Here is a 144,179-nt window from a genome sequence, read left to right on the forward strand (position 1 = left end):
TGTGCGATCACTCTCTCTTGTGAGAGCACCTGAATCACAACTAACTGCTGAACAGTCATAGACAGGAAGACACTGAAACTCACCAAAAAAGATACCCCACATCTAAAGACAAAGGAGAAGGCACAATGAGACGGTAGGAGGGACACAATCACAATAAAATCAAATCCCATAACTGCTGGATGGATGACTCACAAACTGCAAAACATGTATACCACAGAAGTCCACCCACTGGATTGAAGGTTCTGAGCCCCATGTCAGGCTTCCCAACCTGGGGGTCCGGCAACGGGAGGAGGAATTCCTAGAGAATCAGACTTTGAAGACTAGTGGGACTTGATTGCAGGACTTTGACAGGACTGGGGGAAACAGAAACTCCACTCTTGGAGGGCACACACAAAGTAGTGTGCACATCAGGACCCAGGAAGGAAGGAGCAGTGACCCCACAGGAGACTGAACTAGACCTACCTGCTAGTGTTGGAGGGTCTCCTGCAGAGGTGGGGGGTGGCTGTGTCTCACCATGATGACAAGGACACTGGCAGCAGAAGTTCTGGGAAGTACTCCTTGGTGTGAGCCCTCCCAGAGTCCGCCATTAGCCCCACCAAAGAACTGGCTAGGCTCCAGTGTTGGGTCGCCTCAGGCCAAACAACCAACAGGGAGGGAACCCAGCCCCACCCATCAGCAGACAAAGTGGATTAAAGTTTTACTGAGCTCTGCCCACCAGAGCAACACCCAGCTCTACCCACCACCATTCCCTCCCATCAGGAAACTTGCACAAGCCTCTTAGATAGCCTCATCCACCAGAGGGCAGACAGCAGAAGCAAGAACTACAATCCTGCAGCCTGTGGAACAAAAACCACACAATCACAGAAAGATAGACAAGATGAAAAGGCAGAGGGCTATGTACCAGATGAAGGAACAAGATAAAACCCCAGAAAAACCACTAAATGAAGTGGAGATAGGAAACCTTCCAGAAAAAGAATTCAGAATAATGATAGTAAAGATGATCCAGGCCCTCGGAAAAAAAAATGGAGGAAAAGATCAAGAAGATGAAAGAAATGTTTAACAAAGACCTAGAAGAATGAAAGAACAAACACCTAGAAGCATTAAAGAACAAACAAACAGAGATGAACAATACAATAACTGAAAGGAAAAATGCAATAGAAGGAATCAATAGCAGAATAACTGAGGCAGAAAAACGGATAAGTGACCTGGAAGACAGAATGGTGTAATTCACTGCCGTGGAACAGAATAAAGAAAAAAGAATGAAAAGAAATGAAGACAGCCTAAGAGACCTCTGGGACAACATTAAACGCAACAACATTCGCATTATAGGGGTCCCAGAAGGAGAAGAGAGAGAGAAGACCAGAGAAAATATTTGAAGAGATTATAGTCAAACACTTACCTAACATGGGAAAGGAAATAGCCACCCAAGTCCAGGAAGCACACAGAGTCCCAGGCAGGATAAACCCAAGGAGAAACACACTGAGACACATAGTAATCAAATCGACAAAGATTAAAGACAAAGAAAAATTATTGAAAGCAACAAGGGAAAAATGACAAATAACATACAAGGGAACTCCCATAAGGTTAACAGCTGATTTCTCAGCAGAAACTCTAAAAGTCAGAAGGGAGTGGCATGATATATTTAAAGTGATGAAAGGGAAGAACCTACAAACAAGATTACTCTACCCAGAAAGGATCTCATTCAGATTTGATGGAGAAATCAAAAGCTTTACAGACAAGCAAAAGCTAAGAGAATTCAGCACCACCAAACCAGCTCTACAACAAATGCTAAAGGAACTTCTCTAAGTGGGAAACACAAGAGAAGAAAAGGACCTACAAAAACAAACCCATAACAATTAAGAAAATGGTAATAGGAACATACATATTGATAATTACCTTAAATGTGAGTGGATTAAATGCTCCAACCAAAAGATACAGGCTTGCTGAATAGATACAAAAACAAGACCCATATATATGCTGTCTACAAGAGACCCACTTCAGACCTAGGGACACATACAGACTGAAAGTGAGAGGATGGAAAAAGATATTCCATGCAAATGGAAATCAAAGACAGCTGGAGTAGCAATACTCATATCAGATAAAATAGACTTTAAAATAAAGAATGTTACATGAGACAAGGAAGGATACTACATAATGATCAAGGGATCAATCCAAGAAGAAGATATAACAATTATAAATATATATGCACCCAACATAGGAGTACCTCAGTACATAAGGCAACTGTTAACAGCCATAAAAGAGGAAATCGACAGTAACACAGTAATAGTGGGGGACTTTAACACCTCACTTACACCAATGGACAGATCATCCAAACAGAAAATTAATAAGGAAACACAAGCTTTAAATGACACAGTAGACCAGATAGATTTAATTGATATTTATAGGACATTCCATTGAAAAACAGCAGATTACACTTTCTTCTCAAGTGCGCACAGAATGTTCTCCAAGATAGATCACACCTTGGGTCACAAATCAAGCCTCAGTAAATTTAAGAAAAATTGAAATCATATCAAGCATCTTTTCTGACCACAACGCTATGAGATTAGAAATCAATTACAGGGAGAAAAACGTAAAAAACACAAACACATGGAGGCTAAACAATACGTTACTAAATAACCAAGAGATCACTGAAGAAATCAAAGAGGAAATTAAAAGATACCTAGAGGCAAATGACAACGAAAACATGACAATCCAAAACCTATGGGATGCAGCAAAAGCAGTTCTAAGAGGGAATTTTATAGCAATACAAGCCTACCTCAAGAAACAAGAAAAATCTCAAATAATCTAACCTTACACCTAAAGAAACTAGAGAAAGAAAGAACAAACAAAACCCAAAGTTAGTAGAAGGAAAGAAACCATAAAGATCAGCACAGAAATCAATAAAACTAATAGCTGGTTCTTTGAGAAGATAAACAAAATTGATAAACCATTAGCCAGACTCATCAAGAAAAAGAGGGAGAGGACTCAAATCAATAAAATTAGAAATGATAAAGAGAAGTTACAACAGACACCACAGAAATACAAAGCATCCTAAGAGACGACTACAAGCAACTCTATGCCAATAAAATGGACAACCTGGAAGAAATGGAAAAATTCTTAGAAAGGTATAACCTTCCAAGACTGAACCAGGAAGAAACAGAAAACATGAACAGACCAATCACAAGTTATGAAATTGAAACTGTGGTTAAAAATCTTCCAACAAACAAAAGTCCAGGACCAGATGGCTTCACAGGTGAATTCTATCAAACATTTAGAGAAGAGCTAACACTCATCCTTCTCAAACTCTTCCAAAAAATTGCAGAAGAAGGAACACTCCCAAACTCATTCTATGAGGCCACCATCACCCCGATACCAAAACCAGACAAAGATACTACACAAAAAGAAAATTACAGACCAATATTACTGATGAATATAGATGCAAAAATCCTCAACAAAATACTAGGAAACAGAATCCAACAACACATTAAAAGGATCATACACCATGATCAAGTGGGATTTATCCCAGGGATGCAAGGATTCTTCAATATACACAAATCAATCAGTGTGATACACCATATTAACAAATTGAAGAAGAAAAACCATATGATCATCTCAATAGATGCTGAAAAAGCTTTTGACAAAATTCAACACTCATTTATGAAACTCTCCAAAAAGTGGGCATAGACGGAACCTACCTCAACATAATAAAGGCCATATATGACAAACCCACAGCAAACATCATTCTCAATGGTGAAAAACTGAAAGCATTTCCTCTAAGATCAGGAACAAGACAAGGATGTCCACTCTCGCCACAATTATTCAACATAGTTTTGGAAGTCCTAGCCACAGCAATCAGAAGAAAAAGAAAAGGAATACAAATTTGAAAAGAAGAAGTAAAACTGTCACTGTTTGCAGATGACATGATACTATACATAGAGAATCCTAAAGATGCCACCAGAAAACTACTAGAGCTAATCAATGAATTTAGTAAAGTTGCAGGATACAAAATTAATGCACAGAAATCTCTTGCATTCCTATACACTAGGAATGAAAAATCTGAAAGAGTAATTAAGGAAACACTCCCATTTACCATGGCAACAAAAAAAATAAAATACCTAGGAATAAACCTACCTAGGGAGACAAAAGAGCTGGATGCAGAAAACTATAAGACACTGATGAAAGAAATTAAAGATGATTTAAACAGACGGAGAGATATACCATGTTCTTGGATTGGGAGAATCAATATTGTGAAAATGACTATACTACCCAAAGCAATCTACACATTCAATGCAATCCCTGTCAAATTACCAATGGCATTTTTTACAGAACTAGAACAAAAAATCTTAAAATTTGTATGGAGACCCTAAAGACCCCAAATAGCCAAAGCAGTCTTGAGGGAAAAAAACGGAGGTGGAGGAATCAGACTCCCTGACTTAAGGCTATACTACAAAGTTATAGTAATCAAGACAGTATGGTACTGGCACAAAAACAGAAATATAGATCAATGGAACAGTATAGAAAGCCCAGAGATAAACCCACGCACCTATGGTCAACTAATCTATGACAAAGGAGGTAAGGATATACAATGGAGAAAAGACAGTCTCTTCAATAAGTGGTGCTGGGAAAACTGGACAGCTACATGTAAAAGAATGAAATTAGAACACTCCCTAACACCATACACAAAAGTAAACTCAAAATGGATTAGAGACCTAAATGTAAGACCAGACACTATAAAACTCCTAGAGGAAAACATAGGAAAAACACTCTTTGACATAAATCACAGCAAGATCTTTTTTGATCCATCTCCTAGAGCAATAGAAATAAAAACAAAGATAAACAAATGGGACCTAATGAAACTTAAAAGCTTTTGCAAAGCAAAGGAAACTACAAACAAGACGAAAAGACAACCCTTAGAATGGGAGAAAATATTGCAAAGGAATCAACGGACAAAGGATTAATCTCCAAAATATACAAGCAGCTCATGCAGTTCCATATCAAAAAAACAAACAACCCAATCCAAAAATGGGCAGAAGAACTAAATAGACATTTCTCCAAAGAAGATACACAGATGGCCAACAAACACATGAAAGGATGCTCAACATCACTAATCATTACAGAAATGCAAATGGCCATCATCAAAAAATCTACGAACAATAAATGCTGGAGAGGGTGTGGAGAAAAGGGAACCCTCTTGCACTGTTGGTGGGAATGTAAATTGATACAGCCACTATGGAGAACAGTATGGAGGTTCCTTAAACAACTAAAAATAGAATTACCATATGACCCAACAATCCCACTACTGGGCATATACCCAGAGAAAACCATAATTCAAAAAGACACATGCACCCCAATGTCCATTGCAGCTCTATTTACAATAGCCAGGTCATGGAAGCAACCTAAATGCCCATCGACAGACAAATGGATAAAGAAGATGTGGTACATATATGCAGTGGAATATTAGCCATAAAAAGGAACGAAATTGGATCATTTGTAGAGACATGGATGGATCTAGAGGCTGTCATACGGAGTGAAGTAAGTCAGAAAGAGAAAAACAAATATCGTATATAACGTATATATGTGGAACCTAGAAAAATGGTACAGATGAACCGGTTTGCAGGGCAGAAATAGAGACACAGATGTAGAGAACAAACGTATGGACACCAAGGGGGGAAAGTGGCGGGGTGGTGGTGGTGGTGGGATGAATTGGGAGATTGGGATTGACATATATACACTAATATGTATACAATGGATAACTAATAAGAACCTGCTGTATAAAAAAATAAATAAAATTCAAAAAAATTTTTTAAATTGAAGAAGAAGGCATGCCAAATAGAGCAGGGCATGAGCAAAGACCTCGAGGTATGACAGTGCTCAAGGTGTGTCGTGTTCTGGGGCTCTTGAATGGTCTAGGTTGACAGACATTTGGGGGGAGTGGGTAGATCATGATAATCACTAAAATGCTTCAGGCCTCCATGTGATCAACACTGTGCTATAAGCCTTTTATGTCGTATCACCTCAACCCCATCAGGTGAGAATTGTCACTTTCCTTATTTTACAGATGAGGAAACGTAGGTACAGAGAGGTAAAGTTTCTTGCCCGAATTCACACAGCTAATAAGTCAGAGAGTTGGGATTCAGGCTGGGTGGCCTGCCTCCACGTGGCCTTAGCCACTCTGCTCTACTGAAATATGGGTTGATGTCTAATCAGAGAGAGCCTTGGATGTTGGGTTAAGGAATTTTATTCTCTACAATGAATATATTCTCTATAATGGGAGAGTCATGGGTGGCATTAAACATTTTTTAAAAAATTGTAACAGTGGGCTTCCCTGGTGGCTCAGTGGTTGAGAGTCCGCCTGCCGATGCAGGGGACGCAGGTTCGTGCCCCGGTCCGGGAAGATCCCACATGCTGCAGAGCGGCTGGGCCCGTGGGCCATGGTCACTGAGCCTGCGCGTCTGGAACCTGTGCTCCACAATGGGAGGGGTCACAGCAGTGAGAGGCCCACATACCGCAAAAAAAATAAAAAAATAAAAAATTGTAACCTTGATAGTAAAAAATGTTAAAAACTACATCTCCATCCTAATACAACTATTTAAATTATATTTCTCTTTTCTTCCTGCCAATGTACACATGCATGCACTTACCAATAATCATGAGGACTAAAGTTTACTAGGCACTTATATCATGCCTGGTGTGTCCTAAGCACTTTAAGGTAGGTGCTACTTTTAATCATATTTTACAGCTGAGATGAGGCAAGGTTAAGCAGCCCCAAGTCACACAGCAGTAGGTGACAGAGCCAGGCCCCCAAACAAGGGCCATATCAAGATCAGGTCTAATACTTAACAGATATGCAGTTGGACTGTGGGGGAGGAGGCTGGGGCACTATTGGGGTTCTCATAGCTGAACGTGTCCCAGGTTGGCAGATGAGAGACTGAGGCCCAGAGAGCGGAAGGCCCATGGTCAAGGGTCACCCAAAGTTGATGACAGAGCTTCTCCAGGACCCCACAGCCCCTAGATGCAGGACAGGGTGTAGTATAAAGAGGAACTGAGCTGGGCATCCAGGGTCCCACAGATTTGGGCATCAGGCAGAGCTGGGTTTGAATCCTGGCTCTGCCTCTTCCCAGCTGTGTAACTCTGGCAAATCACTTCACCTCTCTGAACCTTGGGGTCCTCATATGTCAAATGGGGAGAATAATAGTACCTACCCAATGAGACTGTTGTTGCAACTGAGGGAGAGAATTCTGGTAAAGCAGAGATCACAAATTGGCAGCCCACAGGTTGATAGACTTTGGCATTCACAATGTTTGAAAAATGAGCCAACATTTAAAAATAATGAAATTAGAGAACTGCAATCATGAAAAATAAGATTCATTCCTTCCGTGTCAGGAACAAGACTATGGTGCCTGCTATCATGACTTCAACATTATGTTGGAGGTCTAGCCAAAGGAACAAGGCAAGAAAAATAAATGATGTAAGGATTGGAAAGGAGGAAATAATAGCAAGGATGCTGAAATAATAGTAAGACAATATATAAAAATTTACTGTGTTCCTATACTCTACAAGTAATTAGAAAATGTAATTTAAAGTTGGGAGATTTCACATACAAATCTGGGTTTCTGACTTCTATTGAAAAATGGGGGGAATTCCCTGGTTGTCCAGTGGTTAGGACTCCGGCCCTTCACTGTTGAGGGTGTGGGTTCAATCCCCGGTCAGGGAACTAAGATCCCACAAGGTGCGTGGCGTGGCCACAAAAAAAAAAAAAAAAAAAAAAGATAAGAAAAATGGGGTATCTGGTACCATGGGGCAGTAGTCAGGTGGAGCTGGGCTAGCCAGTCCTTTTGATGAGCACATATATTACACGTGTCTGAAAAGTGGAAAAGCAAGATGGCCAGGCAGGACCACATGATTTTTCATGTCCCTGGCCCACTTTACTCATTCATCTTATTTATAGACTCTGTGGGTATATGACTTTGAGGAACCCTGTAAATTCTGCTTCCTTTTCGTCCAGTCCTCTGTCTGCCTCTAACCCAGAGCTGCCCTCAGTTTCTCTATCAATAAATGTGGGGAGTTGAGTCATGGCTTTACTGACTGTATACTAAGCGCCATGCCCTGTGCTCTGTGCCTTATTTATATGTTACTGAGTCCTCAAGACACCCCTTGGAAGCAAGTTCTCTTATCATGTCCATTTTACAGGTGGGGAAACCAAGGCTCAGAGAGGTATAACAACTTGCCCAAGGACTCACAGCTGGAATGTGTGGAGCTGGGCCTCCAGTCCAGGACTGACAGACTCCAGAACTCCTGCCTACTCTTAGGATTTCTAAAGCTCTCACCAGCTCTGATGAGATGGTTATTTTTGGAACCACTTCTCTGAGGCTCCAGCCACAGCTCATCTCCTTGGCCACACTACCCTGTCCAGGCCACCAGGCTCTCCTGCATGGATGACCATATCATCAGCCTTCTCTTTTTTTTTAATTAATTTATTGTATTTTATTTATTTTTGGCTGCACTGGGTCTTTGTTGCTGAGCGTGGGCTTTCTCTAGTTGTGGTGAGTGGAGGCTACTCTTCATTGCAGTGCATGGGCTTCTCATTGCGGTGGCTTCTCTCGTTGCAGAACACGGGCTCTAGGCGCGCGGGCTCAGTAGTTGTGGCACACAGGCTTAGTTGCTCTGTGGCATGTGGGATCTTCCTGGGCCAGGGCTTGAACCCGTGTCCCTGGCATTGGCAGGCGGATTCTTAACCGCTGTGCCACCAGGGAAGCCCATCAGCCTTCTCTTTGGTCTCCCTGCTTTTTCTCTTCCACCACCATGATCCATTCTCTTGACAGCAGCCCAAAGGATCTCTCTAGAGCCTGATCAGATTATGCCACTTTCTTGTTTAAAACCCTCCAGTGGCTTCCAATCCCTCCCAGGGTGAAATCCAAAGTTTTCCCTATAGATTTCAAGGTTCTATACCATGCAGCCCTTGTCTCCTACCACTCTTTCCTTTTTTCTTTAAATTTATTTATTTTGTTTATTTTTGTTTATTTTTTTATTTTTTGGCTGCGTTAGGTCTTCGTTGCCGCGCTCAGGCTTTCTCTAGTGGTGGCGAGCAGGGGCAGCTCTTCGTTATGGTGTGTGGGCTTCTCATTGTGGTGGCTTCTCTTGTTGCGGAGCACGGGCTCTAGGCATGCAGGCTTCAGTAGTTGTGGCATGCGGGCTCAGTAGTTGTGGCGCACGGACTCAGTTGCTCCGTGGCATGTGGGATCTTCCTGGATCAGGGCTAGAACCTGTGTCCCCTGCCTTGGCTGGCGGATTCTTTAACCACTGTGCCACCAGGGAAGCCCTCCTACCACTCTTTTCTTATTTCACTCCACTCCAGCCACACCTGCCCCCTAGCTGTTCTTCCATCATATAAACTAGTTCCTGCCTTGGGGCCTTTGCACTTGTTATTCCCTCTGTCTAGAATGCTCTTCTCCCAGATTTTTTATGGCTGGCTCCCTCGTTCTATTCACCTTTGAACAAAAGTCATTCCCTCAGAGAGGCCTTCCCTGGCCAATCTGTCTAAAATAACCCCCACCCACTCCCATCATTCTCTAGTCCCTTACCCTGCTTCATTTTTATTCATCACCCTTGACATTATATTAGACATTTCTTTATTGTCTCTTCCCCTCCTTAGAAACCCACAAGGACAAGGACTTTTTTCTGTTTTATTCACTGGTATATCTACAGCGCCTAGAACTTCCCAGGAATTGCTTGATCAATATTTCTTGAGACATTTTGAATGAAGAAGGTCCCCTCCACACATCCCCTCCTCCCACCTCACAGAGGCCAAGGGTAAGTTTCCCCCAGTAAGAATCCGCCACATAGGCTGAGAAAGAGTTGGGCAGTAATGTCTGGTATAAAGGACTCTTTCCTTTGTCTTAAAAGGGAGCTGAGAATATCTGGGACAAATGACAAAGGCGGTGGCTTGGAAGTCTCAGCTGACAGAGCAGGTATCCTGTCTGGTCCAGGAGAACCGGTTGCACCAATTTTATCACCCCTGGGGAGGAAGGAGTGGAGGTGGCAGCTGCAGATGCTCCCAACCCCCAAGGCTGCCAGCAAGTGCCCCATGGATTCTCAGGACCTGATGGGTGGTGGTGTCAGGGAGTTTAGTAGATCTACCTCAGGGTTGGGGGTGACCCCCTACTGGCCAAGGGTGGCTGGTGTATGGTCAGGCACAGAACCTGAGGCAGGAGGCCAAGGCCCAACTTCTCTGTATAGAATCACAGAGAGTAAACTGAAGCCCAGAAAGCGAAAGGGTTTTGTCATGGCAAACTGAGTTCAGATCCAGCTCTCCTGACCCCCAGGTCACAGCTATCTCAGTCCATTCATTTATTCACTCAACAAATATTTAATGAGCACCTACTATATGCCAGGCATAGTTCTAGGCATTGGCGGTACACCGTGAACTGTTCCCCTGTAGAGGAAGCAGAAGATAAATAACAAAGTAAATAGGCAAATTATATAATATGTTAGGAGGTGATAAATTACTGTAGAAAAGAGAAAAAATAGAGGCAAGTAGAGGTTTGGGGAGTATGGGGTGTGGGGCAGGTTGCAGCATTATTTGGGGTGGCCTGGAAAGCCTCACTAGGAAGGAAACATTTAGGAAAAGACTCAAGGAAGAGGAAATGAGCCGTGTGGTTATCTGGGAAACAGCATGTCAGGGAGAGGGCACAGCCCTTGCAAAGCAATGTCCTAAGGCTGGAGGGCCCTGCTGTGTTTGAAGAACAGTAGAGAGGCCAGTGTGGCTGAAGCGAGGAGTTAGAAAGGCAGTGAGGAGATGGGAGGATCATGACACATCATGTAGGGACTTGAGGGACATTGAAAGGCCTTTGGCTTTTACTCTGAGGTATGTGGGGAGCCATCGTGGGGGGGCTGTGAGCAGTGGATCTGACATGTATTTTTTAAAGGACCCCTCATGCTGCCATTTAGAAAATGTGCTGGAGCAGGTAAGGGTGGAGACAGGAAGGCCAGTGAGGAAGTGTATTAGTTTCCTATTGCTGCTGTAACAAATTACTACAAACTCTGTGGCTTAAAACAACTCAAGTTTATTATCTTTCACTGTTGGAGGTCAGGGGTCTGGTACAGTTCTTAATGGACTGAGATCAAGTTACTGGCAGGGCTGCGTTCCTTTTGGAGGCTCTTGGGGAGAATCCATTCCCATGCCTTTTCCAGTTTCTAGAAGCCACCTGCATTCCTTGGCTTGTGACCCCTTTCTGGCTTCAAAGCCAGAAAGGTAGCATCTTCCATTCTCTCTCTGACTCTGACCCTCCTGCTTTCTTCTTGTGATTGCATTGGGCCCACCAGGATAATCTCCCCATCTCAAGATTCTTAATTTAATTCTTCTGCAAAGCCCTTTTTGCCACTTAAGATGACATTCTGTAGAATGTGGACATTTTTGGAAGGCCAATATTCTGCCTACCACTGGAGGCTACTGCAAAAATCCAGGCAAGAAATGATGGTGAAATGAGTCAGAGTGACAGCAGTGAAGATGATGAGAAGAGGTGGGGTTCTGGATATATTTTGAGGGTAGAGCCAATAGGATATTCTGAGATTGGATGTGGACCTTTCTTTTCCAGTGGAGGGGGACTTCTAGTCTACCTCTGTGTTGGGCCTGCACCTGGGTGAGGTTGTGGGTTTCTCTGGCATGAGGACCAAGGAGTCATCAATCCATTACTGGAAACTATGTGGCTCCCTAGGGCCTGGTGCCTGTCACATGGCCTGCACATGCTCAGTTGAAGGGGTATGAAGTACGTCTTATAGCCCACCATTAGCTCAAGTGCAGGGGTCCCTCCAGGGCACAATCTCCCCCGACTCCCCACTGTCCAGGTTCTGCTGGACCTGACCTACCCTTATTGCTAACTTTGGCCTGTTCCCCAGGAAGGTCACACTTGCTCCCATGTCCATCACACTTTATTTATGTGTTTGTTTATGTGTGAAACCGAGTCTCCCTAAAACCGAGTTCCCATACTGAGTTTATGATTAATCTCTCTATCCAAAACTTTATTCCCCTGCTTGTCTCCTCTGACCTCAATCCCTTTTTTGTCCCCTCTGGCCTCAATCCTGTGCTAACTGAACACTAATCAACCAGGTTCAGCTATTGCTGATAACATCATCAATGTACTAAAATTGCTACTACGTCATCATTAACTTACAAACTCAGGTTGTTTCTCTAGGGCAAGATGAGTCCACAGATCCTCAAGCCATGGACCTCCTGGACAGAGAATTATAAAAAGGAGACCTCCTGATTCCTGAAACCATGATTAAGAAATGTCACAAGACGGGCTTCCCTGGTGGCGCAGTGGTTGGGGGTCCGCCTGCCGATGCAGGGGACACGGGTTCGTGCCCTGGTCTGGGGGGATCCCACATGCCGCGGAGCGGCTGGGCCCGTGAGCCATGGCCTCTGAGCCTGCGCGTCCGGAGCCTGTGCTCTGCAACGGGAGAGGCCACAGCGGTGAGAGGCCCGCGTACCGCAAAAAAAAAAAAAAAAAAGAAATGTCACGAGACGATGATTAATCCTAGTTCCTTTGTTCTTCCCCCTTAAAACATCCCTAACTCAAAGACCAAGATGAAGTGGATCTGAGACTTGTCTCCCATTCCTTTGCTTGATGCCCTGCAAATAAATCCTTACTTTGCTGCAAATGCACGCCGTCAGAGTTTAGCTTTCTGCTTCACGGGCAGACGAGCTCTTGCTCGGTTTCATGTGTATCTCTCTGTCCATTTATTCATTTGGATATAGGCAGTATAAGCATAGTGGCTAAGCAGGTTGTATTTACAGTAAGAATCCCAGCTCTGCCCCTACAAGCTGTGTGACCTTGGGCAAGCTATTCAACTTCTCTGTTTCTCCAGTATCTAATGTACAAAATGGGGACGATAATAATGCTCATTTCATGCAGTTGTGTGGGCTAAATGAGCTATTTCTTGTAAAATGCTCAGTTTGGTGTCTTCCTTAGAACAAAGTTCTCAATAAAGATTTTCTATTACTTGCTGGGGTATCAGATGCCAGCCACACTACTTAATAATGGTGTGACCTTGGGCAAGTCATTCAACCTCTCAAAGCTTCTATTTCCTCAGCCGTAATCTGTACCTACCTCATCAAGCTATAGTTGGGATGATTAAATGAAGTATTCTATGTAAGCCATCTGATTCAGCATGAGGGCTCAATAGATGTTATTGACTATTATTCCTGCCATTATTGTTTATTTATTGTGTAAATCTATATTGGATGCATATTCTGTGCCAGGCCCTTTACCTGTATTCTCAATGAATCCTCAGAATGTGGCCTGGTATGGAAGTTAGTGTCTCTTTCACAGATGGGGAAACCGAGGCAGATGACGCACCTTGCCATATGGCTGAATGGAAGAGCCCCAGTTTTTTTTTTTTTTTTTTTTTGCAGTACACGGGCCTCTCACCGTTGTGGCCTCTCCCGTTGCGGAGCGCAGGCTCCGGACGCACAGGCTCAGCGGCCATGGCTCATGGGCCCAGCCGCTCCGTGGCATGTGGGATCCTCCTGGACCGGGGCACGAACCCGTGTCCCCTGCATCGGCAGGCGGACTCTCAACCACTGCACCACCAGGGAAGCCCCTTCCCCAGTTTTAAACTAGGTTTGTGTGGTAGGCACCAAAACATGTTCTTTTTGTTTATGTACAGTATTACATAATTTACAGGCGTACAATATAGTGATTCACAATTTTAAAGGTTATACTCCATTTATAGTTATAAAATATTGGCTATATTCCCCATGTTGTACAATATATCCTTTAGCTTATTTTATACATAATAGTTTGTACCTCTTAATCCCCTACCCCCAAACATATTTTCTTTTCATTACTTCAACACACATTTTTTTTAAGTTAAAATTCACATAATGTAAAATTCACCGTTTTAACTATTTAAAGTGTACAATTCAGTGCTTTTTAGTTGGGTTGTTTGTGTTTTTTGTTTTTGAGCTGTAATAGCTTTTTTTTTTTTAAGATAATTTTTTTTTAAATATTTATTTATTTTTTTTGGCTGCGTTGGGTCTTGGTTGCACGGGATCTTTGTTGTGGCATTCGGGATCTTTTGTTTCGGTGCGTGGGCTCTTCTTTGGGGCACACAGGCTTCCCTCTAGTTGTGGCTTGCGTGCTCAGTAGTTGCAGCGCATGGGCTTAGTTGCTCTGTGGCATGTGGGATCTTAGTCCCCCGACCAGGGATCGAACCTGTGTTCCCTGCACTGGAAGGCAGATTCTTAACCACTGGACCACCAGGGAAGTCCCTTTTTAAAAATTGTATTCTGGGGCTTCCCTGGTGACACAGTGGCTAAGAATCTGCCTGCCAATGCAGGGGATACAGGTTTGAGCCCTGGTCCAGGAAGATCCCACATGCCGCGGAGCAACTAAGCCCACGCGCCACAACTACTGATCCTGCACTCTAGAGCCCTCGAGCCACAACTACTGAGCTCACACACCACAACTACTGAAGCCCACACGCCTAGAGCCCGTGCTCCGCAACAAGAGAAGCCACCGCAATAGAAACCCATGCACCGCAACGAAGAGTAGCCCCTGCTCGCCGCCACTAGAGAAAAGCCCGCGTGCAGCAACAAAGACACAACACAGCCAAAAATAAAATTAATTAATTAAAAAAAAATTTTTTATATATTCTGAATATTAACTCCTTGTCAGGTATGGAATTTGCCAGTATTTTCTCTCATTTTGTGAGTTGTCCTTTCTTTCTTGATAATGGACTTTGGTGCACAAAAGTTTTTAATGTTGGTGAAGTCCAATGTATCTATTTTCTTCTTTTGTTGCTTGTGCTTTTTGTGTCATATTTAAGAAACTGTTGCCTAATTGAAGGTCACAAAGATTTATACCTATGTTTCCTTCTAAGAGTTTTATAGTTTTAGTTCTTACATTTAGGTCTTTGATCCATTTTGAGTCCTTTTTTGTATATGGTGAGAGGTAGGGATATAAAATCATTCTTTTGCATCTGAATATCCAGTTGTCCCAACACTGTTTGTTGAAAGACTGTTCTTTCCCTATTGAATGGTCTTGGTACTCTTGTTGAAAATCAATTGACCATAGATGTATGGGTTTATTTCTGGACTCTCAGTTCTATTCCATTGATCTATATATCTATTTTTATGTCAGGGCCACACTGTTTTTGTTTTGTTTTGTCTAGGTTTTGTTGTTTTACTGAGAACTTTTTTTAAATTGAGGTATAGTTGATTTACAATATTGTGTTAGTTTCAGGTGTACAGCATAGTGATTCGATTTTATATTCTTTTCTGATTATATTCCATCATAGGTTATTGCAAGATGTTGAATATAATTCCCTGTGCTATACAGTAAATCCTTGTTGCTTATCTATTTTATGTATAGTAGTTTGTATCTGTTAATGGGGGTGGGCTTTTTTGCATTTTTTTATTGAGGTATAATTGACATATAACATTATAGTTATCTCTTGCTCTCCTCAGGGGATTCATTCCAGAATCCCCCTCAGATACCAAAATTTGAGGGTGCTCAAGTCCCTTATTATAAAATGGTGTAGTATTTGCATATAACATCCTCCAGTATACTTTAAATCATCTCTAGGTTACTTACAATACCTAATACAATGTAAATGCTATATAAATAGTTGCTGGTGCACAGCAAATTCAAGTTTTGCTTTTTGGAACTTCCTGGGTTTTTGTTGTTGTTGTTGTTGTTACTATTTTCAAACCTCAGTTGGTTGAATCCATGGATACAGATCCTGTGGATATGGAGGGCTGACTGTATATTAGTTTCAGGTTTACAACATAGTGACTCAATATTTGTGTATATTGTGAAATGATCACCACAATAAGTCTGGTTAACATGCTTCACCATATGTAGCTACAAATTGGTTTTTTTGTGTGTGCTGAAGATATTTTTAAGGAGCAATCCCAGATACCCTCCCTCCCCCACAAAAAAATCCCTCACCTAAATCCGATTCCCCCACATTGCTCTTCATGGGCACCTAGTCCGTCTGAACCACCTGAAACCAAGCCGGTGGCTCACTTTTAAGGTCACTCAACTTCCGCTCTGAATTGAGGAATGTGTACTTGAACTTTAAAACAGATTCTCTTCTGGAAGGAGAGTCACAGGGCAGCATGCTCAGCAGAGTGACTGCCAGGGCATTGTTCGGGTAAATAATAACGACCAGATAGCTGCCACTGGTCATGGGATGTTCATGAGCTTTGGGAGGAGGCTGGAACATTGAGGGCCAGTGCAGGTCTCCCCGTGAACAGGCATATAGAACATGGGACTGAGAGGTGGGCTCCCAGGCTGAACGTGGAGACCCTCAGGGAGATGGTGTCACCAGCACGAGGCGTGGGGATGTGTGTCCCTCTGGTCCGTGAGATCCAGGTGGTCGTGCACCAGATACACAGTGTCACAGTAGGTTAGAGATTCCAACAAGGGAGCCCAGCGAAAGGCATGGCAGGAGGTTGTCCCTACCCCTGGGGGCCATCTTGAGAAGGCCAAGTGTGGGTTTTGATGCAGAACCAAAGGTCTGTATTCCCTGCCAGAATGATGCCTACAAGGTCCCATCTGGGTTTTGCCTTTTCCTGAAAGTTCCTGCCACCAGGTGTGCATTTGCTTGTCAAGGAGCAAAACTGTCACCCTGAGCAAGTGGCTAACCCAATCTTACCCTCACCCTCATCCCCAGGGCCAGGCTGTGACTTGGCTTCTCTGCTTGAGCTCCTGGACCAGAGAGAGCTTCTCTCTGCTGTGATGAGAGACCCAAGCGTGACTCCTGGGCCCAGTTACTCTGAGATCCCCCAGTTACCTCCTCCCCCAGTTACCTCCTTCCCTGGTTCTGCCAGCTGTGTTGCAGGAAAAAAAAATAAATGGGGTGCAAGAGGATGGTCACATTCCAGGTCTCAGGCGAGTTCCTGGGACGGGCCACCAAGTAAGGGTCCTTGGCTTCGCTCAGGAAAGAATTCAAGAGTGAGCCCAAGTAGAGGGAAAGCAGATTTCTTTAGAAATATACGCATTCCATTGACAGAATGCAGTCCATCTCAGAAAGTGAGAGTGACCAGGACTACATCGTTTTGATTATTGTAGATTTGCAGTAAGTTTTGAAATTGGGAAGTGTGAGTCCTCCAATTTTGTTTTGACTATTCAAGGCCCTTTAAAATTTCATATGAATTTTAAAATGCAGCTTATCCATTTCTTCAAAAAAAGGCAGCTCATATTTTTATAGGGGTTGTATTGAATCTGTAGATAAATTTGGGGAGTTTTGTGACCCAACAATAATAAGTCTTCCAATCCATGAATATGGGATGTCTTTCAACTTATTTAGATGTTTAATTTCCTTCAACAAAGTTTTGTACTTCTCAGTGTACAAGACTTGACTTTTTTAGGTTGAACACTTCTCTTCTGTTCCTAGTTTGTTGAGTGTTTTTTTATCAGGAAAGGGTGTTGGATATACTCTGCTTGGTTTTTATAGCTAAAAATTAGCAAAGTCCTCTGTATTTGACTTGGTATAATTATGTGAGACCAAATCATAATAACTTTTATGATTCATATTCAAAACCCCTTCTTCATAATAGGCTTTATTAATTCAGCTTTTCTTGACTTTTTTTTTTTTTTTTTTGGCTGCATCACACGGCTGGCAGGATCTTAGTTCCCCAACCAGGGATCGAACCCGGCCCCCTGGCAGTGGAAGTGAAGAGTCCTAATCACTGGGCTGCCAGGGAATTCCCTCCTTGACATATTTTTTTTTTTTGTGGTACACGGGCCTCTCACTGTTGTGGCCTCTCCCGTTGCGGAGCACAGGCTCCGGACGCGCAGGCTCAGTGGCCATGGCTCACAGGCCCAGCCGCTTCACGGCATGTGGGATCCTCCCGGATCGGGGCACGAACCTGTGTCCCCTGCATCGGCAGGCGGACTCCCAACCACTGCGCCACCAGGGAAGCCCCTCCTTGACATATTTTTAAAGAAAATTACAAATATATGTCAGGGTATCTTTAACCATGTGACCTTGGGCAGTTTCTACTTCTATGGTTCTCAGTTTCCTCAGCTATAACATGTAGAGGGTATAGTAATGCTTATTTCATGGGGCTGTGGTGGATGGAAATAAGATGAGATTTTTGAAGGCAGGGTACTTGGAAACAAATCAAAACTGCATGCTTCTATTGCTGCTCTTACCAGAGATATTTAACATTGCAATGTAACGTGTTTAGTTAGGTACATAAGGTATGTAAAGGACACTGATCTTAAGTATAAAAATATAAATTTGTGTACACCCATGTGAACACCACTCGATCTTGATACTGAACCCGTCAGCACCCCACAATGGTCATTCTTCCTGGTCTATACTATCCCAGGAGGTAACTACTATTCTGACTCCTATCACCACAAATTATAAATTAGTTTTGCCTGTTTTTGAACTTTGTATAATTGGAATCATACAGGCTTTTGTGTCTAATTTCTTTCAGTCAGCATAATATCTGCAAGTTATTCAAGTTGTTGCAAGTACTGGTAGCTCATTCTTTTCACAAAGTTTTTAATGAGTTAACACCAGTCGGTCACAGTTTGAAAAGCTGTGCATTTGCCCAAGAGACCAGAAAAATGAGGACCAGGGAAGCCCAGGGCTCTCCAGTATTGAGCCAATACACCCTGTGAATCTCTACCAAGGCAGTTGAATCCAGGATGCCAGCTACCTTGCCTATGTTGTCACTACCTCCCATCCCACATGCTAGGCAGACATCATGAATTTTTTTTTTTTTTTTGGCCACACTTAGTGGCCTGTGGGATCTTAGTTCCCCGACCAGGGATCGAACCCGCACCCCCTGCATTGAAAGTGCAGAGTCTTAACTGCTGGACTGCCAGGGAAGTCCGCAGACATCATGAATTGATCTCAGAACATTTTTAAGAGATGTCCTGATGCAGACTCAGAATTCTTCTTAACCCAGTAATCCGAGTGACCCACACACCAATTAATTGGTGTTGGTACTAAGGATTAAATCGGAATGTTCTGCTATCATATTCCCAAGATGTATTTCTGGGCTCCCAGAGTTATGACATGAGGGGCTCTGCTATCATCCCGGTTTACCCCACAGCAATATGAGACTGATGTTGGTGAGATCTGCAGAGTCAGACTGTTCATATAGTCTTTGGGCCATGGCTCAAACCCAGCAAATGTTTTGCTACCTGTGTGCCTGGTTGCAGCATGACTTAGATAAGGGGGGAGAGGCAGATTTCTTAGATATGGAGGGGTTGCTGTACCCATTAGATGGCTTGATGGAACCCACCTCGTTTTTGTTTTTTATTTTGATAAAAACATTGCAATGTCTCAATTACAAAACAAACAGAAGTGTGATTTATGTTTCACAATTTATGCTGCTGTGAATTCTTGACAGTTCTAGTATGTCTCTCACATTTGAAAAATTTCTTTCAACCTGGAAAGTTGGGTGAAATGAAATCTCTCATCCTCTGGGAATAGTTACCTTTAGGTGCAGGCTGGGGTTGTGGCAGATTACAACAACAACAATGACAAGGACAACATTCAAGGCATATTTTTGTCTATATGTAGATAATAGTCTGGGGAGGAGACAAGACTCATATATGTGAATAATAGAGGAAAAGTTCCATTAAACTCTCATTTATTTGAAACTGTTCCTAAGCAACAGAGTCCAGGAAGGGATAAAAAAGAAGCCAAGTTTTTCTTCATTGGAGAGCACTTCAGAACTGGTTTACTCAGAAGTGCTTTACTCTTTGTTTTCATGCAAGGCTAACAAATGCAAGAGATTGGAAGCAGCAAATTAGATTGGTGGGCTTGGGCGAAGTACTGGCTACTAGACACAGCCTCAGTGCTAATAGATGGAGAAGTGATTCTTTTTTTTTTAAATTTTTTGGCCACACCGCGCGGCATGTGGGATCTTAGTTCCCTGACCAGGGATCTAACCCACGCCCCCCGCATTGGAAGCGCGGAGTCTTAACCACTGGACCACCAAGGAAATCCGGAGAAGTGATTCTTGACAGCAAAAGACAAGGAAAAACAATGAAATGTGACCCCACAACCAGTTGGCCCTTTGTAATGCAGGGGCAAAAAAATCCTCAATTGTGCTACTTTTGAAAGTTTTGAGTCTTCTCCCGGTTTAATTGCTATCGTGCATAATGATGACCCAGAATAAAATATACACTTCTGAGCACCTACTGTGCTAGGCCTATGCTAAGTAAGCATCTTACATTCCCTATCTCACACAAGGTTGGAGGTGGTCCTGTTGCTATCTCCAGTTTACAGTTTTGGAAAGGGAAGCTCAGAGTAGAGGAAGTAACTGCCCAAGTACGTGTTCAAAGTGGGTTTTGAACCTTTGCAGTCTAGCTTTGCTGTTAGCCTCTACTAGGTTTCGAAGAACGTGTTAGGTGAATACGGAGTAGACAGGCATTGCAGGTAGAGAAACAGCATATGCGAAGGCTATTGTTAAGCTAGTCAGTCACTCAATTTCTCTGAGTCTTGCTTACTCAACTACAAAAATAGTAACAGTATTATCTCTCACAGGCTTGTGAGAATTAAATGTGATAATGCATGTAAAGCATTTTCCACAATGCCTGGATCATAGAATGTGCATAACGTTAATTACTGTTTTATAAAATATTCTTACTTCTCTTCCTGTTCTTCTACCGCTACAGAACTGGTTCCAAGGAGACTACATTTCCCAGCATGCGACCTCGCCCTTTGACCCTAACTAGACCTAAAAGTGCGCTGCAGAGAGCTTTAAGCAGGAAGACTATAGCCTCCCGGCATGCAGCGCGCCACCCTCCGTTAGATTTGAGGGACGGCCGGCGCGTTGCCCACCGGGAGTTGTAGTCAGTGGCGTGTTAACTTGACGCCGGCCGGGCCGGGCGTGGGGGCCTGTGGTAGGTGGCGCGGCTGGGCCCAGCTGCGGGGCGGAGGTGGCGGAGAGGCCTGCGGCGGCAGGGAGCGGCGGAACGGGGAGCGGGGAGAGGGCGCCGAAGCCGAGCCGAGCCGGAGCGGGCGGTGCAGGCCGGCGCGACGAGCAGCAACCATGTCGGTGTTCGGGAAGCTGTTCGGGGCTGGAGGGGGTAAGGCCGGCAAGGGCGGCCCGACCCCCCAGGAGGCCATCCAGAGGCTTCGGGACACGGAGGAGATGCTAAGTAAGAAGCAGGAATTCCTGGAGAAGAAGATCGAGCAGGAGCTGACAGCCGCCAAGAAGCACGGCACCAAAAACAAGCGCGGTGAGTCGGCCCGGCCCCCTCAGACTCCTCTGACCCGGACTCCACCTTCGTGAGACTTGCCCCAGTGTTTGCTCAGATTCTGGAACTCTTATCCCGTCAGACTCCCTTCCTTGCCTTTCCCGGTCCGGGACCCCTCCCCGTCTGACTCCCTTCAGTGTCTCCCGGAGCCCTAGACTCCTCCATCGTCAGACTGCTATTCCAGCCGTCTCGTCTCAGGCTCTCCCCATTCTGCCAGGCCCTTTCGACTCTAATTTCACAGCACTTCTTCCTCCGCCCTCACTCTATTTGTTTCTCTTCCGCCTTTTCCTCCTTCCTCTGGCCTGCCCTCACCCACCTTCCCAGATACTGCCGCCGCCTCCTTGGCTCATTTCTGCCCTCCATCCTAACACTTGTGTCCTTCCTGGTCCCACCCCTACCCTCTCCCGACCCCTCTGTGGAGTCCATGAGCAGTCCTTGGTCTCTCCCCATCCCCTGACTTAGAATTCTTCTTAAGAAGCTGCCTGGATGGAGAGAAAAGGGGACTGGGGGAGAGGAGACCCCCTGGTTTGGGCTCTATTCATTTGTTGAGTGAACTTGAGCAAGTTCCTTTTCTTCTTGAGCCTCATTTTCCCCATCCGTCAGCCGGGCTTTGGACTCCATGAGGCCTAAAGTGCCTTCCAGCCCTGTGATTCACTTCTTGTTGCCTTATCAGAGTTTCACGTAGCGCAAGCCTTCACCCGGTGACTCACCGCTTCCTGGTCCCTGTGTACCAGAAATAAGGATTCCATTCCTCCTTTGGCCCCGACTCCTCCTCCAGTCCCCACTGTGGTTCAGGGCAGGGATATTGAACTCTGAGGCACTTTACTTACTGTTGTATGGCTTTCTGGGCAAGTGCTTTGTATTCTTCTTAAGTGAGGTGAATGTGAAAACGCTTTAGTAACTGTAAAGCAGTTTAGGAATATTTGATTTTTCTCGTTGTTATGGCAATATGAGAGTGAGCCATAGCGTAACAACCCTCCCCCTGAGAAGGAGGAAAGGTGAGAGGGGTTTAGGAGCTTTACAAACAAGTATTTAACTCAGAAGTCTGCAAGTCACTAGCTGTGTGACCTCGAGCTAGTGAATTTACCTCTGAAAAGAAAATATGGATTTACAGTGTCCAGTATACAGTAGGGGTTAAATAGATGTTTTCTCCATTTTAACAGAAGAACAAAATAACCCATCCTGAGGATCCTTTGCTGATAGTCAGTGGATACTCTGGACATTCTTTTTGGGGGCTTACTGCATGCACTGTATTCACAGGGTGAACAAAACACAGCTTCCACCCTAATGAGGGAGAAGACAGGGAAATAAATGAAGAAAATTTTGTCTAGTATTGAAAAGTGCTAAAAAAAAATTGGATGGGGAGTGATGGGGTGGGAAGGGGTGTCACTTTAGATAGGGTGGTCTGGGGTGTCACTTTAGATAGAGTGGTCTGGGAAGTCCTCTTTGAAAAGGTCAAGTTTGAACTGAACCTTGAGAACTTACCAGCTCTGTAGGAATCTAGGGGAGAAGCCTTCCAGGCAAGCAGGCAGCATAGCAAAACGCCCGGAGGTTGGCCTCTTTTAAGAAACAGAAGACCTGTGTTTCTAGAATGTAGTGATTGAAGAGGAGAGTGGTATAAAATAAGTGGGTGTGGGGTGGATTTTGAACTTCCTGGTAAAGAGTTTAGGTTTTACTCCAAGTGGATGGAAAGCTGTTGGAGGGTGTTATGCGTGTCCTTATCATTCACATAGTTTTAAAAAACACCATCTGGCCTCTCTTTGGAAAGTAGAGCTGTGGGGGGTGAGAATGGGAGCTGGGAGACCAGTGAGGACAGAGGCAGCCATGCATTTGTGGCCTGGAGTCCAGTTGTAGCTCTGCAGATGGAGAGCAGGGTTAGATTTTGCTGTCTCTGGCATTTTTCTTTGATGACTCTCCCTCAGTCAGGATCCTCTGTTGTTCACAGAGGTAATTTAGAGTCAGTGTTTTGACCAGGCTGCATTTGGGGAATGCTTTGCCCATTGCCGGGTGGAGGAGAGCATCAGTTTACATCCTCTCTGAACTGAGAGAGCCAATTCTCCTGTGGTCTTTTGGTCTGGAGCAGTTTTGTCTCTACCGTTTTAGAGATGATTGAATTGGCTTTCAAGAGGCTTGGAGAGAGGCTGCCAGCAGACTGGCGGACCAATCTCAGCTAGTTGTAATAACTTTTTGGAAAGCAGTGTGTCTTCTTGAGTTTGCTTGAGAGGACAGGAGCTACTGCCGTTCTTTTTAGTGTCCTCTGTGGGAAGGTCTTATTTGCTTGTAGGGATAGTGCTCAGAGGTGTTAACACCACAACATACCATTCATTTAGTTACTTACTGACTTGAACTGTGCTGGGACTTGGAGGATCAGAGATGAAAATACACTGTGCCTGCCCTCCAGGGACTCAGGATTGGAAGTGTGTGTATGGTGGGTTTTTGTTTGTTTTGTTTTGTTTGTTTGTTTTTTGAGTTTGTGTGTGAGAGAGAGAGAGAGAGGGAAGACGAGGAGGAGGAGGGAGGAGGAGGGAGGAGGAAGGAGGAGGAAGAGAGGGAAGGAAACATACCAGTCAGTGCTGAAACATGAGTGTGTACATGGGGCTCAGGCTGCAGAGGAGAATATTCTTGTCTGGAGCGGAAAGGGCAAAGGTGGCTTGGCTGAGGAGGGAGATGTGAAGTGGGTCAGCAAGGAGTGTGGGGAGCCCTGAGTGAGAGCATCTCCTGGTGGGAGTCGGTGGGGCAGGACAGCAGACGGTTAACACTGGGGAGTGACCTGTAGCCTTTAGACTTTGACCTGGAGATGATGAGGCACACTGGCTGTCTTAAAGCAGAAGAGACAGACCAGCTTGGATTTCTGAAAGAGCATTGCAGCAGTAGCAATAAAGGAAGGAGTGTCCGCTGACCAAGAAGGGACTGGAGGCAGGAATCCAGTAAGGGATATGTGTGGAATCTCATGGACAAGGCACTTGAGCTGTAGCTTTGTCACTAGCTGTGTGTCTTGGGCAGGTTACTCTGTACCTGTACTCTGTACTCTTCAGGTGAGAACAAAGGGCCTAGAGTAGAAGTATGGAAAACTAGATGAGAAGTAATACATATCAGAGACTTTTCGGAAGGAGAATCAGAAGAAGGTTGGTGATTGGTCAGAATTGTGGGCAAGATGAAGGAGAGGGAGGAGTTGAAGACATTTCCCAAGTTTACAGCTTGGACAATGGGTGGATGGTGATGCCATTAACCAACTTCAGAAACACAGAGGAGGAGCAGTTCTTCATAATTGTGAGTCCTTTGAAGTTTGTAAAACTCCTTTTTTCTTATGAGTCTCATGATATCCACCGAGACTTTGATCAGAAACACAGAGGAGGAGCAGTTCTTCATAATTGTGAGTCCTTTGAAGTTTGTAAAACTCCTTTTTTCTTATGAGTCTCATGATATCCACCGAGACTTTGAGCTCCATGGGGCAGGATGTGATAGTCCTGTTCATTGCCGTGTCCCCTGTACCTAGCACGGTGCTGGCATGTAGCTAATGCTCAGTAAGTATTTATTAAATGATTGCAGACAGTCTTGGGGGTATGTTCTGTTATTCACATTGTCCGGAGAGGAAAATGAGGCTGGAGAGAGGATGTAACTTGACTCAGAGACCAGTTCTTCTGGTGGCTGTGGGCATCTTGTGTTTTGTTTACTCCCATGATGGCTGAAGGCATCATCATGACCTTGTCATCACTCAGATCATTAAACACCCACCTGTGCAAGGTGTGGTGCTGAGTCGGGGGGAAAAAGAAGTGAGACAGGACTAGGTCCTGCCCTGTGAAGTGTGTAGCCAAATGTGGATGCTATTTTTGTGACGTAGATGTTGGAAAGATGATAAATTGTCCTTTGAAACAAACCTCTGCTGCTCAAGTAGATTATTTGCATCAGGCAGGTGTGTTCCAGGCAGTGGTTTCAGTTAGGGGCCTAGAGCAAAATTTGGATTGCATATTTATTCCAAATTTCTTTTTGTTTCCTTTAGTGATGTATTCATGCTTAAGCATGTGGCAGGCTCTTAAACTGTGTCCTAGGTCCCATGCTCAGTGCTGGGAGCTTACTGCTGGGAATATAGAGAAACCAGACACAGGCCCTGCCATCCAAGGCACCTAAATATTGTCATTTTTCCTTTACTATCAAGTGGAAATAATATTCACCTCACATGACTGTGGTGAGGATTAACTAAGATAATATTCAGTATATGAAAGAGTGTGGCACATTGTGGATATTGAGTAAGTATACTTTTTTCCTTTTCTGATAAAGTTATTGTTGATCAAACCTCTTTGGTCAAGTGGAAAAGTTCTTTCACTGAGAACTAGATGGGAACCAGGATTGCAGTATAGGTAAACTGACAAAAATCTTCCCAGCTTAGGTCTTTTTTGGTACCTTTCCAAACAGTGCCCAGTTGGTGTTCTCCTTAAGAAAGATGATCATATATCAAAGATTATTTTCTTCTTAAGGCATTGTAACTAGTTATGAAATATCTACCCTAGGTGGTTCAGATTTCCCTGTTTTCCCATTTTAATAAAGATGAAACCAGATTGTAAAAAGGATCATATTTTAGTTTAACAAGAGAATTGTGTGAGGTTGGGAAATGGAGATTGGATATCTCACCCTACACTGGTATATTTCTGTTGGGTTTATGGATGCAAATCAGTTCATTTACAGGTTAATTTAGGTTCAGTTGAAAATGTCTGATGGATGCAGAGAGGCCAGACGCTGATGGGAAATATATCTTCATTAAGTCCTGCTTATTGCTGGAGCCGGGGTGGCTCTCTGATGTTTAATAAAGTTGCTCTAAAATGTTAACACATGGGAAGACATCTTAATAAGTTAAATTTATAGTGAATGTGGCTTTTTGGTTCTCTGCAATCAAGGTGTCAGGTTGAAAAGCACAGCATCTTAATGGTGCATGTGCCAGCAGGGTCTTCTATCCCAGAGGCCCAGGGATGGAAAACCCGAAACCCACCCAGGGAACTGAGCAATGAGGATTTCCCTTGGTGATGCTTAAGTTTCTTGTTTAAAGAGATGATGGTTGGCCAGATTGGCTTTGGTTTACTTCTGAAGACAGATGGAGTGTCAGAGAAGCCTATGCGTTGGCTGTCCAAACATGCTGGCGCCTCTGATTCAAATTACAAAATCTCTTTTTGCCCCATTTGGCAGGAAGATTAAATATTTTTAAGTGCCTGCCAGCAGGTTTCTAATGTGATTTGAAATTCAGGATAGATTTTGTTTGGAAGTTTAGCTAAATGTGAGGACCTTTGAGCTAGACTGTTTTGCTCAGGGAAGTTCTGAGTTGCCCTGAGTTGGGTTTGAGTGTGGAGAACGAGGTTCTGGAGAAGAGCCTGTGAAGATGTGTGTGAGCCATATACCTCTGGGGCAGAAAGCCAGGACCCGATTTGTTTACAGTGGTCCAGAGCCCTGAGATGGAGCTAGGGCCTACTGGGAGGAGGGGGTGGAGTTCTTGGGGCCTTGAGGGATTCCTTTGGGTAGGAAAGGTTTGTGAAAACTTGGTCCTCTTGCTCTGCCACTGTCTGTGAAAAAGTGAGAGAGAGGATATCCAAAAACAACAACTTTATATTGGTCACTTTGAGAATGGATGGTTATAATTAGAAGGAAAATTTGAGCATAACAACAGAAAACAACAACAGACCTAGCTGGATATAGTACTGGCCTGTATTTTAAGGTGTTTGGCTTAAGTCAGCAGATGTTTGTTTAGTTCCTTCTAGGAGGAAGGCAGCATGATGGTGTAAGTAGAAGATTCCCAGTTTGAGTGCCAGCTTCACCACTCACCAGCAATACCTTGGCAGTTATCCTCTGAGTCTGTTTCCCCATCTATAAAAAGGGAGTAATAACAATACTTCTTAGGGTTGTTGTGAGGATATGGAATAAGGTGATACGTACAGAATGCATACCAGAGTGCCCGGCACAGAGGAGGCACGTAAATGTTTCCTTGGTTTCCCATGTATAGTCTTAGGCACAATAAGGGATATAAAGATGTATAAGACTCCACAAGGGCTTACAGTTTAGTGAAGATGACACACACATGCACAAGTAACTGATGAAAGGCAAACTACGTACAAACGAAGGGTTAGAGAAAATACAGCAGGAAGAGATTAATTCATCTCTGAGGGGCGGCAGGTTCATCTCACCCGGTCACCCATCCAGTGCCCAAATTCCCTTTGCAGTATTCCTGCCAAGTGATTAACCTCTGATTGAACCTCTCTGCTGATAGGATTTGTATTAGGTGCTCTATCCTCCCACGCTACAGCATAGTCTGTCTTTGGACAGCTCTGACTATGAAATCACCTATCTTATTTGGAACTGAGGTCTGTCTCCTGTACTGCCTACCTCTGGTCCAGGTTGGGGTGGTAGCTCTGTAGGGAAGCAGTTTGGGCTGGAGGAAAGAATGTGGGATCTGGAGTTAGAAGGTTTACAGGCAGATCCCAGCTCTGACACTAGACAGTGGTGAACTGTTTTCTTCACTGGGAAAACAGGTTGCTAATTCTGCCTCTTGGGGCCACAGAGAACAGGTCTAATCCCCCTTTGGGAAGACAGATCAAGGAAAATGGGGCTTACGTCTCAACAGGTCTTCTGTGTTCCATTGACGGTTCCTTGCCTGGTGTTTCTCTTCTTTCCTTGTTACCCTCCTCTGGGTGGGCTCCTGTTCATCAGTTTTGCTCTTAAGGTGTGGAGTAGGCAAAGCTGACCACTCTGAATATGCCGGCTGAGGTCTGAGCAGCACAGCCCAGCACACACAGGACTAGCCGTTTGTTAGGAATTAATTTGGTTCTGTGTGCTGTATGGCCCTGATAATCCCCATATCACTGACACAGTTGGTTTTTTTGTTTTTTTTTTAAACAATTACACTTCCCTGTGGCCTTTCGTTAGTGAAGGAATGAGCATCTAGGAGCGCCTAAAGTTTGTTTGGTCCTTCTTAAGGAGTCTTAGCTGAAGGACTGAATGATTTAAGTTCTAAACAAGAGCATCTGGCTGGCTTGATTCTCCCATAGCTTCTATTTCTAGTTTTCCCTCCTCCCTCTTCCTTACATGGCAAAGCTGGCGGGAGGGCTTATTTGAGGGATGCGGGAAAGCTACACATCTTCATGGTTCTGGATGTTTAGCTGAAAAGATTAGTGGAATGGTATGGTAGAAAAGTCTCTGGGTTTGGGATCAGAAAGCCTGAGTTCACATTCCACCTCTGCTTGCTAGTGAAGTCTCCTCCTGTCTCTGAGCATCAGCTTCTTCAGCTGCAAAAACAGGATACACTATTTACTATACAACTTTGCTACTTATACAGAGAACAAACAGGTGGTTGCCAGAGGGCAGGGGTGTGGGAGGCATGAGTGAAATAGGTGAGGGAGATTAAGAGGTACAGGCTTTTAGTTATAAAAATAAATGAGTCAGTGGAAATGTACCGCATGGGGAATATAGTCAGTAATATTGTAATAACTTCGTGTAGTGACAGATGATAACTAGGCTTATCATGGTGATCATTTTGTAATTTATAGAAATATTGAATCACTATATATGTACCTGGAACTAATATAGTGTTGTAGGTCAATTATACTTCAATTAAAAGAACAAAAAGCAGCACAGCATTATAAATTAACTATACTTCAATTTTTAAAAAGGTTAAGTAATAACAACAAAACTTTGCTACTCAAAGTGTGGTCTGTGGGAACATTGTGAAATTGTTAGAAATGCAGACTCTCAAGCCCCACCCAGACTTACTGAAGCAGAACCTGCATTTTTATGAGATCTCTAGGTTGTTTGTATGCACATTAAAGAGACACCTCTCTATAGTTATTGTAGGGGTTACATGAGAATGTTGGGCATTTTTCATATGTCCATGCCAGTATTCTTTCTTTCCTGGACACTCAGGGATGCTGTCTGCCTGGCTAATTTGCTCACTTATTTTGCGGCCCAAAGATTGAACTCTTATCCAGCTCAGGCTATTCCCAAATACCTTCAGTAATCTGATGAGGCCACAGAATGGTTGGAGAATTCAGTGGAAGTCTGCCTTCCTTCCCTTGAAAAAGAACTTGAGGGACTTCCCTGGTGGTGCAGTGGTTAAGACTCCACGCTCCCAATGCAAGGGGCCCGGGTTCAATCCCTGGTCAGAGAACTAGATTCCAAGTGCATTGCTGCAACTAAGAGTGTGCATGCTGCAACTAAGAGCTCGCATGCTGCTAGTAAGGAGCCCACGTGCTGCAACTAAGGAGCCAGCGAGCCACAACTAAGGAGTCTGCCTGCCACAACTAAGACCTGATGCAACCAAATAAATAAATAAATATTAAAAATGAAAAAGGAAAAGAACGTGAACACATGTCCTGCTGATGGGGTAGCAGCCTTCTTCATGAAAGAAGCCAGCCATCTAGATAACTGACATGCATTCAGTAAAGCTGTCGGTCATGAGGACCCACTGGTTGTCAGGCACCAACAACTCTGTGATAAGTTAGGGGTAGTTCCCATCCTCAGGGAGCACCACTGCCTGGTGGGGTGGTGAAGAAAGAATTTTCACCCAGTGAGCTTGTGTAGAGTGCCATAAGGACCCCAGGTGAGGAGATAACTCCACCTGGAGTGGGCTAGGAAGTGAATTTTTTAAAGTCATATCTTTTTCCACCAGAAATTATTTTTCAGTGAGTTCTGATTTCTTGGTTCAGTGGCTTTGTGACTGTTTCCTGTTCTGTTTATACGGCATTGATACTGTTCTGATCCACTAGTTTCCTGCATCAGGAGGAACAGATGTTCTCTGAGTGCCTGTGCTGTGTTAGGAGCCATCTGAGATCCCATGTGGATTTCCAGGCAGTAAAAAAGACACAGCCTGGCGCAATGGATCCTACTGTTGGACAGATCTATGGCTCTCTCAGAGAAAAAAGTTATCATGACTAAACAGCCCATACATTTTCTGACTGGGGTCTTAGAACCATCCTAGGTAAAGTGTTTCTTTCAGGAGTGTTTCTTTATGGATAAAGTAAAGCTAGAAAATGCAAGGAGTTTCTCAGCTAGGGGAGAGGGAGTGAGGTGAGATGGTGAAACAGGAAATTTCATCATCAAACTTGCCCTATTTGATTCTATAAAATGACATTTTTCTGGATTTTAAGGTGATAGTGAATTTTTTTTTTTTTTTCGGTACGTGGGCCTCTCACTGTTGTGGCCTCTCCTGTTGCGGAGCACAGGCTCCGGACGCACAGGCTCAGCAGCCATGGCTCACGGGCCCAGCCGCTCTGCAGCATGTGGGATCCTCCCGGACTGGGGCACGAACCTGCGTCCCCTGCATTGGCAGGCGGACGCTCAACCACTGTGCCACCAGGGAAGCCCGATAGTGAATTTTTGAGCAGGATTCCTAATTGGGTTAAAACCCAGCAAAGAGCTCTGTCATCTCCTTTTCACCCTCAAAACCAACCAAACAAACCAAAAAACAAAACAAAACAAAACACCCCAGCATCAAGCTCCAGGTTGCTTAGGATGCTTGGCCTGGAGCTTGAGGCACAGCACAACCTGCTGAGGAAAGTTTTCTCCTGTTGAACGATCAGGGCAGTTGAGTTTGCTCAGAGCCGTGAGGCTCTGTGAGTCCCAAAGCAGGAGTTCAGACATTCACCCAGTCAGGGTTTTCTGCTGAAGTGTGAGGCCCTGCCTTGTAGTCCTGCTTCCTGGAGGCCCAACTCCTGGTGGGGGGATAAACCTCGGACAGCAGTAATTAAAGTCCAAAATTGGCCATTAGTGTCAACTGCAAGAACACCCTAAATGGAGCTTGGTGGAGATTTGAGTTGGGGAGATTTGCCCCAGTTTAGGGTTGGGGATGACAATATGACCTTTTTTTGCGTTAGGCCTTAAAGGAGTTGGCAGCGACAGGGTGGGGAGAGGTGGGGTTTGGGTGCGAGCACTTCATGTTTGGTACAGGCACCACCTCAGCTCTAGAGTTACAACTGGAAGTTGCAGAAGAACTTTTACTCTCTTCTAGCTGTGTTGAGTAAAGAGTAGAGTGTATTTGAGGGAAGGAGCTTTGAAACGAATTTGGATATTGTACACTGTTACAGGACTCTGACTTTGAGATCCCAATAGACATTTGCGTTTCATTTTTCACTTCAGATGGTCCATTTTAAAAGAGGGTTGCTAGGAACTTTGGCTTCCTTCATGCACCCATTTGATAAATATATATTAACTTGAGCTGTGTGCCAGATACTGTCCTAGTTTACTGGGGACATGCAGGTGGAGACAGGTCATTGCCTCTGAGGTGCTCATAATCTAGCTGGAGTGACAGACAAGTAAACAGATACAATCAAGGTACAGTATGATCTGTTCTAGAAGCATATTCAGACTTCAGAAAATAGGATATGCAGTGGAGGGAGTCAAAACAGCTCTGTGTGTGTTACTTGAATCTGTGTTTTGTTAAATAGTTATTTTGGAGAGTAGTAGAATGTTAAAGCAGCAGGGAACTCAAAATGTGTGAGTGCTTGAAACTTTGAATTAATAGGAAAAGTTTTGAGAAAGGAAAACCAGGAACATGGGGATATATGCAGTACTTTTATTTATTTATTTATTTATTTTGCGGTACGCTGGCCTCTCCCGTTGCAGAGCACAGGCTCTGGACGCGCAGGCTCAGCGGCCATGGCTCACGGGCCTAGCCACTCTGTGGCATGCGGGATTCTCCCGGACTGGGGCACGAACCCGTGTCCCCTGCATTGGCAGGCGGACTCTCAACCACTGCGCCACCAGGGAAGCCCAATGCAGTACTGTTAAAAAGTACTTTATTTGAATCAGAAGCCCCTTTGGTGGGGACATAAGAATGGATAAATGTTTAACTTAGTTTAGTCATAAAATAATTAGCTTTAGAATATTAAATTTAAAGTGCAGCTTATTCTGATGATTATTACAAATTTGCTTTACAGTTGTCTTACTTCCTGCAAAAGGAAGTAGGAACTAGTAAACCTGAGGAGTGGGTTCTTTACTGTCTGCTAAAGCAGGAACTGTAAGTTCTTTGTTTGTAATCTGTGTAAGACTTGTAATATGTATAAGACCTGATCGTTGTAAAAGCAAACACAAGACTTGTGCACGTGTGTAGCCCGGCTGCTGTTCTCTGCAGAGGTTTGAAGAGGAGTTGCTACTCAGATGAGGCCACCTGAAAGGCTCCCCATTTGGGTGAGGAGTTTGATCAGCTCCGTGTCCCCAGAATTCATTAGACTAGTTTCTTAATTTTCCATCAGCTGGATCAGTTGCTTTCACCTCTTCAGAGCATTTTCTCCTTTTAGAATCTTACACAAGGGCAGTAAGTGGTTGCAGGTTGCTTAGAAGATTTGGGTGTTGAGTTGGGTGCTGATAGCCCTCTGTGGCCATAGCCAAGGAGGGAGCTGGTATCAGCCTGGCATTCAGCTTGTTGCTCTTAGGAGGCAGGGCCGAAGGGCAGGTGGCTGCTGACCACCCTTCGTTTTTTTTTTTCTGGCCTCATCACGAGGCATTCGGGATCTTAGTTCCCAACCAGAGATCGAACACGTGCCCCTGCAGTGGAAGCGTGGAGTCCTAACCAATGGACCACCAGGCAAGTTCCTGACAACTCTTCTTATGCTTAGATTTTAGAGGTAATTTTGGAGCTGTAAAGGACAAATAGCATTGTAGAAAACACCTTAAGTTATTTTCATCATTCTAAAAAAGTATTTTGAAGCAAAAAAATTTTTTTCAGGACAAAAATATTCAGAAAATGAAAATATTCCCCCCCATCTTTGGGAAATGCCATGCACTTTACAAACTTGATCACGTTTGATCTTTTCAACAACCTCATGTATTAAGTGGTGTTATTCCCCCCATCCCCCATTTTAGAGACGAGAAAGCTGAGGTTCAGATTACTGGAGTCACTGGGCTGACCCAGGAACCTTGGGCATCCTGAGGTGGGCTGCATCATGGTGGGCTCTAGTATCTTTGGTGTTCCATAGGGGCAGGACTCCATAACCTGGAGTGCTTATAACTCACCAGTGGACAAAATCTTGTTATTGGAAATTAATTTTTACAATATTCCCTCCAGAGTATGAGCACCTGTTATTCTGCAGGAGAGTACTTCACATTTGTGCTGGGTTCTGTGGCTTCCAAAACACTTTCACATCCATGATCTTATTTTGAAACTCAGAGAAGCTTTAAAAGGCAGATGGGGCAAAGTGATTTTAACCTACTTTGCCGAGGAGGAAACTAAGGCTCAAAGCAATTAAGTGGTTTCCCTAGGGCCTGAGCCAAGGCTAGCCTTCATTAGGCTCCAAGTCTAGTGCTTTCCTGCCACATCGTGCACCATTCTGGCTCCCTCTTATTTATGCTCAATCTCAAAAGGCTGTGTGTCAGTAATGGGTATGGGTCGGTGGAGGAGGATAAGGTTTCAGGTTCTTAGAGTGACTGAATCATCTTATACACAGTGGGACTAGTGCCAGAGAGAAGATGGAGAGGAGACTGTTCATACGTGTCTGGAATGGTTTGAGAGCCCTTATTCACTGTATTCATTCATTCACAGGCTGCTACAACATCGGCATTGTGCATTCCCCAGCCTTTCTTTTACAGCAGTAAGCTCCTTTTCTCAGTGGTCTCTAGAGCAGTGTTTCTCAGCCTCGGCACTATTGACATTTTGGGTTGGATAATTCTTTGTGGTGGGGAGCTGTCCTGTGCCTTGCAGGATGGTTAGCAGCACCCTTGGCCTCTACTCACTAGATGTCCATAGCACCCCCTGATCTCCCAGTTGTGACAAGCAAAAATGTCTCCAAATACTGCTAAATGTCCCCTGGGGGCCAAAAGCTCCTAGGGTTGAGGACCACTATTCTAGGGTTAGTGAAGCCACACAGGTACAGCTCTAGAGCTTCAGAGGCTGGCCTAAGGGTAAGGGATCTTAAAGAGCAGAGCTGGGAGGACCTGTTAGAGTGCTTTTTTAATTTTTTAATTTATTTTATTGAAGTATAGTTGATTTACAATGTTGTGTTAATTTCTGCTGTACAGCAAAGTGATTCATATATATATATATATATATATTCTTTTTCATGTTCTTTTCCATTATGGTTTATCACAGGATATTGACTGTAGTTCCCTGTGCTATACAGTAGAACCTTGTTGTTTATCCATTCTCTGTATAATAGTTTGCATCTGCTAATCCCTGACCTGATAATCTCTAGGTCTGTCCATGTTGCTGCAAATGGCATTATTTCATTCTTTTTTATGGCTGAGTAGTATTCCTGTGTGTGTGTGTGTGTGTGTGTGTGTGTGTGTGTGTGTGTGTGTGTGTGTGTGTATCTCACATGTTCTTTATCCATTTATCTGTCGATGGACATTTAGGTTGTTTTCATGTCTTGCCTGTTGTAAATAGTGCCTCTGTGAACATAGGGGTGCGTGTATCTTTTTTTTTCTTAACTTTTATTGAAATATAGTTGATTTACAATGTTGTGTTAGTTTCAGGTGTATAGCAAAGTGAATCAGTTATATATATACATATATCCACTCTTTTTTAGGTTCTTTTCCCATATAGGCCATTACAGAGTATTGAGTAGAGTTCCCTGTGCTATACAGTAGGTCCTTATTAGTTATCTATTTTATACATAGTAGTCTGTATATTATATCTTTTTGCATTATAGTTTTGTCTGAATATATGCCCAGGAGTGGGATTGCTGAATTATATGGTAACTCTATTTTTAGTTTTTTGAGGAGCCTTCATACTGTTCTCCATAGTGGATGCACCAATTTACATTCCCACCAACAGTGTAGGAGCGTTCCCTTTTCTCCACACCCTCTCCAGCATTTGTTATTTGTAGATTTTTTTAATGATGGTCATTCTGATGAGTGTGAGGTAGTACTTCATTGTAGTTTCATTTGCATTTCCTGTTAGAGTGCTTTTAATCCTACCTTTTTGTTGTTCTGCTGAGGAAACCAAGGTCTAGAGATAGCTCAGGGCATCCTGGCTCTGCTTTCTGGGAGTGTAACTAGTAATAGTGTCCAGACCTGAATCCTTCCCATCCAAGACTTCTTTCATCATCCCAGAGGCCCTCAGTCTTCTCAGGTTGGAGGACCCTTGTCTAGATCCAAAAAATATTTGGTACAATCATGTGATAATAGTTGTGCTTTTAGTACCCATTAATTGAGAGGTACATTATTCCGTTCAACCAGTATTTACTGAATACCCACTATTTTGTGTCTTCGTCCTAGGACTGTGTCTGACATGAACAGTAGTACGTGGTCAAGTGGCGGTTGTTTTTGTTATTGTGCAATATATTCATCATTTAGTGCAGGTGGTGCTGGGTCGGCGCATTCACAGAGCAGTGGAGTGATAACTGTGAACCCCATGGACTCACAATCATAGACTGGGAACCAGTTGATGAATTATACCATGAGATTTGAGAGAACAACAGGCCTAAAACTCCAGGCTTTTCTTGAAACCATGAACTGTCGCCACACTTGAGATGGAAGTCTTCACACTCTGTGGAAATAAAAAGCCAACAGACTACTCAGAGTCCTCACTGTAGCTCTCTGAACAGCTGTACACTGGGGCATTTGTGATACAAGAAGAGGCATTTGGCTGGAAACAAGCTTTAAGTTCCTAGCATTAGTTGGTAGATGGTGCATGGGTCTAAGGGGAGTTTAAAATAATGGCCTTGAACTTGAGAATCTGTGTTTCCAAAGCCTCTCATCTCAAGGCACTCAGCTTCTCTGACAAGAACTATTACTCTTATTTCAGAGATAAGGGGCAGAGAGGCCAGGCCACACAAATAGTCCCTGAAAGAGAGCCAGCTACTCTCAGGTTTAGGAGCTGGGACTCTAGTTGGCATCCCAGGATGGAACTCTTTGTTTCTGTCCGATGACGGTGGAAAAGGAAAAGGGTTGTTAGATTAAGTTCCACCCAATGTAGCCAACATTTTGAGTGCCTTCTGTGAAAGACTCCATGTGAAGGGACTGTATAGGACACAGCTGAATGGGGCACAGATGAATAGGATTTCTGACAGAGGAGGGGGTCAAGGTCATTCCAGGCAGAGGGGATTGTGGGAGCCAAGGTACTGAGATTAGCGTACACTGTGTATATGTGGGAGGGGTGGGAGCATTATGGGGTGTGGGAGAGGGGCGGTGGTGGCTCAGGTGGAGAAGAGTTGGAAAGGTAAGCTGTGGCCTCCCTGAGGAGGCACTGGATGCCAAGCTGAGGAATCTGTGTTAGGCTGAATTTAGTGAGGCACATACCAGATAGACACATTCTGCCTAGAGAGCAGTGTGCTGGGGACCAGCAGCCATCTTTCTGCAGCACCCAGTGAGGTTTCCCATTGGTAGGCTTTCTACCCATTATTACTTGAAGGAATGAGGTAGGTATAGGGGCTGTTTCCTTATAAGGGAAGACACATGGCTCACCACCCTTTTTCTCGTTACTTCTTCCTGGTTCCCCTTCTGCTTTTTCCGAAGGCCAGCACATCCTGGACAGCTGGGTAGAGGCAGAATGGCAACTTTTTTCCACTCTGAGAGTATCTCAGATTACATGCCAAAGGTAAGCAGGCAAATAAATATTTCCTACCTAAACCAGTTTGACCCAGCCTCATAAGGTCCTTTGCTGCCTCATACTGGGCATTTCACCCTCAGCTGCCTGGCTGGCTCACTCAATTAGTTGTGATTTTTGTGGTTATTTAATCTTTCCTTTGTTTATCTTTGAGCCAAGAGAGAACTAGTTACTCTCTTTGCTGATGACAAGGACCTCTGTTTCTGAGGCCATACGTTTCAGGTTTAGCCTGGACTCTCCTATCCTAGTCACAAGAATCTGAGAACTCACTCTTTTTTTCCTCCCTGTTTCCTGAGCTCCTGGCCTCCTGTTAATCTTGCCTGTTCCCTGGGTGCTCCCTGCATGCAGGTTGGTTGAACAGAGCCCTAGGACTTCAGCAGCAGCCTGGTCCTAGTTCTGACTCTGTCCACTGGTATCTTTGGGCAAGTGCCTGCCCAACTCTGGGCAATTGTTTTCTCAACAATAAAATGAGAAGGACAGATTAAAAGAATGCTAAGATTCCTTCCTGCTCTAACATTCTCTGAGTCAACAAGTGCCATATTACAGTGATCCACCAGAGAACCAGGTGTTGCTCCAAGCAGTTTTTCTGTGTAAAACGATGGAGTAGCTCAGCGTTCATTTTGTCTGTTAACACTTTGGGTACATCCCTGCTCATTGTAAAAGTCGGGGAAGCCACAGACTATTTTGTAGAAGGTGCTGGACATTTTCCATTTTGATTCCCTGGTTCAGAGGCCGGAGCTGAATAATGGTTTTTAGCTGCTCCCCTGAACCTCCATCCAGGCGAACAGCACAGATGCCAGAGGGCATCTCCTCGTTTGGATCAGTAGCCTGTCTCTGACTAGACTGCCAGCCTTTTGGCAAATCAGAGACACAGATTTCTGCTGGGGCTGAGCAGGTTCAAGCCCCACTGGACAAAAACTCAGCACTGACCAGTTAAGCATACCGGAGGTGATTCCTTGTGGTAGGACTTGACTTCCTCACCGACCCACCTTTGGGGACACAGGGGATTTGTCTCCTGTGTGAGGGGAGTGGAGAAAGGAACCAGCTACTAAGGGCTGGCCTGACTTGAGTCATTTTAATTAAATCTACTCTTTAGGGGCTTCCCTGGTGGTGCAGTGGTTGAGAGTCCACCTGCCGATGCAAGGGACACGGGTTCGTGCCCCGGTCCAGGAAGATCCCACATGCCACGGAGTGGCTGGGCCCATGAGCCATGGCCGCGTCCAGAGCCTGTGCTCCACAACGGGAGAGGCCACAACAGTGAGAGGCCTGCGTACCGCAAAAAAAAAAAAAAAAAAAAGTTACTCTTTAGGATGGCAGTTGTAGATGTAGTTGTAGTCTTAGGGAGAGCCATGGCCTTCGCTGCAAAGGCCTCCTGTGCTTAGTGTAAATCTGGCAGCACCATGAGTGGCTAAGTCTCTTAGGGATATGTAAGACATTTACCCACCTGGTTCTAAATTAAGGCCTTTAAAACTTCAAGTGTCGGGCTTCCCTGGTGGCTCAGTGGTTGAGAATCTGCCTGCTAATGCAGGGGACACGGGTTCGAGCCCTGGTCTGGGAGGATCCCACATGTCACAGAGCAACTAGGCCCGTGAGCCACAACTACTGAGCCTGCGCGTCTGGAGCCTGTGCTCCGCAACAAGAAAGGCCACGATAGTGAGAGGCCCGCGCACAGCGATGAAGAGTGGCCCCCGCTTGCCACAACTAGAGAAAGCCCTCACACAGAAACGAAGACCCAACACAGCAAAAATAAATTTAAAAAAAAAAAAAAACTTTAAGTGTCTACTAGTGCCCATTAAAACAGTTCTGTCCCTTTTATTAACTTTCACACTACATTCCTGTCTCCTAAACAGTTCTGGAAAATCACACAACTTTAGAGCTCATCTGTCCTGTGTACAGAGGGAAATTCCAGGTCCAGATAGGTTGGTGACCTATTAAAAGTGACACAGCTCATGAAAGCCAACGTGGGACTGGAACCCATAGCTCCTATCGCCTCATTCCAGTGAGTTGTGCCTCACTGCTTCTCAACAAATGCTGTGGTGGCATGTTCCCAGCCCTGCCAGAATGGTTTTGAAAATAAAATTAAAGTTGCCATGAAAGAAAGCCGGCTGACAGGAGAGATGGAGTAGACAGCTACTATTTTAGAGGGTTGTTTTCTTTTGAGTTATAACTGGCTATTGGTGGTTTTGTGGGCTGCCTGGAGGATCCAAACCTCACGGCCTTTTTGTTGCTGCATTCCTGACACTCTGTGTAACCAGGCTGTCTTTCTCTGCCTCGCAGGATCCTCCTGTGCAAGGGGTCTGAATGATTCCTACTTCTGGCCCATTTTACAGGACTCTGGAGGGCTAGGAAGTCTATAAAGAGATCTAGGAAAGAGTTGGCATAAAAATAGCAATTTTTGGTGCTTCCTGATTTTTTCTTCTTTTCAAGTTATTGAGGTATAACTTGTTTATGGTAAAGCAGACAAATCTTAATTAGACAGCTTTGTGAATTTTTACAAACGTAACCACCGCCCAGATCAAGATATTGGACACTTCCAGCTCTCTAGTAGTCTTGATTTTTATAGTATCTCAGGACTTGAGAAGAGAGTAGTATTTGTCTACTCTGGCCTCTTTAAGAATCTCAGAGGTCATTATATTTTCCTTCTGTTACTCATTCAACGTATGTTTCCTAAACACCTAGTAGTGCAGGGTTCTGTGCTGGGAGTACAGAAACGGGTAAGTGTTGGCCTATCTTGGCTCACAACCTGTCAGGGATTATGACTAGAATCCAAGGGAGAAAGAGAAGGGCTGTGAGAGGCAGCTTGGAGGAGAGAGGCTGCCTCTTGCTGGGAGAGGAGAGGATGTGTGTATTTATGTAGACACACAATTTTCCCCACTTCCCTCACTATCTAGAAATACAGGAAAGGGGCCAGATTATGGATTTTCAGTCTCTTCTCAGCCAGTTGTTTGCATTCTCAGGCCATGCTGGGAACTTGGAGAGGTGCAGGCCCAGCTGAAAATCCACATCTATGGGGTTTGCTCAGCATTGCCTTCTCTGCTGGGAAGCCGGGGAGAGCTCGGCAGCGTGGAGGAAAGCAAAACCAAGAGGCACTCCCCACTCCACTTCTTTGGCCCCCAGGCTGTTAGGAGCTGACCTCCCTTCTCTCTTGGTTTTTTTTTTTTTTTTTTTTTTAATTAATTAATTAATTAATTTATTTATTTTTGGCTGTGTTGGGTTTTTGTTTCTGTGCGCGGGCTTTCTCTAGTTGTGGCGAGCTGGGGCTACTCCTCATCGCGGTGCGCGGGCTTCTCATTGTCGTGGCTTCTCTTGCTGCGGAGCACAGGCTCTAGGCGCGCAGGCTCACGGGCTTAGTTGCTCTGAGGCATGTGGGATCTTCCCAGATCAGGGCTTGAACCCATGTCCCCTGCATTGGTAGGTAGAGATTCTTAACCACTGCGCTACCAGGGAAGCCCCTCTCTTGGGTTTTAAGACTCATAAGGCTACAATCTTCTGTGAGTTAATTTCTCTGCCCCCATTGGTTGAATAGTTAAAACATAGAAATTTTCTGTCTCTTAAGTGAAAACAGACCCAAGACGGACTTTTCTGATCGTTTTTCATGTGTGAGAAACAAGTTTTTGTTTTGTTTTAATTACTAATAAAGTCATGTGGCTCTGGTTGGTAGGAGGGGAGAAGGCCATTCCAAAGTAGACACAAGGTGATTTCTTTCTTTAAAGAGTCTCCTGAAGTAGTGAAGACCAATACCTGAGACAAGGTCATCATGAAGATATCTGAACATGACAGAGCTCTGTCTTGGTCCATGTGTAAATAGTAGCTAGGAAAGAAAGAGGGGCAGATGCCTTAGTCTGGCTGAACTTTGTTCAGCATCTGATGAGCTACTCTATCTTGGAAACATAAGAGACTTAGATCATCTGGGTCTGTTCCCCACCCTCATTTTACAGATGGAGAAACTAAAACTTTGATTTGACCAGAGCTGGAACCAGAACCAGGTCTCATATCTGGTGGACTACAAAGATGTTCTGGAGGAGTGAGTGCTCAGCAGGATTTGGAAGGAAGCTTGGCTGGGAGAGAGTGGTGGTGAGGCAGTGAACCGAGTGGCCCGTGCATTGCATGGTTCCCCGCATTTGGAGCAGGAGAACCAAAGTGCCAAGGCAGATGCGGAGGTGAGAGTGGAGAGGCAGGGAAGGCGGCCAGTCATCTGAGGGGAGGGCCTGGGAGCCCCACAGCAAGGGGGCTTGGGGGCGGCTGTGGCCATGATTAAGGATATTAATTGGCTGGAGAATCTTTAGTGTTTATCCTCCCTTTTGTTTTCTAATTGACTACTTGGGGACACTTGAGGTACATATTGCTTTCCTTGATAGGAAGCCTGCTTTTTGACATTCCTTTCTTTACATTCTTTTCTAAATAATCAGAATATAGTCTAGCACTGTTGTGTATTGTTTAAGGGAATAGAGGTGATTTTCAGTTTTTGCTAATTCTGTGCACTTTGGAGTTAGGCCTCCAGTTTTATTATTCTCACTCGCATATATGGTTATAAGCTACAGTGTTCAAGAGGGAAGACCAGATAGCAAGCTTATGAACCCATCTGGGGGTTTTTTGGTGGTAAATTATATATAACTTAAAATTTACCATTTAAACCATTTTTTAAAAATTTATTTATTTATGGCTGTGTTGGGTCTTCATTGCTGTGCACGGGCTTTCTCTGGTTGCGGCGATCAGGGGCTACTCTTCGTTGCGGTGCACGGGCTTCTCATTGCGGTGGCTTCTCTCATTGCAGAGCGCAGGCTCTAGGCACACGGGCTTCAGTAGTTGTGGCACATGGGCTCAGTAGTTGTGGTTCGCGGGCTCCAGAACGCAGGCTCAGTAGTTGTGGTGCATGGGCTTAGTTGCTCCGCGGCATGTGGGATCTTCCCAGACCAGGGATCGAACCCGTGTCTTCTGCATTGGCAGGCAGATTCTTAACCACTGCACCACCAGGGAAGTCCCCATTTAAACCATTTGTAAGTGTACTATTTTGTGGCATTAAGTACATTCACATTGTTGTGCCTGATCTGTTTTTACTCTTTGAATTTTGGGGGGCCAGGATTAACCATTGAGCAGAAAGATGCTTAAATTTGATGTCTGCCGTTAAGAGAAGCTATTTGTCCTCTCTGAGCCTTTGTCCTCATCTGTAAAATGGGAGGAGTAATAATAAGGGCTCTGGAGTCAGACAAACTGGGTTTGAATTCAGGCTCCATTACTTTCTAATTGCAATCTTGGGGGAAGTTACTTAGCTTTCTGAGTCTCAGTTTCTACTCTGTCCATTTTGAAGAGGAAAGGAATGAAGATTTATTGAGCATCCACTATTATGTATTGTGCTACATAAGTATCTTGCATGTGCTGCCTTATTGCCCCGTGAGATGCAGATGTTATTTTACACATACGGATTGTGAGCCTCAGAGAGGTTAAGTGACTTGCCCAAGGTCAGCCACTTAATAAGTCTTGGGAAAAGCCTTTTAGGAGTGACTGTTATGGTACTTTCTGAAATGGGATTTTTTTTCCCCTCATATAAATTCTGATTCAGTTAATGTTTGCTGAGCCTCTCTCAGGTGATAGGCATGGTAGTTCATGCCAGGATATTGTCTTGCTACCATTTTATTTATTTAAAAAAAATTTTTGGCCGCACCGGGCGGCATGCAGGGTCTTACTTCCCCAACCAGGGATCAAACCCGCGCCCCCTGCAGTGGAACCTCGGAGTCTTAACCACTGGACTGCCTGGGAAGTCCCAACCATTTTATAAATGAGGAAATTAAGGCTCACCCAGATTATAAACAATAGAGCCAGCATATGGACCCAGGTCTGCCTGACTCCTACATTATGGTACATCAGGATTACCTGATTGTGGCCCAGTTGTCTGAAGCAGTTGTTGATAAAAATGAATTTCATTCCAGCATTAGAATTTGGCTAGTCCCAAGAAGTTAATTGCAGTGATATTTGACTTGAATCACAAAATAATAAAAGGTATTGGAGTGCGGGGTGGGGGGTGGGGTATAAGGAAGAGGCCTTCCCGGCCATTATTAGCACATCTGTTCAGAAGCTTTGCAAAGACCAGAAATAGAGAGGCTATCATTCTTTGTATTATATTCTCAGGAGGTTGGAGCCAGGAACAGTTTCCTTCTTTCCTCTCGCATTGACCCTGGAGGTAGACCTGTGGAGATCTGGCAAGGACAAAAATCTCATTAGAGCTCTCTCCCAAAGGTGTCAGAATCTCAGTCTGTTGTTGGGGGTTTTTAGTCCATTGAGGTAGTTTTCGAACTTTTTTAGCAGCTAGACATGGTTCAAATAAACTCTTGTGGAGAAGCAATGATGGCAGGTCCTTGGGCAGTTTAAACCCCTCTGGCTTGGTAGAAAGTGTTTGGTTGTTTGAAGAACCCCTAAAACATTTTCCTTAAGCCCAGGGGTCCTTGAAAACCGCTGGCTGAGGCAGAGTGACGGACCAGACTGTAGACATCGCTTCCCCCTCCTCATTCATTCAAATGACACTTGGGCTTGAATACCTCATCTATGTCAGGGACTGTGCCCAGGAGGTTCACTGGGCTGTCTAGGGGGATGTCAGCTACAGCACGGTGTTAGTGTTTTTGGGCACTTCAGTGAGGGCCTCTGCAGGAGCATGCAGGGGAAGGGTCCTAGCCTGGCCTGGGGGAGTGGGGTGATCAAGAAGCTACTGCCTGGGCAGCCCTGCAAGACTAGTGGAAGGTAGCCAGATGAAGCACGAGAAGAACATTTGGGGAGAACTGGAAGCCTAATGAGGCTGCAGAGAATGAAAGTCGGTAGAGTGTTTTCTTGGCAGGGTAGTGAAATGTTAAAGTCTGTGTTTAGAAAGTCGGTGGACTTCCCTGGTGGCGCAGTGGTTAAGAATCTGCCTGCCAGTGCAGGGGATACAGGTTCGAGCCCTGGTCCGGGAAGATTCCACATGCCGTGGAACAACTAAGCCCGTGTGCCACAACTACTGAGCCTGCGCTCTAGAGCCCACGAGCCACAAGTACATAGCCTGCGCGCCTAGAGCCCGTGCTCTGCAAGCCACCACAATGAGAAGCCCGCACACCTTAACAAAGAGTAGCCCCCACTCGCTGCAACTAGAGAAAAGCCTGCGCACAGCAATGAAGACAAAACGCAGTGAAAAATAAATAAATAAATAAGTTTAAAAGAAAACAAAAAAAAGAAAGACCACTGGTGACAAGTGGAGAAGGGACCAGAGGGGGCAACCCCTAACCCCATCACACACTCCCCTCCCCCTCCTTTCCCCAGCTCACACACCCCAGTCTGCAGCCTAGTGAGCAAGCACCCAACACAGTCCCCTTGCCCCCAGGAACACACACCCAGCTGACCCCACAGGACCCTACCCTGGACACAGTCCTCTTGCTCTTGGGTCCTCATTGCTCCAGCTGCTGGGAGGGGCCTTCTCTCGGTGTGCTGAGGAGCTAGAAGCTGCGGCTTAGGCCAATGATCTGTGTGTGGGTAGAGAGGCTTTTTGAGCCCTTAAGGAGGGAGAGTCTGAAGTTGCCTTTCATGTTCCAGCCTTGATCCAGGTCTGCCAGAATTGAGAGGGGTGACAAGTGGTTACGGGAGAGGAGGTGGGGATTGCTGACCACTTGCTTCTCAGAATGAGTGTAGAAATAAGAGGCAGGAAACAGGACCTTAGCCAAACTCCCACCTTATCCCCCTGACCTAGGTGGCTGGCAGGGTGCTTGTAGGGGAGGAAATGGCCCTGTCCTCTTGAGATGCACTTCAGCTTCACTTTCCTTTTGTTCTGAGAGCCTCGGAAACTTCCCTGTATGCATCTCCCCACCATGGGACGGGATCTGTGACTGGGAAGAAAAGGAAACAGAGAGGTTCTCGTCCTGGGAGGTAGGGTGACCTTATATCATCCAAATCAGGACACTTAGGAGAGGAGAAGCAGATGCCATTAATATTTACCCTGGTACAGCAGATATAAACTGGGACTGTCCGGGAAAACCAGGATGTATGGTCACGCTACTGAGAACTTGGGGTAACCCAGTTCACACACACACAAAAAAAGGTGCTGAGGGCAGAGGATAGCTAGAAGAAAATGTCAATTCTGTTGTTATCTTTCTAGAGGCAGTAAGATCTGTGCAGAGGCTGTTGCAGTGGTAAGGCATGGAGGAAATTCGGGGCAGCCGGTTTGGGAGATGGAAATAGTAAGGAAATTGACCTGCAGAACTTGATGGACCAATCAAGAACTCCTGCTAGATCCAGGAGGTTCTGGCTTTGGGAAAATCTGTCTCCTTTTGCTCTAGCTCCCTCATTTTTAACTCCTTGGGGGTCATGGATCCTTTTGAAAATCCAGTAAGTGCTTCAGAAAACTACACATACAGTACATAGGAAATGTTGCATGTCGTGTTAGGGATTCTGGAACCCAGGTTGAGAATCCCTGCTCCAGATTCTCTCCCCTGCTATTTTTCTGTTCTACCTCATTTTCTGAATTGGCCAGTTTGGTTTTAGTTGCAGGTGACTGGGGACTTGTTGATCCATGACTGTGGGGAAGGGCAGGGTGGAGCTGGTCTCTTTCTGCTCATTTATTGATTTACTGACTGACTGCCCGTGAGTCTGGGCCATGATGGCCACAGGCTGCTCTGGCTTGTAGCTTTGGATCCTGGGGGTAAAAGAATCGCTGCCTCCTTCTACCCCCATTTCTCTCCTCTGGAATCTCCTAGCAGATTTTGGAGAAGGAATCTGATTGGCTGCTTGGGTCATGTGCTCATGACTAGACCAATCATTTATGGAGGAGGGGCTGTTCTGCAACCCAGCTTGCATCACAAGCCTATTCCACCCCTATGGCCAGGGAGGCAGGGTCTGTTTGCAGAGGCTTGGAGTTTGAGGGGGTTGGTCCTTAGGAAAACAATTGCCCCTGCACTTTTCTCCTCGTCCCTGGAAGAGCTCACTGCTCCTGCTCATCCATTCTTTCTCAGCCCCGGTAGGGCCTGTGGAAAAGGACTGGAGACCTGGTTTCTGGTCCTAGGCCCACCCCTCCACCAGGCGTTGGTTCAGCGGGGGTTTACTGAGCGCTTACTCTGTGCCTGAACCTCCCTGGGCCTTAGTTTCCTCCTCTGTACAAACAAGGTTGGATTTATTCCCCAAGAGTGTGTTTGTCCAGCCAACCATCCCTCACTGAGCACCTACTGTGTACCAAGGATGCTGAGATAGAGAGACACAGTCCATCCTCCCAGGAGCTCACATTCTAGTTAAATTACAGGCACTGTGAAGATGGAGGTATGCGATAGGGTTCCAGGACTCTGGGGCTCTGTGCCCACATTTTTTGTGGACTAAGGCAAGATTGTCTTTTTCCAGAAAGGCGCCAGCTTCCTGTGGCTCCTCTTGTCCTCCATCCCTTGCTGCCATTTGGGTAAGGAAGGTGGTTTGTCTTTACAACCCTCTCATGTGTCTCTGATTCTAAAAGGAGAGGAGGCTGGTTTGGTTTTCTCTCTTACTTTGGAGAAACCCTGAAAAGTGTTTTTCTGCTGGCATTCCCCCCCGCCCACTTCCCCACTAAAGACCCCAGCCCCCAGACCTCTGTTGTCATCTAAGTTGCCAGGGTGCTGTCATGGTTGCTCAGGCAGAAGGGGGCTCTTATTGGCATGGATTCAGCTGGAAGTAGAGGAAGAAAAGACAGCTGGAAAAGAAGCATTTTATTCCAGCCTGGGAAAGGAAACCAAGGGCAGGCTCTGCTTCCTGTCTGTTGCAGCCAAGAACCTGGTCAACCCAAGTAAGCCCTGGACCTGGCGGGTACTGGGAGGAGCTCAGTCAGGGCCTTCACTCCACTGCGGTACCAGACCACAGTGGCAGTGCCGGGCGTTGTTAAGTTGTTCTTAGTAAATGTTTGCTGTTTTAAATAGAACTGCCTTTTCATATCTGCGGATGGGGAAGAAATTGGCTGTTTTATTTAAGTTACTTTTGTTTGTTTGTTTTGATTAGATAGTCATGTAAAGGGTCCATAATTTTTAAAGTGCCTCCTCTGCCCCAGCCATTCAGTGTCCCTTCATGAGGCAACCGAATAAAAAGCCCAGAGATAGTCTCTGCAAATTACAGACATATACCTATATATTTTCCTGACACACATGCAGAAATGGTAGCAATCAGGTTACCTTTGAATCCTGTGCTCTTTACAGTTTTGTAAGAAATTACTTAGATTTGACCCACCCAGAAGTCCCTGAACTTCTTTGTCTTTGCCGTATGGATTTAGAGAAAGTTAATTCAAATTTCAGGCACTACTTTGAATTTTGAAGTTCATATCTCCACAGAAAGACCTGCTGAGAATGGTCTTTCCCTTCCTGCCTCATCTTCTCTCCCCTGAGTCCCTAGTTTCTCTGAGAAATGGTATCTCAGTCACCTGATTGCCCCTGCTGGGAGCCTGGAAGTCATTCCTGACTCCTTCTCCATTTCCTTCCCCTGTACATTCAAACGAGTGATATAGGCCCATGGAGTCTTCCCTCCTGGTATCTCTCAAGTTCATCCTCCCCTGGTCAGCCCCTCTGCTGTGGCCTTAGTTCAGCCCCTTAAATCCAAACCCTCTGGGTTATTGTAGTGGGTTGCCAGTCCTTTTTCTCCACAGCAGCCAGGGGGCTTTGTGAAGGGCAAATCTGATCAGCTCCTGGCCTGCTTCAAATTTTTCACTGGCTTCCCTCTAACTCTGGGATATTAACAAGGCATAAAGCTTGTTCTTGCGTTTCTCTCTTGGGCTTTTCTGTTTCCTCCCTCCCTCATTCTCTCCTGCCCTCTGTTCTTCCTGCCTGGGATAGGTGCCTCTTGGCTATCTCTTATCATTCTTTAAAACGTGTGGTAACTCCAAACGTTAGGTTCTCCTATTTGGGGCGCCCACAGTTCCCTGTGCGTACCTCTCATCATATCGCATTGTCCATCTGTCTGCTGGTTTGTGAGCGCCCTCAGCCTTGGGACTGTATCATTTTTGTCCCTGCTTTTGTAGCAGTGTCATGAGCAAAGTGTAATTCCTCATATAGTAGAAGGAGCATGGATTTGGGTTGTACAAGGTATTTGTCATCCTAAGTTGTCAGAATACTGGCATGAAGTTGTTTGTAATATTCCCTTCTTCTCCTTTTAACATCTGTGGAATCTGTAGTGATGTTACACCTATCATTCCTGATATTAGTAATTTTTTTTTTCCTGATCAGTCTGGCTAGAAGTTCAATTTTATTCATCTTCTCAAAGAGCCAGATTTTTGTTTCATTGACCTCTATTGTTTCTGTTGTCTATTTTATTTATTTAATTTTTATTGAGATATAATTGACATATAACATTGTATTAGTTTTAGGTGTACAGCGTACTGATTGGTGTGTATATATGATAACCACAATAAGTGGTTACCCAATAAATGATCACTATAATAAGTGTAGTTAACATCTATCTATTTTCTATTTTATTGATTTTCACTTTGATCCTCATTCCCTTTCTTCTATTTTCTTTGGGTTTTCATTTGTTCTTCTTTTTCCGGTTTCTTAAGGTGGAAGCTGAAGTCACTGATTTGAAGTCTTTCTTCTTTTCTAATATAGGCATTTAGTGCTATAAAATTTTCCCTTTGTGCTTTAATGGCATCCCACAAATCTTGATATGTTGTGTTTTCATTTTCATTCAGTTCAAAATACTTTGTAATTTCTTATTTTATTTCTTTTTGGACCCATGGGTTATTTGGCAATATGTTATTTAGTTTCCAAATACTTGGGAATTTTCCAGAGATCTTCTGTTTATGATTTCTCATTTAATTTTATTGTGGTCAGACAACATATTTTGTGTGAGTTAAATCCTTTTAAATTTACTGAGACTTGTATTATGGCCCAAAATTTGATCCATCTTGGTAAATGTTTTGTTATACACATGAACAGAATGAGTATTCTGCTGTTTGTAGTGGAGTGTTTTACAAATGTCAATTAGGTCAAGTTTGTTGTTCAAGCCTTCAGTATCCTTACTGATTTCCTGTCTACTATTCTATCAGTTGTTGAAGAGGGGTATTGAAATCTGACTGTGATTGTGGATTTGTCTGTTTCTCCTGGCAGTTCTATCCATTTTTGCTTCATGTATTTTAAAACTCTTATTAGGTATATAAACATTTACAGTTGTTATATCCTCCTGATAAATGGATCCTTTATCGTTATAAAATGACCTTTTTCGTCCCTGGAAATATTATTTGCTTGTCTGATATATTAATTAATATAGCCACTTGAATTTCTTTTGAGTAGTGTAACCAAGGTATATCTTTTTCCATCCTTTTAGTTTTAGCCTATTTGTCTTTATAGTTGAAGTATATTCCTTGTAGGCACCATATAGTTGGATCTTTTACTTTATTTTATTTTTAAAAATAAATTTATTTATTCATGTATTTTTGGCTGTGTTGGGTCTTTGTTGCTGCGCACGGGCTTTCTCTAGTTGTGGCAAGCGGGAGCTCCTCTTCGTTGTGGAGCGCAGGCTTCTCACTGTGGTGTCTTCTCTTGTTGTGGAGCACAGGCTCCAGGCACATGGTTTCAGTAGTTGGGGCATGCGGGTTCAGTAGTTGGGGCATGCGGGTTCAGTAGTTGGGGCACACGGGCTTAGTTGCTCAGGAAGGAAGGACCAGGAAGTCCCTTGAGCAGTTTTGTTATGATGTGTTTTGGTATAGTTTTCTCATGCTCAGGGTTTGTTGAGCTTCTTGGATCTGTGGATTTTTGGTTTTTATCACATTGGAAAAATTTTGGCCATTATTTCTTGAAATATTTTTTTATTTACTCTTCTCCTCTGGGGACTCCAGTTACACTTACAGAGGCTGCTTGCAGCCATCCCACAGCTCACTGAGCTCTTTTCATTTTTAAAATTATTTTTTTCGGGATTTCCCTGGTGGCACAGTGGTTAAGAATCCATCTGCCAATGCAGGGGACAGGGACTCGATCCCTGGTCCAGGAAGATCCCACGTGCTGTGGAGCAACTAGCCTGTGCACCAGAACTACTGAGCCTGCGCTCTAGAGCCCCCGAGCCACAACTACTGAGCCTGCATGCCACAACTACTGAAGCCTGCACGCCTAGAGCCCGTGCTCCGCAACAAGAGAAGCCACTGCAATGAGAAGCCCGCACATTGCAATGAAGAGTAGCCCCTGCTCTCCGCAACTAGAGAAAGCCCATGAGCAGCAAAGAAGACCCAACATAGCCATAAATAAATAAATAAACAATAAATAAATAAATAAATAAATAAAAATTTTCCCTGTGTTTCATTTTTGGATAGTTTCTATTGCTATGTCTTGAAGTTTACAAATCTTTTCTTCTGCAGTCCTAATCTGCTGTTAATCCCATCCAATAATTTTAATGTCTGGAAGCTCAATTTACATCTTTTTTTAAAATATATCTTCTGTAGGTCTCCTTAACTTTAGTCTTTGCTAACTCTGACATCTGTATTAGTTCTAGGCTACTTGCAATTGATTGATTTTTCTCTGCATTGTGGATAGTGTTCATTTGCTTCTTTGAAGGTAACTTTTGATTCAATGTCAAATATTGTAAATTTTACCTTGTTGGGTGTTGGATATTTCTGTATTCCTATAAATATTCTCAAGCTTTGTTTGGGCATAGTTTCCTTGGTAACAGTTTGTCCTTTTGGGTCTTGCTTTTAAGATTTGTTAGGTGGGCCCACAGCAATGTTTATCTTGTATAAGGCTAGTTATTTCCTGCTGTTGAGACAAGACCCTTCTGAATACTCTACCCAAAGTCCTGTGAATTATGACTTTTCCAGTATGGCTAAGGAGGAGGCACTATATCTAGCCCCATGTGAACACCTACCTGGTACTGTTTTCTCTAATCTTTTCAAGTGGTTCTTTCCCTGGCCACAGGTAGTTTCTTCATACACACGTACTGATCAGTATTCTACTGAATACTTGAGGGGGACCCTCTGCAGATCTCTAGAGTTTGTTCTCTCTCTGCAGCTCTCTCCTCTCTGGTACTCTCTCCTGTGAACTCTAGCAGTTTTGGTCTCCCCAGACTTTCGACTCTTATCTCTTCAACTCAGGAAGTCTGCCAGGTTCTGCCTGGGTTTTCTCTCCTTGCACTGAAGTCTGGAAACTCAAAGCAAAAAACTGGGGCAATTGTAGGGCTCACTTTGTTTTTCTCTCTTTTTTAAAATAAATTTATTTATTTATTTGTTTTTGGCTGTGTTGGGTCTTCCCCAAGAAGTTGGCTGCGCAGGCATTCTCTAGTTGTGTTGAGCAGGGGCTACTCTTCGTTGCGGTGTGCGGGCTTCTCATTGCGGTGGCTTCTCTTGTTGTAGAGCACGGGTTCTAGGCGCCCGGCCTTCAGGAGTTGTGGCTCGCGGGCTCTAGAGCACAGGCTTAGTAGTTGTGGCTCACGGGCTTAGTTGCTCCGCAGCACGTGGGATCTTCCCGGACCAGGGCTCGAACCCATGTCCCCTGCATTGGTAGGTGGATTCTTAACCACTGTGCCACCAGGGAAGCCCCACCTTGTTTATTTCCTCATCTCCCAGAATTGCTGTCCTTTTTTGCCTGATGTCCAGTGTCTTGAAAACCATTGTTTCATTTATTTTAGGTGGGGAGGTAGATCCATTCCCTACCATTCTTCTTGGCTAGAAGCAGGAGTGTGGATTTGAGTCTGCCAGTTATTCACAAGCTTTGAGAGTTTAGCAAGTTACTGGATCTCTCCAGCCTCCAATCTCCTCATCCATAAACGGGCTAAAAAGACTAATTCAATTCCTTACTGTGAGGATTAAATGAAGGAATAAAATACAAGGCTCTGAATAGGTGTTAGCTCAGGTTAGTATATGAAAAAAAACGCAGGGCCAAGATTTGAGCTCCATGCAACTATTAGGAATTGAGAAGAGGAGGGAAAGAATCTAGGAAAAAAAAAAGCCAAGAAGAAATTGTTGTAGGGGCTGGGGAACCTCAGGCCAAGGGTGTCTCCCCAGAGGCTGGCAGAAGAGAGGGATTTCCGAGAGAGGATGTCAGCAGTCCTAGAACTTACAAAGAGATGGAGGATGAGGGCATCGGGGCCTGCAGTCTAACTGCAGTTACCTCTTCTCCCTGAATGACATTTGTGATTGATATTTGTGGCTATTGTTTGATCTGAGTGTTAACTTCCTCCACCCAGCTAGAGCAGCAGAGTTCAGAGGCTGGAAGTGGCCTCTGATTTTTCTAACTCAGTTTGTGAAAAAGAGATACTGCTAATTTCATTGGACAGGAAAAACTTGATTATGTTAAATACTCGGGAAATGTATTGATGTTAATTACATTTTCCGGATCACACAGGGTCAATCAGAAACAACCTTTTGTGTTTGTTTCAACCAATCACTGGAAATCTTAGAGCTGTATAGTTTCACATATTGTTAGAGCTGGAGGAGGACCTCAGGAGGGAACTGATCCACTCTTCTCATATCCTTGATGAGGAGTCTGAGGCCCTAAGAAATGAGGGGCCTTGCTAAGTGACGTAATTTGGTCTTGGCAGAGTTAGATCTAGAAGCCGAATCCAGGAGCACAGGACCTGGGTTGCAGGTTCTGTCTAGTCAGAGGTCTCCCTAGGAGTAGTGGAAGGAGCATTGTCCAGGGGCAGGGCACCTGGCTTGGATTCTTCCTTGGCCATTACCTCTAACCATGTGACCTTGAGCAAGTTGTTGAACGTTTGGGGCTTCCATTGCCTGTCTTTAAACTGGGCATAACCTTAACTGCCTGAAGGCAAGGGGTTGACCTCCAGAACTAAGATGTTGCGGGGTGGTCAGGTGTAAGGTGGTGGGCAGAGGTGAATTGGAGAGTATGTGCCCCTTCAAAAAGCGCTGCTGCTACTTAGCGCCACTCGGTTGTTGCCAGACAGCAGTGTGGGCTCAGTGTTGCCGGAAAATCTGCATTTTCAAAAGGAAGCCCAAAATCTGGATTTTTGTGTGAAATGTGCATTCAAATCAAATTTATGCGTTAAGACATGGGACAACTAAGACAAATCTGTGGACTGTATGGGTGCGCAATTTTAGCCTCTGATAGATGTTTAAATGAAATTCTGTGACCTGGTTGCCATACAGGAAAGAACCTTGCCTTAGATCCCAGAACATAGGCTATCTGACTGTGGCCCTTAAAAACCAAGGGCAGGTCACTTTCCTTCCTGGGATCCTAGTTCCCCAGCCTGGCCTCGAGTTACCCTTATCACAAGGAGGTACTTCCTGGATGCCTGCTGTTTCCAGGAAGTGGAACACCTCCTCTTCCTGCCCAAATTGAACCCAGCTGCAGCAGAGCCGTGGGAAGCCATCATCTGTCCTTTCGGGGACAAGAGGATGCAGCCACACAGGCCTTTGCGCTATTCCCCTGGGAGAGCCTGACTCCCCTTGGCCATTTTCTTTTCCTCCTCATGGCCCAGGCCACTCCCACTGGCCCACTCTGGAATCATCTGCTGTTTACTCTGGGTCACTGCCACCTCTCTCCAAATGTAGTCACAGGGGAGGTCCCAGAGGAGGTCCCAGACTCGCTGTCCCTTAAACAAGCCCTGGACCCTTTGGTTTTAGAGTTCTAGGCATTCCAGTCAGGGTTAACACAGAAAAAAAGAGTGGACAAGTGACAGGGGTTTGAGAAACCTTACCAAGTTCTTACAGCTGTGGTCTCTGGGTCCTCTAGAATACAGAGGGGAGGTCATTTTCGGTCTTGGAAAAGATCTGGAGGCCATTATGGGGAGAGAAGACAGAGGGCCCAGCCCACTGGCCTCAGAAGAAATGACAGGGCAACGCTGGACTTTCTGGAATGCCCCCCCTTCCCTGTCTCAGTGCTGTTCGGCTCTTGAGAACCTTAAGAAGCTTGTGGTCTAGGGAAAAGATAAGGCAAGCACGAGGAAAGAAGACATTTATTCTTTAAAACAAAACCAAAAGCCTCCCTACAAACTCCCTAACTATGTAGAATTGTCATCCCAAATGCAGAGGGGTTGATTAAATGGTTGGATTTTATCACGTGTATGTCTAACCAATTTAAAATCCACTAGAATTTTGTTGTTGTTGTTGTTAGTCAGAGGCTTTTACTGCCTACTCTCATGGATTATCGATTAGTTGAGAGTTTCTGGGCAGACTGAGCTGCCCCTTGGATGCCTTTGGTGCTAGACTGCTGGCTTGTAGAATCTGTTGGGTGGGGAAGCACAGAGGCTCTCAGATCCCCAGACTCAGGCAGAAGCAGGCCAGCTGGTGCAGGGTAGACGTTCCTTCGTGGAGTAATAACATGTCCTTTACAGATAGGCAGCCTGGCACTGATCCCATGCTTGCCACTGCTTAACTGTATGACTTGGGCAGGCGATAAACTCTTTGAACCTCAATTTCCCCATTTGAGATGGGACACTACAGTACCTACCACGTAGGGTAGGATTTTTTGGGGGGACCAGTGAGCACATAAAGCACAAGCCATGGTGCCTGGCATCCAAGAAGCCCCCCATAGGTGTTAGCTGCTGTTATATATTTCTCTCCACTGTGCCTCAGCTGTATACTGTTTCTTGGAGGGACGCGCTGGGCTGGGGGAGGGACAGGAAGATACAGAGCTCCTCAGAGAGAATGTCAGACACGGGCAAGGAAAGAGAGAGGGAGAAAAGGAAAATGCTCACGTTTATCGAGTATTTTCAGAGATTATCTTTCTCACCTGTCCTTGGGGTAGCTATATCACTCCCATTTTCCATTTGATGAAGAGGTGAAATAATTTACCCCAGGCCAGTGTGACCCAGGGCCAGGATTCTGACACCAAGCCCTGTGCTCTTTTCTCTGTGCCCCAGTGCTGGTACAAGTCAACCAGGACAGAGGTTGATGGAGCTTGTGTTGGGTACATAATCAAGGTGGTTTTAAATTGTTTTTTCCCAAGCTGTTTTTTTTTTTGTGGGGGGTGGCACAGGGACTCGTAGTGGTATTGGTTCTTTTTCTACTAAAATAGGCTCTGAGAAGTCCTGCAGGTAGTAATACCAGTGACCAACATGAACTGAACACGTATGCATGTCTGGCCCAGTGCCAGGAGCTTCACATACATGTCTCATTTTAATCCTCACAATAACATGAGGTGGGTTTTATTATTACCTGAGGATTAGTGAGGTTAAGTAATTTGCTTAGGGTTTACTTGATAGTGCAGCTGAAACTCACAGCTGGACAACTGGACTCCGTAAATGACCATTGTAATTTGATGTGACCCTGCATTTCCTAAGCTTATTTGACCGTGTCTTATCTTGGCTTTACCTTTCTTTACAGAACATACTTTCTGTTTGCTGTTTAAATGACTTTGAAGCAGTTTGTTAGATTGTTAATTGAGTGGGGCTTATTTCTTTCATCTCTGTCCATGTTAAACAGTTAAGGGGCTTTTTTCTTTCTCTCTAGAATTTTCCCTCGAAGGGAGTACTATACTCCCTGTGTGTTTGCTGATGAAGTCAGCCAGGATTTCAGGCTCTGCTTTCCTGGTCATACACAAGTACTTATTTTATCATTGCTAAATGGAGTGTATTAGCTCCAGGCCACGGAGAGCAAATTAGGGGAACTGGGAGATACAACACAGAGAAGGAGGCTGCTCTGAAAAATGCTGTCTGCACCTCTAGCCTGAACTCTCCAGCTGTGGGGGAATAAACACAGCAGTGTCAGGGACAGCATTCTAAGGCTTTGGCAGGATGAGACCCTCTTTTCCACAGGTGAGCCTGGGACACTGAGTGACGATGAACACAAAATCGACTCTGGGCATTTTGGTTTTGGAGACCTTTCTGTAGGTTCCTGGCACCTTTATACAAGGTAGAGAAGTGAGAGCCCAGTCCTGCCCCCGCCTTCTGAAACTACAGGCAGGATCAGCAGCACCTATTCTGGGGAGAGTCCTCTGGAACCAGGCAGACCAGCACCTCTTTTCCGTTCGTTTTTCTTTTTCTTCTAAATGGGGACTTAGGGGAGCATATCAGGTAGCTTTCCGGTTCTTTGATGTGTCAGCATGAGCTTTTATTTTATTTTAGTTTTATTTTTTATTTATTTTTGGCTGCGTTGGGTCTTCATTGCTGCGCGCAGGCTTTCTCTAGTTGCGGCGCGTGGGCTTCTCATTGCAGTGGCTTCTCTTTTTGCGGAGCAGGGGCTCTAGGCGCGCGGGCTTCAGTAGTTGTGGCTCGCAGGCTCTAGAGCGCAGGCTCAGTAGTTGTGGTGCACGGGCTTAGTTGCTCCACGGCATGTGGGATCTTCCCGGAACAGGGCTCGAACCCGTGTTCCCTGCATTGGCAGGTGGATTCTTAACCACTGCGCCACCAGGGAAGTCCCAGCGTGAGCTTTTAAATAGGGTTTGCAAAAGACAGAGTTTATGATTGGATGAAAGAGCATTAGGAGACTGTTTTCCTTATGCCGGGGGAGCTGCTGATTTATTTATAGCGACTTAATTTGGAGGTAACAGAGTTGAGGTGGTGGAAAGAGCCCTGGGCTGCAGACCTGGGTTCTAGTCCTGATTCTTCCTCTAACTCACTGTGGGATCCTTGCAGGCCATGTCACCTTTTCTGGGCATCATTTTTTCTCAGTTTCTAATGAGATGGGTTGGACTTTGGGATCTCCGAGAGTCCTTCAAGCCCCCTCTACCTTTGATGCCAAGATTGTAACTCTCATTTGGTCAGGGTTTGGCAGGACATCCAGTGCCATGTGGTGCAGGGATGCTTACTGATAACCGTCCCTGTGGGAGGATGGGTTTCTTTGACATTGGTGGTGAACTTTGTAGTTTTGACTTTAGGTCTTTTCTTGCCCATACACAGGGCAGATGACAGGTGACCCCAGCAAAGCAACTAGTGGCTTGAGGGCCAGGTGTGGTTCTCCTGGCTGAGGGTACACTGAACATCTGAGGTTTATTCATGGGCGCAGTGAGCAAGGAGCATCTGACTGCTGGAGGTGGGCAAAGCAGGGCTCCCTCAGCTTCACCGGCTCCATGCCCGCCAGTAGCTCTGCCGTGACCAAGCCACTGAAGGTTCTTCCGAATTCTCACTTAGCGTTGCATTTGTGGGTAAGTGTCCCCTGGAGTGTGTTTGTGTTTTCTATGTAGTTCATGCTGAGAGTGGGAAAGAACCAGCGCTCTCCTCCTCTCCCAGCCCTTGGACCTTCTGCTGCATGAATTCAGATGTAGAATCTTGAGTCTTTGAAAGGACTCTAGACATCATCATTCATTCAGTGAGAGGATATTACTGGACCCTCCTTCTCCCCAGTGCCTGAATCTCAATGTATTAGTCATTAGTGTACAGTTATGAGATCTTAGCATCTGTTGAGATGCCCTGGGCTAATGGCCTCTATTCTGAATGCCCCCAGATCAGGGCAGGCAAACTTGCCCTCCTCAGCAACTCTTCAAAGATAAGTCTTAAGTCTGCCTTTGCCCAGGAAAAAGGAATGTCCGACCTAGTTGTACCGAACTGATGCATTCTTTGAAAATGGTTTCTGTACCAGTCACTAACAGATGCCTTGCAGAAGGAGTTTCTGGTCCTGGGTGAATGTCTTTTCCACTGGTCTCTCTGCTTCTTAGGGTATCTCTTCTGTATTTTTGCTTCAAATAGCTGTTTAGAGTTTCTAATGAAGCAACTGTCTGGAGACCAATGTTTATTTCAACATGGTTGGAGTTGTTTTTGCTTCAGCTTTCAGAGCCAATAAAGCTGGTTATTAGATTCTGTAATTGCCGCTGTAATTACTCTCTTGGAACCAGCAAAGGCATAATTAAATATGGAGATTCTGAGGACTATTTTTTTCCATCTAAAAACAACCTTTTAAACTTCTATTGGCCTGGGGTAGATTTCAGTGTTAAAGCATTGGGTTTATGAATGATAAGGCGGGGGCGGGGGTGGGGTGGGGGGGCAGGGTTCTTTGGCAGAAAAGGGATTTATTTGGACACCTTCTTTGAATATTTGGTTTAGATGAACTCCTTGTTAACCCAGTACTTGTTTTTATTTTTTTTCCATTCCCCCCCACCAGTTTTATTGAGATATAATTGACATATAACATTATATTATTTTTATGTGTATAATGTAATGATTTAATGTATGTATATATTGTGAAATGATTATCAAAATACATTCAGTTAACGTGCATCACCTCACATGATTACATTTTTTTTAAACCTTGTATTGAGAACTAAGTACTTGTTTTTTTAAACCAACCATCAGGAATTTGGAGAAGTATAAGGCAAGATACTAAGAGCTAGTACATATTTATGAAAAACATTGGGTCAGGCCCTTTAGGCTTTGGCTATATATAGAAGCAAATTTTTGTGGTCAGCAATAAGATTGGGATGGAGGCTGTTTTAGTTGAAGTGGAACGGTCTGCAGGAAGAGAGGCATTTTTACTCATTTAGCTTGCCCTAAGTTATACTTCACCAGTGTGCCACATGTTTGTAAGATACGGGGTGGTTCAAGTGCTCTGAATATTTATGTTTACACATATTCTCCTGGCAGCCCAAAGGCTGACCCCCTGTCAAATTTCAAGGTTACTCTACTCATGAACCATGTATGGAAAGGGGGAAACAAATCACGTACCCTTTCACTTTGAGGTTCTCAACTAGCTGAGAAATACACACAGGATTTAGATTGGGGTAAACAAATGGTGGTCCTGGAGAGTTCACTGCAAGGAGGGGAAGAGACCGTGTGAACCCTGCAGGCAGGAAGGGGAGCCCTGGAGGGCCAGGCTGTTCACTCGGGACCTTTTCCTCCCCTCAGACAGGGCACACCTCGTGGCGAGGATACAGGGGGAAAGGTGGGCCCTTGCAAAAGTTCCTGTTTTATGGACCAGGACGAAGGCAGGGAAAGAATGCTGCCCAATGACTGTTTTAGCCAGTGTTTCAATGAGATGTTATCTTTTCTCCATTGAGTAAGAGGTACACAGGAGATAACATATGGGTGTACCCCACAGTATTTTCATATACTGCAGAGTATATGAAAAACTTAAAAAAACAGGTGAAATTGGAGATTCAGTTTAATATATATTAAGCACTTGCTGTGTACCAGTCATTGTGCTGGATGATAGTTTGTAAAGATGAATAATATAAACATTATTTCATTCATGGGGGACTCTTGCTTACCTCCCTGGTATGTTTGGGTGTTTGCTTCCAGATAATTTATTGCTTGGGGGATTTTAGCAGCGGGGTGTAGATCAGAGAAATGCCAGATTGCCATGCAAGGAGTCACTGCCAATTGAAAATGTATTCGATCAAAAGTTAAAGCAGTTCTAAACCTATGATGTTAACAGGCAAGGAATGGTTTTAAAAATCAGAACATAGCTAGCTAACTGTATAAAATCAAGGCTCCCGCTACACTCAGGACACTGAGAAGCAAGGCAAATGTCATCTTGTTGTTCGTTCTTGAGAACTGTCCCAGTGTCACTTGCCATCATCCCGAGCCCGTGTGGGAAGAGCAGAGACCTGGGGGTTTATACAGACTAGTGGTTGAGCCTTCCCCTCCATAACAGCAGGATGAGCCACTCCACCTTTCTTTTTTTTTTTTAATTTATTGATTTTATGTATTTACTTTTGACTGCGTTGGGTCTTGGTTGCTGCTCGAGGGCTTTCTCTAGTTGTGGCTAGCGGGGGCTACTCTTCGTTGCGGTGCTCAGGCTTCTCATTGCAGTGGCTTCTCTTGGTGCGGAGCATGGGCTCTAGGCACGCGGGCTTCAGTAGTTGCGGCGCGTGGGCTCAGTTAGTTGTGGCTCTCGGGCTGTAGAGCGCAGGCTTAGTAGTTGTGGCGCACGGGTTTAGTTGCTCTGCGACATGTGGGATCTTCCTGGACCAGGGCTCGAACCTGTGTCCTCTGCATTGGCAGGCGGATTCTTAACCACTGTGCCACCAGGGAAGTCCCCACTCCACCTTTCTGATCCCCAGTCTTGTTGGTGTGGATCTGGGATCTGTGCCCTTGGACCATGCGGGAGGATTGAAGGAGGAGGCGGGCAGGACTGCAGCAGCCGCCCTGCTTGCTTATCATGCAGCCGGCGCTCAGAACACCTATTGAATCTTGACTGGTGGACAAGTTGTTATAGGCTGGGCTATGTTGTGGGTGATGGGGGAGGCTGAGGAGGACCTGGGAAAGGGGTACGTGTGGGACATTGGCCTCAGAAGGCTTGAGAATCACTTGTTGATTAGGGTGTGTCTAAGTCGGTTTCTGTGGAAAAGCAACACAGTATCCACGAAGTCAGGAGGAAGCAGCCCCAGGCCCTGAGCATTTGTATACCAGGACTCTCCCCGGATGCCTTCCATGTGCCATGATGGTCAATGGCAAAGGGATTCGGAACTGGTGCTGAGGCTCCCAGAACCAGGCTTGTGGCGAGAATCCCAGTCCCTTGCCTCCCGCAGGGCCTTGCAGGCCACGTTAAACCACGTGGAGGCTTTGTCCTGTGGGCAGAGGGAGCTGTTGCGGGTTCTTAAGCAAAGGAATGGCATGGTTGGATATGTACTCCCTCTTCTGTGATCCCACAGTTCCCTGGACGCTCCCTGCTGCACTGGATGGTGCCTCCAGGGCAGGGTCCTGTCTTTTTCATTCATTGGGAGGCATAACAGTTAGTATGGCAGCCCATGGACTTTGGAGTTCCATACCTGGCTTAATCCCCTCTCTGCTGCCTACCACCTGGTAACCTGAGTTACAGAGCCTCTCTGAACCTGTTTCCTCATCTGCTAAGAAGGGTGGTCATTTCTACCTTAAAGGGTTGCTGTTGTGAGGTACTTACTTGGCAGGCATGGCTTAGGACTAGCGGAAGGTGAAGACGTTCAGTAAAGGGTCTTGGGGACCCCTGGGTGTGACTGCAGGTTGGATTTTTTGAAGTCATAGGCCATCTGGCCATTCATACCAGAATGAGGGAGATAACAGGTTGAATGGCTTTTCAGCTTTTAATGAGGCACATTTCATTGTTCTTCAGATTTTTAGCAGTGTTTCTTTAGCCTGCTTTATCCTTTGGCTGGAGGAATTTTCCTGGTGGTTTTTGTCTGCTGCTTTTATTTTTTCATTTTCATTTATTTATCTGTCTATCTATCTATCTATCTATCTAGATATTTATTTATTTATTTATGGCTGCACCAGGTCTTCATTGCTGCACGCGAGCTTTCTCTAGTTGTGGCGAGCAGGGGCTACTCTTCATTGTGGTGCACGGGCTTCATGGGCTTCTCATTGCGGTGGCTTCTCTTGTTGCGGGGCACGGGCTCTAGGCACACAGGCTTTGGTAGTTGTGGCATGCGGGCTTCAGTAGTTGTGGCTCGTGGGCTCTAGAGTGAAGGCTCAGTAGTTGTGGCACACGGACTTCGTTGCTCCATGGCATGTGGGATCTTCCCAGCCCAGGGCTCGAACCCGTGTCCCCTGCATTCAGGGCAGGCGGATTCTTAACCACTGCACCACCAGGGAAGCCCTTGTCTGCTGCTTTTAAAGGAACTATGGACTGCTTACATACAAGCCAAGGCCCTATTTCCTTAGCAAACGATTCTCAGGGTGCTATCCTAGGCTAACAGGGAGCTTTAGTGGAAGGAGTACAGGACCTATTCAGGGGACATATGGAGAAACCACAGCCCTGTTGGGGAGGTGATTGACTGTTGCCTACAGCCTGCAGGAGGTGGCTTTGGTATGGAGCTGGGGGGGGCACGAGTGCATGGGTGCATATGTGTCTACATATGTATGTGAGGCTAGTGCTGTTCAGGCCAAGGCAGGTGCCGGCAGCCCATTCCTTCTGCTTGATTCTGTGCAGAGCCTCCTTCCTGGCTTCGATGCCCAGCTAAGATGTGTGCTAAAGATGCTTTTCAGTGTAAAGAGGGGAACTAAAATAGTAAGGGGAGGGAAGCCTGGGTTTTGAGTCGGGAGGTGTGGTTTGGCCCTTGCTCTGCTACCAAGTCATCTTGATCAAATTGCTTGCCCTGACTGAACCTTAAAAGATTATCTCCTATAGCCTTAACACACCAGAAGGCTGAGAGTGATGATGGCATTGATTTGACCAAATGGTCAGACTCTAGATTAGTCCCTGACAGGGAGTTCTGTCTTTATTTCACTTGTGCTGTTTTCTATGATAGAGAATGCTATAGTTATCATCTTCAGGCATGCGGCTTTTGGCTTTTGTTGAATACGTTTCCAGAAGGAAATTACTGGGTCAGAGGGCAGAAACAATATTATGGCTGTTGCTGTGTGTTGCCATGTTACTTTTCAGAAACATTATAACAATTTACAGTTGTCGGCTGTGTGTGAGATAGCATTTTAACCCCAAATGATCCAGTATTTGCTATAGTCGTTATTTATTATTTTGTAATTTAGTTGACATAAAATGATACTTTAAAGCTGCTTTGGGCTTCCCAGGTGGCGCAGTGGTTGAGAATCTGCCTGCCAATGCAGGGGACACGGGTTCGAGCCCTGGTCTGGGAAGATCCCACATGCCACAGAGCAACTAGGCCCGTGAGCCACAACTACTGAGCCTGCACGTCTGGAGCCTGTGCTCCGCAACAAGAGGGGCCGCGATAGTGAGAGGCCCACGCACTGCGATGAAGAGTGGCCCCTGCTTGCCGCAACTAGAGAAAGCCCTTGCACAGAAAAGAAGACCCAACACAGCCAAAAATAAAAATAAATTAATTTTTAAAAAAAAGATACTTTACCTTAGCAATGACTTCTGAGGACTTAAAAAAAAAAGCTGCCTTATAATAATTAGAGCTGCTGGGTTTTTGGGTGTGCACTGTGTTTAATGTTGTGCTAAGTGTTTCTGTTATGTTATCTCATTCACAGTGAACCTATCAGGGAGGCTAAGTAGCTCACTAAGTCTGAGAGCTGGGGTTTGAACCTAAGGCAATTTGACTTCAAAGCACATTCTTTTTCTCGGTGCCCTCCATGCTTTGATTTGTGTGTGTGTGGTTACCAAAGAGTGTGAACTTTTGCTTATGTGCGTGGCTGCATTTTGAAGTCTTTGAATTATGTATAATTTTCTTCTTTTTACAATTGACTTTTCACTGCGTTGGGTCTTCGTTGCTGCGCATGGGCTTTCTCCAGTCGCGGCGAGCAGGGGCTACCCTTCGTTGCGGTGCACGGGCTTCTCATTGTGGTGGCTTCTCTTGTTGCAGAGCACGGGCTCTAGGCATGTGGGCTTCAGTAGTTACAGCATGCAGGCTCAGTAATTGTGGCACATGGGCCCTAGAGTACACAGGCTTCAGTAGTTGTGGTGTGTGGGCTTAGTTGCTCTGTGGCATGTGGGATCTTCCTGGACCAGGGATCGAACCCATGTCCCCTGCATTGGCAGGTGGATTCTTAACCACTGTGCCACCAGGGAAGTCCCTAGTATAGTTTCCTTAGGAAATTGAATGTGCTTTTTCTGTAGGAGAGGTTATTAGCCCTCTGTTATAGTGGAAGCAGAAACTGAAGTGCATCCATCACAGTTAGGGAGAAGACTCAGTGAACTCTAGCCCTGTGTCTGGGCTCTCTGAAACCCTGTTTTCTTCCCCCTGTGCAGCTGCCCTCCAGGCACTGAAGCGCAAGAAGAGGTATGAAAAGCAGCTGGCACAGATCGACGGCACACTGTCAACCATCGAGTTCCAGCGAGAGGCCCTGGAGAACGCTAACACCAACACCGAGGTGCTCAAGAACATGGGCTATGCCGCCAAAGCCATGAAGGCTGCCCACGACAACATGTACGTGGCCACCCACTGGTGGAGGGGGGCACCCATGTGGAAGGACAGTGCTGGCCCTGGAGTGCCTCAATCCCGGGCCATGGCCTTGGGCAGACCCCTTGACTTATCCATTCAAGCACCTGAGTTTGTTTTAATTTGCATTCTTTTTTGGAACTCCTTCTAAAATGGATTATGTGCCCTGCTGCCCTCGGAAGCAGATCTCATGGAATGAAGCAGTGTTTTCTGAGTAATTCAGGGTTATTGGGATGAATATAGAGTTTCAAGCTGGAAAGGTCCTTAGGAGGTTCTCTCACCCAAGCCTCTGATCATCAAGGTGGGGAAGTTTGTCCCAGGGAGGGGAGGTGACTTGCCCTGGGTTTATGTAAACTTGGATAGAACTGGGATTAGAATCAATGCCTGTGACTTTCGCCTCATGCTGTCAGGGGTCCTGAAAAATGTGGTACATTTGAGGGCTTTAACTCCCTCTCTTCTTAGGTCTGTTTTTGATGGAATTTTCTGCCTCCCCCCTTGCTCTTGGGCTTTGGCTATCATGTTGACAGTGTTCTTGACCTCAGCATTCCTTCCTTTATGTGGCTACTTCTTATATACAGTGGCCGAAGAAACTAGATAACCGAGCTTGTTATATTTGTAATTAAAGGCCAGGGTAACACTAGGCCCCAAATGAGGGCCTCTCCCAAACAGAACAAAATTCTGCATTTGTTTTAGTGCTTGAACTTGGCATCGTATATTTGGGGGTGCTTGGAGCACCTTTTTGCTTCCTTTGGGTACTCAGCCACGCTGTAGAACAGTGACTGGCCAAATGCAGCCTGTGGGCCTGCTGTCAATTTTTGTAAATAAAATTTTATTGAAACACAGTTGTGTCCATTAATACATATTGTCTGTGGCTGCTTTTGTGGCACATGGCAGGGTTGAATTTTTGTGACAGAGATTGTATGGCCCACAAATTCTAAAATATTTACTGTTTGGCCCTTTACAGAAAAAGTTTGCTGATCCCTGTTCTAGAAGTGTGGGATTGCAGGAAAAGTAGCCTTCAAATAACTGAGCTATCGTCTGAGGGGATGCTCACTGGACTGAGCTTCCTGAGCGAGGTCCATGTCTGCTTCATGTCCATGTTCTCCAAGATGCCTGGCGCACAGCACGTCTCAGTGAATACTGTGCATGCCTTGAAGTATACATGTGTATATTATATTGATTAATTGTAAGTTTATATGATTGACAGTGTTACAGAAAATAATTCTGCATTGTTTGCTTTTCCTTTGGGGCCTAGTAGAGGAGCCATAAGTGGATCTGTGTAGATGGGAAGGGCCTGTCAAATGGTGTGGCTCTGTTTTATGATTTGTGATTTTACCTCCCCCGGTGCAGAGTTGCCCTTGAGCTTGAAGAGCTACTGGCCCAGGAGTTCAAGTCCCATGGTCTCATCCAATGTGTTTACCAGCTTGCATGAGAGACCCTGACAATGGCACCTAACTTTGCCAAGCCTTATTTCCTTAAGGTGTTGGACTAGGCAATGTCTAAGGATGCTTCCATCTTCTTGATTCTGTGATCCTCTATTTTAAAGAGGAGGAGGAAGACAAAGTAGAGACAAAAAAGGAATTCCTCAGAGGGAGTAATTGTGGGACTGGGGCTAGGCAGCAGATTGCGGGGAGCAGGGCTTCTGCTTCTGCCTCACAGGCCCTCTTTACACAGACTGTCCAACGTGACATCTGTCTGTTTCATTTAAAGGGACATCGATAAAGTTGATGAGTTAATGCAGGACATTGCTGACCAGCAGGAACTTGCAGAAGAGATTTCAACAGCTATTTCAAAACCTGTAGGGTTTGGAGAAGAGTTTGACGAGGTGAGTGGTTTCGTGCAGATCACACAGGCTTCACAAATGATTCCTGGGCTGCCTCTGATGTGCTCTTGAAGCCTCTCTGGCAGGGAATATGTGGTTTGGAAATCACCAGTTCTCGTCCCTCCAGAGACTTGAGCATGGTATTAACAGGGCATGGTATTAACCCTCCCTAATTCTGGGTTTTGAGGGCTGCTTTCACTGTTTGGGGAGCTTAGGTGGAGTAAAGGAACCTTTGTTGGGACCCCTCAGCAGACTTCCGGTCAGTATTGGTTTCAACAGGTAGTTACCTGCACCTTTCCGTGGTGAGTCCTGGGCTCAGAGCTGGGACAGCTGAGGTCACCATGCCCTGGAGAAGTTTACAGGATTTGCCCTCAGACAACTCTGATGGGAGATAAAGGTGAAGCCAAGGAAGGAACATTTACACCTGATCCCCCCTGAAGGATCCGTCTGGAACTTGGCCACCTACCAATTTCTGCTGTGGCAATTAGAACGTTGGGTCTCTTAGGTTTTTAAAATACAGTTACAGGCCCTGTACCTCATTCTGCCTTAGATTTGAGTCCACTGAAGGTCACGCTCTCTTCATCAAACCTAATTCTTTGTGCTGATTCCCACTGTATAGCTGAGGAAACAGCCTGTGGCTCTTACCCTTGGCTCCCAGCACCAGGGTTTTCATGTTTTCAGACTGGAGTTTGATGGACTAGTCAGGTTCATTTCAACTCAGCAGACATTCCTGAACATTCACTCAGTGCGCCCAGTTCTGAGATAAAGAAATGGGAATGATAAAATACAATCCCTTTTCTCAGGATGCTCACAGCCTGGTGCAGGGACCCCAGACATAGACAGCAATAATAGCTCATAGTGTGTTACGTTCACCAGTAGAAGTATGTTTAGGATATTTGAGTCACAGAGTGTGGACCTGGAGTTCATCTCCCCTCTGACCTTCTCAGAGGGGCTGTGGGGCTTTTAAAAAATGAGCCATCCGCTGAGCCATCAGCTAAGAGGTACCACTGGAGGGGCTGGGATTCCCAGGTTGTCTCTCATTTTTGTGTTTGCTTTTACCAGGATGAGCTCATGGCAGAATTAGAAGAACTAGAACAGGAGGAACTAGACAAGAATTTGCTGGAAATCAGTGGACCGGAAACAGTCCCTCTACCAAATGTTCCCTCTATATCCCTACCATCAAAACCCAGTGAGTACTTCTTAGCCACGGTCATGACATACCCATGACCCACGTGGTGGGTAATCTTGTGGTTGGTTGGCTTCAGTTTGGGTCCTGAGTTGCCCAGAGTTGAGAACCAGATAGGATCTGTTGTGACAGCCCTAAAGACAGTGTCACCTGCTCTTTCCTAGTTTCTCTGTAGAGCAGGGTTTCTTAACCTTGGCACTGTTGACATAGCCAGACCATTCTTTGGGTGGGGACTGGGAGGGGGCCCTGTCCCGTGCTCTGTGGATGTCTAGCAGCACCCATGGCCTCTACCCACTAGATGCCAGTAGCATCCCCCTCCCCAAGTTTTGACAACCAAAAATGTCACCGGAGTTTGCCAGATGTTGGGGGGTGGGGCGGGTCACAGCCAGTTGAGAACCATTATTGTAGAATTACTTTCCCTGTGTCACCAAACAAGGGGAGAGTTTGACAGCTCTTGCTCCCCGTCTAGTATCCTGTGCTGTGCACACCTGTAAAAGCCGGGGCCTCAGAGGTTGCCACGGTAGGAAGGAAACAGCTTTGGCTTTTTTAGAAACCTGGTTCTATAAAACCTTCACTTCCTTCTTCCTTGCCTGCACCTCCCGCCGCCCCGCACTGTTTCACCTTGGGTAGAAGTATTCCACACAGAACTTCTAGAAAAGGTGAAGCTGCTTGATTTGGCATGGAGAGAGAGGCCAGGGAGCAGGGTGTGACCAGGCTGTGTCACCTCACTCTCCCACAGATCAAGGGGAAGTGGCCCCTCTAGTCAAGTCAGCTGCCTGGGGTGGGGTGAGGGCAGAGGGGGTCCGGAGGCTGTCCAGCAAGCTGCCAGCAGTGTATAGAGGTGGATTAAGCCCTTGAGGTGGAAGGGGGTGGCGGGCGGGGATTAGAGCTCTTCCGGGGTTCTTCCCGCTCTCCCCCACCTTGCGTGCTCTGGGACTGAGGCCATGCATGGAGCCTGATGGACTCTCAGTGTAGAGTCCTCCCTGCTTTGTCTGGCTCCAGTGTCAGGGGAGGGGAGGTGCTGGGGAAAGTGTGCCTGGTTATCTGGAGTTGTATGTTGCAGCTTTTAGGCACAGAGAAGCAGTCTGCTGATAGCCTGGAGATGAGGCTGGCTGCAGGGGCGGGGCTATTTTGTAGACACCATGTAGCGCAGCCCTGGCATCCAGCCAGAGTGTGTGGCGAGCACTGCAGCCAGCCTTCCTAAACTAAACAGCTTTTCCTCTCTTCACACAGCCAAGAAGAAGGAAGAGGAAGACGACGACATGAAGGAATTGGAGACCTGGGCTGGATCCATTTAACTGGTCCAGCGCGGGCTGGGCCCAGACAGACTCTGGTGGCCTGCGAGGCGGGCAGGCACGTGCGTGTGTGGGGCAGGCAGGCCGTGGTGCAGGCAGGTTCCATCGCTCTCGAATCTCCCTCCAAAGCAGTAGGGCTGCATCACTGCTCACTCTGCATAGCATGGTCTGCACCCAGCGGTACGGGTTGGGGGGAGCGGGGTGGGGGGCTGGGAGGTGCCTGCTGTTTATAATGTTGAATTTCTGTAAAATAAACTGTATTTGCAAATCCAACATTGAGCTTCTGGACTACGCTAACTCCACTGCTGAACCTCAATGGAAAGGGTCGACCGTTTGCAGTTGAAATGATCTGAAAATGTAGCCTCTGTCCTTTTATGTCAGCTGACTTGTCTCACATCTCTTTGTAAGTCTTGTATGGTACTGGCAGAAGAATCATTTTTTTAAGGCCATAGGCTTTTCCTTGTCCTTGGTTGTAATAATGCATCTGATTTTGGTTTCCTCAAGAGCTGTATTTCTGTCCATCACGTGTGTACGGGCCCCCGTGTTTCCCACCCTGGCCCACTCCTCTCTCCCACTCACCTGGTCTTTTTGGAGTTTGTGACACTGATTTGAAATGGATGGTGTTCTTCTGAGAGCGTGTGAGATTGTTAAATTCCAGCTATACATTTTTCTAACATAGCTCTAAGGTCCTTGTTGCTGTTTGTGATAACTGAGAGATAACTCATTGGAAACATGTGCATACATTTATATTCAGATGAAGTTATGGTTTGCACCATCTATTAAATATCTCGATTAATTTTCATACTTTGCCATTGTGTTTAATCATTCTGTCATTTGCTTTGGGAGTTGGCCCTTTGCAAGCCAGCGTGGTATCCAGTGGAGTCTGTAGAAACATGGAAGACTTGAGCATGATGTGTATCAACAATTTGAACCAAGAGCAGAGCGTGTCTTACTAGAAATGTGTTTAGGTTCCAGAAGCCATGGATCTGTGACCTTCACCTTGCTTGGGGACCCTCTGGGCACAGTTCAGGAGTGAGTTTGTTCTTGTGTGGCTCCAGGGTCTTCCCTAGTTCTCCGTCAGCATCCATGGGCAATGCCAGCAGGACAACAGACCCTCCACCTGTTGGAAAAATTGGTGTGCCCACTGACTAGGCCCATCTGGTGCCTTTCCTGTGGGGTGGAAGCGTAGGGCAGTGACTGAGAATCTAGCGCACAAGTCCTAGTCTCAGGTCTGCTGTGACTTGCCCTGTGACTGTGACCCGGCCTCTTCCACTGTCTCTAGTTTTCCTTAGTCTTATACTACCTTAAGAATCTGATGAACACTGTGGGCCCCCTCCTTCAGAAAAGTGGATCTATGCCTATTCATCCCTAATTCTGCGTGCAAATTGGCAGAATTGAGAGGATCGCCCTCCAGTACCCATCCCCAAACCTCTTGAGATTAAAACCAACCTGATAAACAACAAGGCCCTACTGTATAGCACAGGGACCTATATTCAATATCCTGGGAAAAACCATAATGGAAAAGAATATAAAAAAGAATGTATATATGTGTATAACTGAGTCACTTTGCTGTACAGCAGAAATTAACACTGTAAATCAACTCTACTTCAATAAAAAAATAAGAAAAAAAAGTCAAAAAAAAAAAAAAAAAAAAGAGGCAACCTGAGTTCACAATTAAACACGCCATCGCTCACTGGGTGCCAAGCTGTCCACCTGCCCTGGATCACATTTTCCCATCTGTGAGACAGCGGGGTGGAACCAGATCATGTCAGATGTCCTGTCTGAGAAGCTGCTCCTGCCCTGCCCCTCACCCCTCACTGGTCCTCCTCCCAGGGCTGCCACACTTAGAATCAGGACTTGACCACAGTAGCTTGAAAATTCATGACTTGCCTGGATGTTGGGTCTGGACGTTCTCAGAAGTTCTTTCCACCTCAACAAGAATCTGATGGCAACGTTTGCTGCCAGATTCCACCTTCTCAGCCTGCAGTTGGTGGTCCGGAGGCATCAGTTAGTGTGGGAAACGTAGAGTGGACATTATGCTCTTCTCGTCAACCGCCTCAGGGGCTTCTCACCCCAGGAATAGGTGAGGGGAGCTGGCACATCCGAGCCTCCAGCTCTGGCAGGCCTGAAGCTACTTCTCGGGCAGTGTCTGGGGCTCCTCTGAGAAATAGCTGCTTAATCCTACTAGATGTGGGCTTTGTGCCGGGCCTGTGGGATGCACTGTTCAGTAATGCCCAGTCCCTTTCCTGCTCTCTGGAGGTTCTCAGGCTGGAGAGAGAAGCGACCGTATCAGGATTCCTTTGCTACAAGCTACAGAAGATTCAACTGATGTAAGCAGTAAAGACATTTACTTATCCATTCAAAACTTATTTATTGAGCACCTCCTGTTGCCAGGCACTGTTCAAGGCACTGGGAGTGTATGCAACAGACCAAGGCCCTGCCCTCAAGATGTTTATATTCTAATAATCTCAGGGCAAGAAGTCTTAGGTTGGGGACTTCCCTGGAGGTCCAGTGGTTGACTCTGTGCTTCCACTGCAGGGGGCATGGGTTCGATCCCTGGTTGGGGAACCAACATCCCACGTGCCATGCAGTGTGGCCTCACACACACACAAAGTCTTATGTTGGCCGGGGGTTTGGATGGGGGTGGTGGGGGCATGGGGGGGTCTGGATTTGTAGCAGTGGCTCAACCGTGTCCTCAAGAACCAGGTTCTTTGTATCCTTCTGCTTTGCTCCCCATGAACATTAGCTTTTCCTTATCTGGCTTTGCTGCCTCTTGGTCATGAGATGGTCCCTTATCACACACCTGGGGTCTAGAAGCAGGAGGATCAGCACTAGCCAGATTTTCTTTCACCTCCGCCCAGGTTAGCAGGAGGCAAACCTTTCCCAGAAGACTCTACACAAACTACCCCTGTGTCTCATGGGCCATAATTGTCACATGGCCACTTCTTGCTGCAAAGGTATCTGGGAAAGTGGGGACCAGACAAAGGGGTCCAATCAGGATCCTTCACTCGGGGTGCAGTTGGGGGCCTCCCTTCCCAGAGCCCATTACTGCCCGCTTGATATCTGGACTAAAGTGGGTTTCTCCAGAAACCCAGGAAGGAAGAAGAGGGGATGGTTGCTGAGTAAGTGGCATCAAGTATCCGCCTTGGAGGCAGACACCTAAAACCAGACAGACGGGAGATTACGTGCTTCAGTTTCTTCTAAAAAGCAGATTGGATCCTGACGGGTTCCTTTCAAACCCCTCAATCTGCCTCCACCCTCTCCTCTTCTGTGGTTGGAAAACTAAACGTATATTGGAATTACCCAGGGAACTTGTTAAAAATTCAGTCTCCTGGGCCCCATCCCCAGAGGTGGGTGGGGACCCAAGAATTTGCGTTTTAACAAACGCCTTGGGTGATTCTGATGTAGGTGGGCTGGGGCTACACTTTGGAGCACTCAAGTGGACGAGATAAGGCAGGATGGCTTACGTGGCCCCTCCGTGACCTGCCCCCGTTTCACCTCCCCCTGTGTCTCCCCTTTATGCAGGCTCCAGCCCCTGGGCCTTCCTCTGCACACAGCCCGCCTCATCCTGCGCGGGCTTGCTGCTTTCTCTGCTCCTCCCGCCCCCCACCCCACCCCGGCTCTTGTGATTCCCCACTCACTCCCCAGACAGTGAGGTCACTGCATTTCCTGCCTCCTGGATCTCCTTGGCACAGGTCAGGTACTCAAAGGCGTTTGTGTGAATGATGTGTGTGGTCAGAGAGGACTGCCTAGCCAGGACGGAGTGGAATTTGCACTTGGGCTTGTGTGCCTGGGAGGCATGGGGAGTTCTAGACCCAGGGGAGCTTGTGAAGGGAGACGAGGGATCAGGGAGCCGAGGGGCTGCCTCGGGAGGATTTGACTCCGGGAAGGGCTTGCTTGGGAAGAGGTGGGAGGTAGAAGTGGAGAGGTTGGGGCTGGACTGGGATCTTGAGTGTCTGAGAGTAAGGAGTCTACGCAGCCCTTAAGAATCAGGCAGGGAAGGGAGAAAGGAAGGAGGGCAGGGAGGGCAGGGGAAAAGGAGGAAAGAAAATCAGTTGCTCAGGCAATGATTTGGGGGCCAGAGGAGGGGTAGAGAAGAAGCTTTCTAGGCTGCCTCCCATTTCCCTTAGTGAAGTGAGTGTGGCAGTTTTAGAAGCAGCGGTACTGTGGAGTAAAATTCTGGACACTGGGTGGGTGTGTGGACAGACCACCGCAGCAGCAGGCCAAGGTATATAGATGCCAAGAGGACAGGGCTCTGGAGTCCGGCACACAAGCTTCAGCTCCTGCCCTTGTAGTGCCCAGGGACTGTGTGAGCCTGGAGAGGTGACCTCACGCCTCGGCCTCAGTTTTTCTCATCTGTAAAATGCGGGTCATAACACACCTGCCTGTATTAGTTTCCTAGGGCTGGTGTAACAAATGACCACAAGCTAGGTGCCTTAAAACAATAGAAATTTATTCTCTTACAGTTCAAGAGGTCAGAAGTACAAAATCGAGGTATCAGCAGGGCCACGCTTCCTCCAGAGGCCTAGGGAGGCTCCTTCCTCATCTCTTCCACCTTCAGATAGCTCCTAGCATTCCTTGGCTTATAGCTGCATCACTCTAATCTCTGCCTCCATCTTCACATGGCCTTCTTCCCTGTCTCTGTGTGTCCTTTTCTGTCACTCACAAGGACACTTGTCATCACGTTAGGGTCCACCCTAATTCAATGTGATCTCATCTTGACCCTTAACTACATCTGCAAAGACCCTATTTCCAAATGAAGTCACATTGTGACGTTCCATGTGGACATTAATTTAGGGGACACTATTCAACCCACTGTGCTGCCTCATACAGCTGTGAGATCATAGCCTGTAAAGCACCTAGCAGGGTTTTGGAAGTTCTGTGAGGTATTACAAGCCCCATTTGCTAGATGTGAAAACCAAGGCTTAGAGAAGCTTTGGGTTCCACCGCTAATAAGTGACAAAGAGAAGAAGCTAATGAATTTCTTGTGCTATGAAGGCCATTCATTCAACAGCTGTATTTTGGGCACCTTTGTGCCGGCTGTCATAAAGCTCTTGGTGGGAAAATTAGACAGGCCATCGCCATCCTCCTCTTCATCATCATTGCCAGCACAGGCTGGATAATCAATGCAGTGAAACCAATTGAGAAGAGGGCACCTGACCCAGGAGGGCTTGTGGGAGGAAGCACTCTCTCAGCCAAGATTGAGGGGTGCTAAGGACTCAGCAAGGGAAAAGTTGTGAAAGACAGAGAGCCAGGAGGATAGTTTTCAAGAGCATGTGCAAAGGCCTGGAGGCCACCTTGGGCTTGCTTGTGGGTCTGAGTGGGACAATGACACAGAATCAATAGACTTTTGGTAAGTATTTATGAAATGAATTACAGATGAGGAAACTGAGGTGCCAAGGCACTTCAAGTCCTATAGCAAGTACAGGCAGAGCTAAAAGACATGAACTTGACTTGAGTCCCTGTCTCCCCATCCAGGTCTCTTCCTGTCTGCCCTGGGTACCCACCTTGCAGAAACAGCTTCCTTCCTTCCTGCTAAGCTGCATCCTGGCCTTACCCAATAAACAGAGGAAGCAGGTGGAGCTGGGCTAGAAGCATAAATCTTTGGGTCCCGCAGCCCAGACTCTGCACCCATTCCAGGCTAGATTTCTGTGAGGCTCATGCTGAACTGGACCCAAATTCCCACCGGGCAACTTAGGCTGCAGTAGGGGAAAGCAGACGTGTGTTCTCCTGCTCACAGTGATGTTACTTGCCTGGACTTTCTGGTTTTCAACAAGAATAACAGTCTCAAAAGAATGGCAAACATTAAGGGAGCATTTACTAAGACCAGGTGCTTAATCTGCTTCATCTCATTTAATCCACACAAGAACTGTTTCAGGGCTGGACCACTCATTGTCCTATTCTACAGCTGAGAAAATAGGCTCAGAGGGATAAAGTGACTGGCCCAAGGTCACAGAGCTGGAGAGCCGCGGAGCCACAAGAGTCCAGACCCCAAGCCCTTCTCTGCCATGTTGGTGGGGGAGAGGTAGGTTCGCAGGGACTCCCCTGTCTCCTTTAGAAGGTGCCACTCTGAATGTGACCAAGTGCTGAGGTCCAAAGAGGAGGCCAACTCTCTCGGAAATCTTCCTACTGAGAGTAGAAAGGCCATAGGCAACAGGATCTAGAATCATCCAGGTGACCTGGAATGGAGCTGTGGGGTCAGAATCATACAAGTGGACTTGGGCTGCAAGCTCCTTCCACAAGGGGCTTTGAAGATGGGACTCTTTTGGGGCTGGCTTGCCCTTCCCACCCCGAGGCCCCACCTCTTTTCCCCCAAACCATCTCACAGTACTACCTCTGTTTCCTTCTCTTCCTCCTCCACTTGGGCAGCTATGGGGGGGCGGGGACACTTGTGTCCCTTGCAGAAAGTGTGGACAGGGATCCCATAGTATATTCGATGGCACTTCCCCTTATCTATTGCTTCACAATAAACCACCCTGAAACTTAGTTGTGAAAAGCAACTGTTTCATTATGTTCACGGATTCTGTGGTCAGAAATACAGGAAGGGCCCAATGGGGATGACTTGTCTCTGTTCCATGGTAACTGGGGCTTCACCTGCAAAGCCCCGGAGGCTGGTGACGTCAACAGCTGGACTGTCTGGAGGCCTCTTCAGTGGCATGGTATGTGTGGCTTCTCCATGCGGCCCGAGCCTCCTCACAGCATGCAGGCCTCAATGTAGTCCGAGCTCAGGGCTCTAAGAGTAGTTGTCCTGTGGAGGTGCCTCACCTTTATGACCTAGTCTTGGAAGTCATGCGGAGTCAGGTCACTGTGTTTTACTGGTTACAAATGAATTGCAGGCCCACCCAGGTTCAAGGGGAGGGGAACTCCACCATCCAGTGAGGGCAGGCTTAGTTCTAAAAGAGCATGAGGGAGGGAGGGATAAATTGGGAGCTTGGGATTGACATATACACACTATGATATATAAAATAGATAACTAATAAGGACCTACTGTATAGCACAGGGAACTCTACTCAATACTCTGTAATGGCCTATATGGGAAAAGAACCTAAAAAAAAGAGCGGATATTGTATATATATAACTGATTCACTTTGCTGTACACCTAAAACTAACACAACATTGTAAATAAACTATACTCCAATAAAAATTTTTAAAAAAGAAAAAGAGAAAAATAGAGCACGGGGCACAGGAGATAACATTTGGGCCCTCTTTGGGGGGCACAATCTGCCATGAGAGCTAACACAGAGCACTTAGTATGTGCCAGGTATTGAATTAACTCCTCCGGTCTCTGAATCCCCATCCAGAGAAAATTTTTTTGAGTACATGCCATATCTATATTTATATATCTATATCTATATCTATCTATGTCTGTATCATCTATATCTATATATACACATGCACACACTGAGTGGTATATAGTGTACATAATATATTGTGTGCATAATAAACACACAACCCCTTGAGGTTTTATTTATTGATTTATTATTTATTTGGCTGTGTCCGGTCTTAGCTGTGGCACGCGGGATCTTCGTTGCGGCGCGCCCGCTCTCTAGTTGTGGTGCGTCGGCTTAGTTGCTCCCGCGGCATGTGGGATCTTAGTTCCCTGACCAGGGATCGAACCTGCGTCCCCTGCATCGGAAGGTAGATTCTTTACCACTGGACCACCAGGGAAGTACAACCCCTTGAGGTTTTAAAACGCTGGGATAAGAAGTAAACAATCAGCACTTCCAATGTATTCTTCCTGTCTTCCAAAGTAGTCAAAAGATTTACCTCTGAAATCTGTCCCCTTTCTTCCGCTCCATTTGGTCCAGGACACCACTGAATCTCATCTGGGCAACTTTAACAGTTAGCTCTCTGATGTCTCTGCCACCCACCTTGCCCGACCCCCACTAATCCTTTCTTTATAGTAGCCAGAGCCAATGTGATCTTTCTAAAAAGCCGTCAAGGGGCTTCCCTGGTGGCGCAGTGGTTGGGAGTCCGCCTGCCGATGCAGGGGACACGGGTTCGTGCCCCGGTCCGGGAGGATCCCACATGCCGCGGAGCGGCTGGGCCCGTGAGCCATGGCCGCTGAGCCTGCGCGTCCGGAGCCTGTCCTCCGCAACGGGAGAGGCCACAACAGTGAGAGGCCCGCGTACCACAAAAAAAAAAAAAAAAAAAAAAAAAAGCCGTCACTCCTGTGGCTTCCGCTGCCCTCTGGACGGAGTCACAGCCTGCACATTCTAGGAGTGCTCTGGCAGGCCCCTGCCTGCTTTTCCAGCTTCCTCGAGTCTCACTCTTTCAGCAGCGTTCCTCACGCTGGCGTTGGCAGAACATCTCATCAGAGATTCATCAGAATCTCCCAGGACCGATTCCATATGCCGGCTCCCGCGTGGGTCAGAATGTCTTGGGGAGTGGGGCTCTGGAAATTGCATTTTAAACATGCTTCCAAGTGATTATCTTTTTCATTAAAGTCTGAGAATCCCACTTAGCCTGTGAGGTAATCTCTTCTAATGTAACACCCTCACTCCCATTCTGCAGGTGAGGAAACTGAGGCCTAGAAAGAATGACTTTCCCATGGCCTCAGCGTTCATGTTAGGGAACTGAAGGGTTAACTCGTCAGACTTCAGGGCGAATGTGCACGGAGAATCTCCAGGGGGCGTTTTCCAAACTTCTCGATCAGGGTGTAGTTTCCACCGAACACTTTTTGGGAAACGTTGCTACCACGCCATCCAGTAAGCGGTGTGATGCTGTGGTCCAGCGCAGGAGCCCCGGCCCCCAAAGAGAGTGTGGTCCTTCCCTCCCCTTCCTCCCGGGTTTGAGGGACCGACGCTGCCGCGCTCCCGGGTGCCTGCAGGTGGCGCCATCTCCCAGGAAGTGAGGCACCGCGCTCCGCTGGAACCTCTGGGAGGGGATGGGCTCTTCCCGGGTGGTCTGCGCCCTTGGAGGGAAGGGCGAGAGGAGCTGGGGTGGGGGAGGTGGGATGAGCATGGGCTTAGAATCCCCCCCCCCACCCCAGCCATCCCCACCTGCCTGCTTTCTGGGGTCTGATGAGAGAATCGGACGCGGGGATACTGGGGTTGGTGGGTGGGTGGGGGCATGATAACCACAACCGTCGTAATAATAATAGTCATTATCTACTGAGCCCCAGGGACCGGGCGGGCGAGGAGGTGCGGCAGGCGTGCGCTGCTCCCTCGTCCTCTAGGAGGTCGCTCTGTTGGTCCCTGCCCTCGCCCAGGAGTCCTGTAAAGGAGGTCAGCCCTATGAGTGACACCTCCTCCTTGGGCTTGGCCTCCACGTGGGAAGGCGGGGACGGGTCCCAGGCCCAGGACTTCAGTTCTTGAACTGAAGCTGGACCCGCACACTCCCACCTCAGGCGAATTAACTTTTTCAACCCCACAAACCCGGTTTCCTCTGCCTCTCCTTCCTGTGAAGCTTGTGGACCCTCTGTGGAGGGCCCCAGCCTTCCTGCCCTGGCCCTCCAGCTTCAGGAGACTCTGGAATAAGGGGTGCCCAGAAACTATATTTTTAGCACACTACCAACGTGGGCCTTGGACACACTCTGGGAAATGCTGATGAAGAAATGTCTTCGAAAAAATAAGACTCTGATTTGTAATGTTTGCTGATTTCCATGGTGTAAATACTCCCACCAAGGCCAATTTCAAGCTACCAACAAGACAACAAAATTCCTCAAAATTGAAAAATTGGCTCTCCGAGATGGTACAAGCCCGCTCCAGCATACCAGTGCAAAAAGGTTTATGACTCTGAGTGTTTAAGAAAGATCCTTTCTCTGCTTTGGTCAGGACCCTCTATGTAATTTGCAGGGGCCATGCAACATGAAAATACGGGGCTCCTTGTTCAAACATTATTAACAATTTCAAGACAGTGACAGCAGAGTATTAAACCAAGTGTGGGGCCCTTCTGGGTGAGGGCCCTGTGCGGTTGCACAGGTTGCACACCAACGAAGATGCCCTGGCTCTGGTCCAGGCCACCAGCATCGCTTGCTTGTCGCTGCCTCCTCACTGGCTTCCCTGTCTCCCTGATCCCCTACGAACCATTCTCCACTCAGCTGCCAGGTGTTGTAGCTCCCCTGCCTGCCTCTTATCCTTAAGAGTGGGGAGGCCCTTCTGCCTGGCCTGCTTCTCCCACCCCTGGCTCCCCAGCTCCATATTCTCATAACTCCACACAAGTCCCGCCTCACTCTCATCACCTTAGAGGCATTACATTTACTTGTCTGATGTCTGTCTCTCCCTCCATACCCTAAGTTCCATGAGGGCAGAGGCCATTGTATTCTTGTGCTCAGCACCACTGTGTGCGTGCACTTAGTAGGTCTCCATACTTGCTAGCTGAATAAATGAATTAATTGATGAAATAATTAATTATTTCATGGTCCAAATAATTATTTGGACGGGGGTTTTCCAATTTTTTTGGTAACAGAATCATTTAGTCCAATGAGGGTAGCCCACTATATGATAAAAGTGTAGCTGGCTGCTTTGCCTGCTGTGGGGCGGTGGGTGGGACCAGAGCCCTGACCTTGGGTCCCACATGGTCATGTCTCTGCAAAACAATGAGAGCTCAATGGATCTGGTTTGGTGACAATATTGCCACTTTCCTTTTCTTCCTACATTTAACCTTAGCCAACCCCTCATGGTTAATGATAAGATCTGTTCATATCAGCCAGACTCTGAACTCTTAGCTGACACATTGGTTATAAATCCAGGTGATGCTCCCATGAAGAGGGGAGAGGAAGTCACTGAGGCTGCCTCTTCTGAGCACCTACTGCACCCTGCCAGGAAAGGTGGGCTGCGTGTCAGCGGGGGGAGCCTGCCTTCTCCCTGTCCCAGGCCATGCAGATCCCTCTTGGCCACCTCTCAGCTCTCAGCACAGCGGCTGGGGTGTCATGAGCAGAGGATTGGGTGTCCCTTGGGGAGGATGCTTAAGGTGAGCACAGGGGCAGGGCCACAGCCCCATCTATCAGGGGACCAGCCTGCCTCGGGCCACTCTGCTGTCATCTTGGCCTCATGTTGGTCATAAAGTGACCTTCCATGGCCAGAGGCTATGTGCTCCCTCTCACTGGTCCCTAAGCTCAATTTAACACCAGCGGGCATTTATTAAGCACTTACTGGGTGCTTGGTGTGCTGCTAAGGGCCTTGTGCATTTTATTTCCATCAGTCCTCACAATAACCCTAGGAGTGGCTGTTATTATGTCCCCCATTTTACAGATGAGAAAATGGAGGCTCAGAGAGGGGGATTGACGTGGCCAAGGTCACACAGTGGGCGAGTCAAACTGTCTACCCACTCTGACCTGGGCCACTGAGCCACAGACTGGCCCTTTAACACCTTCCCCTCCATATGTGTCTTCTCCTGGCTCTTATGAGACACTTGCCATTGGATTTAGGGCCCACTTGGGTAATCGAAGGGGGATATCATCTTAAGATCCTTCATTTAGTTACATCTGCAAAGACCCTTTTCCCAAACAGGGTCATGTTCATAGGTTCTGGGGGTTTGGATGTGGACATATCTTTTGGGGAACCACCCTTCACCCTACTATGGGGTGTGGTCACAGTCCTTACACCTTCACAGATGCCCTGCCAGAGACAAGAAAGTGGGAAGCAGAGTATTCTTCTAAGGACAGTGCCGTGTGCAGTAAGCTCAATAAATGTGAACCCAGGGAATTCCCTGGGGGTCCGGTGGTTAGGACTCCGTACTTTCACTGACGAGGGCCCGGGTTCGATCCCTGATTGGGGAACTAAGATCTCACGTTGGGGAATCAAGGTCCCACAAGTGCGGCGTGGTCCCCCCCCCAAAAAATGTGAACCCAACGAAAGAACTCGAGCACAGGGAGGAAAAAGCCACTGGGAGAGGAGCCTGCCCCTTTGGGCCTTATCTCTGAGAGGGTCAAGCTGGCCCTCTGCAGGCCGGGGCGGAGGTGCACCCTCAGCTCCAAGGCCTGTCTCCGGGCCGAGCCCTGGGCAGGCGGGCATCTCTGCATCTCGTTCTGGCAGATCACTACCCAGAAACATATTTTATCCATAAATGGGCCAATTAAGAAGGCAAATGTTTTCAAACAGGAGGATTTATTGGCATAGAATGTGCCATCTCTCCGAGCGGCAGGAGTGGGTGTGCGTGAGGAGCCATCTGGAGGGGAGATGAGATGTTTATCATATTTATTTAGTTACGAGTTGCTGGTTTGGAACTGGCAGGGCTTCATTAGGTGTGAGCGTGGATCCCTGGGAGGGTGCACAGATTCGGGAGGCTCTGGGAACACACGTGGGCCTGTGTCTGAGCAGACACATATGTCTTTGTGCCTGAGGGCATGTGTCCATGTGCCTGCATGTGTGTGTTCTCATGCACGCTTATGTGTGCACACCCCTTGATCACATTCTTATGTGTGCGTGCACATGTCTCTGGGTGTGCAGAGGGAGGTACACCATGAGTGTAAATGGCCTGCATGCATGCTCTGGTGTACATGTGTGCATGAATGTGCCTGTGTGCTCGTGGGCTTGTGCACTCTTCTTTGCATGTGGATGTGTGTGTGGCCTTGTGTATGCAAACCCTTGTCACAGACCTGTCATGCCTGTCTAACTCAACTTCTGTCACCATTAGACGTTGCTGATCACGCTCTCCTTAGAAGTCTCTTCCTTGGCAACGCCCCCTGTCGCTCTCCCTGTCTGATCACTCTCTCCCTGTGTCCCTCTTCTCTTCTCCCTCTAGGCCAGGGATTGCCAGCAGGTCCTGTGAATGAGAGAATAGGGTCTGGCCTGGGTTAGGCTTTTGACGTAGATTCATTCTGCCTATTAAAGGCAAAGGAATTGTCTTGGCATCTACAAAGGTATATTCTCTCTTCTTTTACTTGAAACACTGAACTCTGACTCTCTGAGACTACCCTTTATGATAAAGGTGTGGGATGTAGAAATCATTGCAAGGGCAATAATAACTGACAACAGAACTACTTAGCCTCAGATTCTATGAGACGATAGGGAAGGGTGGGGTCTGCGGTGAATTCTTAGCTACTTAACTTCTTAGCTACTTCTCAGCAATGGTTGCTCTTAGGGAGCTCTAGCCCACGTTGACATATCTTCTGATTTCCCAAGAGAAGACAAAGATTTGTATTTTTAACTGAGCATGGCTTGCTTTTTAAACATTGGCTCAAAGATATTTTAAACACTGTGCAGGTCAAACTGAACTTGTGTGGGGGATGGATGAAGCCCACGCCGCTCATTTGTAGCCTCTCACCCACACTCTCCTAGGTGAGCCCTGCTACCCTGTGGCTTTAGGGATCATTGCCAAGCTGACAACCAACAGCTGTGCCTCCAAGTTGGGCCCAGACCCACACCTAGGCCAGACCCTCTCCTCCCGGGCTCCTGTCTTGTGAGTGCCAAGAGCCCAGCACGTCCACAGTGCAGTGCAGCATGGTTCCCCTGGCCCATGTCTCCCTTGGGACAGCCCCACCATCAGCCCTGCAGACTGGAATCTGGACATCACCCTTGGGTCCTCTCCTTCCCTCAGCCTCCTTGAGCATCCAATCCAATCAGTCGCCCCGTCCTGCTGACTGTGCCTTCATGACAGTCTCTCCAATTCCATCATCTCTCTCCCTGATGACTGTGACAGCCACTCAGGCATCTCCCGGCTTCTGGCTCCTGCCTCCCAGTCCCTTCCCCACCCAGCAAGGTCTGTGAAGCTCTGTGTCATCTGATCCCTGCCCACAACTCTAGCCTTGTCCTTTTCCTCTCACTGTTGGCACTTTAAGCTTCAGCAATATCAAACTGCTTTTATTTTATTGATTGCCTCTTGCTTTTGTACGTACTGTTTTCTCTTTGTGTAATTCCTTCCCAGGGCCCTCCTCTTTCCCTAGCTAACTCCTCTTCATCCTTTGAGACCCCAAAGGAAGTGCCCTTTGCAAAAGTGTGATAATAGGGTTTCCCTGGTGGCGCAGTGGTTGAGAGTCTGCCTGCCGATGCAGGGGACACAGGTTCGTGCCCCGGTCCGGGAGGATCCCACATGCCGCGGAGCGGCTGGGCCCATGAGCCATGGCTGCTGAGCCTGTGCATCCGGAGCCTGTGTTCCGCAACGGGAGAGGCCACAACAGTGAGAGGCCCGCGTACTGCAAAAAAAAAAAAAAAAAAAAGTGTGATAATAAATCTCACCTCACGGAGCTGTTCTCAGGATTCCATGAAATAGTGCCTAGCACAAAACCTGGCACACAGGAGGTGCCTAGTTGATGTCAGTGCCTCCATGGGCTGCTGCTCCCTGTGGGAGGGGACAGTTTGGCCCCTAGACAGGTGAGCTCCCAGTCTTTGCCAGGCTTGGACCCTATATAACATCAGTCACAGAACTTCACCAGCACGTGGATTTTTCCAATCAGCCTTCTCCCATTAAATGGGCATTTTAATATTTTCATTGGACATACATTAGTCACAGAGAATTCTGATTTTTACCACCCGTGTTTTAGAGTGTGGCGTTCTGGGCTGTAAAGATATAATCAGCTCTCATAAGAGACGGTTTCTTTAGTCCTAAGGGGGGGCCAGCATGGCAGCGGCGTGATTGGAACTCTAAGTGTCTAAAGTGACTGTCTCAAGTTCCCAGAGCCACAATTCAATCAACTACTGCAAACGGGAATTGAACAACAAGGATTAAAAAGACGGGAGATGATGAAAATGAGAAAAAGGAAACATTCAAGAGGGAATTGAATTTTGAAGTCATTTGATGGAAGTTTTTAAAATGAACAATAACAGCTCCCAAAGTACGTCCTTCCCACCCAGCTGAAGGGGAGAAGGGTTTCCTTTCTGGGATCCTGAAAAACCCTTTCAAAGCTTCTTCTTTTTTTCCCCTTACTCCCTCCTTCCTCCTTTTTCTCCTTCCTTCTTTTTTTTTTTTTTTTTTTAGTAAAAGGCGAAAGATTTATTCTATCTGAAGAGAAACCGGAGTATCTCTCCTTCCTTCTTTTCACAAATGTTTCCTGAGCACCTACTACGTGCCAGGCACCACATTATGCACTGAGGGAATAACAACAGATCGGGCAGATGTTGTCCCTGCTCTTGTGGTATTTACAACCCTCCCCTACTGTTAGGCACTGGGGTTGTTTCCAGTTTTTTATAATTGCAGATAACAGGGCAGTGAATAATTTTGCACACGTACCAGTGTGAGGCGTGGAACAGTTTCCTTCCTGTTGCCCCAACAATGGTGGCTGAGAGCAAAGCTATAGGCAAAGGTATCAAGTATCTCACATTCTAAAGAGTGCAGTTAAAATTGAGACCAGACATACCCTTCAGGGCTTATGAAAGACAGTCCAGCAAGTTCTGTTATCCCAACTGCCCCGCCCACCCCACCAGCCCCTAACCCCTTGTCCTGTCTCTATAAGCAGAAAATCAGTGAGAGACAGAGAGAAGAGAATTATTGGATTGTAATTTGTCGGCCCTGGGGGTGGGATGGGGGGTTAGCGGCTTCTCTCTGTGGAGGGGTGAGGGAATCTCCAAAGGGAGCCCTTGCAGAGATGGAGCCCATCAGAAGGGCAAACAGGCATCTCGTGCCACGTTGAGGTGTATGGGGGGTTTCTGCTTAGACAGTCACCTGGCTTCTCTGCCCTGGACAAGATATGGGCGGCTAGGGAAGGGCTGCACAGAGGAGGCTGCGGTCAGGTTGTGGACCCAGAGGGGGTGGCTGGAGCTGTGTGCGGGGACAAGGACTCAAGGGGCAGCAGGAGGTCTGGGATGGGCTGCCAGGGGTGGGAGCTGAGAGGTGGAAGGGCCAGAGCCATGTCCCATGTCAGCATCCCTGAGGATTGCAGACCTGCACCCACCCGGGGACCCAGGGCATGGCTGGGGAGCATTTTCACAAACACTCTCCCTCCCCCTGACCCTCTCCCCCTGGAAGCTGTCTCTTCTTGCTCTCTCGCTCCCCCCAAACCCTCCAGGCTGGGACCCCCCCCAGGGTCCCACCACCTCAGCACCAGCCGCTCTGGCCTGTCCCTGCCTGGGGTGTGTCCCTCTCTGGCTGACAGCGAGAGCTTTGTCACCTTGTTTGCCCCTCATTCGCTGCTGCATCCCAGCACCTGGCACAGGGCTGGTAAACAGCAAGCACTCACTGTGTGCTTGAGGGAGGCACCTTGTTGGAGGAGCATCGCGTCGACGGAAGCTGCTGGCTCGGGTCCGTGGGGCTGGAGGACGCCCATCCTCTGCCTGCGTCTTTATTATTCATTCTCTCCCCTTTACGCCTAACCCTAGCCTGGCTTTCCCTTTACAACCGAATGAATGTTCGTCCTCAGAGAGAGCTTTCCTCTGGACGGTGATCCGAAGAATTGGAAACACTCCCAGCCCAAGTTTACAGCAAAAGGAGCCATGGTGTTGCAGGAAGGGGGCCCCTTTCAGGGCCCGAGAGCGGGCTCTTGTCTAACACTCAGAAATGAATTGTCCGAGGAGACACACGTGCTGACAAAGGAAGAGACTTGGGCTTCCCTGGTGGCACAGTGGTTGAGAGTCTGCCTGCCGATGCAGGGGACGCGGGTTCGTGCCCCAGTCCGGGAAGATCCCACATGCCACGGAGCGGCTGGGCCCGTGAGTCATGGCCGCTGAGCCTGTGCGTCCGGAGCCTGTGCTCCGCAACGGGAGAGGCCACAACAGTGAGAGGCCCACGTACCGCAAAAAAAAAAAAAAAAAAAAAAAGCAACAGACTTTATAGGGTAGGGGCGCCCGGGAGGAGAGCAGGAGCGTAAGGGAACCCAGGAGGACTGCTCTGCCACGTGGCTCACAGTCTCGGGTTTTATGGTAATGGGATTCGTTTCCGGGTTGTCTCTGGCCAGTCATTCTGATTCAGGGTCCTTCCTGGTGGTGCACGCATCGCTCAGCCAAGATGGATTCCAGCGAGGAGGATTCTGGGAGGTTGGTAGGACATATAGACTGGAGTCTCCTCTCTCCTTTTGACCTTTCCCGAATTCTTCTGGTCGGTGGTAGCTTGTTAGTTCCGTGTTCCTTACCAGGCCCTCCCGTTGTAAGATAACTCACGCAAATGGTTACTATCTTGCCTGGCCAGGGTGGGCGGTTTTGGTCAGTGGTTCCCCTAACACCAGCATCATCAAAACAGGATTTTAATCATCTGTATCTATGTCTCTCTCACTAGACTGGGCACTCTCTGAGGGCAGGGACCTTCCGACTCAGTGCTGGGTCCCCAGCACACATTAGGTGCGCACTCCATGTTTTGTACGGAGCTGCTGAGTGGTCAAACCAGGTTGGAAGGTGTGACAGAGGTGACAAAAGTGCAGAGGGTCTAGCGACGTGGTAGGTATGGGTCTTGAGGATGGGGACACAGGTAGAGAAATGGAGAGAGGGAAGGGTGACCAGAGGGAGGGCACAGCATGGGCAGAAGCCTGGCGGCAGGAAATAGCTGAGGCCAGCAGGGCGCTTGCACAGTTCGGTTGCTGCCACAGCCTAAAGCTCTGGGCTCGGAGTCGTGAGTGAGGAGGCTGGAGGGACCCAGGACCTCTGGGTCAAGGGTGTTGATGCTGAGTGAGGGGTGTGGATGTTGTCCTGAGGTCTCCGGAGCCAGTGAAGCGTTGCAGCAGCAGGAGGGAGGACGGGATCAGATGTTGTGTTTAGAAACCTCACTCCGGGTGCAGTGACCAGGGAGGGGATGAGCCATGACAGGGGGCTGAACTGGGGGGTGGGCCAGCAGACCTGGAGAGCAGGGGACAGACTCAAGCGAGATTCCAGAGGTAGAATCGATGGGGTTGGACACTGGAGTAGGAGGGGAGGCCAGGGCGGCCCCCAGGACCCTGGCTTGCACAGCTGGGGTTGGGGTTGAGGGATGGGAGCAGCTGTGGCCGCCTGCACAGGAGGCGGGACATCTGCGGGATGCTCAGGAGGCCTCAGCACCCGTGGTCAGGAGGAAGGTCTGGGGGCCACTAAGGCAGACAGAACCCCCAGGAGGAGTGTGGCTTTACTCCAGGTTTACTGCTCTTCTCATAAATTAATCATCAACATTATGGAAAATATAAATATTTATTTTTATATCTAAATACAAGATAAATACATTAAATTTTTTTTAATTTGGATTCAGAAACATTTCAAATAAAGAACAAGAACAGCCATGATATAGCAGCCAATTATACGCTGCTTTTCCCCAAATATATTTAAATTAAAACAAACAAAAAACCTTCTCTGTGCTCCCCCTGCCACCTCCATCCCACTCCCCAGAGAGTAACTGGTGTTTGCTCCGAAAGGGATTTTCAGTTGTTTGCTGTGGAGTGAGTGATATAAACCCTCCCTTCCCCACCATGCAGAGATTTTAGTGCTCACGGTGATGTTTTAGAGTAAACACTTTTGTGGAAACAAGAAGAGGCGCCTGGGCCTGTGTCACCTGGGCGTTCACTTGGGGCGGTGGGGCCCAGAGCCAGAGAAGATGAGGCAGCCTGACATCTAGATTCACAGTCGCCCTGAGAGCCGTGTACTGTTGTTCCCATTGTATGGAGATGGAGACTGAGGCTCAGAGAGGTGACTTGCCTAAGGCCATGAATCTAAGAAGTGTCTGAACTGGGATTCAAAGCCAGCACTACCTGGCTCCAGAGCCCAGGTTCTTACCCATATTTATAGGTGAAAACAAAGACCAAGTTTGTTTTATACATCAGGATCCAGAGGGAATCCCAGAGCTCTTGTGGCCATTTCACAGATGGAGAGACTGAGCCCTGAGAGCAGCCATTCAGCAAGTCCACAGCAGAATGGGGAGTAGAACTCAGGCCTGCTGCCCCTGAGTCTGATGTTCTCATCAGCCAGCCCTCAGGGGGAAGGGAGGATTGAGTGGCGCAGAGGAAGTGGCTGGAAGGAAGGAAAGATGCCAGTTTGACAGGACCAGTGTTTGAATGTTGTGCCGTGGGGGTTTCAGAACCTTCTCCATGGTGTTGCACATGATCCCCCCGCCCCCCTCCACCCACCAGGTCCCTACATCACCCACTTGGTCCTCTGTGAGACTACAGCTTCTGCTGGGAGCCGGTGGCCAAACCAGTGTCTTTGTTGCAGATGAGGGAGTGAGCTCTTCAGTGAAGAATCGTGCCCTTCATCTTGTCCCCTGCATTTTATGCCACCATGTAAAATTTGCCATTAATTCCTCAGAATAAAACGTAGTGGCTGTTAATTTTTGATGCCTGGGAAGTAGCCAGCTGAATGCTTTTTTACGCCTGAAACTATTTCCCACCGTTAGGAAAGTGTAATAAAAAGTTTTCTTTCTCTCTTTGATTTTATTTTTTAATTAGGCCAGAGAGTTCTGGCGGTTCTGCTGTCAGAGCTATGGCCAGCAGCTGGGAGCCTAGAAAGTAATAGAGAAAGGACACAAACACTCCTCAAACGCCATCCCCACAGCCAAGCCTGGCCTCTCTGAAAACCCAAATCGTATTAAACCTCACATCTTCACCGTTTTTCCAGAAAGGGTATTTGTGAGAGAAACTTGCAAAAAGTTTCTATTCTCTACTTCTTAAATTTTCTTCTTTAAAGCTTCCCTTTGGATCGATCAAGTTTTCTTTATTTAGCTATTTTCATCTATTTGTTTGGAAGTTATATATGTTATTTTTATTCTGTTTCATGTATCTTTTGCAGCATAAGTCATCCCACATGAGTGGCTTAAAACAAGAATTTATTATCAATTCTTTTGCTTCACGTGACTGGGGCGTTGAGACAGCTAAAGGGTCCAAAACAACCTCACTCACATGACTGGCAATTTGTGTTGGCTGCTGGCTGGGAGCTTGATTGAGGCTGTTGGTTGGGTGCCTTGGTACTTCTCTACTGGTCCTTTCCACATTATTGCTTGAAATTCCTCACAGTATGGCAGCTGGATTTCAAGAAGGAATGTTCCAATAGCTGTAGATATCTTAAGGTTCAGCCTTGGAAGTTACCAGTATTACTTCTGTATTCTTTTGAACAAAACAAATTATAAAGCCAGCCCAGATTCAAGGGGTGGGAAAAGAGACTGCATTTTACAATGGTAGGAGTTCAAAAGAATTTGTGTCCATCTTTAATTTTGGTCAATCTAAACATTATTTTAGAGGCTACGCTTGAATTTCATACTTGTGCTTAACATTACAGATTTCTAACAAAATCCAAAATTGGTAAAAAAAAAAAAAAAATCTCAGAATGCATTGCCTTCCTTCCAAATGTCCTCCTCCCACCTCCTTTGTTGTTGTTGTTTAGTATTCTGGTTCCATCTTATTTATAAAACCTGAGACTTTAAGTATAATTTTTTTACAATAAAAACTTATTTAGGGGCTTCCCTGGTGGCGCAGTGGTTGAGAGTCCGCCTGCCGATGCAGGGGACACAGGTTCGTGCCCCGGTCCGGGAAGATCCCACATGCCGCGGAGCGGCTGGGCCCGTGAGCCATGGCCGCTGAGCCTGCGTGTCCGGAGCCTGTGCTCTGCAACGGGAGAGGCCACAACAGTGAGAGGCCTGCGTACCGCAAAAAAAAAAAAAAAAACTTATTTAGATTTACCATCATGTTTTACCAAAAGCTTTGCTGACCATTTCACCTTGCATTCCACCTCTCCCTCATGGGTTCATCTTCCTTCTTGTCGAAGTGCACCTTTTTTTTTTTTTTTTGCGGTACGCGGGCCTCTCACTGTTGTGGCCTCTCCCATTGCTGAGCACAGGCTCAGCAGCCATGGCTCACGGGCCCAGCCGCTCCGTGGCATGTGGGATCCTCCCGGAACGGGGCATGAACCCATGTCCCCTGCATCGGCAGGCGGACTCTCAACCACTGCGCCACCAGGGAAGCCCGAAGTGCACCTTTTAATAATTCTTTCCGTGAGAACCTGTGAGTAGTAAATCTTGTATGTCTGAAAATATCTTTACTTTGGTCTCACTCTCTAATGGCGGTTTAGCTAGGTATAGAATTCTAGGGTAAGTATTTTTTCACTGTGTTTAGAGATATTATTCCACTCTTATCAGGTTCCAATGGTTGCTGATTAGAAGTCTGCTTGTTTAATTGTTGCTTCTTTGAAGGGGATCTGTCTTTTTCCCTTCTCTGGCAGCTTTAAAGTTTTCCTTTTTATTTGTAATATTGTTCACTGCAGTAAAGGGTGGATTTGTTTTTAATTATCCCCCTTTGAACTTAGTCTATGAAGACTCAGATCTTTCTTCAATTCTGAAAAATTCATATATATTATATTTTCATATATTGCCTTTCCCACGTTCTCTTTATTGTCTCTTATAGGAATTCCTAATAGGTGCATGATGTATTGTCTCATTTCATCTTCCATTTTATTTTATTTATTTATTTTTGGCTGCGTTGGGTCTTTGTTGCTGCGTGTGGGCTTTCTCTCTAGTTGTAGTGAGTGGTGGCTTCTCTTCATTGCGGTGCACAGGCTTCTCATTACGGTGGCTTCTCTTGTTGCAGAGCACAGGCTCTAGGCACGCGCGCGGGCTTCAGTAGTTGCAGCACACAGGCTCAGTAGTTGCAGTGTGTGGGCTCTAGGGCACATGGGCTTCAGTAGTTGTGGTGCGTAGGCTCAGTAGTTGTGGCGCACAGGCTTAGTTGCTCTGCGATGTGTGGGATCTTCTCAGACCAGGGATCGAACCTGTGTCCCCTGCACTGGCAGTCAGATTCTTAACCAGTGTGCCACCAGGGAAGTCTCATCCTCCATTTTAACCTATCTTTTTTTTTTTTTTTTGGCTGCCCCACATGGCTTGCGGGATCTTAGTTCCCCGACCAGGGATCAAACCCGGTCCCATGGCAGTGAAAACACCAAGATCTAACCATTGGATGACCAGAGGATTCCCTAACTTATCTTTTATATTTCACATCTCTTTATTTCTCTCTGTGTTATATTCTGGGTGATGGTCTCAGAATACCTAGATCTTCTAGGTAACAGCTGTGCCCAGACTACTGTCAAACCCATCTATGGAGTTTATTTTAATTTCAGTTTATCTTAGATAACTTTTTTCCTTCCATGGCCCACGGTAGGAAATTTACTTCTAGGCTGTAGTGCAGGGTTATTTGGCAGTTTTTATCTAGTCACCATTCAAGGAAGAAATAGCTCATTTCCAACTTCTACTTAATATAGGGAGCCTAGTTCCAACTCCTGGCCTCTCACAGAGTCTAGAGCTTCATCTTCCACCCTCACAGAGACATTAAAACCCCAGCTCTTTTCAACTGGGAGCCCAGATATGGCAGCCCTGGCCTGATGTGGTGGCTCCATGAAACTGCCAGGAACCCATTCACCTTTGATTTTCCCACTCCATCACCTCAGAGGATGGTGTTTACCCTCTTGTTCCACTTCCAGGCATCCCATCTTTGAAATGCCCACTATGGCTTCTGTCTCACCTCACTGTCCAGAACCGGGTCACTTGGTGGCCCCTACCTGCCCAGGGAGCTGGAGGAGTGAGTGTTTTGGTGGTACTTTTTCCTTCCCACCATGAAACAATCGCGGTTCTCTTAGGAAGGTAGTAGAGCCGGTGGGTGGGGAGCTGCTAACTTGTAACGTCTGCCACGCTGAACATTAACCTCATTTAGGTGAGGAAGCTCAGAGCGGTGTGGTGATTTACACAGCTCAGATTTAACTGTTCTGAGCCGTGTTCTTTCTGCTGAGCCCTCCCCACTCTCACCCTGCTCTGACTCAGGGATCCTGGCCTGGATCTTGGCTGCTGGGTTTTCTCTGGTCACAGTGCACTGGCCGTGCATGATGGATGGGGAGGGAGCCTCATTAAACACAGGGTTCTTTTGGTTCCCAAAGCCCACAGGAGCAGCAGGGCCTGGGGATCTGGGAGCAGGGAAGCTGAACAGGACTCCATCTGTCCTGTTCCCTCCCTCCCCCAGCTCTTGCTCAGACAGGCATTTGTCACATGGCAAGAGGGCAGCCTCAGTCACTTCATCTCTCAGCAATTAGGGGGCTGCACATGGGAAGAATAATGCTGGCCACTGGAGAGGGAGAGGGAGTGGGGGGTTATCAGGGCCCAGCACGGCTGGGTGGAGCTCAGGGTTGGACATTCACATCTCTTCCGAGAGGAAAGGAGCTGGCTGACACCTCCCTGCCCCTCAGTGGAGGCCTCCTTATCTCCGCCTTCTGGTTTTTATACCACCTGTCCCTCCCCACCTAACCCAAACCTCTCTGATTGTCCCTCCCCTCCTCGAACTCCCCCCACCTGCCCTGGATCAGTAGCCATGCGCTTTGCTTGGATAATCACACCCGCTTCCTCAGTACTGCTCTCCCAGTGCTGGTCTTCCCCCATAAACCATCCTCTGCACTGGCCCCTTACAAGTCTGGTCAGATCACAGTCATCTCCTCCCCTCTTTTACATCCTTCTATGGCTCCCTACTGCCTGCATAATAAGCAGTAAACTCAGCCCTGCCGACCTCAGCTCTCGTTCCTCATCCTCTGTACTCTCGCTATGTTTGCTATTCAATTTTTTGCAATGGGTTATTGTGATACTGGAAATATATATTTGGTCTTCATCCGGTTCCTGGCACAGAGCTCCTAAAACTCTTAGGATTTTCTAAGTGATAAGCGCAATAAAGGTGTCTTTTATTATTCATAACAAGCCCCTTTCAACCACACCTGAGTTTACTATATTAATGAGGTGACGTTTTGGAATGTCCCACAGGTCACCAGAAAGATCAAGTGATTAGAGAGCTGGAAGTTAAACTCTATGAAAACTCTTGAATAACAGGATTTGATGATCTTCCGGGTTGGTGAACACATCCACATGTCAGGAGGGAGGCCAGTTTCGTGGGGACAGAAGCTCCTGCACTCAGGATGCTTCTGGGCCTCGCGCTATGTACTTCTTCATCTTGACTCTTCATCTGTATCTTTTTTTTTTTTTTTTTTTTTTTGCGGTACGCGGGCCTCTCACTGTTGTGGCCTCTCCCGTTGCGGAGCACAGGCTCCGGATGCACAGGCTCAGCGGCCATGGCTCATGGGCCCAGCCGCTCCGCGGCATGTGGGATCTTCCCGGACCAGGGCACGAACCCATGTGCCCTGCATCGGCAGGCGGACTCTCAACCACTGCGCCACCAGGGAAAGCCCTGTATCCTTTATAATATCCTTCATAATGAACTGGCAAACACAAGTAAATGTTTCTCTGAGCCACTCTAGCAAATTAATCGAACCTGAGGAGGGAGTCATAGGACCCTCCTTTTTTTTTTTTTTTTTTTTTTTGTGGTACGCGGGCCTCTCACTGTTGTGGCCTCTCCCGTTACAGAGCACAGGCTCCGGACGCGCAGGCTCAGCGGCCATGGCTCACAGGCCCAGCCGCTTGGCGGCATGTGGGATCTTCGCGGACCGGGGCACGAACCCGCATCCCCTGCATCGGCAGACGGACTCTCAACCACTGCGCCACCAGGGAAGCCCGATATTAGTTTTATATCAGGTAGTTGTAGGTATGTTCTTTTTATCATCAGAAAAAAGTTTATGTGCAAAATCTTCAAGTGTTGCCCATGTGAAAAACAATAGCGGGAATTCCCTGGCGGTCCCGTGGTCGGGACCCTGTGCTTTCACTATCGGTGGCGCAGTTTTAATCTGTGGCTGGGGAACTAAGGTACCACAAGGTGTGGCCAAAATATAAAAATAAAAACAAGAAAACTGATAGCATAGAGGAAGTAGGATCCATTTGACAATGCAAAGTAAAACTCTCAGCTATCCAGATCCCCAAAGGGGTCTGAAATCCGTGTGTCTCAGACCCCATTAGTCTGGGGCACATTGGAGGTGGCTCATGATTTCACTGGCTGTGCCTCCTACCCACTATTGTGGGGTTTCTGGCCCTTTCCAAACCCCTGGAGGGTCTCATGTGTTGCCCACACACAGTGCTTTCAGCTACCAGGGAATGGCTATTTATTAGTACTCCACTCCCTAGGGCACACTTCACAGGCCTGCAGGTAGGTGGCAGTGTGGAGAAACACGGAGGAATGGAGGACGTGGGCCAGAGGGCAGTAAGAACAACAGTTTCTCAGAATGCGCCCTCTCTCATTCAGTCACGGCTCTCCTGAACCTTCTTTTGTAGGTGCTCCTTTGACTTTTTTTTTTTTTGCTGCTGCATTGGGTCTTCATTGGTGTGCGTGGGCTTTCTCTAGTTGCAGTGAACGGGGCCTACTCTTTGTTGTGGTGTGCAGGCTCTAGGTGCGTGGGCTTCAGTTGTTGTGGCGTGTGGGCTCAATAGTTGTGGCTTGCAGGCTCTAGAGTGCAGGCTCAGTAGCTGTGGTGCACGGGCTTAGCTGCTCTGCGGCATGTGGGATCTTCCCGGGCCAGCGCTCTAATCTGTGTCCCCTGCATTGGCAGGTGGATTCTTAACCATTGCGCCACCAGGGAAGTCCCTCCCTTTTCTTTAAGTGAGTTTTCTTCTCCAGAAACCCTGGAGTCCTCTCCACGGGCCTTTCTTGTCATGATCACATAAGCTCTGAGCCCTAGGTCAGGCCCAGCTGGGGTTTAAGCTAAGGCTCTAATTGGTTGAGTTGAAAATAGTTAAACATGTATTCACTCCAAACTCCAGAACTCCACACTCCAGAGGCCCCCCTTTGGACATGCTGCCTCTCCCCTTCCACGCAGGTCCTCTGATTGCTTTGTCTCTTGACTGTATGTTATTTTCTCTTGCTTTCTGTGTGTCTTCTAATTTTTTGTTGAAAGCTGGACATCATGTGTAGGACAGTAGAGGTTGTAGGAAGTAGTATTTATGCCTCGAAATGCCTTTTCTTTTACCAGGTCTTTAACATAGAGGGTTGAATCAACATGGGCAGGAGTTGAGCTTCTCTTCAGTGCACTACAGGCTTCCAATTCCTCTAGCATTGCTTTGTGTTTAGGCTGGGAGCTGGGTTGCTGGAGGGTTTTTTTCCCCAATGATCCTGCTCCACCCTCAGCTTTATTTTTTATTTTATTTTTTTAATAAATTTATTTATTTATTTTGGGGTGTGTTGGGTCTTCGTTGCTGCGTTTGGGCTTCCTCTAGTTGCGGTGCGCGGGCTTCTCATTGCGGTGGCTTCTCTCGTTGTAGAGCACAGGCTCTAGGCATGTGGGCTTCAGTAGTTGTGGCACGCGGGCTCAGTAGTTGTGGCTCGTAGGCTCTAGAGTACAGGCTCAGTAGCTGTGGCACAAGGGCTTAGTTGCTCTGCGGCATGTGGGATTTTCCCGGACCAGGGCTTGAACCTGTATCCCCTGCATTGGCAGGCGGATTCTCAACCACTGCACCACCAGGGAAACCCCCACTGTCAGCTTTAGACTTTGCCTACAATCCTGTGCCTCAAAGAGGCTCGCCTCTGTGCTCTTGCCCTCCCCCCGCCCCACCAAGCTGTAACCCACTGCTATCTGTTACTGGGTACTTGTTAGCCTGAGGGTAGAAGGTGCACGTGGGAGACTGTCCTGATACTGCTTCAGTCTTCAGTCGCAGGTACTGTGTCCCTGGGTCTCTGGGTGGGGCCTTGTTCGTGATCCAGCCCCTTCCTCATATAAGGATTTTTCTATTTTTTTCCTCAGCTGCAATGGGCGATGAGGGCAACAGGATCTTCTGTCCTTCCCCCACTGTCGTATGGCTTTTCCTCCAGCAGTGGCTGCTGCTCCCTTCCTCTAGGCCTGCGCCACCAGGCAGGCTTTCTCTGACCTCTCACCCCACTCCCACCCTTCCTTATAGCACTCAGTGCAGTCTGCAGAGAAGAGCCTTCGAGTGGGTGCAAATTCCCTCATCCCAGCCCACACTCAGCCTTAGCAGCTTGTTTAAAATTTTATTTGAATTCTCACCAGTTTGTATGACACCTGGTGTCTGCCCCCAGTAAGCAAGGGCTCATGTCCCATCTTCCTTGGAGGTGCCTGCGTTTCTTTAGATTTCAGACAAGTTGATTGCTCTGTGATCTCAGCTCTCTGATAGGTTTGAGAAAAGCTATAAAATGCAGATTATCTGGCTTTTTATTGTTGTAAAGATGGAAGTGATACTCTTTCCAGCTTTCTATGTCCTAAGCAGAAACTGAAAGAAAAACAGGGACAGTTTTAAACTGTGTCCGTACATTCTTTGAAGGCAATGGGAGTAACTCTGCATGGCTTCTGAGACTGTGATTAAAGGGCAGCACACTTCCACTCTGCTCACTGGAAGGCTTGCCCTGGAGTTCTGAGCTGCCATGTGGAGATCACTGGGCTGTGAGGAAGCCCAGACCATAGGGATAGGCCACTTGTGAGCAGTCCAGTTGAAAGTCCCAGGGTTCGGCCAGCAGCCAACATGAATCTCCAGAGGTGTGAGCGATGACACCTCCAGTTCCCAGCCTCCTATCTTCCCAGCCGAACCATGGACATCATGGAGCAGAGAAAAACCATGCCCACCGTGCCCTTTCTGAATTCCTGATCCATGAAATCTATGAGCCTAAGCAAGTAATTGTAGGCCAGTAAGTATGGGGGTAGCTTGTTACACAGCAATAGTAACCAGAACAGTAACTCATCATCACAGGCTTATTTATTCATTCACTGAGTGCCCGCCCTGGACCTGATGCTGAGGATGTGGAGACAAAGGAGGCCCCAAGCCGTTATCCTTTCAGGGCTCACAGTCTAATGGGGATGCAGACAAGAGGTGAGGGTTGTGATGGGAGTGCAGGGGACTTTGTGGGGTCCAGAGCCGAGGCCCTTGACACAGCCTGCAGTGGGAGGAGGTAGGGCAAAGAAAGCTTTCTGGACAAAGTGACTCCAAAGCTGAGACCCAAACAGTGAAGAATAAAGTGCAGGAAAGAGAGAATGAGGATGAGAATAGGCAAGAGATGTGGCACTTTGGAGGGACCTGCCACAAACTTGATAAGGCTGAATGAGAGGGTGAGGGCTTGTGAGGCAAAAGATGAGGTAAGATTTCTGCATCTGCAACCTAAAGAGGCGCCAATTTAACCCACTTATTAACAGATGGGGGAGTTGAAGCTCAGAACAGTGACTTGCCCAAGGTTCCGCAGAATGCAGTAGAGCTAGGATTAGAACCCACGTTGGCCTGACTCCCAAGGCAGCATGAGCCACCTCTTCACACTTCTGAGAGAGACTGGGGGGATGGAGGCTCAGATATGGAGTTGTGGAATGTCTAAGCCTTGGCAGTGCCTGCTGTTTGCTACTTTATGACCCCCCGTCTGAGTTGGGGGCTGGTAAGCAGAGAAAGGATGGAGACAGATGACAGCTGGAAGGGGTACCTGAAGGGCAATGTGGGCCTTGCTGCTACTCTGAATGTGCTCGATCAACTCTAACTAAAATTGGTGCCTGCATGATTCTTAGCTGTTGTATTGACATGTCATGCCTTGGAGGTCATATCAGCCCCTAATCTAACTGGATGCCTTATTTCTGGCCATAAAGAAACCTAGGGAGATCAATAATAAGAGGGACATTCAGAGCAGTGCGTTGCCTCTTTGGAAACGTGAAGGGAGTTTGTTCCAAATCTGCCAGGGACCAGCCAAGGACAGGTGTGTGAGCAAATGGACATGATGGCTCTGTCTGTTTAACTGTCTTGGCACATCAAACAGCCATTCATAGTCCCCACTGCCAGTCTGAGGAACAGGGGAGAACAGAAATACACTCAGACTGCTCTGCGGGGCCCAACTGTCATCATTAGAGATAGCAGCCATCTAGTGTATTAAGTTGGATCATTAACTAATTGTTGACAAAGGGCATCTGATGGGTACCAACTATTTTTGTGACCTGGGAGGAAAACCAGGGACTTCGTGAAATCCTGGAATCTTTGTCACAAATCACTTGGTCATCTATTTACAAGGTCCTTGTAAAGCTTTGGTTCATTTTAAATTAATTAATTAATTAATTAATTTTTGGTTGCGTTGGGTCTTTGTTGCTGCGTGTGGGCTTTCTCTAGTTGCAGCGAGCAGGGCTACTCTTTGTTGTGGTGTGCGGGCTCTAGGCGTGCAGGCTTCAGTAGTTGTGGCACACGGGCTCAGTAGTTGTGGCTTGCAAGCTCTAGAGCGCAGGCTCAGTAGTTGTGGCACACGGGCTTAGTTGCTCCACGGCATGTGGGATCTTCCCAGACCGGGGCTCGAACCCGTGTCCCCTGCATTGGCAGGCGGACTCTTAAGCACTGCGCCACCAGGGAAGTCCAGCTTTGGTTCTTTCGATGGATATAAAGTAGATTGGAGCTAGAAGATCCCTCCCTATGATCTATTGATTTAGGGTCTAAAGTTTAGATTAATAGTTTTATTTCATGTGATAAATCTTATCCCTTGGTAGTGCTGTGTTGAGAAGGATCCTGAGGTTCTTTCCAGCCTTAGAAGGAAAGAACACTGCCATTGACAGGTGTGTCTAGGCTGGGACCCAAGGGGCTTTGAGCCCAGGGCCCGAAGTTTGTAACTAGCAGGAGGCTTGGGTCCAGAGACCCCTAATTCAAAGATCTGTTGGAACAGAAATACCTGGCTCTCAATTTTAAGTTGCTTCCTGATTTGGATTTTAACATCTCCATTATCACAAAAACCCCTCAGTAAAGCCTGGTTACACATGACTATCTGTGTTCAAGGTGTTTTGGGGGGGGATGAGGGGGCTGTGTCTGGGCATGGGGTGATGCTGAAAAAAGGGAAGTCTGCAGCCAGAGGGAGGGGGGCTTGGTCCCTCTGAATCTTTTTGCAGGGTCCAGGCCATATTTTCAAGACTCCTATTAAAAAGCCCCACTTGATCTTGAAGAAGGTCCTTTAACAAGGTGTGTTTCCCACTCCTAGAGTAAAGGAGCTTCTTGCTTTCAAATGTTAAATCATTCTCAGGTGAGCTGTTGGAACTCATTATTAATTCAGAGGCTTCAGCTCTGGGTAAAAGTGTTGCTGGGAGTCATTCCAGCGGAAATCACCAGATGGGTGGACGTTTTACTATCTGAACTTTGCCCAGGGGCAGAGGTGGAGGGAAGAAGGAAGGAGGCTAACACATACTAAGCACCTACTGTGTGCAACTTCTGTGCCAGGAGCTTTAGAACTCTACTCATCTTCACCCAAACCTTTGTAGAGAAGAAAGTTGAGGTTAAGAGAGGTTAAATGACTTGACAAAAGTAAACAACTAGTATGTGGTGGAGCCAGAATTTCAACCTGGGACTGTCTGATATCAAGACCTGATGACCCTAACTCTTAAGAGAAACGACAGATGACCTATAAGAAAGAAGAAGTGGAAATAAATGTTTAATGTATACAGAGCTTCAGTTTTGCAAGATGAAAAACGTTCTGGAAATGGATGGTGATGATGGTTGCACAGCAGTGCGAATGTACTTAATGCCACTAAATTGTACACCTCAAAGTGCTTAAAAAGGTAAATTTTATGCTATGTATATTATTATGGACTATTTGTGTTCCCCCCAAATTCATATGTTGAAGTCCCTAACCTTCAATGTGATAGTATTTGGAGGGGGTGAGGCCTTTGGGAAGTAACTAAGTTTAGATAAGGTCATGAGGGTGGGGCCCTCATGATGGGATTAGTGTCCCTGTAAGACAAGATGCCAGAGAGCTTGCTTTCTCTCTCTTTCTCTGCCATGGGAGGATACAGCAAGAAGGCAACTGTCTGCAAGCCAGGGAGAAGGTCTTCATCAAGGAACCAAATCTGTTGGTACCTTGATGTTGGACTTCCAAACCTGAAGAACTGTGAGAAATAGATTTCTTTTTTTTAGAAATTAATTAATTAATTAATTAATTAATTAATTTTTTGGCTGCATTGGGTCCTCATTGCTGCACACGAGCTTCCTCTAGTTGCGGTGAGTGGAGGCAACTCTTGGTTGTGGTGCGCGGGCTTCTCGTTGTGGTGGCTTCTCTTGTTGTGGTGCATGGGCTCTAGGTGTGGGGGTTTCAGCAGATATGGCATGCAGGCTCTAGAGCGCAGGCTCAGTAGTTGTGGCTCATGGGCTTAGTTGCTCCACGGCATGTGGGACCTTCCCGGACCAGGGCTTGAACCCATGTCCCCTGCACTGGCAGGCGGATTCTGAACCACTGCACCACCAGGAAGCCCGAGAAATAGATTTCTGCTGTTTAAACCACACAGTCTATGATATTTTGTTATGTCGGCCCAAGCTGAATAATATATATATTTATTTTAATATATATATTTTATCTTTAAAAAATAAAAGAGAGAGAGAGAGAGAAAGGAAGGGAGCAAGTAGGAATGTCACTAGGTTAGGAAGTAGCAGCCCTAGATTTAAGTCTGAGCTCTGCCATGAACTGGCTGTGTGACCTCAGACAAATGGCCTGATTGCTCTGTTTCTTCAACTATGGCTGGTGATGCTGAAAGTTTGGCCTCTGTGCACTGGTGCCAAATCGAATCTCAGAGGCAGAGTTCTGGGTGAAGTAGGAAAGAATAACTTTATTGCTTTGCCAGGCAAAGAGGGATACAGTGGGCTTGTGCCCCTCAAAAGCTGTGTGTCTCAACCTGGGGGCATTTGGTGAGGAATTTTATAGTAATGGTTCTAGGGTGGACTTGCTGATAAGGATCAGGGTGTGCGCAGGGCCTGCACTCCTTTCATCTGTCTCAGGGGTCTCCTCGTAAGCTTTTCTTGTTCCTTTCATCTGGCCTCAGGTGATTTCCTGATGAGCTTCTCTGGAATGAAGAATGCTGACATCTTCTATTTGTTGGGAGTTTTAGTTCTGTAAAGGAGCTCAAAGATATTGTTATGCGTATCCCTTGAGGTGGAACCAGGACCCTGCCCCAAGGCTGCACTATTGTTTCTTGGCTGCTCCTCCCTTGTTTCTGCATCTCCTCCCTTCCCTGATTAGCAACTGTTCGAATCTGGAGTCTATTCCCTATAAATAAGAAATGGGGCAGAAAGTCTTCCATGCCCAGGAGCCCCACAGGGTCCTGCTTGGGTTCAATGGGAGGCAGGCCTACCTGTACTGGATGCTGACTGTTTGGATGTCCAGTATTCCTACTTCCTTCTGGAATCTGCACCTCCATTCTTCCAGGAATTCCCTTTCCTCTCTGGTCTAACTTTGTGGTTCTAGCTGGAACCCATGCTTTTATATAGTCTGTCTTCTTGGTCACAGCTGAGTAGCCCAATTACTGGTGGCATTGGATCCAAGTTGGGCCAGTCAGAGCCCTTTAATCAGTAATGGAATGAGTCAGCTCCTCTCTCTGGTGTGAGAAGAGAGGGAGGGGATCTTGGTGACCATGGTAGTATCTGAAGTGAGAGAGAAGGAATCTGATACATTGAGAAACAGAGAGAAGAGGGTGGTTAAGGGAATCCTAGTGGCTTTCAATCCCAGGTACCGGGTACTGTCAGGTACAGGTATGTCCCTCTTCAGCCTGAGGTCTGGTTTGTTACTCCATCTTTGCATTCCATGAGCTGATCAGTCCCCCTTTCTCTTAAGGTGGTCAGGGCTCTTCAGAGGAAGAAAACCAATAGGATATATATATATATATATATATATATATATATATATATATATATATATATATATATGAGAGAGAGAGGGATTTATTATAGGAACTGGTTCCCACAGTTGTGGTAGCTGAGACGTTCCAGGAACCAGGAGAGCTGGTGGTGTAATTTAGTCCAAATCTGAAGGCCTGAGAACTAAAGGGGTGGGGTGGCTGATGGTATGAGTCCCAATGTGTCTGAATGCCTGAGAACTAGGAGTGCTGATGTGTTAGCGCAGAGGAAGTGTAAATGTACTCTACCTCCCTCTTTTTGTTCTATCCAGGCTCTCAATGGATTGGGTGTTGCTCACCAAGCTGGGAAGGGCCATCTGCTTTACTCAGTTCACCAATTCAAATGCTAATGACTCCCAGAAACACCCTGACAGACACACCCAGAAACTGTTTTATCAGCTATCTGGGCATCCCCTGGTCCAGTAAAGTTGACACATAAAACTGTCATAGCAATGTGGACTGGGCTTCTGTTGCTTATTCTGGATAATACACTTACTGTTACCTGAAAAACTGGGTTTGCCTCTTGGTGGCTGTCAAGCCAAAGACACAGCCAAGGCAGAGATCGGGAGAAGGAAGGACTTATTACTTGCAGCCAGTAAGGAGAACACCGGGGATCTTTCCCAAAGTAGTGTCTCCCTGAGCAGCACAACCAGGGAAGTTTTAAGCTAAGGGTACATGCATGAAGGGGCTTGAGAAGAGGAGAACTCAGCACGGGATCGGGGCCAAGGTCGACAGAGTCCAAGCTTTAGTTGATTGAAGTCACGAGGGTCAACATCATCATTCCATCCTCCACCTGGGTGGGGGCCTTAGTCCCTGCAGAGCACAAAGACTGTGTCAGATTGTTAGGTATATCCCAAGAGGAGGAACCAGGACTCTGTTTTATCACTGAGCTATTGTTTCTTGACTGCTTTTCCTTTGTTCCTGCATTCCCTGACTTCCCTTGAAATCATTGATTACTGAGACTTGTTCAAGGGCAAGCATTGCGGCCAGCCTTAGATCACAAAATGGCTTAGGACAAAAATAGCTTCTGTTATGTCAAGAAAGCCATGCCTGTTTCTCTTTCTCTGGGGACCCCCTACCCTATCTACATACATTACATTACTGGCTATGGCTGAGGGGGAATGTGAGGGCCTGGGAGTGGGGGAGGGGGAAGTTCTGGCTAAAGTGTAGTGCACTGTACCTATTTGCTGGTACCTTCTCTCTTCTTATGGAGCCATAGCCATACTGAAACTGTGCACCTCAGACTGGTACTTGAACCCACGCAGCCGGGACTTGAACTCGGCAAAACCCAGATTGGGACCTGAGCCCACGCGGCTGGGACTCGAACCCGGCCAATGAGAGACAAAGTGATAGGTAAGAAGTGTATTTATTTAGAGAGAAACACACTCCACAGACAGAGTGTGGGTCATCTCAGAGGTGGGAAAGGCACCAGGGTAGGGGGTTGTCAGTTTTCATAGGAGTGGGTAATTTCATAGGCTAATGAGTGGGAGGAGTATTCCAGCTATTTCAGGAAGGGGCGGGAATTTCCAGGAATTGGACCACCACCCACTTTTTTTTTTTTTTTTTTTTTTTTTTTTTTTTTTTTGCGGTATGCGGGCCTCTCACTGCTGTGGCCTCTCCCGCTGCGGAGCACAGGCTCCAGACGCGCAGGCCCAGCGGCCATGGCTCACGGGCCCAGCCTCTCCGCGGCACGCGGGATCCTCCCGGACCGGGGCACGAACCCGCGTCCCCCGCATCGGCAGGCGGACTCCCAACCACTGCGCCACCAGGGAAGCCCCACCACCCACTTTTTGATTGTTATAGTCGGTCTTGGAACTGTCATGGCGCCTGTGGGTGTGTCATTTAGCTTTCTGATGTGAGCTTCCTGATACATGGGCTCAGGTCTAGTGGAAAAAGTCAACTTGTCCGCCATCTTGGATCCATTTGGTTCTAATCAGTTTATGTCATGTCCTCAGATTATGTCATTCTTTCAAAGGTTGTGCCTGCCTCCTTCCCTCCTCTTTCATTCCCCTCGCAGAGATTTGACTTCCGTATTCTTTTTTTTTTTTTTTTTTTTTTTTTGTGGTACGCGGGCCTCTCACTGTTGTGGCCTCTCCCGTTGCGGAGCACAGGCTCCGGACGCGCAGGCTCAGCGGCCATGGCTCACGGGCCCAGCCGCTCCGCGGCATGTGGGATCTTCCCGGACCGGGGCAAGAACCCGTGTCCCCTGCATCGGCAGGCAGACTCTCAACCACTGCGCCACCAGGGAAGCCCATGACTTCCGTATTCTTACGGGAAGCAGAAGGGCGATGGTTCGTCTTCTGTAGCTGCTTCAAGGCTGAGTAGGGGCGTTGACCCTGCCTGTCAGGGAGGAAAAATCTCTGGATGCCTGATCTATGGGCCCCAGGGGCAGGACAGCTCCTTGTTTTAAGTCAGTATGGGCTGGAATCCTCTCATAGCCATCATCTTGGTGTGGAACAGTTGTAACTGTTTCCATAACCTTTCTATGAATCTTCTTGATGATGAAGCACTTTTTGTAACAGCATCAGAGTACAAAAATATCTATAAATGACAGAAGACTTAAAGGCATGGTTAAACATCTGATTAGTGTAATCGATAAAGAAACTTGATTACAATAACCAGAATTACGAATGATTACATTTAACTTAACATACCAAATAATCCTAGTTAAATATTTCTCTTTAAGATATCTCAGGGGCCCTCAGGGGCCCTCTAAAGTACCCCAAAGTTAGCTGGAAGTCAAAAGAAACTTAATTAAAATTTGATATTTGGGAAGTTTGTCAGAAAGTTTTAAAACACTTGGTCAAATATCATAGGGGCTTCCCTGGTGGCACAGTGGTTGAGAGTCCACCTGCTGATGCAGGGGACACGGGTTCGTGCCCCGGTCCGGGAGGATCCCACATGCCATGGAGCGGCTGGGCCCGTGAGCCATGATTGCTGAGCCTGTGCGTCCGGAACCTGTGCTCCGCAACGGGAGAGGCCACAACAGTGAGAGGCCCACGTACAGCGAAAAAAAAGATCATAGGTCACTGTGAGACAATAATTATTCCTCAACCAAAGTTACAAAAGATCTCAAAAGCAAATACAAGTCACTTAAAGGCAAAGAAACTCACGCAATCTGTTGTCAAAAGCAGCATTTCAAGAATACTTTAGAAGGAGAAAGCAAATCCAGTCTTATTCTAGCCCATTCCTAACAAAATCCATTTACCCAACTAAATTCAGTCCAACCTTAGAAAATCCTGATCATGCATAACTCTTTTTCATTCTTCATTCTTCATACCTTCTTTTACTAAAAACACATATCTTTTCTTAAAAGTTTTTCTCACACTGAGTTACTTTTCTTGTTGACAAATTTGTAACAGATAGAATAGTCTTTTTGACCTCTAATAAACCTAGGTACAACAGAAGTATTATACTTAACATGGATGACTCTAACTTGTCTGTATTAATCAAACCAACAAGCTAAATCCACCTTCAATACCAGATATCAGTTTAGTACTGAATATTTTCCAGATGACATGAACCTGAAATTCATTCTGACCAGATTATTTTCTATTTCTGAGTATTTTATAAACGCTTAACTTTTTTTAAAGCCAATTAGGTAGAGTTCTTTTACGAATTCATTTTTGGCAATATCATACACCTACAACACACATATAGATACATATGAACACACAAACAAACACAGAGCCCTCATAGTTCCCATTCCAAAATTTCAGCCCTGAGTCAGGTACAATATAAAAGCCATCAGTTACAAGGGGTTGGATTCAAACTGGGCTTCTAGCAGATGGAACAAATCAAGGTCACCTACCTGGATGGCTAAACCCTTTTTACTAGTGTTTATAGAAAAGACACTTAAGATATTTATCCTTGACAAGTTCTAAATTACTGTACCCGCTTTTTAAAATTTAAAAAGGTGGCAGAGATAAGGGTTCCTGAGAAGACCAGACGGGACATTTGCATCTCAAAGGTACAGGAACGTTCCTCCTAGGTTGACTTTGTTTCCCCTTTGTTAATATTTACAAGCCTCTTAAAATAAATAGGGAAGGTTTGAGGAGTGGTAAAAGGATTGGTGGGTTTTGGATTATTTTTGGAGCCACACCTCTGGTCCTGTAAAGACTACACTTGTAAAACAAGGACAGTTTTGTTTTCTTTTTCAAAGAATTGGGTGGTTGCCTCTATGATATCGAAGGACTGACATACCCATTCACCTGTGTTGGAAAGTTTTACTTTTCCTCATTTAGCTTAGGGGAGAAGGCCTCTTGCAAAATTCCTATCAGGCTTGGAATATCAGCTATGGTCAGTTTAGTCAGAATAGTGGCCTCCTATTTTGGTAATCTACTTACAAACATTTTTGAGGATCTTCCATAGGTTTAAGAAATTTGTACCTTATATTTAGACACTATATAAGCCTTTTTACTTAATAATCACTGTCTGGATATCTTTGGCCAAGCCCAGAACCTCAATATTGCACATTCCAGGGTCTACTAAGGCTTCCATTTTAGCTTCAGATTTTATCTGTTCCTTTTTGCTTTTTGTTAGAACCATTTGGTGATGAGGGGGTGTTCCCTTGTCCCTCGAGAAACAGAGTAGCCCCTAATTTAGTTAACAAATCTCTTCCCTTTAAAGGGATGGGACAGTCAGGCACAAACAGAAAGGAATGTAAAAACAGCTGGCCTGGGCTTCCCTGGTGGCGCAGTGGTTGAGAGTCCGCCTGCCGATGCAGGGGACACGGGTTCGTGCCCCGGTCCAGGAAGATCGCACATGCTGCGGAGCGGCTGGGCCCGTGAGCCATGGCCGATGGGCCTGCGCGTCCGGAGCCTGTGCTCCGCAACGGGAGAGGCCACAACAGTGAGAGGCCCGCGTACCACAAAAAAAAAAACAAAAAAAAACAGCTGGCCATTGATCTTGCACAAAAGGGGTTCCAGGAAAGTGTGCCCCTGTCTCTTTCCTGACAATCCCATTATGTATTCCTTATGATTGCTATGGTTTCCAATCCTTTGGGTTAAGACCGTGAAGGTTGTACCAGTGTCTATAAGAAATTCTATCAAGTGGCCTGCCACATCAATGACCCCCCGAGGCTCGACATTAGTTATGTAGATGGTACCTCTAGGCAGAGCCACTTTCGGCCTTGGGCCCCTTCAATCTTCTGATTGCAAAACCATCAATGGCCGAGGGACCCCTCTCGCTCTCTGGCATCTGGGGCATTCCCTTTTCCAATGCCCTGGCTGTTTGCAAAGGGCACATCGATCACAATCCTCCCTCCAATGCCCCTTTTGTCCACACAGGGTACACTGGCCTTGTATGGGTACCCATGGACCTTATGGTCTGCCAGGACCAGATGGGCCCAGAAAAGCCAGCTTCCCCTTTGGTGGTCTGTGAGCGGACAAAGCCACTGCAATCATTTGGGCATTTTTCATATTTCTCTGGGTGCATTCAGCCTTTTTGGCCATATCCCTATTACTGAAAACCAAATAAGCCAATTGGAACAAATCATTCATTGGAGTCTGAGGACCAGCAGTTGCTTTCTGAATTTTTCAGCTGAAGTCGGGCAGACTGGGCTATGAAATGCATAGCCAAAAGGGGCCTGTACCTCGGGGGTGGGGGGATCCACGTTCGTTCAGGATCCATGGTCCTGTAGGATGGGTCAGTTAAAATGTCCTCTGTGTCCCTCCTAGAGTTATCCCTCTGAGCTACACATGGTTTAAATTCCTTTTGGGGGCTTCCCTGGTGGCGCAGTGGTTGAGAGTCCGCCTGCCGATGCAGGGGACGTGGGTTCGTGCCCCGGTCCGGGAAGATCCCACATGCTGCGGAGCTGCTGGGCCCGTGAGCCATGGCTGCTGAGCCTGCGTGTCCGGAGCCTGTGCTCCGCAATGGGAGAGGCCACAACAGTGAGAGGCCCGCGTACAGCAAAAAAAAAAAAAAATTCCTTTTGGGTTCCATTGCCTAGAAACAGGGCCATGAAAATTTGAACATAGGGTACTTCACTCCGTTTTAAATTTCCTAACTCATATTGTGGCCAAACCTGATTATATAACCTACTAAGTTTTTTCCTTTTAATTCCTGTTGTCCAAATCTTTCCCAGTCCTGGAGTATATGACCCAGGGGGTACTGTTTGGGATTGATGCAGCCTGACCCATTTCAGACAAGCCTGAGGTGACGTCTCTAACTCCCGAGCTATCCAAACTTCCACTCTTAAGTCAAAATCCACCACGTAATTTAGTCAAGGTTTGCACTTACAATTTTAGATGCTATCCCTTCCAAGGTAGTCTCCCAACCAGGTGTTAGTGCCCCAAAAGTCGCAAAGAAATGGCACAGAAGACGTCCCCAGTGGTGTTGACTATGAGTGGGAAATGGTCTAGCTATAAGTTGGGAATAAAACGTCAGCATTTGCAAGGGTCAGAGGGAGGGGAGTAAAAGCATTAAAAGTATACACCTTGGTGGTCACACAGGTCTTCTGGGATTAACAGAAGAAAGAAAGAAAGAAATAGAGCAGGAATGAACAAGAATGCAAGAATGTAGGAGAAAAACCTCAGAGTCAAGGAGAAGAGTATAGAGATGAACAGTTCTGTCCTGGACCTGCTGTTGGATGTGCATGAGTATACAGGGTTAACCCGCCAGTCAAAAATGAGCAGACATCAGCAGAGCGTCCTCCCCAGTATGCCTGGCTTGTGGCGTCCCACAGGCCTCTTTAGGACCAAGACCTAACTCTCAACGTCTTCTTACTTTATCACTGTGCCTTCGTGGTCCCCAGCTGAAACCGTGCACCTCAGATTGGGACTTGAGTCCAAGTGCTGGAACTCGAACCCAGCCAAAACTCAGTCTTCCAACTGAGATCACACACCTGGTTTCAGGACTTAATGAAGCTCAGGTTCTTGATGTCTCATCTCAGAAAGAATTCAGTGAGAGACAAAGTGATAGGTAAGAAGTGTATTTATTTAGGGAGAAACATACTCCACAGAGTGTGGCCATCTCAGAAGGTGAGAAATGCACCAGGGTAGGGAGTTGTCAGTTTTTATAGGGGTGGGTAATTTCATAGGCTAATGAGTGGGAGGAGCATTCCAGCTATTTTAGGAAGGGGTGGGGATTTCCAGGAATTGGGCCACTGCCCACTTTTTGATCCTTATAGTTGGTCTTGGAACTGTCATGGCACCTGTGGGTGTGGCATTTAGTTTGCTGATTGAGCGTATACTGAGGCCCAAGGTCTAGTGGAAAAAGTTGACTTGTCCGCCATCTTGGACCCATTTGGCTCTAATCAGTTTATGTCATGTCCTCGGGTTATGTCATTCTTTCAAAGGTTGTGCCCTGCCTCCTTCCCACCTGTTTCAATACCCACCCTGACCTTGAGGCCCAGGCTTCAAATGAACACACCCTCTGCACAGGGGGAAGTTGAGGCAGGGCAGAGTAATACTGCTTACCCTCAAAAATACCTGCTGTTGAAACCTGCCCAGCAAGTTTAAGAGTCCACACTCAGAGCCCCTCTCTAGCCAGCTGAGACTCCAGGATGGAAAGCCTAAAGCACAAATGGGCATCCCAGGTCATTCCTGCTCCCAGGCTGGGACCTGGGAGGACCCTGATCCTCCAATCAAGTTTCCCTGTCTGAGCAAAAACATCTCCTTGGCTACCTTGCCCCACTGACTGAGATTCTGCCACTGTCACCCACACTTCCCCAGCTTGTAGGCTGGAACATTCCTCATCTATTCTAATCCTCCTTCAGACACTTGAATCTCTTCTATGACACTGTTGACAAGGAATCATCCAGTCTCTGCTTGAATACCCCTGGCCATGAGGCGCTTCCTCTCTCCTGGAACAGCCTGCTCCACCAGAGGACAGCTCTGTCCCTCTGAGGTCCTCCTTACATTCATAGCTGTCATCTGTCTCTCTAAGGCCACCTCCTGCCTCCAGTCCTGGGTCTGCCCCCAGGGATCATCCAGAAGTGATCTGTTCCTCCCACATCTCTATGCCCACAAGGATAAATTGTTCCTTATAGGACAAGGTATCTGTCATTTCTTTTTTTTAAATTCCCTTTTTAGAATATGCCCCCCCGCCTTTTTTTAAAGTAGAAAAGTAATCCATGTGCATTATGGAAGGTTTGGGAAATGTATAGCAAAGTAGAAAGAAGATAAAAATTACCTGTAATTTCACTTCCTAGAAACAACCACTATTACCTTTTACTTCTGTCTTTCCCATTCATTTTTTTCCCATAATTGAGTGCATAGTGAATATACAATATCCCCACACTATTGAAAAAGCTCCTGGGCTTCCCTCGTGGTGCAGTGGTTGAGAATCCACCTGCCAATGCAGGGGACATGGATTCGATCCCTGGTCCAGGAAGATACCACATGCCACGGAGCAACTAAGCCCGTGCGCCACAACTACTGAGCCTGTGCTCTAGAAGCCGCGAGCCACAGCTACTGAGCCTGCGTGATGCAATTACTGAAGCCCGTGCACCTAGAGCCGTGCTCCACAACAAGAGAAGCCACTGCAATGAGAAGCCCGCGCCCCGCAGCAAGGAGTAGCCCCCGCTCGCCGCAACTAGAGAAAGCCGGTGTGAAGCAACGAAGACCCAATGCAGCCAAAAATAAATAAATAAAATAAATAACTTTATTAAAAAAAAAAAAAAGAAAAAGCTCCCTACAAACATGGTTTTTACTTTTTTTTTTCCCCAGTGTTTGGTTGATTTTTTTTTAACATCTTTATTGGAGTATAATTGCTTTACAATGATGTGTTAGTTTCTGCTTTATAACAAAGTGAATCAGCTATACATACGCATATAACCCCATATATCCTCCCTCTTGCGTATCCCACCCCTCTAAGTGGTCACAAAGCACTGCTGATCTCCCTGTGCTATGCGGCTGCTTCCCACTAGCTATCTATTTTACGTTTGGTAGTGTATATATGTCCATGCCACTTTCTCACTTCGTCCCAGCTTACAATTCCCCCTCCCCATGTCCTCAAGTCCATTCTCTACGTCTGCGTCTTTATACCTGTCCTGCCCCTAGGTTCTTCAGAACCATTTTTTTTTTTTTTTTAGATTCCATATACATGTGTTAGCATAAGGTATTTGTTTTTCTCTTTCTGACTTACTTCACTCTCTATGACAGACTCTAGGTCCATCCACCTCACTACATGATTTTTACTTTTAATTATTGAGTAATACACCATTGTCTAAGAAATTTACTGATCATTCCCAATTAGACATTTGGGTTGTTTTACATTTTTTACTATTACATCTCAATGCTGTGATTAAACAAACCTTGTGTGTAAAGTCTTTTTACTGTATTTCAAATTATTTCCTTAGACTCACATCCTAGAAGTGTAACTACTGGGTCTGGGGGTTGTAAACATTTTAGAGATGAATACTCCTGTTAAATACTCCTGTCTCCTGGGGGACATTAAAATTTTTGATGAAATGATTAATGCAGATTAATAAACATATTGACCTTAATATGTCAAACTGATAGCCAGACTCTAAAAATGTACTCAGTGTCCTTTTATAATTTTTTTTTTTACAGAGCCCTTACCATAATGTCACTTGTATCCTACCATTCATGTAACAGTGGTAGAGATCCCAAGGGTAGCATCTAGGACTGAGGTGCCCCGAGAAGGACAGAAGGGGAAGGCAGAAAAATCTTCTCGAAAAGACCTGTAAGAGCAATCCATTTTTTTTAAACCAATTTTTACTCATGCTAACGTTGTATGAGAGTGTCCATTATATGTACCCTTTCCAACATTGTATTACTTATTTAAAATATTTGCTAACTTGTTGGGTAAAAATGAATACTACATTTTTTTATTTTCTTCAAATTTCTTATGTTTTAGTAGGACTGAACTTTTTTTTTTTTTTTTTGGCTGCACTGGGTCTTCGTAGCTGTGTGGTCTTTCTCTAGCTGTGGCAAACGGGGTCTACTCTTCGTTGCGGTGCACGGGCTTCTCATTGTGGTGGCTTCTCTTGTTGCAGAGCATGTGCTCTAGGCACGTGGGCTTCAGTAGTTGTGGCACGCAGGCTCAGTAGTTGTGGCACACGGGCTTAGTTGCTTTGCGGCATGTGGGATCTTCCCGGACCAACGCTTAAACCCGTGTCCCCTGCATTGGCAGGTGGATTCTTAACCACTGCACCACCAGGGAAGCCCAGGACTGAACATTTTTAATCTAATACTTATTGGCCATTGTATTTTTTCTTTGAATACACTGTGAATGCTCTTTGTCCATTTATCTATTGGGATCTTGGTGTTTTACTTGTTGATTTGTAAGAACTCTCTCTACACTAGGGATGTTTCTGCTGCCAATATCCCAATTTGTTGTTTGCCTATATGTTTCATTTGTGAGTTGTTTCTGTGGAGGTGGTTTAACTTTCATGAATCAAATCGATCAATCTTTACCTTTGTGATTTTTTTCCCTACTGCTTTTGAATTTAAGACATCTTTCCCCATTTGATGAATATTCATTTCTATTTTCTCCTAAGTTTTAAATGTTTGATTGCTGAGTAACTGTATTCTACCTGGAATTTATTTTTGTATACATTATGAGGAGAGGATCTAAGTGGATCTTTTAAAAAATTTTCCAAATATTAAGCCAATTACACACAAAATAGTTTGGGATACTCACGCCAGCTTCATCACCCATGGAACAAGTTCAAGTGATTTCTTGTCTCTCTGAAAGTGTGGGGACCAGCACAGGAACAAGTAATTAAAATTTTTTTAATTAATTAATTAATTTATTTGGCTGTGCCGGGTCTTAGTTGCAGCACACGGGATCTTTGTTGCGGCACATGGGATCTAGTTCCCTGGCCAGGGATTGAACCCGGGCCCCCTGCTTTGGGAGCGTGGAGTCTTAACCTCTGGACCACCAGGGAAGTCCCAATAACTTTTGAAAAATAGGATGAAAGCCCAAGCTAAATACTTTTCAAAGCTTCTTATAACAACTCTGAGGAGATTTATTGTTATCCCCATGTTACAGATGAGAAAACTGAGGCTCAGCTTGCCTAAGGTGACACAGCTAGTCTGATCCAGCATTCGAACCCAGGTTGTTTGGCTACTGTTACAGGTCTATGCTCTCAGGTTTGACATTTTCTAGACTTGGTAGTGAATATCTGGTGGATGCTGCCCATGGAGTGGACATTGTTGATGTTCCACCAAACCCCCTCAGGTCTGCCTTTCCCATTTCTGTGTGTCCATCTCCAGCTTCTGGGTGCTTTCTTCTGGTAAGACTCCTGTGAGACTTTCATCAGCAGATTGCCCTTGGGCTACTAGAGCCATTCACCAGCACGTGCAGGAACCTAGAAGTGTCTGGGAGTTTTTCCCCTGGGTGGCCCTTGGCCTTAGACCACCTGGTGCAAGAGTGTGAAAGCCCAGCTCCCTTGCCTCCAGGTGCAAACTCTGAGGTGTCACTTACATTCCTCAGTTCCCGGTGGGATCAGGCTAACGCTGAGACTCTCCTGAAATCCCACTCTTACTTGCCCTTCTCTCCTCCCTGCCTTCCTTCCTCATCCCCTGTCCAGCTCCTGTACGAACACTTCCTTAACAGGCCACTTGCATGTGAATCCTTGTCTTTGGAGCTGCTTCTAAGACAGTCCTCTATGAAGCAGATAAGTGGCTCTAGAAACATTTAACGTCCAGAGGCAAAGCAGAATGTGAGTGTGTGACACTTTCTCCAATTCATGCTTGGGGAGGCCTGGACCCCCACTCTTGGATGGATGCCCTAAATCAATATGGCTTCAACTTCTCAGATAGTCTTTAAGTTTTAATAGGAAAGTATAACCCAATGTATTTACTTTTTTTAAAAAATAAATTTATTTTATTTATTTATTTTTGGCTGCGTTGGGTCTTCATTGTTGTGCGTGGGCTTCCTCTAGTTGCGGTGAGCGGGGGCTACTCTTTGTTGTGGTGTGTGGGCTTCTCATTGCTGTGGCTTCTCTTGTTGGGGATCACGGGCTCTAGGCACGCGGGCTTCAGTAGTTGTGGCTCGCGGGCTCTAGAGCACAGGCTCAGTAGTTGTGGTGCACGGGCTTAGTTGCTCCACGGCATGTGGAATCTTCCTGGACCAGGGCTTGAACCTGTGTCCCCTGCATTGCTAGGCAGATTCTTAACCACTGTGCCACCAGGGAAGCCCTGTATTTACTTTTTACACTTAAAAATTATGTTAAAACTTATGTACAGTTGGATTCACTCTTTTTTTTTGGTGTTTAGTCTAAGAGTTTAAAAAAATGCACAGAACTGGGGATCACCACCACAGCCGAGATACAGAACAGTTCCATCATCCCTACCAGATTCCCTCAGTAGCTCCCTGTAGTCAAACCCTTCTCTCCGCCTCAACCACCGGTGATCACTAACCTGTCCTCCATCACCATAGGGTTGCCTTTTCCAGAATGTTTTATAAATGGGATCTCACCCTAGGTAACTATTTGTGTCTGTTCTTTCACTTAACACAGCACATTTGAGATTCATCCAAGTTGTTGCAGGTATGAATCGCTTGTTGCTTCTTTGTGCTGCATCCATTGTGTGTCTGTACTACAGCTGGTTTATCCAGTCCTCAACTGCGGACGTTTGGGTTGTTTCTAGTTTTACATGATTATAAATAAAGCTGATAGAAACCTTTGCATATGGGTCTTTGGTTTAATGTAGTCTTTCATTTCACTTGGGTAAATACCAGGGAGTGGGATTTCTGGGTAGTTTGATAAGTATATGTTTAACTTTGTAAGAAACGGTCTAAGTGCTTTCCAGAGCGGCTGCACCGTTTTACATCACCACCAGCGTGTGAGAGTTCCTATTGCTCAACGTCCTCACCACCTTGGTATTATCAGGGTTTGTTTTGTTTTGTTTTTTGTTTTCCCATTGGACTAGGTGTGTGGCCTTGATTTTTAAAATCAGGTCAATTGGGTCATGCCATTCCTCTACTTAAACCCTCCGATGGCTCGGATCACACTTAGAATAAAATCCAAACCCTTCCTCGGCCTCCAGGGCCCTTCTTCTTCTTCTTCTTTTTTTTTTTTAAATTTTTTTTGGAGTATAGTTGCTTTACAATGTTGTGTTAGTTTCTACTGCACAGCAGAGTGAGTCAGCTATATGCATACATATATCCCCTCTTTTTTGGATTTCCTTCCCATGTAGGTCACCACAGAGCACTGAGTAGAGTTCCCTGTGCTCTACAGCAGGTTCTCCAGGACCTTCTTTGACCAGCTCCTGACAGCCCCTCTGGCTCTTCTTCCACTGCTCTCTCTCTCCAGCCATTCCGGGCCCCATGCTGTTCCTGAGACATGCCATGACGCCCCCACCTCAGGGTCTTGGCTCTTGCTGGTTCCCTTCTGGAATGTTCTTTCCTCAGATTTTCACAAGGGCAGCCTCCTTCCTGACATTCTGGTACCAGATCTAAGCCCCCCTCTGCAGAGGGCCTTTTCTGCCCCCCCCACCTATTATTGCCCACACCTTACTCCTACCTTCAAGAATCTCTCCATGTTACCTGGTTTTATTTTTTTCATGTCTCTCATGTGAAATTAATTCAAGCTATTTATTATTTAAGTTTTTTTCTCTTCTCTCTCTCTTTTAAAAGTTTGTTTTAATCGAGGTATAATATGCGTATGGTAAAGCACACACATTTCAAGTGTACAGCTCAGTGAATTTTTACAGATGTATACAAATAACCACTTCCCATATCAGGACGTAGAATGTTTCCCACACTCTAGAAATCTCTCCCTGCCTCTTCTCCCTAAAAGTAATCACTATTCTAGTTTCTATCTGATTTATCATAGATGAGTTTTGCCTGCTTTTGAACTTCTTAGTAATGGAATCGGATGGTTTGCACTCTTTTTGTCCAAATTCTTTCATTTATCTCTGTCTGTGAGATTCATCCATGTTTTTGCATGTGGATGCACGCAACGGCAGTTTGTTCTTTTTTATTGTAATAAAGTATTCCATTATATAAATAGACCACAATTTATTTACCCATTCTGCCGATGACGAACCTGATGGTTGTTCCTGATTTGGAGCTATTGAGTAGCAAACACTGCTATGAACATATCTTTTGGCAGATATGCACTCATGTCTCTTGGGTTATGCCTGGGAGTGGAATTGCTAGATCATAGGGTAAGCATATGCTTATCAGCTATTTATTCTTTTACTTGTTTATATTATTTTTCTCCCATTAGACTCTAAATTTTGTGAAGGTAGGAAACAAGCCTGTCTTGTTCATCATTGTATTCCCAACATGTAGCACGGTGCCTGGCACATCGTAGGTGCTCAATAAAAATTTGTTAAATAAATGAAAGAAAAAACATAAGCTACTATCAGCTCAAAGTAAATATGGTGGAGCCAGGACTAGATCCAAATGCTCCTGACTTCCACCTTCCACAAGCTGACTTGGAAGGAGACAGAGCAGCAGGTGCTGGGTTAATTTCAGCATCCCGTTATTCTTTGAAGAAAAAGCAGCTCCCTCTCCCTCTCTTGGCCTCCATTGTCACAGCTTGAAATATTCTTTTGATTATGAGAACATTTCCCATTAAGTGTGTGCCTCCAGCTGCCCCCCCACCCCCGCCCCAGTATTTATGAGCTCATAACTCCAGGATCTGTCAAAATCAGTGTTGCAAAAGTGTATCTGAATGTAATGAAATAATTTGATGAGAAAAGTGGCAAGGAGAAAGGTGGAATTTTCTCTTGCCTTACAAACCATCCCCAGGGGATGGGTGTATATAACTCAGCTCCTCCCTTAATTAAGGAAAACATTTTAAGGAAAAAAGCAAATTAATTACCACTTCATGGCACCACCCCAGCCGATTACCCACATGGTCCACGTTCCATAAAGCTTGCCTGAATTTAGAACTAATTATTGCTCTTTTGGTTTGTTTATACTTCACAGTATGGCAAAGGTCTGTATTAAAAATGGGTGGTGTGGGATAGTTTTTCCTCCACTTTCAAGATGATGTAAATTGTCATAAGGATCAGGAAGTAAGTCTTTTCTTTTTTTTTTTAAAGCTGAAAACACTGGGGATGTAGAATGTAGAGCACCCAGAGGGGGAAATAGAAATGATCTTGGGGTATCACTGGGGTGGGGGGGGTGAAGCCCATAGGGCACAGAATATATGGGTTCTTAGCCTGGATCAGTCCCTGAGTTGCCATGTAATGTTGGGCAGGAACTGGACATCTCTGGTCTCTATCTGGGCTGGTTGAGCATCTTCCATCCAGCCACCTGCCTCTCTCGCCTCCTGGCAAGTGGTCCCAATAGGAGAGGAGAATCCTATTATCTCTGAGCTATTGTTCAACCTGACCTGATGTCCTTTCTAACTCTGCTGCCTGCTGGCTCTGGCCTCACCATTGCCCACTGGGCCTGACCCATTCTTGTCTTTGATCCAGACAGGCCCCTGTGGCCAGAACATCTGTTGACTAACTCTTCACCTATTCCCATTCAAAAGTGACCCTGCCTCATCCTGGCCTCCTGCATCTGGCTACCTTCTGATTGGTCCAGTCGCCTGGTGGAACAGGCTGCCCAGGCCTGGTCTTGGCTCTTTAGGGGTGTGTGGGGGAATGGGGTTCTCAATGACATCAAGTACAATCGGTCCTGGGTAGCCCCCTCTAGCTGTGAGTCTTTTTTTTTTTTTTTTTTTTTTTTGAGGTACGCGGGCCTCTCACTGTTGTGGCCTCTCCCGTTGCGGAGCCTGCGGATGCGCAGGCTCAGCGGCCATGGCTCACGGGCCCAGCCGCTCCACGGCATGTGGGATCTTCCCAGACCGGGGTACGAACCCGTGTCCCCTGCATCGGCAGGCGGACTCTCAACCACTGCGCCACCAGGGAAGCCCTAGCTGTGAGTCTTGTTCTAAGTCCAGAGCCATGTGCCAGCTCCTTGTGGATAGAAAGCCAAGCCCTAACATTCCTCTGCTTCTGCCACTTTTCTCATATGTGTGGCTGTGTACACTGTAGGCACTCAATCAGTGCTGAGCCACCATCTGAATTTTAGTGAAAGACATGGATAACCAGAAAGAAACAACAATCTAACTCTTCAAAACATTTTTATTAAGGTATGAGTTATGCACAATAAAGTGCGTACATTATAAATGTACAACCCAATGAATCTTTACTTTGTGTACATTCATGTAATTCTCATCTAGGTCAAAAAACAGGATATTTCCAGCCCCCCAGACATTTCCCTCTCAGTCAATACCCTTCAAAGATAACCATTATCCTGACTTCTATCACCACAGATTAATTTTGTCTGTTCTTAAATTTCATATAAATGCAGTCACCTGGTATCTAGATTTTTTTTTGTGGGTGGCCTCTTTCACTCATCTGCTTTGTCTATGAGATTCATCCTTTGTGCATAGAGCAGTATTCTTTTTTTTAAATAAATTTATTTATTTATTTATTTATTTTTGGCTGTGTTGAGTCTTCCGTGCTGCATGCAGGATTTCTCCAGTTGCGGCGAGCGGGGGCTACTCTTTTTTGCGGTGCGCAGGCTTCTCATTGCGGTGGCTTCTCTTGTTACGGAGCACGGGCTCTAGGCGCGTGGGCTTCAGTAGTTGTGGCACGTGGGCTCAGTAGTGGTGGCGCACAGGCTTAGTTGCTCTGTGGCATGTGGGATCTTCCAGAACAAGGGAATGAACCCTTGTCCCCTGCACTGGCAGGCGGATTCTTAACCACTGCGCCACCAGGGAAGTCTCTATAGCAGTATTCTTGAACTCTTTTTTAGATTAAAAATTTAAAAGATGACTACTCTAGTGATTACTGGTTGTTGGTATCTAGTTTGACAGTATGCTGTCCTTTTAAAAAATAACCAAATGCCAAGATATTTGTGGATCTGATACTGATATGATAGTATGCACTCCCACCCCCTCAAAAAAAAGAGGAATAATTTAGTTCTTGAGAGTACTCAAGTACATTCAAGTTCCAAATGGAGCAGGGATGAGTTTGGTTGGATGTGTCTGACCACATCTATCCCCTCTTGAGAACCTTCCAAGGCATCTTCTTGTTGTCTTCATTCTCATTTCCTGGGTTACTAGAGAGGTTGAGTACCTTTTCTTAGAATCATTTGTCACCGATGTTCCTTTACATCCTGTAAGGACCCTCTCTGGAGAACTGGGGGAGTTGGGAGGCTGGAGGCTGCTCCCTCCAGGTCATGTGTGAGGGGGTGGGAATGACCTGGATGTCCCTTTGGGGTAGCCCCCAAAAGGGCCACTCACGCCCTGAGTCAAGGAAAATCTGTGGGGATAGTCAGCCTCCTTTCAGGCCAGACTCAGGCATTGTCTATCCCCACGGAACCCTCAGTTTTAAACCCCAATTTTAGCCCCAAGAGCATGTTAGCAATCGATGCCTGGGGCCACACTGGAGGTTCTGATTCAGCAAGTCTGGGGTGGGTCAGGAATCTGATATTTTAAAGCTCCCCAAGTGATTCCAAGAATGGGGTGGCGCTGGACTACCTGAATTTGAATTCCAGCTCTGTCTGTTATCACTGTGACCTCAGGCAGATGACTTGCCTTAATATCCTCATCTGTACAATGAGGATAATAGCAGTGTTGGGAGAAAAAAGATGTATTAATGAACTAATGCTTGTAAAGTACTTAGAAGAGTGCTTGGCACAGAGTAAGCACTCAAAAAGAGTTGGCCACCGACACTGCCACCGCCATCATCATCATTTATGGAAGCACTAATGCTTTACCAACTCTGTCACTTTACACATGGGGACACTGAGGACCAGAGAGGGGCACGGGCTTCTCCAAGGTCACACAGTGAGTTACAGGTGGAGCAGGAACCAGAAGGCCACTACTTTCTCTCCTTGGGGCTGTGTTCCCTCGCCTGCCCATGGAGCCATAGCTGGAGTGCCATCTTGCCCAAAGTCCCAACCACACAATGGGGGCGGGGGGTGGAGGCTATAGTCTGCAGGGTAGGAGCTTTCTGAAGGTTTACGGAGCTGGGAGAGGGCATTTGCCTTCCACCCACCACGGCATTCCCCTTTCCTCCTCTTCACCCTTCAAAGGAACCAGCTTTTCCTCCTCTTTTTGGGATGAGAGGGCTGGTAAGACCTGAGCCACCTCTGGATTTCTAAAGAAACATAGCTTGCCACCATTATTAAACCACTTTGTCCCCTCCATGCCATTCTAGAACCATGCTGTCCACCCTCCCCCCACCAAGCTATTGTACTAAATCACAGGCCAAATTGGGTCACATCCTTGCTTAAAACCCTCCAAGGTATGTATGAATAAAGAAAATGCAGTATATACACACAGTGGAATATTATTCAGCCTTCAAAAGGAAGAAAAACCTGTCACATGATAGAATACAGGTGAAGCTTGTGTACATGATACTGAGTGAAATAAGCCTGTCACAAAAGGACAAAGATGGTGTGATTCCACTTATATGAGGTCTCTCAGGTAGTCAGACTCATAGAAGCAGAGTAGAGTTGGGGTTGCCCAGTGCTTGGGGGAGGGGAAAATGGGGTTTTGTTGTTTGATGGGTATAGAGTTTCAGTTTTGCAAGATGAAAACGTTTTAGAGATTTGTTTGCACAACAGTGTGAGTATATAACAGCACTAAACTGTATACTTAAAAGTGGTTAAGATGGTAAATTTTATGTTTCATGGGGTTTTTTTTCTGCCACAATTAAAACAACAACAGCCCTTCAAGGCTCCCCCATAGCCTTTAGGGTGAACCTGGACCCCTTTGCCTGGCCTCCTGGGCCCTCTGCACCGTCATCAGACCCTCCTTTGTAGCCACCTCCCACCTGTCCCCACTGTATTCTCTGCCCCACCAAGCTCTTCAGCTTTCCCCAAAGCTCACACTCGCTCACCAACCAGCTTTTCCCTGGCTGTTTTCTCTGCCTGGAATGTCCTTCCCCTCAGCTTGTCAGCCTTTTGAAATTCTAATCATCCTTCAAGAGCCAGCTCAAGGGAATTCCCTGGTTGGCCAATGGTTAGGACTCACACGTTCACTGCTGAGGGCGAGGGTTCAGTCACTGGTCAGGGAACAAAGATCCTGCAAGCCACGTGGTGAGGCCAAAAACAAAAAAAAAGAACCAGCTCAAATGTATCCTCTTCTGTGAAAATTTCCCTTAACCCCTCTCCTCCAGGGAGAATGATGTCCAAAGTGTGTGCCCCCGTCACTTTTAATATCACAACCACCATCACCACCACCTAGCTACTATTGAACGAGTGCTTAATGTCTGCTGAGCACTGGGTCAAATAAGCTATATGCATCAGTATCTCAGTTAATCTTCTGATAACCCTCTGTTGTTCCATTTTACAGATGAGGAAACAAAGGTTCAGAGAGGGAGAGTAAGATGCCCAAGATCACACAGCTCATAATTTATGGCACTGAGATTTAAACCTTCCTAAATCCAGAGAAAAGCTTTTAACCACTCAAATCTACTCCCCACATATACAACCAAATTATTGTCTTGTCAATATATTGTTTATTTTTCTGCTTTCCCAGTTAGGGGAGGGTTGTGCCTTTGTCATCCTGCCTCCCCTGCACCCAGGGCCTGGCACAGAGCGGGAGCTCATTTCGTGGGAGTTTCACCCTATACCCTCCTGTAAGGCAGTGTTGATGCTAGTTCCCTTCATTCTACCACTTCTGTTTCCCCTCCAGGAATTGGCAGATTGGCGATGGCAAAAGAAGCATCCCCACCGATCAATAAATAATAATGTTGGTGAATTAAAAAAAAAATAAGAATCTGGATTGCTAAAGTTACAAATCTTTGGTCTTAATACCTGTAATAAAACATGCCTCTATTAATAATGGATACTGATTCTGGCCTGCTTATGCTGAAAAGGGGAAAAAAAATGACCAGTCGAAAGATGCTAATATTTTTTCTCCTTACCCAGCTTAGCTGCCAACTGCTTCCCTGACAAATTGCTCATCATTTAAAAAGGTTTAAAATCTTTAACAGCGCAAAAGGGAAATTAAAGATGGGATGTTCAGCCTTGTGGGCCCTCAGTGAGAGATCATTCCTTCTGCAGACATCTCTCTCCTGGGGTGTAGTGGACCCACCTCTGCTGGCTCCTCGCTTTGTCCTCTGGCTGCCCCTTCTCAGGCTCCCTTTTCTTCTCCAACCTCTTCCCTGGGCCCCTCCCTTCCTCTCCCCATCCCTCGCCTCCCCTCCCCTGCCTTCCCCTCTTCTCTCTTAACTCCCTTACCCCGAGTGACCTCACACACTCCTGTGACCACTAGTCATTTTGCGTGAAGGGAAGTCACTCAATAGGAGAGAAAGTCAAAGAAATAACAAGAGGGCCGATCATGTGGGGCCTTTGTAAGACCACGTCGGCCACGTGAGTACTTTGGCTTTTACTCCAAGCATGATGGTGCCACTGCAGGAGCGGAGGAAGACACCATAGGACCTAGGGCTTGAAAGAAGTATCTTTGGAGGTTGTAATTAAAATAGACTGGAGGGTGATAAGGGCAGAAGCAGGAAAACCATTTAGGAGGAATGATGTCATAATCCAGGCAAGAGATGATGACAGTTTGGAATAGAGTAGAAGCAGTGAGGAGGTGAGAAGTGGTTGGGTACAGGATATATATATTTGTGTGTGTGTGTGTGTGTGTGTGTGTGTGTGTGTGTGTGGTATGCGGGCCTCTCGCTGCTGTGGCCTCTCCCATTGCGGAGCACAGGCTCCGGACGCACAGGCTCAACAGCCATGGCTCACGGGCCCAGCCGCTCCGTGGCATGTGGGATCCTCCCGGACCGGGACACGAACCCGTATCCCCTGCATCGGCAGGCGGACTCTCAACCACTGCGCCACCAGGGAGGCCCACAGGATATATTTTAAAGGTAGAGGTGATAGGATCTGCTGATGGATTGGAGGAGGGTGTGAAAAAAGAGGAAGGAGTCAAGGATGTCCCCAAGGTTTTTGGCTTGAGCAAATAAAAGGTGGGAGTTTTCATTTTCTGAGATAAGGAAGGCTGTGGGTGGAGCAGGCTTGGGGACAACAGATTTAGTCTCGAATGTGTTTAGTTCGAGATGCCTGTTCGACATAATGTTATGGATTGAACTGTGTCACCTTAAAATCCATATGTTGAAGCCCTCACCCCCAATTGGAGTTAGGGTCTTTAAGGAGGTAATTAAGGTTAAATGAGGTATAAAAGGTGGGGCCCTAATCTGGTAGACTGGTGTCCTTATAGGAGGAGACACCTAGCGGTCTCTCCCTCTCTAGGTACACACAGATGAAAGGCCATGTGAGGACACAGTGTGGAGGTAATTATCTGCAACCAGGAAAAGAGTTCTCACCAGAAACCAACCCTGCTGGCACCTTGATCTTGGACTTCCAGCCTCCAGAACTGTAAGAAAATAAATGTCTGTTGTTTTAACCACCCAGTCTGTGGCATCTTGTTATGGCAGCCTGAGCTAATACAGATGTCTAAAAAGAAATGTGAAATTGGCAGTTGGACATATGGGTCCAAGTTCAAGGAGAAAGGTCCAGGCTACAGATATAAATTTGGACATTATTATCAGAAAGATGGTATTTAAAGTCATGAGACTATATGAGATTGCTGGTGGAGATAGTATGACAGAGATGAGAACATGACAAAGGATCAGGCCCTATGACCTTCCTCTGTTTAGAGGTTGGGGAGATGAGGAGGAATCAGCGAAAGAAGACTAAGGAGTGGCCAGTGATATAGGAGAAAATCAAGAAAGTAAAAAAGTTTCTGGAAGCCAAATGAAGAAAGGATTTTAAAGAGAAAAGAGTATTCATCTATGTCCGGTGCTGCTGATAGGATAAAGTGAGAACTGAGGACTGACCATTTGATTTAGCAACATGGAGGTCACTGGTGACTTTGATAAAAGCATTTGACTTAGCTTTGGGTGCCCTGGAGGTGAAAGCAAAAAGGAAACCCAATGTACTCAATAACTCTCATTATCTTCCAGGAAGAAATCTACCAGTGGTTTAAGACACCCCAAATTTTTCTGGGAATTTTTCATGCGAGTTCTTACAAAGGGGGCATTGGGTAATATAATGAATCTTGTCAACAGTAGTTGAAGGTATTTTCTTCTCTCTCTTCTGACAATTTGACCCAGGTGCAAGTGGTAACCTTATGTATCCATCCCAGTCCAATTATGAAGGGTCTCAGAGTGAAATGTGTATGGAGAAACTTCACATGTCAATGCACCAAAGGGGCACGGAGGAGGAAGTGACTAACTCTGCCTTGGGACTTGGGAAAGAGGAGATGCCATTGAGATGGGCTTTGAGAAGATAAATAGAAATTCCTAAAGGGAAAAAGAGGACAAATGACATTTTATGCACATGAAACAGCTTGTGCTAATTCTAGCATGTACTTTCACTGAAAAATTATTTTTTTCTCTGTTTTTATGACTTCGTTTCTCTCCCTCTCTCTCTCACACCTCTGTATTCACAAACACAGCATGCAACTGTTAGAACTCTTGTTTGCAAATGACAGAAAACTCACCTCAGAGTGGCTTAAACTAATAAAGGAAACATTTTGGTTCATGTAAATGAAAAGTCCAAGGGTAAATTTAAGATGTCACTAAACTCAGGGGCCTAAACAGTGGTACTCATGCTTTGTCTCTCTCCATCATCTGGCTCAGCCTTGCTCCATGCTGGATAAGCATTCACACTGAACATAGTGCCATGTTAGCTGCCAACAATCCCAGGCCCAAATCATCCCAATGGAATTGAATGGAGAATCTCTCTCTCTCCGTTGTGACTCATTGGCTCTAATGGTGTCAGGTGACCATCCCTGAACAAATCATTGTGGTCAGACGATTGAGATGCTCTGATTGCTATAGCTGAGACACAGGCCCACCCCTAGCGCCAAGGAATCAACTCTGCCTAAAGCACAGGGACTGAGAACTGGGAGGGAGAGCTCTCCTAAAGGAAAAACTTGTTGCCAAAGAAAGTTGAATGGACCTTTAGCCGTGAAAGCTTTGTATGTCCACTTCCATGGAGTGGGCTGTTGAGGGTCTCTCTGAGATACTAGAATCCTACCTATCGTGGGAATCCTTAGACCTTGATGGTTGAATAGCCCTCAGAGCAGTGGAGCTGCAGGAGGACTGAGCTCTGAGGCACAAGAAAAGGAGAAGCTGAGAAAAGTAGCTGGTCCAGAGCCTTCAGGTTATCCACGCTTCTCACTGGGCAGATGAGAATAGGAGATCAGAGAGGGTGAGGAACTTGTCTGAGGCCACAGCAAACTGAAGCAGAGCTGGGATTCAAAGCCAGCTGATGTGAAGGCCAGAACCAGGCTCTGTCTCTGTGTCTGGCAGCTGTCACATTCATTAGTTCCCTGACATCTCCTTGTTTCCTTGTATATTTTTACAAGGTTGTTAATTACCAGCCATAAAGCTCAGCAAACATTTTGATAGGCTTTAAAAGCTCATGAAAACATTACATTTTAAGGCATGGTTTCCTAATTAATCTAATTAACTGTCAGTCTCACATCCTGCTGGTTTCCAGACAAGGCGAGCTGTGCCTCTTAGCTTCCAATTCAGCCCCCATGGACGGGGCTGCGGGCTTTCACAGCCACAATCTCCATGCCAGGAAACTAGTCAGCCTGTGGCCTGAGGTTTGGGTTGTCTGAAGCAGTGTCTAGATGCTCAGCATTGTGTTGATTTATTTTCCCTGATGATCTATTTCTAGGACATATGCACAGTGGTTTGGAGTTGCCCCAGATTAAAGCAAATATATGGATGACTGGCCACCTCAGCTTAACACCATCCTAGAAAGCCAAAGTACAGACACATTTGGTGCCTTCCCCAGTGATGCTCCCTTTCTCATTCACAGTCTGGCCATGCGGCCCTGTTTCCCCCCAACAGCTGGATGGACTGAGATGGACACCTGACCCAAAGGTGGTTCAGTCACTTCTGACCTGTGGCCTGGTATGAAAAGATGAGCTGGGCCAACTAAAGGCAACACTGGGGATGGAGAAACAGAACCAGGGAAGGGTGTATTACTTTACTACGGCTGCCATAACAAAGTACCACAGGCTGGGTGGCTTAAACAACAGAAATTTATGTCTCAAGGTTCTGGTGGCTAAAAGTTTAAGAACCAAGGTGCTGGCGGGGTTGATTCCTCCTGAGGTTCTTGCTGCTTGGTTTGTAGATAGTTGCCTCCTCTCTGTGTTCTCACATGGTCTTTTCTCTGTGTGTCTGCATCCCTGGAGTCTCTCTGTGTGTCCAGTTTCCTCTTCTAATAAGGACACCAGTCAGATTGGATTAGGGCTCACCCTAATAGCCTCATTTTAACTTAATCACCTCTTTAAATACCCTTTCTCTAAATACAGTCACTTTTGGAGGTTCTGGGGGTTAGGCTTCAACATATGAATTTTGGGAGGACATTATTCAGCCCATAACAAAGGGCAAGAACTAGTTAGTGATGAAACTTCACATAGCATCTGGGCTGGGGCAAGGAGGTAGCCACCGCCAGTGTACTGCCCATAACTGTGAGGCCCCCTGCTGGACACTCTGAACACTGCTTACCCCAAACACTTGGGACCTGCCACCTTCCACCTGAGGGCTTTTATCTGGCTGCTTTCTGCTGAGGGCACAGTCACCTGTATGCAAGGAAAGCTGAGGTGCCAGAGGGTTAATGCCCATGGAGCAGCCCTCCATCGATGACTAATGGAAGTCACGGGGAGGGGGGATGAATACCTCAGCTCCCTAGCTCTTTGGGGGGGATAACTCTGACCCATGTTCTACACCATTTCCAGAGCTCTCTGGAAGGATCAGCGGTAACTGGCACCTTTCAATTCCTTTCCTTGGCCTGTCCCACTCCCCGACCAGTATTTCCCAGGATAAACTCCCAAATAAACTACTTGTATTTGAATCTTTGTCTCAAGGTCTACTTCTGAGGGAACCCAAACAAAGTTACGTGGCATGCAGACATAATGTGGGAAAAGAAGCAGAGGAAGCTGGCCAGAGGGCAGGGAAGAGAGAAAGATTGGACCCCAAGAGAGGGAAAGGGTTCCTGTGTTCTCAAGGCTCTAATTCTCTCCCTGTGAGCACTGCCTTGCATTTCTCCTCCTTGGCTTTCCAGGTAGCCTTATAAATTAGGATGTTAGGTATTCTGGAACATAAAATGATTTAACACCATCCAGGTGCAGCAGATTTTCTTGGACTCTTCCAGAAACTTTCCCCTAAAATATGCAATTACATTGCGAGTCGATACCTCTTGCTCTGGGGAAAGGTGCCACAAAGGACGTTCTGTGGCTCCATAAACATGCCCCTCGAAGTAAACCTTTGATTTTCAGAGCTGAAGCTGGGGATGAATTGGGCAAGTTTGCGTATGGGTCAGAAGCTACATGGGAGGGTCAGGAATCAAGACTCCTACACCCTTTCCTGTTGAGATTAAACATGATCACAACTTTTCTGGTTGATTTGGATGAGTCCAGTTGAGACTCCTGAAAGGAACAACATAAAGACCCACAGGAAAAATGACTATAAATGTAAAGGGAGTCTGCACTGGTGACCAGTGTTCAACACCAGTGCTTGTTCCAGCAAGTTTTGAAGCTGACGCTAGGGAAGATACCTAGTTTTTGATCCTTTAAGTGAAAAAAACAGGTCTTGTTAATTATAGTCTCCCATATTTTCCCCTCTGCTTAGGACCTTCCTGTAGAAATTCGCTAGACTTCTCAACATTGGGTGGGAGAGTATGTGGGGTTTATACCACATTGCCTGTAGGGGAGGGAGGGAGGAATAGAAGCCGGTAGGAGCAGGGTCTGGAATCAGAAAGAAGTGGATGGGAGCAGTTGGCTTCTGTGCTAGAGGGGTTCTCAACATACGGTGCCACAGTCACAGAGGAAGTGTGCCCCAGGTGATAAGGGAAGTCTCAGAAGCAGGATCAAGCCCTTGGGTCAGGGATAGCATGATAAATATAATGACATTGATGGTGAACAGGATAATTGTCATAACATCTCCTGTTAATAGGTGAGAAAACTTCACCATTCTCAGCAGGGCTGAGTGTCAGGTCCAAAGAGTAAAATCAGACCCTGAAAAATATGATTAAATGGGCAGAAAGTAGGATGACCGAGAACAGACTGGGAAATGGAGTCCTATTTGGGTCAAGATGAGCCATTTGGGACCAAACCTGTGAACAGTTTGAGGGTGTCAGAAACCAGCTTGGGAATGTGGTAGCTCTGAGAAAGGGCTAGTTCTGGTGGCCTGAGGCCAACAGGGCTGAGCAGGATTGTCCTTCTCGTGGCCTCTATCCTTCACTATCCAGCACTCCCTGGCCCCCATCCTGCTTCACACTCCCCAGATGGATTTTTTTTTTACATCAATAAAAAATAGTTTTTATTGAAAAAGTGCAAATACAGAGAAATAAGCAGAGGAAAAATTAGTCTTGCCACTTTTACTCTTCTGTTTTGACCTTGCTCTTTTGTCCCAGCCATTTAACCTGAGACTTTGATGAAACATAATATTCTTATTCTGAGCCTATTAAATCCTTGAAATCAGAATTATACAATAGAGTAACAATATTTATTGAAAATTTATTTTATTAAGACATTTTAATTCCTTAGTCAATTTTTTTTAAAGACAGCACAGTAAAAAAAGTCTAGTTTATCCACTTTTTAAAAAATATTTATGTAGTTATTTATTTGGCTGCATCGGGTCTCAGTTGCAGCACATGGGATCTTTGGTGCGGTGCGCAGGCTTCTCTCTAGTTGTGGTGCATGGGCTCAGGCATGTGGGATCTTAGTTCCCTGACCAGGGATTAAACCTGCGTCCTCTGCATTGGAAGGTGGACTCTTAACCACTGGACCACTAGGGAAGTCCCTAGTTTATCCACTTTTTTTTTTAATTTACTGAACTTATTTCCAACAAAATCAATTATTTTTATGCAAATGATACTTTTATTCATATCATGTCATATTGACTATAGATTCTAGTATTTTAAGTTTTGAGTGTCATTATTTTTACAATCAACTTTCCTGACACATTATGTACTTCAAAAAAATTTTTCCCAGTTTTCTAGAGGTATAATTCATATAAGGCACTGTGTAATTTTAAGGTGTAGAGCATAATGATTTAATTTACATATATTGTGAAATGATTACCACAGTAAGTTTAGTGCACATTCATCAGCTCATGGAGATTTTTTTAAAATAAATTTACTATTTATTTTATTTATTTATTATTTTTGGCTGCGTTGGGTCTTCGTTGGGTGGGCTTTCTCTAGTGGATGCGAGGCATGTGGGGTCTTCCCGGACCAGGGCTCAAACGCATGTCCCCTGCAGTGGCAGGCGGATTCTTAACCACTGCGCCACCAGAGAAGCCCTCATGGAGATTTTTTTTAACGGAAAAGAAAAACAAAAGGCTTTTTTTGTGTGATGAAAACTCAGGATTTACCTTCCTCCCCAGATGGATTTAAATTGATACACTCGAAACTGCAAAACTAGGGCAGGTTTTCCCTCCCTTCTGTCTACTCACCTTCAAGAATTTAATGAGCTTGTCTAGGTTAAAATGTTTTATTCAAGCCCAATGCCAGTGGTATCACTGAGGAAGTAAATCCTAAACTAATAGAAGTTGAGTGTAATGTAAAATAGCAATTAATGTCTGTCGCAGAGAGTAAGAAAAATTAACAAACTGCTGTTCAAATATTTATTAGCAGGAGAGAGTGGACAGATATCTTTATTCTGTGACTGGGGGCGATTGAAACTTAAGGAATTATCTTGTCCTTACATGGCGGGGGTTAGAGGACCAGAGCCATCCCTGGGGGTTGGGGAAGGGTGACGCCTGTGGTAGGTCAGAATGGGAGGCAATGTCTCCAGAGGCTTCTTCTCCCCTCTCCTCGTTAAAATCGGATTGTGGATGTTGATCCTGACATGACAGGCACCAGCTCACCTCTGACACAGGTAGGGAGGTTCCCCTCTGCCATCCAGGGGGCTCAGTCCTGAACCTCAGCCTTGACCCTCCTCCTGTTGCCGTGTCTCTGTATTCCTTCAATCACCCCCTCTTTTTGACAGCCTTGGCATTTCTTGACCACTCTGGATTTTTCCCCACAGGAGTCACAAATCACCTGTCCTCTCCCATTAGTCCCCCACCTAAGACCTAGATAAAGTGACTATAAAGGCTGGCATCTGGAAGAAGAGCTCCAGACTTTCCAGCTGTGGGAGATTGCCTCCAAAGATGGCCGCCAACAATGCTTCCCAGCCTTGGACTCACATGTTGCTCCTTGCCGGCAAGAGGTGGTACCGTTCCTCCCCCCTGGAATCTGGGCTGGCCTTGTGACTTGGCTTTGACTTGCTGCTGCCATTTCCACACCTAGCCCTTAAGGGACCTGGCAACTTCTGCTGTCTTGGAGCCCTGAGCCACTGAGAAAGAAGTCTAACTAACCTGTTGAAAAGTGAAGCCCAGCCACCTCAGCTGCCATCTTGAATGTTCCAGGCCCAGCTGAATTCATGAGTGACCCCAGCAAACATGCCATGGAAGAACTGCCCGGGTGTGTCTGGCCAACCCTTGGAATCATAAGAAATAGTACATCGTTGTTTTAAGCCACTAAGGCTTGCAATGGCTGTGAAATATTGATAGATATTTGAGACACCAGCCCTTCTAGGAATGAAGTCTGGCTTCCCCCTGACATTTTGCATGATGCAAACTATACTTTGCCAACTTCAGGACCCCCGTTGACACACGTGTTGGACACCCTGATGCTGGCTACCTGCCAGGGCTATTCTTTTGCCCTGCCCATCAAACTCCAAGCCCAAGCTCATTGGTTATTCAGTAAACACTGATTATACCTAAAGCTTGATTCAAGCCCTGTTTGGCCACTGAGAATTCAGAGACACACTCCCAGCATTCAAAGAGTTCACAGGCCAAAGGGGAGATAGGCAGGAAGATAACATGTTAAAATTCAGGGTACAGGGACTTCCCTGGTGGTCCAGTGGGTGAGACTCTGTGTTCCCAATGCAGGGGGCCTGGGTTTGATCCCTGGTCAGGGAATTAGATCCTGCATGCATACCACAACTAAGAGTTCTCATGCTGCAACTAAGAAGCCTGCATGCCGCAACTAAGACCTGGCACAGCCTAAATAAATAAATAAAATAAAATAAAATAAAATAAAATGAAATAAAATTCAGGGTGCAAAATGCTGAAATAGTAGCAGGACATAGTACCGTGAGAGTATGAGAGGTGGGGGGTGGAGGAGGAACAGTCACGCCCAGGTAGACTTCACAGGGAGGAGTTTTTGAGTGATCAGTGGGGAGTTCTCCAGGAGGGTCATTTCCAGGTCACTGTGTTTCTGTGCTGTCCCCTGTGGCCCTTCTCAATGCCACTGCCTGTCCTACCACCCCTGGGCCTCCCACATCTCACCTGTGCAAGCTCTGCTCTCACGAGGGCTGGGCTCTATAGCTGGTGGAGGATTTTAAGTAGGAGAATGACATGACGGCTGATGTTAGGAGTGGACTGGAAGGAACCAGAGACTGGGCCGGAGACAGAAGCTCAGTGACAGGGCAGGTGGAATGGTTAAGGTGAGAGAATCATGGTGGAAAGGGGATAGAGACCTTGCCTAGGATGGAGAGCCTAGGACTCAGAGGTCCAAAGTCCCAAAGTCCCAAAATCCAGTGACTCCCAATCCAGAGCTCATTCCACTGGTGAGTAAATGAAGAGTAATTTGTAAAGTGAAAAGTACACATGAGTATGTGGAGATAGGTACAAGAATGTCCTTGGTAGCTTTGTTTGTGATGACAAGGAGTTGGAAAGAATTTAAATGTTTATCACTAGCAAAATAGCTATATAAATTATGGTACATTTTTACAAAGGAATATTACAGAGGAGCTAAAAGGAATGAACTTAGCTCTATATAACAACATGGGTAAGTCTTACAAACATGTTGTTGCAGAAAAAATTCCATAATCACATATACAGTAAAAAAAAAAAACACTTATTTACTAAAAACACAAACAACCTTACATATTTTCTATGGGTTTCTATAAAATATGTAAGTGTATTTTTAAAAGGTCTGGAAGCCACCTGCCAAATTCAATATTGGGAAAGGGGACATGGACCAGGATTCTGGGAGGTGTACAAAGAAAGCTTGTGCTTTACTTATAATGTTCTGTTAAAAAAAACGGGAATTCCCTGGTGGTCCAGTGGTTAGGACTGTGTGCTAGGACTCTGGGCTTTCACTGCCAAGGGCCTGGTTGGATCCCTGGTCAGGGAATGAAGATCCCACAAGTCTTGTGAAGTGGGCACAAAAAAAACCCCAAAAAGAGCAAGAGAACAATGGTTCAATTAAAACTGATATTATTAAATATTAATTAAAAATTGAAAATAATGAATTAAGAATTTGATTCATGAGCATTGTTCCTCCCCCTGAATTATCAGCTCAAAGCTGTGCTCTCTGATCCCTCACAGAAGCTGAGGCTACTGGGTGCCCCTTTATTCTGTGTCAGGCTCCAAGTGGTGGGAGTGTCACTGAAGAAAGGAGGGGATGAGGATGTACTGAACCCCCTCTGCCCGGCCTGCCCTGTGACTGATCTTGCATCACTGCATCATCACAGCAACCCTACGGGGTGTGTATGACTACTCTCACGTACAGATGAGGCATGAGAGGCTCCGAAAGGTCAAATAAGCAGCTCAGTTCACACAGCATTCAAGTGGAAGGTTTGAACCCAGGTCTGTCTTACTCCAAAAGCCATACCCTCTCCTCTGTACCCAGGAACAAGGTGATGGACAGGCACAGAATCACTTGGGAGCTTTCAAAGCACACAGGTACCCAGATCCCACCCTCAGAGATTCTCAGGTAATTGATCTGGGCTTTTTTTTTTTTAAAAAAAAAGGTGATTCTGTGTTCTGCCAGACTTGAGGACACTGCTTTAACTGGAGGCCAGCTCATTCCCCCTGGATCAGTCATCATGGGTGACCCTCCAACTGTGCCCTGTGTTACTAAAGTGCTGTCCTTCTGGACAATGACTTTGTGAGAAGCAAATGTTTATTAAACACTGGGATGCATTTTTGAAAGGTAGCTTGCAAAGCCAGTGTCAAATTTTGGTTCCAAATCTCTCACTGTCTTTTGTTAGGGGATGTGAGATGTATTCTTCAAAAAAAAAATTACCCTATGAAATAAATAAACCACCAGTAATAATTTAATAAATTTTAAAGTCAGCGTTTCCCAGACTCAGGCATTTGGGAGCTGCCTTCATATTTGCTATATGTGTGTATCGCCACTGCGAATTTACTTGCTATTTTACTTTAAATCAACTCCCATTTTATAAAACTGAAAACATTTATTATAAATGATAATTGCATATCATCACTAAAACTGAAAACCAAAAATATTTGTGATAAACACATAACTATTAAAAATAAAACATGATTACTTTTTGTCCTTCCTAAAATGATCTCATATACCACCATTGATATATGTCCTATATTTTGGGAAACAGTTTTAAATATTAAATTTAAAAGATTGGGAATTCTCTGGCAGTCCAGTGGTTAGGACTCTGCGTTTCCACTTCAGGGAGCCTGGGTTCAATCCCTGGTTGGGGAACTAAGATCCCACAAGCAGCACAGCACAGCCAAAAATCAATCAATCAATCAATCAAAGATTAAAACTTTTGCATGAACTCTTAATGAGTCTCTCAACTGGATTATTGCATCTGTCACTTGGGTTATTACAATATCCTCTTATCCTTCCTGTTTCTACCCTCACCACCCCCTACCCGTCCCCCCCATCTATTTTCCTCCCAGCAGCCAGAGTGATCCTTTAAAAATGTATATCAGATCTTGTCATCTGTCCACCCAAACCCCTCCAGTGGCTCTCAACTCATTCAGAGTAAAAGCAATAGAACTTTCTATGGCCTATATCTTTGCAACTTAAAGTGTGGTCCATGGACCAGCAGCATCAGTATCACCTAGGAGCTGTTTAGAAATGCAGACTCTCAGATCCCATCCTAGATCTGCTGAATCTGCATTTTAACAAGATCCTCAGGTGATTCATATACACTTTGAAGTTTGAGAAGGACTGACCTAAGTGATCCTACAAGATTTCCCTTCCTCTAGAACTGGATGGAGCCCTTAGAAATTGTTGAGTTTACTAGTCTTTAAACTTATTTCAAATGAAATCTGACAAAAAGTCCTGTACTGAAACAGATAAAAGGGAACAACATCTGAGGTCTCTATGCAGATGTCCTGGGGGTCCCCCCTCCTTGTGTTAGTCTTGTGTGTGTGTGTTTTTTTCTTTTAATAAATTTATTTATTTATTTATTTTGGGCTGCGTTGGGTCTTCGTTGCTGCATGCGGGCTTTCTCTTGTTGCGCTGAGTGGGGGCTACTCTTCGTTGCGGTGCACGGGCTTCTTATTGCGGTGGCTTCTCTTGTCGTGGAACACAGGCTTTAGGTGCGTGGGCTTCAGTAGTTGTGGCACTCAGGCTCAGTAGTGGTGGCTCTCGGGGTCTAGAGCTCAGGCTCAGTAGTTACGGCACACGGGCTTAGTTGCTCCGCGGCATGTGGGATCTTCCCGGACCAGGGCTCGAACCCGTGTCCCCTGCATTGGCAGGCGGATTCTTAACCCCTGCACCACCCGGGAAGTCCTCTTGTGTGTTTTTCCAACACCACCAAGCAATTCTCCAATTCTCAGTGGACGCTGACTGATGTCCTACAAATTTAGCTCAATTCTGACACTATCTTCCTGGAGAGAGGGAAAGAGGGCACAGGTTAAGGGCTCAGTCTCCCAAGACTGTCCTCCTACCCCCATTTCAGATGCCGATCAAAAGTCCAGGTTGTCACCTGGTACTTTTGACCGACCAGCTATAAATCGAGGTTCCCATGACCCCTCCTCAGGTTCAATTAATTTGCTAGGGTAGCTCACAGAACTCAGGCAACTAGTTCACTTACTAGATTACTGGTTTATTACAAAAGATTTTATTACAAAGGAGCATCCAAATGGAAGAGATGCATAGGGCAAGGTTTGTGGGGAAGGGGCTTGGAGCTTCCGTGCTCTCTCTGAGCGAGCACCTCACGTGTTCTCTCGCAGCACCTCCACATGTTCACCAACCCAGAACCTTATTGAACCCTGTCCTTTTGGGTTTTTATGGAGACTTCAGCACACGGGTGCAATTGATTAAATCATTGTTAATTGGTGATTAAACTCAAAGCTCCAACTTGTCTCCCTTCCCTGGAGGTCATGGGAGGTGGGACTAAAAGTATCAATCCTCTGTTTCAGGTTGGTTCCCCTGGCTACAAGCCGTCATCCTTAAGGGCTTTCCAAGTCACCTCATTCATTAACATAAACCCAGGTGCAGTTGAAAGGGGCATGTTATGAATATCAGAAGATGCTCCTTTTGGGAGTTCCCTGGTGGCCTAGTGGTTATGATTCCTGGCTTTTACTGCCAGGGCCGAGTTCAGTCCCTGGCTTGGGGAACAGAGATCCCGCAAGCCGCGCGGCGGGGCCAAAAACAAAAAAACAAAAAAATAAACGACACTCCTTTCACCTTATAGCTCTTATCACTTAGGAAATTCCAAAGGTTTAGGAGCTCTGTGCCAGAAAGAGGGATGAAGACCAAATATATATTTCTTACTATAAAGCACAATATCACAGCTAGTGACAGAAAAAGTGAACCCAGAGAGGGGATGTCCCTTCCCCATATAACCCAACACTCAAAAGTAACTGACACAAATATGCTAGGGTTGGGCTTCCCTGGTGGCACAGTGGTTAAGAATCTGCCTGCCAATGCAGGAGACATGGGTTCGAGCCCTGGTCCGGGAAGATCCCACATGCCGCAGAGCAGCTAAGCCTGTGCACCACAACTACTGAGCCTGCGCTCTAGAGCCTGCGAGCCACAGCTACTTAGCCCGCAATCCACAACTACTGAAGCCCACGTGCCTAGAGCCCGTGCTCCACCACAAGAGAAGCCACCGCAGTGAGAAACCCGCGCACCACAACAAAGAGTAGCCCCTGCTCACGGCAACTAGAGAAAGCCCAGACACAGCAACAAAGACCCAACCCAGCCAAAAATAAATAAATAAATTTATAAAAAGAAAAATGCTAGGGTTGCTTTTCTCTTTGGAACAACTTGAAGGCCTAATGAGAAAACATGGATGTCCACGGCCTAACTGAATGTTCTGTGGAGGGAGAACTCTCCTGGTCTCTGCAAAATCCCTTCCTGAACAAGGAGCCAGGGAAACCCAAATTCTCTGTCTGATCAGCTTCACAGGAAACCAGAGGGGCCAGTTTCAAGGTTTTCAGGTGCTGGGAGAAAGCTTGTTATTTTATCAGCAGTCTGTGCTTACTGCCTCTCTACAGACAGATGTTAGAGTTCTTCCTTGAGAGAGAATTGCTCTTCTGTTTGGGAAAGTATTTCAAGACCTATTGATTATGCAGATAATACCTGCTGAGGGTCCAGCCTTGCTGTTTTGCTGTTAGTGATTAAGCACCAGAGATTTGCACTTTTATCTAAGTATTGTCTTTTGTATTTGTCTCATATCTTTGCCTTATTATCAACCCTTATTTAGCACTTTGTTTTAATGGATTTTTGTACATCACATACAGAGGGGAGATGGAGAAGAGAGAATTTGGCAACAGGCCAGGGCGAAAGGAGTCAGGTACCCAAGAAGATGTGCCCAGGAGGGGAACATTGGCCACAGCCATGTCTAATGCTCGATTTAAACACATTGTTCATTCTGTGATGACACCTCCTTTTCTTTGTTCTGTTAAAAACAAGACAACAGGCCCCAAATGGAGTCGCTTACGCTAAGCCCCAGATCTCCAAACCAAGAATTAATTTAATTACAGTTTTGACTCTCCGAGGAATGGAATCTTAACTCAGTCAACTAGGAATCACCTGATCAGCACTAGTTAGGTAACCTGCCTGACAGACGCCTGCCATCCCCTAAAGGAAAGTGACCTTAACATAACCAACCCACTTTTTGCCTAGTATAAGTTTCTTGTTCCTGCTCCCTTCTGCCTATGAAATTCTTTCATTTCATACAGCTCCTCCAAGCTCCTTTCTGTCTGCTAGATGGGATGCTGCCGGATCCACGAATCATTGAATAAAACCAGTAAGATCTTTAAAATTTACTCAGTTGAATTTTGTTTTTTTTTAAAAAATTAACTTATTTATTTATTTGTTTGTTTTTAAAATTTTTGGCTTTGTTGGGTCTTGTTGCTGTGCACGGGCTTTCTCTAGTTGCGGCAAGCAGGGGCTACTCTTCGTTGTGGTGTGCAGATTTCTCATTGCGGTGGCTTTTCTTGTTGCGGAGCACAGACTGTAGGTGCGTGGGCTTCAGTAGTTGTGGCACGTGGGCTCAGTAGCTGTGGCTCGCGGGCTGTAGAGCACAGGCTCAGTAGTAGTTTTGGCACACGGGCTTAGTGGCTCCGTAGCATGTGGGATCTTACGGGACCAGCGATTGAACCCATGTCCCCTGCATTGGCAGGCGGATTCTTTATCTCCCTGCACTGGCAGGCGGATTCCCTGCACCACCGGGGAAGCCCTGAATTTTTTTTTAACAGTTCCCAAATCTTCAGTATCAGTTGTTACCCCAGCAATGAGTTGAATTGTGGCTCCCCTAAAAAGACATGTTCACATCCTAATCCACAGAACCTGTGAAGGTGACCTAATGGGAAAAAGGTTTTTGCAGGTGTAATTAAGGATTTTGAGATGAGATTATCCTGGATCATTGGAGTGAGCCCTGAATCCAATGATCATTATCTTTATAAGAAACAGAAGAGGAGATAACACAGGAGAAGGCAAGGAGATGGAGATGGAGATGGAGGCAGAGGCTGGAGTGATATGGCCGCAAGCCAGGAATTCCTGGGGCTGCCAGAAGCTGGAAGAGCATAAAGCCTTTGGAAAGAGTAAGGTCCTGATAACACCTTGATTTTGGACTTCTGGCCTCTAGAACTGTGAGAGAGTAAATTTGTGTTGTTTTAAGGCACCAAGTTGATGGTGATTTTCTAAGGCAACCCTAGGGAAGAAATACAATCTCCAATGGCTTTCCGTTGGTGGAGCTTTGGGCATGAAGGAGCTTTGGGAATACACAGGACATTAATGAGAAAGATGTTTCACTGAAGTTTTCATGGGAGACAGAGAAGGGGGTTTGCCTCTCACATCACAGAGCAGGCTCATTAGAATTCCTGGTCTGTAACCTCCCACACTACATCTTTCCTTCTCTTCTCCTTCAATAATTCTCTGAAATCCCCCTATTTTTCAAGCTATTCAGCCCTCTTCTCAGCTGAACATGTGCCATAGTTATCTGCCTAGCTATTATCTCTGCCTCCTCACGTGAGCCCTCAGGAGTCTCATTTTCTGAGTCATTTTCTCCTTCTTACAACCAACGGGTCTTTCCTAAGGCATGAGGTATGAAAGGAACCCAAGAGGAAGGAGGCTAGAAAGAGAATTGTCTTCACTGACAATCCCCAGTCTTGGGATGGGCTCCTCCTGATGCACCTCTTTGGGCTTCTCACTGTCTCCACACTCCCCACTCCCCACCCAGTGCTCTATCTAGAAACTAATGAGGTATAAGCAAATGCCTGGAATATACAGAATTAACCTCGGTGTTTCCTGTTATTTAATATTTATAGAATGAAATAAAATAGTGGATGCAGTGAGGTGTAAACAGGCCCTTGGGTGCATGGAGCTGCTCTCCATTTCAGGCAATCTGGAAAGGAGTGAAGCAATGCCATGCAACCAGGGGGTAATTGCTCTGGCAGCACCTCAACATGCAATATACTGTGGCCTCACAGCTTTCAAATTTGTCTCCACCCTGTGTGTGGCTCTTAGCAGGGGCTCAGTGAATGCATCAAGCTGAACTGTGAATCTGGTTTCCACACACAGCTAGCTCCCACTCAGTACTGCCCTGAGGCTCAGGCAGGCGTGGGCTCCTGCTTCAGCCTCACACCTGAGGGGCCCTGCATTTTGGAGTGCCTTTCTCAAAGGAAGCCCCCTTTTGGTGTCTGAGACCGGATGGGGCTAGCAGGAGTATTCAAGTCTGGTGCCCTAAGCCCAGACCTGGTTCTATGTTAAGTCCTAGTTGTCAGAAACACACCTGAAATTTCTCTAAGAATACCTCTGGGGGCTAGGACTGGCTAGGGTGGGCAGTGCCATCTGCATGGGTCTCCCTGAGCCTGAACCGGGGTCCGCGTGGGTTTCTGTCCTACTTCGCCCCTTCAAAGTGGTCTGCAACCCTCTACCCTACTTGTGGGGTTGACCAGATGACCTGAGGAGCTCCAGGATCGTGCCTGTGGGGTGGTCCTGCGGTCTCTCAGCGGGACCTGCTTCAGGAGGGTGGCACAGGAGCAGAAAACTCTCTCTGGCTGGTGTGGTATTCCTTTTGTGGTAGCACATGAGGTTGAGTTTCTAGAATGATGCTGACACACACAGTTTGAGTGACTCAGAAGAGATGCAGGAGGGGTTTGGAGCTCTGGGCTATTAATGGCCTACCACTGACCCTCGGACCTGACCCATATACATGGGCCTGGGCAGTGGCTCTCACACATCTGTGTTCAGACTATAGTGCCACCTCTGGTCTGCAGCACCCATGGTTGCAGGGTGGCAACAGGTGTCCTTACCCTGTGCACTTTCTGCTCTTGGACTCCAACCTTTCCACAGGCCTTGAGTCAGGTGTCAGACAGTCCTCTGGGCGTGGCTGTGCCTACTCATTGTTCTGCAGTGTCCACGGGCCTATCAGTGTCCTTTCTTGCCTCTGAGTGATAAAGCAAGTCCTGCTCTTCTGGGGTGGCCTTAGGCTATGCTGGATGAGGACAAACAGTCTCTGCATGTATGGAGCTGTGCTTGCTCCACCCATGGGCTCCTCATCTATGCTCCCCAGTGGTAGTGGGGTATAGTAGGCAGGAGTGAGGTCAACACTGAAACAGATCCCATTTTAGGAAAGCAGTGATTGGGACCCAAAGTGTTCAAGAGAAGACATGGTTACAAGACGTGTTGTTCTATACTAACAACTAAAAATTCCAAGTTGTAAATTTAACATGACCAGAAAATGAATGATCATTCACAGATTCTCCATACTCTGGCTAAGACTTCTATCAGTGGTCATCATCAAGGAAGCACGACCTTTGACAGTCAATGGAAGCCAGTATTCACTGGCAGCGCAAGGGATGATGCAGCCCCATGAGTAATGGTGTAACCATCATTAAATGAAAGGTATTAGGGAAATGCAGAGGCAAGAAGATCTGTATTGTTTCAATATAAACAGAGGCTGAAGATCATGGCATTGTAAACAATAATAGTGTTACTGCCTTTTTCTCAGAGTGGGAGATAGGACATTAGCCCAGAACAGCACATTTGACAGTAAAGTACAGAAAGCGATGGGTACCACAAAGAATCTTCATGTGCACATACGTATCTCTTCTGTACCCATAAATAAATCTCAGTAAATCACTATACCTCACACAGGCCCAGGAATTTTATAATTCTAATCAAATTATTTACATAAGCAGGGGACTCCCCCAAACATATTTGTCTAGGGTCCCATGCACCCTAGGGACAGTGCTGTTCCCACTTTCAGATACAGTGTCTTCCTTGAGCTCACCAATGGACCCCACCCACATCCATTCATCCTTCTAGTATTCACACCCCAATTTTCCTTGGAGAAAACACTCTGCCCCATAATCAGTCCATAGGGAATGTGATGAAACTGAAATCACTCTCCACTCTGGGGGTGAGATTCCTCACTCATCACACCTCATTCTTCTGGCCCCAACAATTGTTCCTGGGTGGGCATGTGGCCCAGTCAAAGCCGATGAGATACAGTGAGATTTTTACTTGGGATTCTGGAAAAGAGACTCTCTTTTCTGCAGTACATGCAACCTAAAAATGCATAAGAGCTGCATTTGCTGCTGCCATCTTGTTAGCACATGAGGCCTGGAACTCAAGCCAGCAACTGAAGAGGCACAAGGGAGGGAACTAGCAGCTGGTGAGTTCACCTGATCTTCTGATCAAGCTGCACCTGAAGCCAGACATCCTTGGATTATGAGCCAATAACAACCCCTTTTGCATAAGTAGTTTTAGTTGGATTTCCTATTATTTGCAGCCAGATTAAAACCGACTAGATTATTGCAACCAGATTATCGCATCTGAGGGCAGTTGCCTTTATTGCCCTTAAGCCAATGCCTTTTCAATTCCTTTTTGGCTACCTAACAAAGAACAGCCCATGAGATATCCACCAACCTCTGCCCAGTTCCTATTCTTGCCTCCTCTCTGCCCTACAACTGAGACCTCTTGACATCTACTGCAGGCTCAGCCCTTCTCCAGTTACCAAGGAAAACCCTGCTCTGAGTTGGAGGGGCCAGTAACTCTAGCCCCAGTACTGGCTAGAATGAGCCATTCTCTCCCATCCCATAGCCTGCCCACCTTTTTCAGTTTATAACCAGATTCGCTACTCACCAAGCTCTAGGGTCTCAGTACAAGTCATGTGCTTGGGATTTTTAAACTGGAATAATCAGAATGACCCACTTTGCCAGCTTGCAGGCATAAATATGGCCATTTTTTCTTGATTTCTCACTCATTTGAGTCCTCACATACCCACATTTGTAAAAAGGCCCCAAATCTTCCTTTTCGGGCCTCCCCTGATCCCTGGATTTTCAAAGCCTAGGGGATGATTTGGGCTTAGGGCATCAGTAAAGTTCTGTAGGGAGCTAGGAGGAAGTGTGATCAGTTCACTATAGCCATTGCTTCTCACTGCCACACTGTGTGGCTGTTGAAGACAGATTCTGTGTAGTCCCCTGGATGCTTCTCCGTAGCTGATGGATGTCCTTGCTGGGTTCCTGCACAGGTCACAGTAGCGCCCCCTTTGGGCTTCTTCATAGCATTTATCACATTTTAATTACATATTTGTTTACCTACTCATTGTCTGACTCCCCCATAGTGTATGTACATTCCAGGGGTGCAGTTTCCATATCTGCTTTATTCATCACTACTGCACTACTGTATTTAGAGCAGAATAAGTGCTTATTAAATATTGCTTAAATCAATGTAAGAATGAAGAAGTGCATGCATGCATGAACGAATAAATGAAATGAAGTTTCTGAAGCAATGGAGAGACAAGACAGAGAAAGGTAGTTTCCAGAGACAGAATCTGGACCCACCCCTTGGGAGATAAACGGCAAACACTTGGCACATATGCTTCCACTCCCCACCCTTTTGTCCTTGGAGTCACTAAGCAACCATGTCTCCTTTCTTTTCTACTGAAGCTAAAGACAGTTTCTGAATCCTCAGTACAATAGTCCAGCCATCTCCCATAAAGAATGGGGGAGGCAGACAAAAATGAAACTTTTTGCCATGCTTTCCCTGTGGTAATAGGATACAAGAGAAAGTTCTCATGCTGGCAGTTTTAAAATATTGCCCCCAAATTCTTTGATACTCCCCCTAGTGAATGATGGGATCTATGTCCCCTTCCCTTGTGTCTGGGCTCTGTGAATGCTTGATTAATGAATATGGTAGAAATGATGTTGTACCAGTTTCCAGGCACAGGCCTTAAGAAACTGGCAGCCTCCACTTTCTGTCTCTTGGAAATCTCTTTCTTGAAACACTGCCACCATGCTGTGAGGAAGCCCAAGTAGCTTTGAGAAGAGTCCTACATGGAGAAGAACTGGCAGCCAGCACCAACATGCCAATCACATGGGTGAGCCATCTTGGAAAGGGACCCACCAGCCTCAGGGAGCTGTCTCAGCTGACACTGCATAAGCAAAGATGAGCTCTCCCTCCTGAACCTTGCCCAAACTGTACGCTCATGAGAAAAATAAATGGTTTCTGTCTTAAGCCACTAAGTTTGGAGTGTTATGTTATTTAGCAGTTGTAACTGGGACACTTATGAAACTTCAGCCTCAATTCTTCTCCTATGCTTCAGTCCCTATAATCAAGTTTGACTCAGCGACCCTGCTTCACATGCCAAGTCCCATTCTAGACTGGCATTGTTTTTTTATTTTATTTTACTTTTTATTTTAATTGAAACATAGTTGATTTATAATGTTGTGTTAGTTTCAGGTGTACAGTAAAGTGATTCTTATGTATATATATATATTTATGTATACTCTTTTTCATATACTTTTCCCTTGTAGGTTATTACAAAATATTGAGTATAGTTCCCTGTGCTATACAGTAGTAACTACTATATATGTTACTACTATAGTAGTATGTGTATGTTAATCCCAAACTCTTAATTTATCCCTCCCCCACTTTCATTTTTGGTAACCATAAGTTTGTTTTCTATGTCTGTGGGTCTATTTCTATTTTGCACATAAGTTCATTTGTATTTTTTTTTTTTTTTTTTTTTTTTTTTGTAGTACGCGGGCCTCTCACTGCTGTGGCCTCTCCCATTGCGGAGCACAGGCTCCGGATGCGCAGGCCCAGCGGCCATGGCTCACGGGCCCAGCCGCTCCGCGGCATGCGGGATCCTCCCCAACCGGGGCACGAACCCGCGTTCCCTGCATCGGCAGGCGGACTCTCAGCCACTGCGCCACCAGGGAAGCCCTGTATCTTTTTTTTTAGATTCCACATATAAGTGATAGCATATGATATTTGTCTTTCTCTGTCTGGCTTACTTCACTTAGTATGATAATCTCTAGGTCCACCCATGTTGCTGCAAATGGCATTATTTCATTCTTTCTTTATGGCTGAGTAGTATTGCATTATATATGTATGTATATATGTGTGTGTGTATCTATCTATCTATCTATCTATCTATATCTTCCATGTCTTGGTTATTGTAAATAGTGCTCCAATGAACATAGGGGTGCATTTATCTTTTTGAATTATGGTTTTCTCAGGGTATATGCCCAGTAGTGGGATTGTTGGGTCATATGGTAGTTCTATTTTTAGTTTTTTAAGGAACCTCCATACTGTTCTCCATAGTGGCTATACCAATTTACATTCCCACCAACGGTGCATGACGGTTCCCTTTTCTCCATACCCTCTCCAGCATTTATTGTTTGTAGATTTTTTGATGATGGCCATTCTGTCTGGTGCGAGGTGACACCTCATTGTAGTTTTGATTTGCATTTCTCTAGTAATTAGCAATGTTGAGCATTTTTTCATGTGCCTGTTGGCCGTCTGTATTGGACCTGCATTCTGGAGAGGCAGCTTCATCCTATTCCAGCCATGGCATGGGGTGGGGGACTTATTCTGCTCCTTATGTCTCCCATCCTGTAGGAGGATTGCTTAGCCTGTGGCCCACCTGGCCTCTCTGGCAGCCCATGCTGAGACCTTGGATGTTTCATGATAGACTGTGGCTTTTGAACTTGGGAATGAAATGTGGGTGTTATTTCAAGCCAGTTTCCAGCCCTTTCATTCCCATGGTTGTATTTGTCAACACCTGAGCAGAGAACTTAGAAGAACTTAGCAGAGGTTGTTTGTCGGTTGGGGAAGCTGTGTGCCATGTCCAGTTCACTGCTTCCCTGTCGTACCCTGTCACTCTTCCTGGATGCAGACTCCTGACTTGGAGGAACCATCTCTAAAGCCTCTGTTAAGTGCTTCTGAAACATGTTTAGATGCCGTTTAGCCACTTGGATGAGCCAGTGACTGCCTCACTAATCTGACAAACTGTTGCAAACAACTTGCTTGCTTCCCTCCTCCTGGCACTGGGCACCAGCAGCCTCCTCACCTTGAAGATACTTTGAATTTTAGGAGGCTAAGGGAGCCTGGCTTTGGAGCTAGACAGATGTTAATTCAAATTCCAGCTTCATAATGTAAATGTCTCACATTCCTGTGAACTTGGGCAGGGAATGTCACCTCCTTCATCCTGGGTTTTCATATCTGTTCATGAATGTAATGCCAGCCTCACAAAGTGGCTATGAGGAGTCAGTAAGCTAAGGCACACAGCCCATATTTTAGCTGTGTATTAACCAGCCTCTGGAGATTGACCCAAGACGGGTTCAAATCTCCCACTTTCCCTTCTATGCAGGTTAATGCTTGTTCAGGACTTAGAACAGTACCTGTTCGAAAGTGCTAAAGAAAGTCCTGTGAATTTCATGGGTCACTTTTGTGCACCTCTGACTCCAGGCTTCTGGTACATCTGCCTAGAAAGGTGGTGGGGTTCAGTGTTGAGTGTAGACTCTGGGCACAAACTTCCTGGGTCTGAATCTTGGCTCCAATTCTTACTCTAAGTGTGATCTTGGGCTAGTTAACCTCTCTGGGCCTCAGTTTCCTCATCTGTAAAATGGAGATGATAAGAACACCTACCTTTCAAGGTTGTTATAAAGATGGAGTAAATCACTGTATATAAAACGCCCAGAACAGACACCGTGCTGTATAAGCGATTATGATTCTGCACTATGTTTATCAGATGTAAAGTCTCACCCCTTCCTTAATTCCCATACATAAACTCCAACTCAAAAATTTTTGTGTGAGTATTGCAGAGCTTACAAAAAACATTTGGGTGCGATGGGCAAAGGAAGAATCTATCGCTTGTTACAAAACAACTTCAAGTTGTCTTTAGACATAGCAGTTCCTAAGCTTCAGCCACGCCTCCCATGACAACCCCTCACCATGTCACCCCATATGGTCTCCATCCTCTCACCTTCTCTCTGGCTCCTTGTTTCTCTCCCTCCAACTACCTCCATTTCTTCTTCTCAGCCTTCTACCTGGGATTGCCTTCCTCACCCCTGTTCAAATTCTTCTCCCTCTTGTACACAAAATGACTCTTCTCTCCTTAGGCTTTACTTCTTGTACAAGAAACATCCAACACCCTCTAAAGTGCTCAGCAGAACACAAATGGGGACTTCCATATAACTGGCCTCCTTCTTGGAAGTCGGTTTGATTCATAAAAAGAAATGCTATGTCATGATGTAAGGATGTAAAGACTATGACAGATTCAGTATAAATTATACAGGTTCAATTATTAGATAAAATTTATATGTATTATTTTACATTTACCTGATTATCCTTCTTACTTCCTTTCTCAGTAGACTTGGGCTCTCACTGCACCAGGGAAAAAGAGCCACAGCTGAATGGGAAGAAAAACCAAAGAAGTTAATTCCTAAAGATCCAAGTCCTGGTGATTAAAAGGTAATTTATACAGAATTTTCAAGGGTAATTTTGGCAACAGGTAATTTTCTCCTTGTAGTGTTGAAGTTAGGACATAACCCCCACACGAGACAGAAATCTACAGCATAGTAAGTGTTGGTGGTCTTTCCTTAGAAGAAAGAGAATCAGGCTTTTAGTAGAGCAAAAGAATGAAAGTGAACGTGAAATCTTTGCACAATTATTTGAAAGAGAGAACTCTGATTTGGCAATATGGCAAGTTTATGTGGACCCTTGTTCCAGCTACAAACACAAAGAAATGCTGGATAGAAATCTTAAAACATATCTTTTTTAAAAAAAAAGAAATTTATTTATTTATTTGGCTGCACTGGATCTTCATTGTGGCGTGCAGGATCT

At 46.1% G+C, this 144,179-nt stretch overlaps 1 protein-coding gene across 1 annotated transcript; it reads left to right on the forward strand.

Annotated features, from left to right (window-relative positions):
* Positions 1 to 20,975: 20,975 nt before the first annotated feature.
* On the forward strand, positions 20,976 to 68,452 carry CHMP4B (charged multivesicular body protein 4B). The gene is made up of 5 exons (XM_079720085.1): positions 20,976 to 21,215; positions 63,158 to 63,335; positions 65,058 to 65,172; positions 66,232 to 66,358; positions 67,589 to 68,452. Exons 1-5 carry the CDS (start codon positions 21,026 to 21,028, stop codon positions 67,651 to 67,653), a joined length of 675 nt encoding a protein of 224 aa, XP_079576211.1. The 5' UTR covers positions 20,976 to 21,025; the 3' UTR covers positions 67,654 to 68,452.
* Positions 68,453 to 144,179: the final 75,727 nt, after the last annotated feature.

Source organism: Hyperoodon ampullatus, assembly GCF_949752795.1.
Source record: "Hyperoodon ampullatus genome assembly, chromosome: 14".
NCBI lineage: Eukaryota > Metazoa > Chordata > Mammalia > Artiodactyla > Ziphiidae > Hyperoodon > Hyperoodon ampullatus.

Coding starts and splice junctions, on each gene's coding strand:
- CHMP4B (XM_079720085.1), top strand. CDS start 21,026: ATGTCGGTGTTCGGGAAGCTGTTCGGGGCTGGAGGGGGTAAGGCCGGC. Junction 21,216..63,157: donor CGGCACCAAAAACAAGCGCG/GTGAGTCGGCCC, acceptor CCCCCTGTGCAG/CTGCCCTCCAGGCACTGAAG. Junction 63,336..65,057: donor AAGGCTGCCCACGACAACAT/GTACGTGGCCAC, acceptor TTTCATTTAAAG/GGACATCGATAAAGTTGATG.